Here is a 144,179-nt window from a genome sequence, read left to right on the forward strand (position 1 = left end):
TAAGACCAATATTGAAAGACTATTGAAAGATTATTATTATTATTATTAGATGTACTGATAGATGACACTCTGTCATTTGTCTGGTATTTCAGAATGTTTTAAAGAACAATTTAAAATACATATAAATGAAATAAATAGTAAGTTTCCTTTCTGGAATTTTTTTTTGTTAATGCTTAAATGTGGTATAAGAGATGAAAACAGTCCAGCTATGTCAGATGTGTAAGATGTTCTCTTAGCATGAAGTAGCAGCACTCAGGTAATAAGGGTTCTTTAACTATATTAACACAAACTTAAATAGCATAGACGTTCAGCAAGCTGTTAGCCATCTTGGACAACACCTCACACCCCCTGCATGCTACACTGGATACACAGAGAAGCACATTCAGTGTCGGACTGTTACAGCTGCGCTGTGTTAAAGAGCGCTTTGTGAGATCTTTCTTACCCACTACTATAAGGCTCTACAATGAGTCTCCTTACTGCAGAGACAGTACTGATCTTTTGCTGTCTGAACTGTGCTGAACCACATCACTATTTCACCTCTCCTGTTAATACACACTGCAATATATCATAACCGCTACTGTAATGACACTCTCACTGCGCACTTTGCACTGTAATATCGCTGCCACTCCTAGTTATGTCTATACTCATTGTGCTTTTATACTTCCTCATACCACTCAGTGCCTGCTGTCATGTAAATACAACAAATCTGTCTTATATGCTATGTAAATATGCAAATACATTATATACATTTATTTCTACTTTCTTATACTTTAACATATCTATTTTTATTTCTGTTTTTTTTATTTTCTGCTTAGTATATGTAAGTTTATGTGCAGTTATATGTCTTGCTACTGAAACACTGCAGTTTCCCTTCATAAAGTTCTATCTGTCTGTCTGTCTATTTGATACTGTGATATATTCGCCGAATATAGTGATGTTAAATTGTAACAATACTGCTAAACTACAAATCTTTTTCTGACCTGGTCATGAATTGAAACTGTAGATGAGTAATGAGTTTTTTGGTCTCTGTCTCAGTTTGATTGCACTTAAAACAGTGAACGAGTTCTGCTTGTGTTGTCTCAGACATCAGTCCTGTGTGGGACAGGGCCATGGAGGCACCTGAGGGGGAAGGCCGCACATTCATGCAGGTGATCAGTGAAAAATACAGCCCAGAGAACTTTCCGTACCGCCGAGGCCCGGGAATGGGGGTGGTCGTACCATCTGGCCACCAGGGATCTCCTATGAAAGGTAAGTCAAGTCTTTAGAGAAGACAGATACCATCATAAGAAAGTGAATTCAGTCAATAGGGAGAAAACAATGTGTTCTTGTATTGGCTTAATTTATGCTTATTAGTTTGAATCCAGAGACAGATGAATTGATGGGTTAAGGTATTTTTTTCATCCCTCCAGACCGGCTGAACCTGCCCAGTGTGTTAGTCTTGAATGGCTGTGGAATCAGTAGTGCAGGAGATGAAGGAGAGATTGCAGCGTTCTGTGCTCATGTGGTCGAGCTGGACCTTTCTCATAATAAACTCCAGGACTGGCATGAGGTGGGTGTCTTCTTTCTGCCCTTTCGAGTCACTGTAGGTAAATAAAGATTGATAGAAGGGTGCAATATGTTGTTTGTTACTCATTTTTGCAGCCTTTGCAGTTCTCATATGGTAGATTATTTTGGTTAAATTATTTTTGTATTATTGATTCACCAATGCATGTCATGGACAACCAGATTTTCCAATTTGATGTAGCAGGTAAACATTGTTAAAGTTTCATAAAGTACCATATGTTCTTCAGTCTATACAGTCTGTATATGGAAACTAAGTTGCATAAAGAGGCTATTTTGAATTCATTGTTTTTAAAATGTAATGAAAACCAAAGCATTTACATACATCTGCCTGTTCGACGTACAGCAGTTTAGCCCTGCCCTTTCACAAGTTATAAGTGTTTCAGGCTGAACTGCTTTTTGAATGAATGCACTGCAGCCAATCGGAACAGAGGTCGTTTATATGTTTCAGTATGACAGTAATTAAAACAGCCTGTTTAATATTAAGTGCATATGTTTTTGGTACATAAACCTACATCAACATCAAAGTGGACCTTGGAAAAAATAAAATACAAAAAATGCAGGGCAGGGGCCTGTTAATATATTCCAAGGCATTGAAATCTCAATATGTAGTAGTATAATAACAATTTTAGTATGTCTGTATGATGCAGCCTTATTAGATACATCAGGTACATATCGCTGGTGTCGGAAGAAAACTTCATATCTCCATTTTTGACATTTTTTTAGTTTTTGACATAATTTGAATATACCTGTTACCTTATACATTGTTTGTTTGTAAATTTCATGATGAATGGACTAAAAGAAATGGCCCAAAATGGCTTGGAAAAAACTCTGGTTCCATTGACTTACATTAAAAGTAAAGTAGGTTTTTCCTTCTCCTGTAAAGTTACCATTTCAGAGATAAGAGCTTTTCTTCCAACAGTGATATAATTTATTGATCCTTCAGTAGCAAAAATATATATACAGCTCATTTCTTTTTTTTCTTCTGTGATTCTGAATTCTCATCTCAAATCTGAATGTTCTGCTTTGACTCCTGTTTCAGATTAGTAAGATTGTTGCAAACATTCCAAACCTGGACTTCCTGAACCTCAGCTCGAACCCACTGAGCGAAGCGGCGCTGGAGCCAGACTGTGCTGAGGCTTTCTCCAGAGTGCGGCGCTTCGTCCTCAACAACACCCAAGTGTCCTGGGACGTTGTGCACACCTTCACGCGCGAAATGCCTGAGTAAGATCACCAACTCTTAGTGTCAGCATTTCTGTAACCAAAAACTGCATGAGCTGATATTGAGGTTCACTGAAAGAGATCACTGCACATGAGTGACACTGGCCTTGAGATGCCCTCAGGATTTCAGAGACCATGTTGGTTATTGATTCCATAGGTTAGAAATATTGAATTCAAGTGGGTTTTGGTTTAAACTATCAGCTTCACTTCTGTAGTGTTAAGATCACTAGACATTCTATTGAGTAGTGCACTTTGTAGTTCTACTGTAGTCCATCTGTCTCTGTATAATTTGTTAGCCTTTTTTTGCTCCATTCATCGAGGGCCATGACCCTCAAAGGACCACCAGTGTGCAGGTATTATTTAGGTGGTGGATTATTCTCAGCAGTGACACTGACATGGTGGTGGCATATAGGGGTGGGAATCTTTAGGCACCTCACGTTTCGATTCGATTCGGTTTGATTCGATTACGATTCAGAGGGCTGCGATGCGATTATAAAACGATTATTGATGCATCTCGATGCATCTTTTTTCTCTATACAGGATTTCTATCTTCCTACTGTCTGAGGACTTGGTAGTTTTAAAGCAAAGTATTTGTAATGAGCCCTGCGATGGACTGGCGACCTGTCCAGGGTGTATCCTGCCTTCCGCCCATTGACAGCTGGGATAGGCTCCAGCACCCCACCGTGACCCAGAAGGATAAGCGGTTTAGAGGATGTATGTATGTATGTATTTGTAATGATCCATAATGTAAATGCATTACAGATCATTACAAATACTTTGCTTTAAATATCTAAAATATCTTTTATTAATAAATCAAATGGAAGTGATGTGGCAAGTGAACTAGAAGGCTCTCATTCAGAGACACTGCTGCCACTCATCTGCGATAAAATGCGCTGTTACCCTGAAATAAGATCCAGTGGTAATGGGTGTCCACGCAGCAGGTTACAGCCATCCTTCCCGTTTTCTTTAGTGATCTTATAACTTCAGTTTTGGTCTCGTTGTAGAGAGTGGCCGAGGGGGGGTATTTTCGAGACTGGACGCTGAATCTCGGCTCCACAGTGTGCAGCATAGCGCGAAAGCCCTGGTTCTCAACGACCAAGAGCAGACAGCAGACAGCAGGTCACATAGCACCGAAGTCTGGCCTCGCCAGTAGCGTACGAAAAAACAGAGATTAAGATGAACATTTGGAGGACTTATTCGCATTTATAAGCAGCGTGGTTGGTTAAATCTGCAACGAGAGTTAAAAAAAAAAGTTGCGAAAATGAACTCGCTTCTCTTTCGAATTTTCCCGTTCCACCTTAAATGGTGCAGCAGTTACATTCGGCGCCTAAGGCAGAATTTAAGGTGAAACGGGAAAATTAGAACGAGAAGCTGGCGAATGAGAAGCGACTTCAGCCTCGTAAAAAAAGCCGGATGCTGAGACATTTTACAAGAAACTCTTCTAGTTTTGAAGAAAAGTTTTCTGGCGGAGATGGGAGGAAAGCGGCTATAGCTAAAGCTTAAAGCAGAGCGAAGTAAATCTGCGCTCTCGTTTATATTTTTAGCCCATACTACGACATTAACACATACTGGACATTAAATGTTGTGGCTCCCAAGGTGGTTTGACTTTGTTGAAAAGCAAAATGTCTCTTCTTAACATTCGGGTTGTGATTCCTGATCTAACCTGGCTTTAATGCAGAGGGAGTCGGTCGGATTTCTCACTCATCTAACGTTAGTTGTGTTTTTGTTATGTGCCGTCACAGACTGTCCGGGCGCTAGACTTCCGCACTTCCAGTTCCGCCTTTTGCGTTCCGTCAACATTACGTTATAAATTAAATATTTAGAAAATCGATTTTTGACGTTTGTGAATCGATTCCGAATCGTTCACGTCCGCATCGCGAAGCATCTAAGAATCGAGTTTTTCCCGCACCCCTAGTGGAATATTAGTGAGTTGTGCTGGTACAAGTGTATCAGACACAGCAGTGCTGCCTGAGTTTTTAAACACTGTGTCCACTTACTGTCCACTCTATTAGACACACCTACCTTGTCAGTCCACTTTGTAGATGTGAAGTTTGAGACAACAGGTCATCTGTTGCTGCCATCCTCTAGACCCTCATCACTGGTCAGTTTCAGGCAACAGGGCACTGTAGGCTGGACATTTCGGTTGACAGACTATTTTCAGGCTTGTTTCACCTGAGCGACGTGGCATGAGCACCTCAGAACGTCTTGCTTTTCATTTTGCGGCTCATGTCAACAGGCTATGTGAGCAGAGTGGCAAAGCATCCCAGATGTGGCATGGTTTTCAGAGAATAGGCAAGGAATAGGCATGATATGTATCACTCTTTCCACTCACATTTATGTGTGTCCTCTAGACTGGAGGAGCTGTTCCTGTGCCTTAATGAGTACAGTACTGTGACGGCATCTGCCACTCCATGTACTTCGCTTCGGCTGCTGCACATAACGGACAACAGTCTGCATGACTGGAGCGAGGTGCGCAAGTTCGGCTCAATGTTCCCCTCTCTGGATACACTTGTCCTGGCTAACAACAACCTGGACTCCATTCTTGAATCGGGGGACAATCTCTGCCGACTTTTTCCCAATTTGCGCAGCATCAATCTGCATAACTCAGGTAAGATTTCTTATGATGAAATAGATCATATAAACTGGGGGCATCTATTACATAATGTGTATCCATTGTTTCATTTCAAGTTGGCTTAGTTCATTAAAGCATTCCAGCTAGTTTTTAATGTAAAGTAATATTATTAAAAATATTATAGAAAATAACATTGTGCAAAAGTCAGCAACCACCCCTCATTTAATTTCCAGTCAGAACAGCCCACAAGTGCAAGTTATTCATAAGTTATTCATTTTCAGGATATATCTCTGAGGAGATTAGAGATAAGATAATGTACTTGCTTAAGGAAGTGGAAAGTCGAAGGATGTGTCTGCAAATCAAACAGCCAAGAAGCTGCTGGTGTTGTCAGAACAATGGACTGATCACCCTATAATCCAGAACTCAGCATCATTGAATGAGATGTGGAAAAACATCCCTGCAGATTTCTTTAAAAAACTGAAAGCAAGTCTCCTGAAAATAATGGAAGCTGTCATAAAGAGAACGGGTTGGACAGACTAAATACTGAAAAAATTAGATAATATATTTAGTTGTTGAGGCTTTTATTTAAAGTAAAAAAATATGTTTTCTGTTTTTTTTCCCTTACACTGAAAAAACGAATAACATTAATAAATGAAGGGTGGTCTCTGACTTTTTCACAGTTTTTATTTAAATACTAAATGGAAGTACAGTTTTTGAGTAGTATTTCTAAATCTGTTAAATTCTAAATCGGGCAAACCCCCAGTAATGCAGCACAACACAAAATGACCTGATTACCTGGCTTCCTTTTTATTACTGCACTTGTGTGTGTAGGTCTAAATCGCTGGGAGGACATTGAGAAGCTAAATTTCTTACCTAAACTGGAGGAGGTGAGGCTACAGGGCATTCCCCTTCTGCAGACCTACACCAACACGGAGCGACGCAGTCTCATGATAGCGCAGTAAGTGTGTCTATGTCTCTGTCCTTTCTTAGACTTTCCTCTGGGACTGAAAGTAAAAACGCTGTCTGTCTCCTCACACCACAGACTGCCATCTGTGACCTGCCTGAACGGGAGCGTGGTGACGGAGGGAGAGCGAGAGGATGCAGAGAGGTTCTTCATCCGTTACCATCTGGATCACCCTGAAGAGGAGCTGCCTCACAGGTACAGTGCAGTTAGTACAAGGAAAAGCATCCAGCTTCAGAAAAAACACAACCATTTTATTACAATACAGTTGGTTTTTGGGTTGGGCTTTGTAAAGATGTGCTCAAAATATTGATGTAGTGGTATATCATGATGAAATTTGCAATTCTGCACATATCAGTGAAAAGATTTTTAAGTCTTTAAAGCCTTAATGCTTAAAATGTTATATTTTTATTTGTTTCATTTTGTACACAAATTATTTCTTAACCAAAAAATAACATTTAAACAATTATCCCCTTGTCCCAGATGTACTCAGTCAGCCAAAGATGTTTCTCATCTAGTCTCAGTCTTAGAAACTCTGCCCAGAGAGGACTATATTTTACTCATTGCTTTTATGCTGCTGTAAGCTATTGGAATTTTGTCAACTACATTTTCTTTGGCTATCTACACGTCCAAATGTATGCACTTTCAGTCACTTTTCACTAGTTCACTGCGGAAAACTTGTGTATGCAGTCGCATACTCTGCACATCATAAAAACAATAAGCTTCTCAGCGTAATATATAATAGCTGGATTGAAAACAAATGTGAAGTGCATTGTGTTGTTAAATGTTCTTCAATAATGTTTTTTGAAGCAATTAATTGCTAGTAAATTAGCGTGTTTGCCAATGCATCTTGTTTCACATGCATGTTTTGTTAGTGCACCATTTCATAAATTGCCTTCTCTTACATATTGTGTGGTTTGTGGTTGTTTTTTTGCATACCAGTCAAATGGCCCTTTCCTGTAGGAGGTTCTTGGCCACATTAAGTGACTTAACCCTCAGATCTCTCTGACTGTAGGTAGAAGTCTGGCTTGCAAGATTGATAGCTGCTAGGCTAATATTGTACAAACTGCATGCATAAATCACCACGTTTCATACATGCTCCCCTCCCTTTTTGTGGGCTTAAAGCTTATTGGACAAACTAATAATAGATAAAAAAATTGATACATTGTCATTTTTAATAATTGGTTGCAAATCCTTTGAAGGATTGAATTCTGAAACCCATAGACGTCATTAACGTTGTCGATGTCCAAATATTTATGGACTGTAATTATCCCAAACTATGTTGTCCCAAATTGAGTTGTTCATTAATGCAAAATAGACCCACTTAGACGATTTTAGAGACTACATGACATACTGTAATCTAAAAAGGGACAAAAAATGAATGACAAGGCAGGTGTGCCAAGATTTAGGCATGCAGTTCCGTTATAATAGCTATAAGCTTCCAGTACTTGTTAGATATATTAGTCTTGTAGTGCTAGTGAATGAATGAATAAATGGTGTACATTTGGTTTTTGGTTTTAGAGTGCTAATAGACTCACTGTGCCTCCACTTGAAAGGTACCACTCTTTGGTGACCAAGTATGGGAAGCTGGCCCCACTGGCTGAAATTGACCTGCGGCCACGCTGCCATGCTAAGGTGGAGGTGCACTGTGAGGACCGAGTGGAACAGGTGAGCATCCGGTTGGACCAGACTGTGGCCGAGCTGAAGAAGCAGCTGAGGACAGTGGTTCAGCTCTCCACCAGCAACATGCGCCTCTATTACATCGACAAAGACATGTGCTCCGCTTTCGGCCCTGAGGAGATGAAGTACAGCACGAGGGCCCTCCACTCCTACAGCATTCGCGACGGGGACGAGATTCTGGTGGTGCCCAAGACCAAATGACTGACCGGCACTCACAGGACCTAGAAAAACTGTTTGGAATAATGAAATCCTTTCTGAACTAGCCCTCTGTAGGGTCCACGGTATTTGACATGATTCAGGAAAAAAAAGAACACCTATACTTATCAGACTGGCTCAGATTTTGAAGACATTGTTGTGTTGTAAAGGGCATCTCACAAATCACAGTCGCTACACGGTCACCACACACATTGCTTAATGTGTGCGGCCCTGCACTTGTTGCCATAGTATATATAAGTGGCTTCCCTTGTTTTTGTTGACTTTGCCCTTGTATGGGGTTTGCTATTAACTTTCAGTAAATGCCTGTCTCTTCAAGACAAAAGCACAAAAGAGGATGCACTTTTTTGGCAGTCCAAATCTTATCCATCTTAAGAACCTCGCGACAATCATCTGCGACTTATGCTATCCCGGTTTGCAGCAGGTGCAGAAAAGGCGTTGGACGGTGCGGATGTCTTGAGGAGAAATGGTGGATTTGCTGATGGTGTATGTATGCTGTGTCAGCCTAGTAAAAGACTCACATTTGGAAACATCTTATGGAGGGGAAGTGCTGGCCTTTCATGCTTTTTTTGTAGTAACAGATGCTACTGAACAGTGTTGGACATTGCAGAGTTGAACAACAGTCCTTTTTTTTTTATTTATTTTGTAATGTTCCATTATTGCATGAATACAAGGCAACTTAGTGTTTGCTCTGGTGGTTAGAGTTGGCAATAAGTATCAGCACCATATCAGAATCAGACAATAATTATTTAAAACCTCAGCATCAGTATCCATTCAGTCTTAGGGTTTAGTAACTGATATTCAGAGACGATATGATCATGCTTTGGAAGGAAAGAAGGAACTGCTCTGTAGCTTTGCGCAAAATAGACTTAGTGTGACCATCTAGTAAAAATGTACATGGTAGGGGTGCACAATCATTTCAGAATCAAAACAATAATGGCAGACAGTTGCTTAAAAAATTATCAGACAGATGTTTAGATTTGACAGGTATTTCAAACCAATATCTGATGACATCTGTATTGTACTCTGGAATAGCAGAATGTTTAGGAGATGCTAAAGTATCTGCATTTTATAAATTTTACTGCATTTTTAACCCTTTACAAATATATATTAGATTTCTCTCTAATGCCATTCCAGGTAGATTTAGTACCAATGTCTTTAATGTTTATGTGTCGGCATCGGCAGAAACGTTTCGGATATCACATAATGGATATTGTTTTGTGATTTTCTTTAATGAAGCCACCAGACTGATGAAGAAAATCCACTTTTCTTTAAAGGTACATATAAAGCAGAATGCCCAAAAGTTCCATCTTGCCAATAGAAAAAAATACTACATATATATCAAGCCACATGGTGATTTCTTAATGAAAAAATCATACCTTAATGACTTTTGTTCACTGGTACTACTTTGTTAAAATCTCCAGTGCATTTATGCGGCTGATTGCATTTCATTTGCCTGTTTTTACTGCGTATACGTTCGCCTTGTTTCAGTTTGGTGCCATTTGTAAAAATAGGAGTATGACTATTTGGCCAGCTAAAAAGTTGTCACTGAATGTGTTGCTCTGTGCCGTTTTCATTCTCATAAATCTGTTTACAAGCACTGGATGACTGTGCAGTTCAGGACTGTTTCCTTTTTTACAGGATATGACCATGTTGATGTTTAGAATCTAAAGCCTTGAATCGATGAGTCAGTCCTGAAAAAAGAATTTCAGGAATTATTTTGCACTGGATATTGTTTGTTATTCGTTTGTGGAAAGACTGTGAGCATGCTTTAAAGCAGCTGGCAGCAAAATGAAGATCAAAATTTGACACAGTTCTCACTCTCGGTACAAAATTAGTGAACAACCATGAAATTTGAAATACAACAATGTCTAATATCAGTAATATGTCATTATGTTGGGAAAACTCCATAAAAAATATACAGAGTTTTAACAGAGCAGTGGTTTAGATCTACTATCATGTTCCAAGTGAGGTTAGTGCTTAGGCCAAATGAATCGCCTGATTTTACCAAGCATTGCTAATTTCAAGGGACATTTTTAAAAAAATATTCCTATATTTGACCGTTTGGATGTGATTTTTTTGGTGGACATGGAGTATTATCCAATATAGTATGATATATTCCAGAAATATCATATACTTCAGCAAAATGACCAAGATTCCTTCAAATTACAGTTAGTATAATTCTATCATCATATCACTGGCACCTTTTAGACCACTATATACTTTTTTTGTTTTGGTAATTAATAAAATGTCTGTAGAAAAAGTATTACACTAAAGTATTCTATGAAAGTTAGGGTGTAGTTTATTTATCATAATTATAAATTATTAAACTATGTTATTGATCATAGACACAACTCATGTATCTATACAGTTCATGGTTTTTGCACATTAATACCCTGGTGAGATATACCCAGTAGGTTGACAGCTACATTTCAGGTTGTAATAGCTCCAGATTTGGGGGAATATCAACTAATCTTAGAAGCTGAAATTGGAATCAAAATGAAAATGAAGTGTGCAGATAACTATAGCAATGTCTGTTTTTTTTTCTTTTTACTGTAACTGTTGTACGTGTTTTACTGTACTATTGTTTTTTTTTTCACCAAATGGTGTTTGAGATGACATTGTCCAAATCATGTTATTTAAGAATAACAGAGTAGTTTGTGATGTCATCTTTGTTTTCCTTATATATGATTACCAAAACACAAGTGGGTAGTTGGTTAGAGAGCAAGTAGCAACTTCAATCTATATTAAACCCAAGAATAGACCATGAAGACTATAATATGTATAATCACATTCCCATATTGGAAGAAAAGATAAAGCGCTCATTGTTTTGTATTGTATTTAATCGAGGGACCTGCCCATATAAAAAGGTGTATTGTAGATGTTTGATTATTGACTAATATTTGTTGAAAAAAAGAATACTTTACACCCTGATTGTGCTTACAGCAAATGATCAAAGATAGCAGGAGTTTACATTGTGTTCTTTTTGAAGAAATATCTTTGAATAGATGGATAATGTGAAAGAAATTGTCGTTGGTTTCATTGGTTCTCTTTTGTAATGTTTTGTTTAATGCCTGGGTCTTATTTATTTGCATTAATTTGTTTTGAAATGAATTGAATAAGCTCTGAATGTATGCTGTGGATGTTCTCTAGTAGTGGTTTTTACTTCTTTGATTCAGAGCCACATATCTAGAAGTTATGTATCAGGTATCATATTTTTAAACCTTGCTTTAACCACCAAAGGAAGACTTAATCTTCAAATCTGAACAATGTGACAAATGTATATTGTGAAGGGTATGTAACAGTACTTTGCCACAAAAGGGACAGAGAAATTGACTTCCACCCATTGAGTACATTTACTGTCCATCAACATGACCACTGAGAAAACAGTTGTTTTTGTTCAGTCCTGCATATACAGAAGGGTGAGTTTCAAACGGCATGGTTTTGGATTTGCTTTCACAAGTTCATCCATCCAAATGCATGTGTTAACTGACTTATGCTGTTGCACAAATAAGTGGAAACGAATCAGTCCGCAACGTGTTCTCAGTGTTTCTTTGTTGGGAATGAAATGCTTCGAAAGTGGAAGGGAAATAAACAAATAACTGAGGTGTGTTTACAAGTTTGTTCACTTCATATTGTGTAGTTTCTTGAAAGTGCTTTTGGCTCAACACAGTTCATCTTTTCAGTTTACTCCCCTCATCGTAACAATATTACTGTCGACAGCTTGTTTGCTTGTATTTACAGTGTATTTACAGGGGCCCCAATAAGAAGTCTATAGTGCTGTGCAAAAGTCAGAGACCACTCTTCATCTATTTAATTTCCAGTCAAAATGATCATTAAGTACAAGTTTTTTCAAGTCATTTATCAGCATCAGAGAAAAACAGGAAACAATTTAACAGAAAATTACTCAAAAGCCTCAAAAACTAAATATAATATCTATTTTTAGCATTTGGTGTGTCCACATTTTGCCTTTATTACAGCTTCATTTTTTTGGGGAGATTTGCTTTCAGTTTTCAAAGGAATCTACAGGGATACACCTCCAAAGTTCAGTCTTAGAAGTTGTTCTGATAAAACCAGCATCTTCAAAGTTTAATTTTTCTTTCTTTTCTTAATTTCCTTTACTCAGTAACAGCTTCTTGACAGCTACACATCCTTTCAGATTCATAGCATTGAGCTGTCTTCTCACAGGGGAGGGATAGACAGAAACACCTGTGAATTTTTCATGTCTAAAGTAACAGTGGATCTTAACCTCTCAAAGATGAAAGCTTTAAGTACTGTTTATCTGATGGTGATGGTCTAACAGGTCTTGCACAGTTGTTAGGAGTCCCATTTTAACTATTAACCTTTAATCATTAATCATGTTTCTTGTTTTTTAAGTTTTAACTCCAGTTTTGGAAACTTCTGTTTTTTTTCCATGTTTTTCTTTGATTTTCCCTTCCCTAAGTGGATTATGTTAGACAAAAAATATCCTGAAAAAATGAATAACTTGTACTGAACGGCAGTTTTAACTGGAAATGAAATAAAGGGTGGTCTCTGACTTTTGCCCACTGCTGTATTTGGACACTTAAACCGTTGGTAAAAATTAATGAAGTTCTATAGGTTACTTTATCAAATGTTTAATAAAATTGTCATTGTTTCAGAGAGAAAAACACTTTTAGAACAATATCAAACTAATGGTAGACTCTTTGTGTGGAGAGAGCCTGGTGAAGAATTCCCACCAGACTGCATTAAGGTTACTGTAAAGCACAGAGCTGGGGCTGTTTTGCTGGCTCGCCCTTGTGTTCACTGGATCCAGAACTCAGAAGTGTACAAAGGCATTATGGATGCAAACCTGCAGAAGTCAGTTCAAACAACCGAAGTGGAAGTGGATCAGCAGCAGGGTGATCTGAAACACGTTAGCTGTTTTTTAAAAGGTATTTTGTGTCCTATTACAATGAACTTAACACAATTTTAAGTACGGCACAAACGTCCTAATGCTGTTTAGTGCCAGTGTATGTTACGAATACACATTAATAACACGTTAATAGTCATTTATAACTACTGATTTACAGACCTGTAAAACTAATCTGCTCTTTTTCACCGCCACCACTCGTCACAACGAAGTGTTTGTTCCGTCACCAAGGCGATGGTGTGGGCGGTGACACCGTGTGACGTTGGATGAGCGACATTGACCAATGAGCTGACAGAACGGGCGACTGACGTCACAATTAAAGTGAGAGAACCGTTATTAGAACGCACAGCTTGGAATTCTACAAACGCAGAGGCGCAGAATTAAACAGACTTCACTGGCTGACACTTCAGCGGTACTGGTTTGTGTATCATTACCAGTACGAGTCTCCGGTCCTTCGTCACTCAGCAGAGTCCGAAGTGGCTTAGTAGTAAATGGGGAGGCTCTGTTGGAGGACCACAGGAGGATGGTTACGGTACAGTGTGGTGAGTAATGCGCCGCTGTCCCTCAACATTCTTCTCTCTCCGTACGACTCGGACTCGCTCCGTTGTCTGTAGCCTTTTCATAGTTAGCCAGCCAGCTAACTCCGACTTACTATGTGCGATAACTGCGCAATTCCGTTGTTCCACCCGCTCTTTCATTGGCCAGCTAATGGCTAATAACTGCCCTTTTCTCTTCACCCACACCGCTTCCCCTTCTTGCCATCTCCGAGCCAATTTGCTTAGTTTTGCACCAAACAAACAGCAGTGGATTCATATATTCGACAACTGTGGCCACCAGTGCGTGTCCAGGCGGGTTAACTTGGTAGACACGAACTGAACGGCAGTTTGGGTAGTTAATCAGAGTCTTTAAACCAGTATTGCAAAGTTTGAACTACTGTATTTTGGCTGCAGTGCAGGCCATGGAGTTCACTGAAACCTTACTCCAAGAATGGCTGACACAAAGCTGTGAGCTGGTCCAAGTTTGTTTGGTTTCAGCGCATCCCTGCTTCACCTTCATTTTCTTCTTGTAATAGCTTGGCTCAAAAGTCAGCCTGCTCCAGGTTTTGTTTTCACATGTGAAAGGCAAGTGCAGTTTTATACAAGTACATTGGAGCACCGTTTTGGTGCACTTCATTCTGTTGCTAAGGCTGAACGAGATGGCATCAACTCAACCTCTGAAGTTGCCAGCAAACCCACCCAAGTGAACAACCTACGCAAGGCAACAGGACATGGGAGGATTGATTGCCTGCACGCTTTTCTTTTCTCTGCTTTATAAACACCGAACCTCTCCCACCTTCTTCTTACCCATGTTCCTTACAGTTAAATAAGTAATTCATTAAAAAAAATCAAAAGTGCACAACTGTCCACTCACCCCAAACCTGGCCAGTCAGTCTAGACATGGTTGAACTCTGAAGTTTGCTTTCTTAGTTGTCACTAAGAAAGCTACAAGGCTGGTGTAGCTAACAAGTAATAGAATCTGTGTCAACAAAACCTTTTTGCAAATCTTGACTAGTTTACATTTGGGCAAATGGGAAAAATGTGTAAATGTGAAATTCTGTGAACCATTTCTGAGGTCATATGTGAGTTGGGCATCTTCTCTCCATTCAAGGCTGCCAATTAAGCGCCACCAGTGGCAAACCATCATACAGAAGAGTTACTCCTTCACAGTTTCATTAAAGAAACGGGTACACAGCCCACCTGCCCATAAAAAGCATCCATGCTAGGCCTTTAAGAGCAAAGTGGAATGCCACTAAGTGTTGAATGACCGACTGAGGTCGTAGGCGATAGCTATATTTACCATCCCAGTAACATGATCTCTGGCATTCTGGATCACTGTGCTCATACAATCCCTCCCTGGTCCTCTTGCTCAGGGGCCACAGCCTCCAAAACAGCACACTGCGTAGCTACAGAAAACACTGGTGAGCCTCACCTCCAATTTACAAACTTTACCTTTTACTCTTTTACCTTTTTTTAAAAAAAATCTTCATCTGATGCTTGAATACCACAGCTAGAGGACCTTTCTAAGGGAAAAGACGGTGCTTTACAGGTCATCATTCATGCTTTATTGTGGGTTGTGGATTTACCGAGGACTTTACAACAAGTAGCGGAAACGTGGTGGTTGAAGTGCTGCATGTTTTGCAATGCTAGAACCACTTTGTGAATAAGATGCCTAATTTTATAGGAATGCCTAAGAACGTTCATGTTATACAGCTGTACAATGTAGATGTCATGGAGCAGATTAAGTACAGGTTTATGGAATAACCTATATTTGTCATGATATTAGGTTTTTTTAATAGCCCAAGCTGAGTGCCTGTTTGAAGGTCTGAGTTATATTAAGGATTACTCTGAGGAAACCAGAAATCTGTATTTTTTATATTTCAAATGGAAAGTTATGTGTTTTATTTTGTCGCCGGCTACAGAGCCAACTTTTTCTGCCTTTTGATATTCTGATGGTGGTAAACATTTAAGGATTGGACCATATTTTTTGTCCGAACTAGCCAAAAGCCTAACAACTGTTCCATCTTTGTATTTCTTCAGGTTTGAGCAATGAGAGGTGGATGTGAGATGTGACAAACTGCCACCACTGTTTTTCCGTCAGTTGGAACTGAGAACGGCTCTACTTACAGCAGGTACCCCATAACCTAACACCCATCTGTTACCAGAGTGCGCACCACATACTGAGAGGGAACCTCATGCACAGACTGTATGCCTTTATAGCTGTTGCTTGATTCTTTGTTGTTTTATATTTTAAATAGAATTAACACAATGGAGTATTATGAATTGCACTGAAAACTAACCTGTTTCTTAAATCGGCTTCTGATTGTGTCATTAACCTGAAATACATGCACTTTTCTATATTTTCTTAATCTTACTTCATTTAAAACTTCTAAACGAACTCTGCAGATTGTGATGTGTGATGCTTCGAAAAATGTTTGACGTGCTAAATTAAAGATTGATTTTTTAAGTTAAGCCAGTCTTCCTTTTTTTCACTGTATGCCCAACATGATGCATTGACAACATTTATATCACCAGATTGCACTCAAGGCTTTAAAGTCAGATCTAGAAGGTGCTGGAAACACAGAGGGAGCACAAACATGCTAGAAGGTGCACATTTCAGAGCTCGTGATATTGGAGGAAGGGCTGAGTTTAGCTGAGAGTGGAATCATAGCGGTCTGTCATTGGTCAGAGGGGAGGGCTGAGGCGTCAGTTTGGTCCTGACAGACGTAGAGTTCCTATCTGCTTATGTTTCAAGGTAAATATAGCTGTGCCTAAGACTCTGCCTTAAGTATTCAACATGCTGACCACAAGCACTGTTTATGTTTGGAAAAGCCCCTTCAGTTTTGAAATGTGGGTAAATGGCATCCATTGTGTCTTGGGTGCCACTTCTTTGCTTTGTTTCATTACTTTGTCTCTGTAGTGTATTGTTGCTGTTTTTTTGTTGGCGGTAACACAAAACTGATATTGTTGAATACCATTTAGCCTAGGGTTTGTTTTGTTTTTGTTTTGCTGCAGTTTGGTCTGCCTTAGCAAGCTGTGAGGCTAAAAGAGTACATTAAACAAGAATGGAACTGTAAAATAAATGTAGGCTGCAGTTAAATGGTGCACAATAGTGACTGTGCCTTTCAGAATTGAGCATTCTGATCCACTCTCAGCTCTGTTATCACTGACACAAGCTCGTATATTAGTCCTTGTTAGGCCGTGTCTGTGCTGAACGTGTTTGGCTACTCCCATCATCAGCCGCGATGGAAGCACACTTCTGACTCATCAATGGTCCACACATATACCCTCCCATAGCACTTCACACCTCTCTTCGTGCTGATTCAACACTCAGCCTGAAGTGTCAGAAGTGTCTGAAACACATTTCTCAAGTTCCACAACTGGTTTGAGAAACGATCTAGCTTCTTCACATCTATTCATAGAAAGTATACTTCTGTGCTATTTGAGCTTTTTTGTGCTAATGTGCACAAAAAAGAGGTAGCCATGCCCAAAAACCAGCCTGTATGATTCTTATACGATGGAAAGTGTAAGCTCTAATATGGATCTGTTTAAGCTAGAAAATACAATCTCTATTGTTCTTATAGGGTAAAAACAGATAATAATACAGCATGGGAAGGTTGTGTGTGGATTTGTTTAGGCTAGAAAAAATGGTGTTCCTCTTATAGGGTAAAAAGCTCAATTAAACGTCAAAGAAAGTTCCTGTATGGATCATTTAGGCTGGAAAAATATCTGAATTGCTCTTATAGGGTAGAAATTTAATAAAACATCAGCAAAGGCCCTTGTGTAGATCTGTGTAGGCTAGGAAGATTAGGGTAGAAAATGTAACAATAAGTCAAAGAATGCTATGTATGGATAAATATCTGCATTCCTCTTACAGAGAATAACGTTTAATAAAAAAGTGAAACTCCTGTATGGATGTGTTTAGGCAAGTGAAATATCTGTTCTCATAGGATGAAAAATATAATAATATGTTAAAGAAAACTAAAATATGAATCAGTTCAGGTCTGAAAATATCTGTATTACTTATATAGGGTAGAAAATGTCATGTAAAGTCTACGAAAGCTCTTGGACGGATCTTTTTAGGAGAGACAATATCAGTGTTCCTCTTAGGGTAGAAAGTTTAATAAAACGTCAGAGAAGGCTAATGTATAAATCTATTAAGGTTAGGAAAATATCAGTAGTCATCTTGTAGACTAGAAAGTTTAATAAAAAAATCAAAGAAAGCTCTTGAATTTGGTTTTGTTAAGGGTAGAAAAATATTATTAATCTTAAAGGGTAGAACGTGTCAGAAAAAGTCAAAGAAAGCTCTTGAATTTGGTTTTGTTAAGGGTAGAAAAATATTATTAATCTTAAAGGGTAGAACATGTCAGAAAAAGTCAAAGAAAGCTCTTGTATGGATCTATTTAGGCTAGAAAAATACCAGAATTTCTCCTATAGGGTACAATGTTTAATAAAAAGTCAAAGAAAACTAATGTATGAATCTATTTAGGCTAGAAGAGTATCTGAATCTCTCTTACAGGGTAGAATGTTTAATAAAACGTCAAAGAAAACTAATGTATGAATCTGTTTAGGCTAGAAGAAAGTATGTGTGCTCCTCTTATAGGGTAGAAAGTTCAGTAAAAAGTGAAAGAAAGCTCCTGAATGGATCTGTTTAGGCTAGGTTTGCTTAGCAACACACCTTGGAAACGGATTACAATGCTCCACGCTGTCAGTTGGCTGTTGTTTACTTTGTGAAGGACAAGAAGGGAACATGCTTTGACAGTGGTAGACAACTGTCTTAAGGCTTCTCATCTGTAGTGAGTGCGAGCAGTCATGGTGTGCCGTGTGCTTTGGACTGCCTCCAGTGTGCTGCCTACCCCAGATCTGTATGTTGAATTATTGATGCCTCTGTGGACTGCACTGAGAGAGAGACGGAGAGAGAGGAAAGAAAGCAAAATGCATGTGCGTATTTGAGTGAGAGAGTGAGAGAGACAGGGAGAGCAAAGAGAGGGAGAGAGAGACCGATTAAAGAAACAGGAGCCTTCCTACTGAACCCAACACGGATCGACAACACCAGATACTTTTATTTATTCAGATGCTGCGCTGCCTTGTGAACAAGAGCCTGTCTCTCTGCACCAGAACAGACTGTGCCACCTTAACATGCAGCTCCACTCAGGAGACTCTCACGTTACACACAAAAACAGCAGGGGCTGTGGTGCACTGCCCAGGCCGCAGCACCGCACAAGTCCGCCATGAAAGAATGTAGGAGGCAGCTAGTGGAACAGCTTGACGCAATGTTCTACGTAAGCAGCATGTCCCCTGATTGCATACCTCCACGTATAGTGCGTGCTGGGTTCGGGGGACAGTCACATGTTCTTTGTCATCAATGCTTTAAGGGTTTAAGAGCACAGCACTCTCCATACAACACAAAGTCATCCAGTATTTACAGACAGTGCATGCATAGTTTCACACTGCAAAGATATGCACATAAAAATTTCAGTTTTTGCTCTCTGACTCACTTACTGTCAGCATGCAGATTGCAAAATGATAAAAGTAACGTTAACCCCTTAAACTTCATGGACATACACATTCTAAGCTTTATTATTAATTAACTAATAAGTTATAATTAATTGCCATTATTCATTTATAAGAGTGAGCAGTGGAACTCTGGATCCAAGTCTGTGAATATTAACCCCTTAAACCATAGCCTTATTATTCAGTCATTGATCTTTAACCACTACAGTACTGCACAAAAGTCAGAGATCACCCTTTCATTTATTTAATGTCCATTTATTCATTTTTCAGCATCAGGACAACAGCAGAAGACATCTGTTTAGCCTAAGATTACACAGAAGCCTCAACAATCAAATATATACATACTTTTTCAGCAATTAGCTTCCATTCTTGACTTTTTTCAGTTTTTCAAATAAATAACACACCTCTAGAGTTCAGTCTTAGAAGTTAGTAATATTTTCAGCTTCTCACAGCTTCTCTCAAGTAATGTTAAGAACACCAGCAGATTTGATCCTTGTCGTTAGTGTTGCACCGGTAGCAATACTGTATTGGTTTTGGTCTGATACTGGCACATAAATACAGTATCACTGTCAGCAATAGAGAACACTGATACCAGGAAGCAATTTCTGATGCACAAGTGCGCCAGTACATGGAGTTTAACTGAAACAAGCATCATGTCAGCAGTATGGGATTATTTCACGTATGAGACGAGCAGTTGTAAAAGATACTCAGTGTAAAATCTGTAACGCCAAGGTGGCCTGACCAGCAAGGCTTTCAAGACATCAAATTTAATGAAGCATCTAAAGATAAACCATGCAAAAGAGCACTTTTTGTAGCTCTGAATCCATCTAAAGGTGAAGATATCCAACCAGTAAATGCCGTTTATTCAAGCTTAGTTTGTTTTATTTGTGACACAGAAGACTGCTTAAACCAAAATAAAGTATTTCCAAAGTAGAATGGTATAAATATCAGGATTTGTAGGCAACTTTTGACTAGTGAGTCGAGGTTGGCGGTATGGCAAAATATCAAAATGCTTCAAGAATTTTTTTGATACACATATATCACAATATTTATTCTTTTTGCTATCTAAAAAGTTGAAATGGACAAAAAAGTTGAAATGTCCTGCCACATTCACAAAATACTGTCAAAAACTATGAGCACAATGTTTTAACATTTCACAAAATAGGACTAATTATGCTCTCATTGTAATAAAACATGCCGTTGGTCAGTGTTGTAGAAGTACTGAAGATATCCACGATACGCTATGACAATAAATTATGTCATAATGTGAAGTAATTTATCTTAAAAAATGATAAATATTGTCATATTGCCCAGCCCTAGTAGTTAGGTTAGATAGAGTAATGGTATAAGAAGGGAACAAGTGGTATCAATACATCCCTAATTATTGTGATAAAGTAAGTCAGCATGTGTTTTCAGTGCAGCACTTTAAATGTGACACTACTGTTTCTTCTTCTTCTGCTCTAACTTATCAAACCTCAGAGAGAACTAAATGTCCTGATCATGAATTGAGAATCCCAGACGATTCACTCATGTTGTCTTTTGCAGTCGATGCGGCCTGCCACTGCCTCGCCTCCGGCTGACCTCCCAGCATGTCTCGCGTCTCCTCCACGGCTAAGCGCTATGCCGGCTCTTCCTATACGAGCCACTATAGCTCATACAGCTCCTCCTTGACCCCTTCGCTGAGCTCCTTTGATCGGGACAAGCTGCCCTACAAAACCTCCTCCTCATCTGGCTACTCCTCCTCCAGCTACCTGAGCTCCAGCACCAGCCGCGTCCGGAACTACAGTGCCTCGTCCGAGCCCGACCGTGGTCGGCCTGTCCCCTCGCAGCACCGACCTGCTGACTGGCCGGCGCAGCGAGAGCCTGAGCCGCACGCCCGTCAAGGGCTATGGCTCAGGCCTCAACGGGGGCTCAGGCTACTCGGGGTATGGCTACTCGTCGGCCCAGTCCAGCTACCTCTCGGCCTCGCCCTCCAGCATCTCCTCTTCCAGTGTCTCCCTTAGCCGCCGCAAGTCAGTAAGCCAGAGTGACCTGACAAGGGACCTGTCCTCACTGGGCCTGAGTGAGGCCTCCAGCAGCAGCTCCAGCCTGAAGCAGGCCTACAGGAGCCAAGCCAGTGACAGCACTGAGTCCTACAGCAGCAGTAGCAGCTCGCGCTCTGGATATGGCCTATCACGAAGCTCCACGCAGGAGGCCCTGAGCAGCACCAGCAGCAGGCGCTTCTCCACCTCCAATGGCCGCTCCACCTCACCGGTCAGGGATTCACTGGTAAGATTCATAAAGTTCACTCACATTCTCTAAGAGCAGTCTATGCTATGTGCTAAGAATGTACTTGAACCATTTTTACTGTTTGAATATACACATTACAAATAGATTTTAAATATGCCATAAAGAAATTTAAACATGGAAGATTTAACATCTGTTAATTTCTGTATAATTCAGTTGTTAAGATGTAAAGAAAGTCATTTATAGTGGTCTGATGTGTAACGGATCAATGTAGAGAAACTTGCAGATTCAGATTTATTTACAATGGCTTTGATAGTAACCAGGGTTGCGAGAACTACAGCACAAGTATAGCCATTCATTTTCTTTCCAAAAATTACCAGTAGTACTGACAATAGTAAAGTAATAATGTGGTACCATTTGTCTTACCACTCCCTACATGTACCTCTCTGCCATGAATAATAAAAAAATAACAAAATAGCCTAAAAGCTTTTCTTAAAACTTTCGTAAAACAATGTCTCAGGCATCAAGTAACATTTGTACCCGTTTGTACCCACGGCAAGTTTCTCTAGAACTTAATCAAAGCACTTTGAAGGACTTTGCTTACATTGTAAGGATTTAGTTAAACCAAAAGTGTTGAAGAGCAATTGGTGGAATTCCCCCTATAACTTACTACCAGTCGACCTACAGTTTCTTTTAATGTGAGGTGCAGTATCAGCTGCATGTGTCCTGATATTTTCAGCAGTTCCATGTTGCATTATGAGTTAAAAACATACAAGATAATATATATATTTTTTTTTTCATTTCAAACTGCATATATGTTGTTCAGATACCTGGTTAGGTAAATGAATGCTAAGATTGCAGATACTTCGATATTTAAATAGCTTCACCCATCCTTAGTGTTTGCTTGATGGAGGTAGTCTGGTCATGTGGGCAGTTACAGAAGATGTTGTGTTGTAGAGCTCCATTGGGGGGCACCGTTGTAAAGTTAAAGTTATGCGCATTTTTGTGGGCACACACACCTGAAAGTATGGTTGGCATGTTGTGCAGTATTTTGTCATTTCCATCCCTGAAGGACTTTCATTCAGTCTGATTGTCCCTTGTTTGAGGGGTGATGTGGTATTGCTGACTGACTGTCTCATTTGACTGAGAACAATGGCATCCAGGGAGATTGTGACACACGGAAAGAATGTTGAGTCACCGCCCAGATATATGACACTGAAGTGTCACAGTGTGCGTCTTTATGGAGTTCAGATACCAGCTGCTGAATCCTCACTGGGTTTAAGATAAAGATACAAGATGAAGATAAAAGTTTGTATTTAACATTACTAACAGAACTGTGACAGGCAACCTTTTGGCACTCAAGATGTCAAATAAATTGTCGTTCTTATCATTAATTCGCTTGCTTGTCAACACAGAAGACTGAGCTAAATTTGGAGCAGTGTCTGTCTGACTTTAAAATGAATTGTCTGGATTTAACAGATTAGTCTACACATCTGGGAATTTCACAAACCAATCATTTCAACAGTGCTCGCCTGAGTGCACTAATCAACTCGCTTTAATTCTCCTGCTAATGCTCTGAATATCCAGGGCTGATTGAATTCAGGCCATTTAGATGACACTGAACCAGGTCGGTACACACAAATGAAGATAGCAGACAATTGAATCTAAATGGTAAAAGAAGTAAGAGTGGTATATGCAATCAGAGAGTGCCTAAGCTGAACTGTTTGCACTGGGGAAGGGCATTATTTTATCAGTGTCCAAAAAAACATATTTCCATTATTTATTCATTTATTCATTTTTAATGTTCCTACATCATGTGAGCACAGCAGCTGCCCTTTACATTGTGTGAACATTTTATGATGGATGGACCAATAGAAGTAAATAGAATAGAATTACAAAAATCTACATTAACTTACTTTATAAGCAAAGAATGTTTGTGCTTTCTTCTGTTAAGTTGCTATTTTGGAGATACATGTTTTTGGACAGCGACAGTTTGTAACTTCATGAGAATAATTGAATAATTTCCCAAAACAAATAGGTTTTGTCATGTTTTGAGTAGTCCATGTTTTACAGCTTTACCTTATAAGAGGTGAATTCCCTACCAGTAGAGGAATGAAGTGGTGACCCTGAATGAAAAGCTGTAATAAGGTTGGCTTCACTCAAATTCAGCAGAGATGTAGATGCAAGAACCAAATACCAAATTTCCAGTAACAGCATATTTTGTGGTATTTGAGTAGTCTGAGTGTCTGAGTTAGTACTGGAGCGATTATGTGTCTGGAGAGCATTAACACAGTTTTGCTGCCAGACTCCCGCCAGTCTAAGCTTTGCGAGTCTCACTAAGATGAAAAGAAAATGTTGGTTATTTTGTCGGCCCCAGACTGACTTAATAATTTCACCATACAGTTTTGTATGTCGCCCAGTCTAGGCTCTGTCATCAGTGTTAACTGTACACAGTTAAGGTCATTCTGAGAAAACAAAAATCCCAGTGTAGCTTAATGAGCTTCACCTAAAAGAGTCAGTCAAGCTGAGTATTCTGTGTTCTTGGCACCAGTACTCTTGGTTATCAGTGATATCACTGTAATGCACAAGCAGGATGTTCAGAACTTTTTATTCTCTTGTTTTCTGGTAAGCAGGAGACAGTGGAAAGGGCAGTAAATTCTGTTTCTGCAGAAAAACAGATCAGCCCTCTGGGAATGTGTCATGTGTTTGAAGAGCTCTATGGATTAAAACTATTGCTGACAAAGATCTCAGTTTACTGAATGCTATAATACATGGGCTTTTTTATTTTTGGAGCTTATTTAGGACTCCTTATACAGCCAAACAAAAGGGATACAGATTTGATCCATACAAGCCCTGAATTAATAAGGTTTTATGGCTTCATAAAAGTGCTGTAAATTGTCAGTACTTAGAAAATGACACTGTATTCAGATAACAAGACCCTGTATATTAATATATAACAAAAGCTAGTGGCATCAATAATGCTGTTCTTCACTCAGAAGCTAATTATCAGTAATTGAAAATGTAGGTCAAAACTTGAAATGAAGGTCAAGATAAACACAAAATAATGAGGTTACTCATTTACCTGTATTGAAAAAAGTTTTTGTCTCGTTTTGGAAGATTTTACTTTTCCATTGAATAGTGCTGGTATTGTCATCAACACTGTATGTGAGAAAACACACACAAGCACGCATGTACACAAACACTCCTTGCCTTGAGCTGTTTGTTTTGTACATAGACTTAGTCATGAGACTCGTGCTTGCCCCGAGCGAGACGTCAGGCCACCAATAGACCCACAAACACCAGCTTACCTCACCCACTGCTGTTATTTAGCACAATTTTCTATATGGCTAAAACATGTGCAGTACTGTTTGTTCTCTTCAGGCTATTGGAGTAATGGGATGTGCATGTGCATGGAAACTCTCTTCAAGCTATTTGTTAGTATGGTCAACAAGCATGGTCAGCTTAATCATCTTTCTCTTTGCCCATGATATTTCAATTAACCCTCACCTATTAATAAGACACTCTTCAGGGGCTCCCGAGTGGCTCAACCATAGAAGTGTTGGCCCCATTATCAGGAGATTGCAAGCTCAATCCCCAGTGATGCTACAACCATCCGTGGCCGGGAGTCCAAGAGAGCACACTTGACTTCACTCTCTCTGGGTGGGTGGGATGGCCCTCCTTCTACCCCATCTCTAAGTGCAGTTCTAGCCAGCGCAGTGCTGGCGGTTAGCACTCTCCTCCAAGCGCGTCCAGCTGTCCAACTGACATTTGAAAAGATCTGGTGGTTCACTTCACGTGACTTGAGGGAAGCTTGTGCTTGCCTTCACCCTCCTAACTAGTGGGTGGAATTGGACAGGACACTCTTCAGTGTCTTTGTGAAGAAGGCTTCTTGAAACTAAGTTGTGCTTTAAGTTTACTTCAGTAAACCAGCTGCAATAGAACAAGCAGCTTGCAGATCAGACTGTAGGATATGCTTTGGATTCTCGTCTTATTCGTCTGTTCTGTATCATGCCCTAATGTCTCTGTTTCAGGGCTGGGGGCAAAACACCAGCTCACGTGAACTTTAGTAGCACGTGGAGCTTGCCTCCTGATCATCCTGACTTTAGCCGCATCCAGTTTAGCACCTTTCTTTATAATTTACAACCACTGAGATGACTTTATGTCGCGATCAGACATTATGTCCCATTTTCTTGTCCCTCACCGTTGCTAACAGTCTGATTCTTATCTAATAATAGGAGTAGAGGGTTCCCGGGAGAGCGCCCAGCAGACCTCTTTATGTGCCACATTTAGCTCTTTCATGACTTCTTCACTATTTTAATAGGAGTTTACAGTACATTGTTCGTTTCCGCTAATGTCGCTAGTTCTGCTAAAAATATGTGAACGGCATTGTTTACATCCTTAAGAAGTACACAGTGTTTGCATTTTTGTCAGTTTTTACACAGTTTTACACGCAAAACTCTTTAAACATGTTTCTGTACTTCCTCGGACGTCGTTCTTTATTTTGAAGAAGACGTTTTTATAATAGAAAGCAAAAATAGCGTGTTGTTCAATACTAGCGCATCATACACATTTAATCAGAAAGTCCTGTGTGTCTTTTTTAGCCTGCCGTTGTTTTTTCCCCCACCCGTATTGTGAAAAGTCCCTCCTCCCTGCACTGCGATTGGCTAGTGTGATTTCACGTCCTGTGCTAGGATTGGCTGGGAGTTCGTACTTGAAAGAAATCTGCCGTTCGGCTAGCCAGTCCTAGCGGGGGTTGACGGAAAACGGGTGGAAAAGGAGAAAAAAGCGACGTGTGTCTGACGTCAGCGCTAAGCTGATGTGGGCGGGAGCTCAGCGTAGTAAAGAGGAATGCAACCGCAATATAGGGGAGGTCCGAAAACACGAACATCTCATTGCCCACACCAGTTGCTCATCTACGCTGACCTATGACGGATTTTTTATTATTCATGTTCTTCTGTTTGTTCGTGTCATTTTGGCGTTGGGGCTCGGTGTTATGACTCTCCACTTCACTGACCTATCCTGGACACAGTTTGTCTCCATGAAGAACCAGCCTGAGACAGGGAGCTGAGGAGAGGAGAGGAGAGCATCGCTAAGGCTTAGTAGGAACAGGTGTCGGAAGTGAGTGAAAGAGAGGGCTCAGTTGAACAGTTTTGAGAGTGGTGCTTTTTAAAGGAGGCTGACCATCATGCCCAGCATGCGACAGTCCTACACCGTGACCATCCCAGAGGAGCCCCCAGCCATGTCTTTTCCCTTTCTGAAGCAGGACGTGCGGCGGAAAACGTCTGCTGTGCCAGGGTCCGTGTTGGTGTCCACGTTCGTGGGGCTCTTGATTAATCAAGCCAAGGTATGAGCAACCTGTATGGTCAGAAACAGTTTGCAGGGCTACAGGGATTGGGAATATAAACAGAACAATGACTAAGTGAGTGGATGTTTTGGAAAACTCCTACATTTGTATTGCATGCACTCTCCATCACTAAGCTCTCGCTAAGCTTTCGTATTCCCACTGGTTTGTGGTTATATAATGGCAAATTAAGCCCACTCTTTTCTATTGTGCGCTGATTATATGATATTTTTTTGTCTGTTCATTGTGGATTTAGATTTGATTTACAGTGCAATTACAATGTAACTGGAAACGGGAGAAGAGTTTCAGGGCCTGCTGATGTTGAGGTCATCAGAGTTCACATAATCACACGTTTAAGCCTCCCTATCCAACACTCTTGACTACATGACAGAAACCTGAGTTCACTGCAATAATATATGCGGATCAGAGATGGCAAGCTGCATGACTCATGACATGTGAGGGAGTTCTGCGCAGCTGTCCAGTGTTACGTAATGAGCAGAAATCTCATTAGACCTCTCTTTAATGCTGCGGAGGCTGCCACTGGCCCCTCCACTCATGTCCTGCCTTTATTGTTAAGCATCTCTCTTCTGCTCTCTGTGAGCAGTTCCTGTGCGTTTGCTGTGCTTTGACACTGAGCTGCAGGAATTCTCGGAAGGCTTTCAACAAACAAAGCAACAAGTCATGCCAAAGTCAGTTGATGTTTGTCAGGGATGTAGGCAGACTGAGATATATTTAACCTTGTTAATAAAATGCCTGAAAATATGTTTTGGACACTTGCAGCAGAGAAGGTGGTTATGAGACGTTAGCAGTGTTGAAGCCAAATCCTGAAGTGTTTTTGGATAATAAAAGTATCAGAGAAGCCAGTAACACCACTGAGAACTTACTAGGATTGTTTTCATTTTTAAGTAAAGAATGCTTATAGATCATAATACAGACATGGGCCAATAACTGGTATTATCGAATATTGTGGTAATTTAAATAAGTGCCAATATTAGGCGAATTGTTGGTCTTTCAACATCACCAACTAAATAACTACACGCACACACTTCACACGGCACTTTGAACGATTATAACATCAACTTTCAATCTGGCTAAGTATATGCAAATGATACAGACCTGCGGTACAGGAGATCTGCCATCCAACAGACAATAACGGAGAACCTTATCCAGAAGAGCTTCTCCAAGGTGCCAGTATTTTGGTTTCCATCCAAAGGAATGCATAGGATATTAACACTGGATATTAACAGTTTTATGTGCTGTCTGTGCAGAATATAGTTGTCATTACAAATTACTAAGTAGTATTAGAAGCTAGCTCAGTTGGTAATTATATGGTAATTCTATTGACATCAGTGAAAAAGTGAGCTATAGTGTAAGAATATGCAGATGGTAATCTAAATTTACATTATCATCCAAGGATGAAGAATGCGTAGTGAACAGCATCCTGATATACAGCATTCTTTGTTAGTTAAACAAGAGAAATATTGCTTTAAACTTTGTGCCAAATAGTTTGATAGCTCTGTCCTTGTGAATTTCACTCCTACCTCCACTCTCTCTCTGCTAACTGCCAGTGGCCCTCTCTCCTGGCCCCTTGGTGTGCTGGTGGAGTGACAGGTAATAAGTGAGTGTAAGGAGCATGCTGGCCAGTTTGTTTACGATCTGCTGGCTGAAGGAGGAAGGACAGTACGCAGTGTTCTCCAGCACTGTCCGATGTTCTGCCAGCTCACCGTAGAGATGATGGAGTGAGGTGTGCTCTTTTGATACACAGGAATCACACTTCTAGTAAATCAGCAGTTTAGAATGGAGGCAGTGACTCTACATTTCAAGAGCAAATGGATTAAGAAGCACTTAAAAATATCATTATTAGGTGTTGAAGTGACAGCACGCTGGTAAAAACAGTGCTACCAAGTGGAAGTGAGCCTCAGATCAAGTCTCAGAAAGTGCCATTTACCCGCATTCCCAGAGGAAGTAAGGGTCACCCTCTCTCCCTCAGGGAGCAGTGTACTGATTCTGTCAGCTATCCACAGTCATGCTGGTTAACCCTGTCCTTCCTGTGACTAACGGTAGTGAATGGTCTAAGGCATGTACCTTTTAGTTTTTTTTGCTATGTGTAACAAATGTGAAATACAGTACAGTGCAGACATCAGACACCAACCTTTCATTGATTTAATTTCCAATCAAAACAGCCATAATGTACGTTATTCATTTTACAGTCAGAAGAAGAGGCAGAAAACATAAATCGATCAGCAGCTTCATTAAAACCACCTCTTTGTTTCTATACTCATTGTCCATTTTATCATCACTTTGTAGTTCAACAGTTACAGACTAGTTTATCTGTTATACTTTGCATACTTTGTTAGCCGCCTTTTGCTCTGTTATTTAATAGTCAGGACCAAAACAGGACCACCACAGAGCAGGTATTATTTGGGAGGTGGAACATTTTCAGCACTGCAGTGACACTGACGTGGTGGTGGTGATGGTGTGTGTGTGTGTGTGTGTGTGTGTATTAGTGCGTTGGTATGAATGGATCAGACACAGCAGTCCAGCAATGGACAGAATCTGTAGGTTTTTTCAGATCTGAAGCAAGAGTGGAGGTTTTATTTTCTCCTGTCTCTCTCAAAGATAAAAGCTGTTTATCCGAAGGTAACAGTTTTAGTGATGTGCCAGGCAGATCACCGGAAATTCCTGTTTTTTCACATATTTTCACGAATTCCTGTTTAATTCACTTACATTCATTTTACTTTGCTCTTAATTATCTTATATATCTTATATAATCCACTCAGAAGTATCTCCTGAAAAAGTGAATAACTTGTACTTAATGGCCATTTGACTGGAAATTAAACAAATGAAGGGTGGTCTCTGACTTTTTCCCAGCACTGTCTGTGATAAATGAATACTGTTATCATTGATTTGCTGTGAAGATCTTGATCTTGGCATAAAAGACGAGATAAATAATAACCGGGCAATTTCCTGTCAGATACCTCTGGGCTATATTCCACAGCTTGTACAATCCCCAAATCTGTAGTTTGACAGCATGTTCCACTGGCAAGATCACAAGTCTAGCATTAACATCGTCTTAAAACAGCTGAAGATATCAGTGATATTCCCTGTTCATTCAGTTTCACTTCATTCCCTTCCTCTCAATGCATTCCTCTAATGTTCCTCTAATATTTACATAATGGTAAATTCTATGCTTGAAAATGGTTTGGAACACAGTTTATAACATTAATGGTATACTGTTAGTGTGATATTCACGTAATCATCTGCCATTGTTGTGCAGCAGCATTCCTAATATAGGACAGTGGATGAAGCTGTGAAGACCTGTATGATCTGTATGCAGCGCTTAATCTTGTCTTTTGATCTGAGGCTGTGGTCCACAGTGTGCACTGAGGGACCCAGTTATAAAAGCAGGATTACTCTCCCTCACCTCTCTGTATTAGGGACAGCAGTGCACCGTGACCCACTTCCATCCTTATCAACAGTCAGACAGAAAGAGAAAGCAATGAAAGAGGACAAGAGCGCAAATTGATGTCTTTTTGCGTCTGCGTTGTACAATTCATTTGACAAACTCATTTAGGCCTTGCCCCTGGGGCAGTCTTCTGCAATTGGTCCCATCTCTTCTGATGACAGAAGATGCTAATAAGTTAGCATGAAGCTCTTTTAACAGTGATTGTAACTGGCAAAGCTGACTGCCCTGAAGAGGGTGGTCTTAAACTGACTGTGATTACTCCAGGAGCATCTCTAGTGGGACTAATTTGTAATGTCTGATATCTCTTCACTTTGTCCCTCTCTTACTGGTCCTTAAAACATTCTGAAGAAGCTTATTCTGATTCCTACTAATTGGGTCGTTTGATGTAGTCTTACTTTAAGCCCATCTGAATCGAGGCGTCATGGTCTTTTGCAATAGGAGCAAACTTGTGACAAGTTGATTAGCTAATACGGAGTGATTAGCTGCAGGGTTACTCCGGCTTTTCACACTGGGTATTGAGAAATGCCCCAAGCAGGCAGCATTAACCTCTTACGCGCCATCCGGATACTCATTGAAAACTCTCCCAAATCTCAAATTAAAGGCACAAATGTTCCACTGTACAGAATCTCTATGAATAATCTATGAGGTAATGGCATGATTGCAACAGCTACACTACAGTACAGTACAGTAAAGGAGTTGCCTTTAGCACCTGTACGGTCCGTTTGTGGAACATAGCTTATGTCCCTGTGCTCCTTCAGTCAGTGGCCGTAAAAATAGAGTCGCCCAGCTGAGGAAATGGTCAGGATGGCTCTCTCCCGCCAGCTGCTGATATGGGATCAGTGTTGCCGCTGGTACAACAGATCAACCAATGAGCAAACAGCCCGTGTAAGAGGATGCTATTTTTGGCCTTGATGATATTACTCAGCAGAGTACGACAAACTGAGTCGAAGAGGCCGCTCTTGAAATGGCAGGACATAACAGGCAGGTTTCCAATAGCAGCGTTATCAGAGCGGGACACTGTGAGTCCCTTACATGGCTGTTCAATGGAACGTCGAGTGCCAAACCACAAAAGCTGTGGTATACATCCGTGTGTAGAGGCTCTTAATATTTCCGTGGAAATTTGCCGAAATGAGGATTTTGATAATCCCCAGTTAATTAAGCTGTTATTTTTCCTAGTGTTGTTGAGAAATGCACAGATGGTAGGCGCTTGCATGGTAACAATGAAATGCTTGTTCCCTCTTGTTCGCTGGAAAACTATAAGATTTCAATTCCAGTTGTAGATCCTCTCTGTACAGTTGTATAGCCACTCAGTGTCCAGGTGAAGCCTACTGACCAACGTCACAGTCACCCTGCTGTTTGATTGAGTTGCAGCTCTGGGTGGATCACATTTCCTCTCCTGTGCTTCAGTGCTCCAGAAAAACAACACAGTGTCAAGTGTCGAGCCTGTCTGCTCCATTAATGTCTAGCTTCAGCCTAACCAGTTCTACGTGCAGTACAAGTCAACTTTTGAAACACTAGGCTTGTTACTCTTAGTACATATTGTATAGTCCAGAATTATTCAGTAACTACTATGAAATTAATATGTGAGTTAAGTAATCAAGAGAGTGAGGAACTGAAATGTGGGCCTACATAAAGACCTTTAGAGTTTAAGTGGTTGAAGAAAACAAGGTATTTTTGTAAAATCCACACAAATAAAATTAAAATAAACACATATGAACTTGTGTACACCTTAACACGCAAAAGGTTTTGTACACACATCAGTAACCTAAGAAAAGCTCCAGTAGTTTGCATTGAAGTCCCTGTAGTTATTGAATAATAAGGCTTTGTATAAAAAAACCTGGACTGTTAAGGGGTTAACATGTAATTCATGACCAGATCATACCAGATATACTTTAGTCCGAATTTATTTAGACTTTTTTAAACTCCCCATATAAAAAGCACGTTGACTCTTACATCTTTTTTTGTTGTTTTTTTATTTTACCAGAGTGCAAGAATGGTTGGGGATAACTCCAGCCTTTTGTATCCTCCATCTTTTATTTCTGTGTTTACCTTCTCACCTGCTGGTCAGCCTTTTCCACTTGCTTAATTGTTTGTGGATGTTGAAAACAAGTTCCGTTTACACTTGTGTCGAATGTGGTCGCGATCCACCTCTGACCGCCTCCGAAGTGAGTGATCGAATCTCAGTCCAATGGCAATATATCCTGGGTGTGTTTATACTTGGTGGAATCCAAATGTGACCTAATTACCAAAAATGCAGGTTAATGCAAGCTGTAAACAGCCTCTATGTTGAAAACTGCCATGTTTATTTCTGTTTAAGGGAAAACTGTGCTGTTGGTAATTAACCAGTGGCTTGTCCATTTTTACATGTTTACAGAACTCCAAGAGTGCCCAAGGCCTGGTGGGTCTGAAGAATTTGGGAAATACAGTGAGTACACTACTGGCCCATCTTTCCCACAATGACATGTCACTCATAAACCACAATGTAGTATATTGCTGCTGTCAGAACAAAAACTTCGTATCTCCAAAAAGGTAATTTTACAGAAGGACTTTTAATGGACGTTAATGGAGAAGTGACTTGTTCCAAGTAATTTTGGGCCATTTCTATTGGTCTATTCATCATTAAATATTGACACAATGTCAAAAAATCAACTCCATGACCAAAAATGGAGATAGGAGGTTCGGTTCCAACGGTGATGATATCCAAATCTGTTCTTTCAAAATGGGATCCTCAGTAGTGTGGAAGCATCCCAATGACGTACATTAGCAAACAAAATTGTCCTCTCTCCAGTTTATTCTTGTCATCCACTGTTTACCGAATACAGAGTATGTCTGACATGCTCAAAATAGAATCTGTTTAATCTGTCATATCTCTCGTCTTGTGGTCGCGACAAATCCGACAGCTCACAGAAGAAGTGTTTTGATATCACTTTCACATTCCTCTTGGTCTTTCCACTTGATGAGATTATTTGTCATGCTATCTCTTTGCACTGAACATTCAGTTAGGAGGCTTTTGCCAGGCAACAGTAATCGAGTGGTCCAAAAATAAATCATTACACATTACATGGCAAACTGGTCCGAGCTGGTGCTTTCGGCGCTCCTTCAGCTCTTACTGAACTGAGCTGTGAAGAGCGGTGGAGGGAGCTTTAGCCTTCTCTATTGCTTTTTATGCCAATATATATGGTAGTTTTTGAACTCTTTTACTTTGTCTCTTTTTACAGTGCTTTATGAACTCCATCCTTCAGTGTCTTAGCAACACACACAGCCTGCGAGACTACTGTCTGCACAACTCCCACCGCCGAGACCTCAACAACAACAATCGCACAAATACTGCACTCATGGAGGGTGAGGACGCTTGCCCTGAGCAGCGTTTTTGGACTTGCTCATTTTTTCAGTAACTCCCTTTGTTAGAACTGCATTTGTTAGGCCTGTTCAAAGCATTCTTCTGTCCCTTTGATCTCAGAATTTGCCAAGCTCATTCAGACAATGTGGACGTCGTCCGGCAGTGAAGCGGTCAGCCCTTCTGAGTTCAAAACCCAGATCCAGCGATATGCCCCGAGATTTGTGGGCTACAAGTAAGCTTTGGTCTCAGCTATGAAAATGAAAATGAAAACCAAAAACAATATTTTTTAAAGGACTTTCAGCTTCCAAAGTTTTAAAATGAAAGTTTTAAAATGAAACTGCAACAGTGACTGCTTTAAAGCTATTTTTTTTTATCTGAATAGGCCTACTATACACACAAGGTGCTACATCAAAAGAATGGTTCTTACTTGTTCTTGTATATTGTTCTAACCAACTGCAGAACAGCATGTGGAACATTATTAACCAGTTAACCATATTTGGTTAACCAACAAGTCCTGTTCTCAATTTTGTTCTGTGAAGAAATAATGTTCATATTTTGTTTTCATTTCCATTCACTGTACCATTTCTGATCCTTGTTAGCAAACTGTACTTATCATCAACCATCCACAGGATTGTTGCTGGGCAGTTATTTACTCAGCCCAGTTCCCTGCTGTAGCCATGGCCAGTGCTGAGAGATATTTTGTGTGTTGTTCAGCCAACAGGACGCTCAGGAGTTTTTGCGCTTCCTGCTGGACGGCCTGCACAACGAGGTGAACAGGGTTACAGTCCGGCCACGGGCAATCACAGAGGACTTTGACCATTTGCCGTAAGTTTGTGTGTGTATTTTTTTTCTTGCTGAGTCCCTGGAGCTGAGCCAGGCATGTGTTTACTGAAGTGTTTGGCCAGAGGGTAGCTTGCTTGGACCAGCAGCTTGTGCGCTCTGTGGTCCAAAAGAAAAATTTATATTTGTAGCAGAGGATGTGTGTGACCATGAGTGGCACTTCACATGCAAGTTCCACTGACTGTCAGTCCATTTTATTTCCCACAGTGATGAAGAGAAAGGGAAGAAGATGTGGAGCAAGTACTTGGAAAGGGAGGACAGTAAAATTGTAGGTATGTATACACTGAGAATGTCCCTTCGGACTTTTGAGACATAGTGAAATATGATTGGCGTCAAGAATCAGTGTATTGTAAACCAATGCAGTTTGTGCCTTGTTACTTTGTTTATTATTATATATACACTAATAACACAGTGTAGATTTCCACTTTAGAAAATACGAGGCATTCTGGAGATGCATTTTATTTTGCATATCTGTTATAACTTCATTTTTAAACCTATTCAGCTTTCTCTGTCATTTTTGAATCAGCTCCAGTCCTCATTCTGCACACATCTAAAATTCTTACATTTTTTATTGTAAAAGTGTGCGTAGTAATATTATTGTTCATGTATCTGCAGCTAGAATGGTTTTATATTACTGAAACCATTGATTCCATCAAACTGACTTTGCAATAAAAATGCTTTACGAAATGTCATTTCAAGTGAAAAAACCCTGTTGGCACATAAGTCTTTTTTTCAGCGATAAAAAAGTTGTATTTGACATATATGTTGTAACTTGTGTAAATTTAGTATCCCTGATCTTCTCATAACCTACTGATAAGGAAATTTTAATTGGTTTTCTTTGTTTTTCTCCATCGGAATGGTTACGCAAGAAATCACATTTCTCTGCCATATAGATCTGTACATGTATACTGATGAGCCAAAACAGTATGACCACTTGCCTAATATGTTGCTGGTCATCCTCATGCTGCCAAAACAGCTCCGACTGGCCAAGGTTTGCACCCTACAAGATCTCTTGAGGTATCTGGCACCAGCATGTTGACAGCAACTCTTACATAATGTAAGTTGCAAGTTGCAGTCAGACTTCTTGTTCCAGCAAATCCCACTATGCTTGATTGGATTGAGATCTGGGGAATTTGGAAGCCAGGGCAACACCTTAAACTCTTTGTCATGTTCCTCAATCCATTCCTGAACAATGTGTGCAGTGTGGCAGGATGCATTATCCTGCTGAATTCAGCCATTGCTATCGGGGAATATCATTGACGTTGAGGGGTGTACCCAGTCCACAATGAGGTGTTGGTAGGTAGCAGGTGTAAAATAGATGTTAACATGTATGCCAGATATCCCAGACCCTAACATGCACAGTTGTTATGACAAGATCAACATTATTCGCTTCATCTGGTCATAATGTTTTGGCTCATCAGTGTATATCTGTACAGCTCAGGCTGTTTGAGCATTATCCATTCATAAAGGCTGTAAGTTTTTCTTTGTAAATGCTGAAAAGTGGCAGCAGCACAAACAGTACACTCTCGCCACCTCTTCAGTCCAGCTCTACCTCTCCGCCATACTGTTTGCATTTGTTATAAGAGGCACAAGAGGGAAATCGGTCACATTACACCAAATTTCTGTGTACATATTTCCCAAAAAAGGTTTACATTGTAGGTCTATGCGACATGGGTATCGACAAACAGTTTACTGCTAAAAGTTTTGTCAGCATTCATAAAAAATTACAGATAATTTCTGTTTTTCATAGCTTACATTGACAAACTTTTTGAAGTGTTCATAAAAATCCTTTGGATGGAAACATAGCTAATGTGAGTGAATGCTGTTTTAGGCTAAAATTATTATAGGATTTGATAGGATTCATTCTTTTTCCCCTCCTAACATCCGATTCAACATTTTCTGCTGATATTGGTCCAGTATCACTACCTGGTATTGAATTGGTGCCATATAATATAAACAAATAAATAAATACATCTTATTATAATTCAATATAGGAATCATTTTCTGTGATTATACTGTGCTTAATGTTTCTGTCTTATGTGTTCAGACTTGTTTGTAGGGCAGCTGAAGAGCTCTTTGACGTGCACTGAATGTGGCTACTGTTCCACTGTGTTTGATCCATTCTGGGATCTTTCCTTACCAATCGCCAAGGTCAGTTCTGCTCAGTAAACCACACACACTCGCTCTGTAATGTCCTCTGTAATGCATGAGGTACAGTGAGAGGAAGTGAGCAGTGTTTAACAGTGTGTATTCCGCTCAGAAGGGCTACGGAGAGGTCAGTCTGATGGACTGCATGCGGCTTTTCACTAAAGAAGATGTGCTGGATGGAGATGAGAAACCGGTGAGACTTTGTGTGCTTTGTCACCTCCTGCCCTGCTGCCCCTGATAATTTAACAACTACTTTTCTGGATAAAGCACTTTCAAAAAGCTCATATTTGTTGGGCAAATATTGTTGGGTTTGCTAAAGGGCTTGCCTGTCTCTTTCTCTTTCAGACATGTTACAGATGTAAAGCCAGAAGAAGATGTACTAAGAAGTTCACAATTCAGAGATTCCCCAAAATCCTAGTGCTACGTATCCTTCCTTTTGTTTTGCTTTTTTGTTGGTTTGTGTTTTTTTTTTAGATGAGCACAGACTGTAAACCCCATAGACCTATTGTTGGTCTTGGAATAAAGCCTCTAAACCTCAATATGGTAATAAGAGAAGGAAACAAGGTCTTACTTTTGGATGCAAGTTAGTACTAGATTAAGATACCAAGATTTTTACCAAGTAATTTTGGGCCATGTCTATTGGTCCATCTATTGTTGCACTGTCCAATGTTGTAAAATGTAATGTACAACACTGAGTGCGTTTGCATGCACTTAATAATTCAATAACTGCAGAAAATGAGATTTTGTGAGTAATCTGATTGTGTTTACATGCACTTGGGTAATCAGATAATGGGAAAACTCCAGGTCTACGTGAGTCAGGCAGTTTTCGGATGCGTTGCAACCAGGCAATAAACTTGCAGAAGAAGACGTGATGTAAACGTAATATGAAACTAAAACTTTCTTTTTTAAAAACATTGGGCTACTTTGCCCAAAAATATGAACATACATCATCCAGAGGATGAAGAATATTTAAATTCTTCACTTCGTGAAGCATGTGATTGGTTTCAGCGTCACTCCAGATGTGTTTTGTTGCCACCTTGCGGGGGCTGTGTTAAACACTGCTTACTTATTCTGGCACCACAGTCCGTTTTTTCGCTGACTGAAAAATCCAAAAGAAATCTGAGTAAGAGTGTACATGCACTGAGAAATCTTATTACTGAGCTAAAATTCAGCTCTTTATCAGATGTCTTAATCAGATTTCTAGACCTTACTTCAGTCAAAGAAGTCAGAGGATGCTGTTTACATGACCACTTGAATAATTAGATAACTGTAGAAATCCGATTATACTCAGATTGTGGGCATTGTGTGCATGTAAACACACTCACTGGAGTTACAGGGTTTTGGTATGACAGGGACAATGTGCTTTTAAGGGTCTATATCTTTTTATTTTATTCATTTTTTCCCCTTATGTTCTGGTTCACTTATTAGTTTGTAAGGTTTTATGTAGCAAAAACAGTCATAATTCGTTTTTACATGATAATTTTCCAGCGTCTCTTTATACCTTAGAATAAAAGTGTTACTGTGCCTTTAAGAGATAACATATATATATATATATATATATATTGTGTGTGTAATTATGTTGATTTTTGTGACATCACCAAAACAGTGAATTCTAAATGGGCTGTTTTTGCAGCTTAGTGCTTAGTTTCCACAGAGGACTGTGGAGTGAGTACTGCATTCTGAAACTTTAATAATGTTTGTATACTACATGAAACTCTTTAATTTAAAAAGAAATCAGTGATATGGACCCTTTAGTGTTTTTCCTCATCAGGTTCCCAGAAATATTAGATGTGTTTATGTTTCTTTTTATGTTTGTTAGTGGCTGCTGTGTTTTGGTAGGACTATGTCTTTCCTTGATTCAGTCATTCAGATCTGAAGCGGTTTTCAGAAGCTCGTGTCAGATCCAGCAAGCTGTCCACTTTTGTCAACTTCCCTATGAAGGACCTGGACCTCAGGGAGTTTGCCTCCGACAGAAGCAGTTAGTACTGTTGAATGTTAGACCCACAGTAGATAAACAGATAGAACAGTCTTTCTCTGTTTCTGTTTCAGTGTTTTGAAGCATAACAGTTTGTTCTGATGTCTTTCTGTCTGCTCTTGTCATCTGTAGGTAGTGCAGTCTACAATCTGTATGCAGTGTCCAATCACTCAGGCACTACCATGGGGGGACATTACACAGCATACTGCTGCAACCCTGCCACCGGAGAATGGTACACATATAATGACTCCAGGTACTCTTTACACATTCATCTCTTGCTCAAGCTTCCCCTCTTGCCAACATTGTCACTCCCTTTAAATTCCCACTGATGTTCCTATCCACAAAGGGCTGGTGTGGCTGCAGGTTTTCACTCCTGCTTGGTTGAAATGAAAACTTTCAGCTACACTGGCGCTTTGCAAATAATGTCCCCTGTTCTAACACTACTGTTGTCCATGTCCCCAACCTTCATGCAAGGGTTTGGTCCTTAAAATTGCTTGCGCACCTCAACACAGCTTAGGCTTCAAGAAAGGCTCTTCATGAAGCTCTTGTGCTGCATGTTGCCAACTCCTCTCCTTCCAGCCATCATTGTTTTCTTTTCTCTCCCTTGCTGAACCACCCCCTCTCTCACTCGTGCTTTCTAACCTCTCTCCTCCCACTCGCTCTCTCTGTGAACGCCGTGCTTAAACCTGATGAAGCTTCAGCACACATTTTATTTTTCTGTGGAACTCCTCTCAGTGCTGGTTCACAAGAATTTTGCAGCTAAATCGTTTAGCAAAATATCAGTTTTACACAGTTTTACAATTGTTGCTTCTTCCAACCCAAATACAGTTGATCAGCCAAGACACGTTTGGTGTCCTAAATCTGCTTCTTTAATTTTGCACCGGAGCTTCAAGGCTAATGTCGCTATCAAACTGCATCCCTAAATCATCACACATTTTCCTCCAACCATTCCGAGTTAATTAATCTCAAATGGACTTGCTTATGTGCTTTCTAACACTATATTACATATTGTTATATGTAAAAAAGGCCATCTTCAAGGATTTGGTGTGTGCTTTTGTCTATTTTTATAGATAATACTAAGACCCCGTTTACAGGTGGTCACTTAATGTGACTAATATCTGTTTTGTATCCTGATAAGACTTCAGCTGCATGCATTTACACTCGGTAGTCAAATGCATCTCAGGTTAGTTGGACTGAAATACGAATGCTGTGTGGGATGGAATATGCCAAGGGTCGGCCACATGTGGCTCTTTTACTGCCCTGTTGCGGCTCCACAGAATTCGATTTTTAGGTAAAAATAAAATAATCCTCCTTTGCAGTAACATAAAGCTCTGCTGATTGTTCTAACACAGTTTTAACAATGATCTTAACGCTGGAGTTCATGTATAACTGCCAGTTCAGCCTTTAACCCTGAAGGATGGCGTGTGGACTGCTGATCACCATAGCAACGCAGACAGCTATCCCGCCTAGCTAGTAGCTTACGAAAAGACAGAGAAAGATTTAAGACGAACATCGATAATTTGGAGACAAATGGACATATTTGCATATATAAGCACTTCAGCTGGTTTCCTGATATGTGTAATCTGCAATGAGATACTCTCAAACACTAAAAAGTTGCGAGGCTAAAGTCAGCTTCTTGTTCATATTTTCCCGTTCCGCCTTAAATGGTGCAGCAGTTACATTCTGGGGCCTCAAGCACCATTTAAGGTGGAACGGGAAAGTTCAAACAAGAAGCTGGCGAATGAGAAGCGACTTCAGCCTCGTAAAAAATCGAATTTTGAGAGACATTTACAAGAAACTATTCCACTTTTGCAGAAAAGTTACCTGCTGTAGATGCGAGAAAAGCAGCTAAAATGGCTCTTCTTAACATTTGGCTTGCCAACCCCTGGAATACCCAAATCCACTCATTAAGCAGCAACCAATTACCAATTGTTTATCCGTTCAGCCTCTTCCTTTGCTACGCCGAAGATGGTTGCTGTTTTGAAGTTTGCAGTTTTGCGTGTCATCATGCATTTCTTCAAACTTAGGGCAACTATGTGTGTGTCCTCCATGATTATCTTCCTTGTAGACACAGATCACGTGCCCAGTGATGTACTGCATAGAGGTGGAGTTTCAGTTGTACCGGGAGGGTTTTGGTTGTCAAGTGTGTCTTGAAGAGACGGATGCATTTACACTGCTATAACGTGGCTCAAAAGTGGTTTGAGTGATCGGATTTGTATCTGTTTTAAATGTGTCTTGGGTGTGTTTACACTTGCCATTTTATGTGGCTTGGCCTTATCCAGATATAATCTTGATTTTCAAGACGCATGAAGTGACAGGGTGTAAACAGGGTCATAATCGTATGCAAAAGTTACTTACTGCTAGTCAGATTACACGTTTTGTTAAAGTTAACACATTCTCTACAGGGAACAAATGTAAATATGGCATTTTTCTGCACATTTTAATGCACAGTTTCTATTTATTTATTTGCTAAGCTTAGCTTATTGCAAAAAAAAAAACGTTAAATTTAGCAAATAAACAGTATTGTGCATTAAAATGTGCAGATGTTTGTTCTCTGTAAAGGTTGTATAACTTATTTTCACTTAGGAAATCAACAAAACATGACATTTGACTTGGTATCTACTTTGCTTTATAGCTCCAGCACAAAATTAACGATGCAAACTTCAGACTACAAACATGTCCAAAAGAGAATTGCATAGTTTGAATAATTGGTGGTGTTTATAAACTAATACCCAAATACTCCTTATTATTAACCGTAATTGTATGTTTATTACTGCAAAATACTGTTCAGAATATATCCAGTAGCCTGTAGGTGTCAATATATTAATGTATGATGTGTTAATAGAACTGAAATCAGCTGTAGTGTACAGCTAGCCGGCCCAGCAGACCTTGGAAGCAGCGCCACCATGTGGCCCACTAAGCGGCAGTCGGATAAATATCCCAATACTTACATAATTGAGATGATTAATCAAACCTGCCATGCCTCCCTGTGTGGCTCTTATCACAAATTTTGCCCTGAGCATCTTTCTTATGGTCCAGTAATTTAAAGTGCTACCTCACGTGTGATTTCTCAAACATCTTTGCTTTTTTATCATCAATAACCTCATGGAAAAGAGAGCAGTTTATTTATTTGTAACATTTTCCATATTTTAACAATATACTCTGTTTAAAGGCCTTTGCTGATTAAGTGTATTAGAGTTTAGGATACAATTTATGTGGCTTAATAATCCAACATATTCCAACATAACAAACAAATACTGCAGTATTGAAATTGTTGGGCCAATTTTTAAAAACCAAACTATTCTTTTAATGGGAGCATTATTGTCTTTTCGAAAGTATTATCTGTCCTTGTCAATGAAGTAGTAATGACTTTCTATACTTTGAATCATCTCAAATATGTAAGTATAACAATACTTACGAGTACAACTAGTCTTTGGTGAGGGTGACGCTAAAACCAGGAGCTCAGAGCTTCAGATTAGTTTGTTTTGGTGAGTTCTTGCAGTGTAGGAGGGGAACACTGAATCTGCTGCCACTTGTGTAGACAAAAGCTTCTCAATCTTAAACTTCACTCTCTGCAGCTCAACTATGACTGAACTCAATTCTCACTGCTGCTTTTCAAGAAAAAACAGAGAACTAGCCAAATAATCAAATTCAACAAAATAAATAAAAGCAACTAACTACAACTAAAAGTGAGATGGAGATAAATTAAATGATAATTACATGGTGAAACTTACATGCAACTGGTGGCATGCTGTGGATTGCCTGCTATGCAACTGCAAATCCATTGAGGACCATCTTAGTCCTGGCTCGGGGTGGGAGAACGTTTGTGGGGTTCAAACACACAAACTAACTTCCAATTTATTTTCTTGTCCATTGATCTGGGGAAATCAGTTGTTTTAAAGTTTGTTATTCCACATGATCAAGTGATACATTATCTCTGTTTTGATTGTTTCATGAAGTTGTTTCGTGAAGTTGAGAAAGCAGATTTGTTCCAAGTGAGTTGCAGGGTGCCTTATGCAGCTTAAGTACAAGTTTCATGTAGGTTTTAAGCAACTAACCTGCATAAAATTTTAACCATGTGAAGCCAGCTGAATGTTTACATGTCTCAAAAGAGCTGTATATGAACAAGAGGGCATTTCTCACTCCTATATAACAGCATACGGGGCTTCAGCAGCTGGGCCTCAGTCTGCACCATTAATACATGGTTGCCTCCTAATGGAAAAACTTTGAATTGCATTGATGAACATGCTGAAAATTACAGTCAATTATGAAATGTAAATATTATTGTTTTTAAGGCTGATTTTGAGTCTCTGAAATACCAACAAGTATTCGGAGCCTATAAAAAGCTAAATTATAGATAAATTATATTAAATTATAGATACAAATAATAACAGAAAGTCCTTAAGTGTCAAAGGCACAGGATAAAAGATCTGAGTGTGTACAGTATCTCATACAGCATGATTCTGTTTCTCCTGCAGAGTAACGCCAATGTCCTCCAGTCAGGTGCGCAGCAGCGACGCCTATGTGCTGTTTTATGAGCGAGCTGGCCTGTGAGGGCATGTGGGCTACAAGCGAAGGAGAGGGCAGGACCCAGGCCCCTAGGGCTCCATCACACACTCCCTCACACACTGCTTGTTCTCCTGACTGACAGATAAAGAGACTGTCGCCTTCTGCTGGACACCTAGGAGAAATACATGTAATATCATCAAGTGTTGTACTCTATTCTTCTGTGTCCAGTTCATTTTCATTGGGGGAGCAGAAGGTGTGTCCTGATGCCTCTGCGTATGCGTGAGTGACTGTGTGTATCTGTGTGTGTGTGTGTGTGTGTGTGTGTGTGTGTGTGTGTGTGTGTAAACGTCTGAGGGCAGCTCCTGGGGAGACACTGTCAGGCAATAAACCCCTCTTGGCTCTGTCTCAGAAGTCTATTGCTATGCACTGCAACAGATATTGTCCCAACTGCGCCTTCTTCTTGTTCAGGATCGCCTCAGTATAAAGACTTGTTTCAAGTTGTTATGATTTTTTTTCCTTGTCAATTTTATCATTTTCATTTGTATTCCCGACCCTTTGGGAATAGAACTGGTAAGAGGCTCCCCCTGCTGGGGCATCAGAAGAACAACAGGATTACAACTTTGAGGCCACTCTTGCCCTTGTGTTACCACCCTAAGCTCTTCACCTCCCACACTTTGTTGTTTTTGTGATTCTTTTCACCTGTCAGTCTCTCATGATCGGTCTCGTACCTCCAGAGGGATGGAAAGGAGCAAAAAGTCTGTAGAAAGGTCTGCCGAAGTCGAAAGGATGCCCGTGTGGCTGTGGCGTGTTTTTATTCAGTTTGGCTGCTACTGATCTCTGATACTTAAATGCTGTGAATGAAAGGACAGTCCTGTTCAGATGACTATAATTAATGAAATAGTCCTGACCATGCGGATTGGTTTATCCTTGATTTCATGCCATTGAACAACATGGGAAGAATGTTTTGAAAAAAAAAAAAAACACTATATCTGTATATTTTTATATATGATGCAATATAGAGAATGTACTATACAGTGGTGCTGAAAATGACCTGTTACTGTTTTCAGTTAAATTAACAGGAAAAGAATGGATACTATTTATGCTTACAGGTGATAAAATGAGATGAGTCACTTTTTAACAGTGGCAGATGAAGTATGTGCGAAATAATAAATTTTAGACAAACAACCAGCTTTTGTCTCTCCTTTGTCTGTTTAGAATTATGAATCAGGATTTTAGATCAATAATTTAAGATGAGCTGTGACTCAGTGTCAAAGATGCAGACAAGGTAGGCTGCATTTCTCTTGATTTTGCCTCATCTCTATCTTGTGGCCTTTTTTCTTTAATTTAATGCACAATTTCTGTTTAAACTCTCCTCAGTTTGACATGTTGGAACGAATAAAATATAACATATGCCAGAAGCTTTGCACAGACCATATTTCATTATTTTTTCCAGCAAATAAACAGTAATTGTGCATTAAAATGTACTGAAGTGTGTTCTCTCCTGAGGATGTGAACTTATTTTCACTTAGAAAATCAACAAAACATGCCATTTGACCAGGGGCGCCCAAACTTACGTACGACTGTATTTATTAGACACGTGAGCTCAGTTTGAAACCTTTCCCTATTAGAGAAATAGTGCATTATATGTTATATATTGATATACAGTACTGTGCAGAAGTCTGAGACCAGCCTTTCATTTATTTAATTTCCAGTTAATACAGCCCTTTTGCATAAGGTATTCATTTTTCAGTTTCAGCCTCCAACACTAAGTTTAATATTAAATCTTATCAGTACTGAATTTGTCCACTCTTTTGTTCACTCTCTGACACTTTAACTCTTCCATGCTTCCAATTTTAAAATCAGTCAGTCCAGCTGAGTCCTCCCAATAAAAGCTTCCCAGAAGAGTCACTGAGAATATGTTTCCCTTGAAACAGACACTAACATTCCCACAAGCAACTACTCAAACTCAGGTTAACTGCCTCACAAATGTCTCTCATGTGCATCTAAAATGGCCATTTTATGGCTAAAGTGGCTAAAAAATCGCTCGGGATTCAGACCCCGCCTTTCTCCCGGCTCTCGCAGTCATTAACAGGGCCAGGGGACAGGCGCATGGTACAAATAGATAAAATGTAACATATTCAGAATACATTTAAAATATGTTTCTTGCGGTTTTCTTAATGGAATTCCACTGTTAATATGTTTCATGAAAAATTCACTTATTAAAAAGAAGTTACAAAATTCTCAATATTTATTTAGTTCAGTAACACTGAGATTAATAACTGATCACATTGATTTATCAGTCTACTCAGGCTTTAGCAGAGCTCAGTAACACTGAGATTAATAACTGATCATCACATTGATTTATCAGTCTACTCAGACTTCAGCTTTAACTTCAGTGCCTGTAAAAAAGCTGTTTTTTATATGCTGTAATTTTAAAATAGTTTAAAAACAAGCATAGATGATGTTTCTTTTAAAGATGGTGTATATTTTTTAAATGTGGTGGGTGTGTATTCTATGTATTCTAAGTGGGTAAGTGTTCTCCTAAAATGTAAAAGGTAACTGTATTCTGAACACTGCCTTTATAAAGCTTGGACTGAATATAGACACTTAAATTTCAGTATTCTAAATACATACTCCCATTACTTATATTCCATTAAATCCCAACCCTGGGATTGACCTATCTGTGCTCTGCCCTCAGATGTGTTCTTTGTTGTTTTTCTTGCCAGGTTGGACAAGTTTTGCTGAGCTGGACCATGCTGCTAATAGCTAATCAAAATTAGGCAGTTTGAAAAATGACAGTGACAAAGAATTTGAATTTGATATTCATGCTAATGTTACCCTGCTTATAGATATATAAGCAACTTTGTGCCATTCTATCTTAAGTGTGACGTCTCACGCACATACAAAATAAGTCATTTCAAAAGAACATAAATGTACATATTTTGTGAGTTGTGTGTTCTCATTAATGTTCTGTAAAGTCCAGTCTTGCAGCAGCTACCATGACAGAGCACATTTGTGGGCAGAATATGATAAGTGCTTTTGCATGGCAAAAACGTTATCTGTGTGCAACTGAAGTCCAACATATAAATAATATGCTGCGCAGCAAGGGCAGATATGAAGTGTGTAGATACAGAAATAACCTGGCCTCAACTACATACATACAAGACTCTCCTTAATCAGGACCAGGCACATTTAAACAATCTTGACTTTTTCTCCTGTACTTACACAAACATTACATTTGATTTGAGTGTTTTATTCATTCACTGAACATGCTAGTTCCTCCTCAGTTCTCAAACATGTTTACACTTAAAGGAAACAATACAACTTCCACAGAACTGAGAAGTGAACTTTGAAACTGTAGGTGTGCAGTGATTAGGCGCAGGTAAAAGGAGGGAGGGAGGAACTGTCAAGAAGCAACTGCAGTGACTGAGAACCAAAAAGAAGAGAGTGCTCTGGACGGTCTCAAGCAAATGGAACTTAAAAGTTTAGCAGCATGTGGTAAGTTTAAGGGATACCTATTACATTGTGCTGTATAAGTAGGTGTGGCAAACACAGGAGGCTCAATATTACAAAAAAAAAAATTGTTTTATGAACTTCAATTATTCTGATACACATTTCCATTTAAGTAGACAGAGCAGAATAAGCATGTATTGACTTTTAGTGTTTGGTGTAGTGTTTTCAAGGTGGAAAATACTTACTAAATACAGTCATATGCAGAAGTTTGAACACACACACACATTTGATTTGTTTTTGTTAAAATAAAAAAAAAAGCTGCCCATAAATATGTTCATCTGTTACTGGGTCAGGACCAGTCCTGCTGATTAAACACTGCAACACACCATGAAACAAAAAAACCTCAAATTTATTTGTTAAAAGTTGTCTTCTGAGTTTAAATGTAGATACTTACATTTATACACTTAGTATAAACAGCATTAATGGTTAATATAAGGGTTCTTCCATTGTTACAAGCTTTACAACGTAACAACAGTAGAACCCTTTTAGGTGCTAATTAGAACCATTTTCAAAAAGGTTCTCTATAGAACCATATACAACACATCCTCCATCAATCTGAAGAACCATTTCACTATGCAAACAGCCATTTAAGCATGAAGTGGTTCTATATAGAATTCATGGTTCTAAGTAGAGCCCTTACCTTTACTAAAGAATTCTGGAAGAACCATCTTTTTTAGGAGTGTACTTACTTGAGAAAAGAAATGACGACTCCAACCCCTCCTGAGAAGACTGTAGCAATAACTATAAGATTTGCAAAAAGGCACCTGAGAAAAATAGATTTTCTGTTTATTTATCAGGTCAGTAAGTGTATATTTTCTCATTAAAACACCAGAATTAGAATGAATGCAAATAATATTAATACAGTACATAGTGATTTTAATTATACCAATGTGTGTGTTTAATCATTTACAAACCTCTCACAGCTCAAAAGATATAAACTACTTTTTTAAAATTTAGGATTTCTTCTTTTACTGCATTTATTCATTGCTTATCGCTGCTGTCAGAAGAAAACCTTGTGTCTCCATTTTTGTTGTTTTTCAGTTTTTGACATAATTTGAAAATACCTGTTGGCCTTTAGATTGTTTGTGAATTTCATGGAGAATGGACCAAAAAAAATGGCCCAAAATTACTTGGAAAATCTCTGGTTCCATTGACTTACATTAAAAGTAAAGTAGTTTTTTTCCTTCTCCTGTAAAGTTATGATTTTGGAGATACAAGGTTTTCTTCCAACAACAGTGATTTATTCTAATGGCATATGATGTTTCTACAAGCAAAATGTACTTAACAGCCAGAAATTGGTTTTCACGTTTAGGTGCTGACTGTGGCACAGTATTGTATATATAATACTTCTATAATAATCTACAGTTTTCAGTCTGTATAATATTCCTGTAATCTACACTATATGGCCAAAAGTATGTGGACACCTGGGCATCACATCCACATGAGCTTTTTGGACATCCCATTCCAAAACCATGGGCATTAATATGGTTCCGGTCATCACTCTTCTGGGAAGGCTTTCCACAAGCAATTATAATGTTTGTGTTTGAATTTATGTCCATTCAGTCAAAAGAGCATTTGTGAGGTCAGGCACTGATGTTGGACAAGAAGGCCTGGCTTGCAATCGAAATTCCAATTCATCCCAAAGCTGTTCATTAGGGTTAAGGTCAGGACACTGTGCAGATCAGTGGAGTTACTCCACACCAAACTTTTCAAACAACGTCTTCACTTTGTGCACAGGGGCACAGCCATGCTGGAAGAGGAAAGAGCCACTGATGGAAGCATATAATTGTCTAAAATGTCTTTGTGTGCTGTAGTATTAACACTACCCTTCACTGGAACTAAGGGCCTGAGCCCAAACCCTGAAAAACAACCCCAGACCACTAGCCCTCCTCCACCAAACTTTACTGTTGGCACTGCGCATTCTGGTAGGTAGCGTACCGGCATCCGCTAAACCTAGACTCATCCATCAGACTGGCAAATAGTCAAGTGTGATTCGTGGCTCCAGAGAACACATTTCCACTGCACCAAAGTGCTGTGGCGGCGTGCTTTACACCGCTCCAGCTGATGCTTAGCTTTGTGCATAGTGATCTTGGGCTTGTGTGCAGCTGCTCAGCCATGAAAACCCATTTCATTAAGCTCCTAATTGCCAGTTCTTGTGCTGATGTTGCTTCAAGAAGCAGTTTGGAACTCTGTATGAGAGACACAACAGAGGACAGGTGATTTTTACATGCTATGTGCTTCAGTACGCAGCAGCCCCACCCTGTGAGTTTGCATGGTCTACCACTTTGTGACACTTCCTTTTCAAATAACAGCACTTACAGTTGACCAGGGCAGATCTAGCAGGGCGGAAATTTCACAAACTAATTTGTGGCAAAAGTGGCATCCCTATGACAGTGCCACTTATTTTTTGTTTTTGTTTTTTTAAACATAGATTTTATTGGTTTTAAGAAATTACAAAATGCATTAATGAGCAGTGAGTACATGTTAACATGAAAACAAGTTATACATATAACCCCTCACCCCGAATAAGGCCATCCTCAAAAAAGAAAAAAGCAACACTTTAAAGAGAGAGAGAAAAAAGCAGACATTGCAATGTTTAAAGTGAATGAGCTCTTTACTGCAAACCACTATACTGCCAGTGTTTGTCTATGGAGATTGCATGGCTATGTGCTTGATTTTATACACCTGTTAGCAATAAAACACCTGAACACCTCAATAACTAGGAGAGGCGTCCACATACTTTTGGCCATATAGTGTATAATGCTTGTGTAGTATTTGGTGGTAAACTTTGATATTCTGATTTTACTTTAAGATTTCTGTAGGAGTCCTGTAAAAATTCCTGCAATAGTACTGTACCTTTTTTCATAAACACCCTTTTACATCTTACAGCTGGAAATCAAAGTGTCTCTTTATTAGCCCTTGTGCTACTGGGCAGGAGGAATTCTGGGAAGACGTCAGCAGGGAATACCATTCTTGGAAGGATGGAGTTTGAGACTAGAGTGAAGACCAGACAGAGTGTGAAGAAACACAGCTGGGTGGACGGAGTGAGAGTGGCCGTGGTGGACACCCCTGGCTGGAGTGCGTTTGGTTTAGCCAACACAAAGCAGGTGAGGCAGGAGGTCCTCCGCAGTGAGATGTTTAGCTCTGTTGGTCATCGGGTCTTCCTCCTGGTCATCCCCGTGGATGCGTTCAGCAGTAGAGACCGTCAGGCTGTGGAGGAAAACCTAAGCGTCCTGGGATTCGATGTGTGGAAGCACACTATGGTGCTCTTCACTTGGGGTGATGAGCTGAGAGGAAAAAACATTGAAGAACACATTAAGAAAAGTGGTAAGCATCTCCAGAAGATCCTGGAGATGTGTGGCTACAGATACCATGTCATAAACAATAAAGCAACAGACAACTACTCTCAGGTCAGTCTGCTGATTCAGGCTGTGAAACAAATGTGCTGAAGTGATGAAACGGAGAGGGGTCAACATAAGAAGCATGTTTATTCTTAACAGAAGGAAGTGCTGCGGTCTGGATCACTTTGCACAAGACTGCTTTATTCTCATCTATTCTTTATTTGCACGTGATTTGTACTGTTTGTGTATGTCTTTTTCTTTATTTTAGCTTTATTATGAGGTGTAAAATATTTATTTGTAAGAAACTAGACTTGTACTTTTTATTTAAATGAAATATATCAATATTTTCCAAATATATCATGGCACCAGGGTATGTTAGCTTTAAAGCAGCACTATGTAAGTTTTGAAAAAAATGAACAGTACTGAATGAGGAAAAAAACACGCTGAAAATATGGTCTATGTACATTACTGCAAGTCGAGCTTTGTAAAGCCTGAATTAATCATTTAAAAGTCAAAGGTTTCATGTCAGATTTTTTGGAAGTTTTTCTGACCAGGTCACACATCTCTATTAGCGTCAAATGCACAGTTGATGTTTAGGTCTCAAATGCAAAATCAACATTACGCTGATGAAGATATGATAATAGTACTACATAATTCACCTACATCCTCAGAAGACACTCCCTCCATTAGTGCATAAAGAATGAATGAATGAATAAATAAATAAATAAATAAATAAATAAAGCCTAAAATGACCAGGGACATAAACTAACAGAGTTAAAAGGAGCAATTTGTAAGATGAAGCAACCTGTCGAATTCATACTTCACACAGTCCCTCCTCCTCCCTTCACTCCTCCTCCCTTCACTCCTTCTCTCTTCACTCCTCCTCTCTTCATTGCCTCCTCCCTCACTCCTCCTCTCTTCACTCCTCCTCTCTTCACTCCTCCTCCCTTCACGCCTCCTCTTTGGAGTTCAGTATCAAACTTCATCCGTTTACCTGTCGGGAGTCTCCAGGGTGGAAATCAACGCCATTGTTGACTCTTGTTTTGTTTCTATTTATCTCTCTTGTTTTCTTTGTGGCTTCTTGCCGAGCGCGGGCGCTGCTGTTTCTTCATCCTCTCATGTCGGACTGAGGCACACTCGACCCTACAGACCCTCTTCAGGTACAAACTGGTATTACGAGACAGGGCGGGCCGGTTAAATGGTTAGCATACAAACCTTCAGTAGATATCGAAATAATTCGGGCACGTGATTCACGTAGCCTTCAGACAGTTCCAGGACGTTCTTTGCGGGCAATTTAAACCCATAAACACTCAGCGTCAGAACTGCGTCTTTCGGTACTTTAAAGTCAATAAATGCACTGATTTACAATATGTATACAGAAAACCAACGTGTGTGTGTAGTTACAACAATATAATATATTTTAAAGTCAAATTCGTTCATGTTGGGTTAATGTGAACATGGTTTCAAAGTGTGTTTTCGTTGTTTCATTGCTTTGACTTTTCAGTATTATAGATATTATGTTCTTAAACTTGTATGGTAGTTGTATGGTAGATCAGTCATATCCTAATGTTTATTGATATACTTAGAGGGAGGGGAAGAGAAGGAATGTTTCAAAATTGAGATCAGATTAATTTTCAACAAATATAATTAACATAAATACATCTTTAATTAATGGTTGTTTCAGTAATCCCAAGGCCTAGATAATTTTAATGACTTGATGACCACTGTAAACTCTATGACTTTCCGAAAGGACAGAAGTAGCCAAAGAAATTTGTTTGGCTTGCATATGAAAAAATCTGTATAAAAAAGCGTACATTAAAATACATCACATCCAGACAGGACAGGACATAATAAACACATCTGTTTATATTTGTTTGTACACATATAAACATATTTTATATATCTTGTCTTTTTACTATGCACATATTTACTGCGATGGATTCATTAAAAAAAGCTATAACAAACTCAAACATGAATAGTCTGGCAGGCAGTTTGTCTGTGCCCTTTTCTCCATGTTGTCCTTGTATATAGTCCCCACCATGGTTTGCTCTGCTGCATGGAGATGCTTCAGTCGCTCGGAGAAAGGAGTGAAATGTTTGGTTTCTCACTGACAGAGAGAAGAAAAAACTGCTGGCTCAAGTCAGCAGGAGCAATTACTAAATTACTTACCATCACTAAAGATTACAACAACAACAATGTGACACTGCATACGTTTCACAAACACAAGCCACACCACTGGGAAGCTTAACGTTTTATTTATTAAAAATAAGGAACAGGTAAAGAATTGCAAACCCCAGGGAATTGAGACTCAGGGTGCAGGGTGGGGGTGCTGTCTTATTGTAGGGAGTCTTTAGGCTGAGTTGAATCCCCCCGTGGTTCTTGCCATTAATCCAAAATCAACTGCACCATAATGTACAGACAGCAGTCAACAAAATCACAAAGCCTGCAAACACTCAATCCATAAGTCTTATATTTGTTTACTCTTTAAAGTCTCCAATATGCGCTCTAAATCCCACATCAATAGTGACGTATCACGAAAATAGCTTTCTTTTTATTGTGTAACTACATTAGCTCGTACTCCAAAATGGATAACAATATTCTCATTTTATCTCCTCCACCTCCTCCCCTCTACAAGCTCTGCCCCAATGTTATATTTAACTAATATTTAACTCCCACCCACCCCGTGAAAAAACATGTTTAGAAGCCTTTTCTAAGATTCAACAACGGTGGATGAAACGACATTAAGAGCAGGGATTTTACAATTACTAGGCTGTTTATGGTTCACATTATGGCTTGCTAACTTTACTCAGTACCCAGTATCTGTTACTCAGTATCTGTTAATGTTTCTTAAATCTACTAATTTAATCAGGGATAATCCACTGACATACTTTAATACATATGTTAATTTGATTCAGATGTGCTTATTATATACAAACTGATTCTTTAATTGTTTTACCCTTTAAAAGTCCATCACAACCGGTCTATTCTGCTGCAACTCGGCCGCGCTGCTAGTATTTGCTGCCAACTTCCGGGAACTATTGAGAGGCTCCATGATCCGCCATTGCTGTAAAAAAATTGTCCATTGGAGTGAACGGAGTTGACGCAACTCTCTCTATACGGCTGATTATGGCGTCCGAAGTGTTATAAACACTGCTGCGCCATTTAAGGTGGAACAGGATAAAAATTTGAACAAGAAGGAGCTGAGCAGCTTCATCGAGAGGTGAGAGGCATGAAAAGGGATGAGGAGGACGCTCTGTTTCTGCTTCTGGGTAACATAAACTTATTTTTGCCATTTCACAGAACCAACAGGTCAATATTGTTTTGTCCTGTTTGTTAATGTTTGTGATAGCTAATCACAACTGCTGTACTAGTTAGGGTGGAACGGGAAAACTCGAAAAAATCAAATAGTTTTAACCCTGGTAGTATTTTTGATAAGGAGATTTAGGCTATCAAAATATTCTACCTTTTATTTACAGAGCTACCTATAAAAACGCACTACGGTGGAACAGTTTGATAAGGTAGCACAACTCATCAGAGCACCAACATAGCCCGCCTTACTTTCATGTAACTTAGTGACATGAAATTGATGCGCGATAGCATTAGCTTTACAGTATTGTATTGCGTAATATCATTAGCCTAACATTAGGGCAGATAATAGTAAATTCATGCAGGACTCTACAGCTAAACACTACAGGAAATGAAATAAAGAGACATCCCTTTTGAAATGACACCAAACTGAACCTCACACAGTAACACAAACATTAACCAGGCGGAAACCAGATTTCAAAAAGGGAAACCTACTGTTTTATGACCCATTATATATTTATTTAGTTTTCATGTTTTTGAACTGATCTGAAGCACCAAACTAAAGATATACATTGCAGTTAACTATAAGGTCCATGATATAACGATGGAAATTCACTGAACAGAAAAAAATATAAACAAACTGCTTGGCAACAGGAATCTGCCTATTTTATGGATATTATGTCATGCTTATAATGCTCATTATGTATCAAATATATTGCTAAAATTGAAAAGCTATATCACGGTCAATCTCATGGTATACCGGTAAGTGTTGGTGCCCAGCACTAGGAAAAACATATCCTTGAGTGAATTTTTTAATTCTGTTCTAGAATGTTTTGACTCCCCTTTGACTGGTCCGGAGGTTACTGTGTCTTGTTTTTTCATCAGTTTCTGTCTGTACACGTAGCTCTTGTTTTGTCACTTTGCAAAGTCTTGTATGCATATTAGCTGCACTTCCCTTTTCAATGTTCTTCGTTTTATATTTTTTACATTATGTGTGTGTATTCTGGTTCTGTTCGGGAGGCTCCAGGTGATCATCACTGTTCGGGAGGCTCCAGGTGATCATCACTGTAACTACTGAGCTGTTGTGTAATCCTATACAAACAGCCAGTAAAGATGCCATCTGACCAGCTTGTCACCACACTATATATATACACTGATATATTTACCTCATTGAATTACTGGTGTTGTAATAACAGAAGTGTTAACATTTATAAAGGATGTTTCAATCCAGGTCACAGCAATATCTCACTATTTGCCCTTTTTAAGACGCAAAACATACTTTTTCTCTTTCATTGTTTGTCCTCCTTGCTTTTTCCCCTTCAGTCAGAAAGGAGTGATAAAGGCTCTATATAAATAAAGGGAATTATTGTCATTATGATTATTATTATCAAAGTTTGTACAGTGTAAAAAGAGATGGATGCTACCATAGTCTCAAATGAATCTGTTTAATAAAGAAAGGCTGTTGTTCTAGAGTTCCAGAAAAAAAAAAAAAATTGGTCTGGATGAAACATCAATTAACGTAATTTCTCATTGAAAAAAACAAACAAAAAAAAACAAAAAAAAAAACAAAACAGTAGCTTTGAACTTCAGTTATAAAGGCCGTATCGCATCAGATGGGCCACGGTGGGCCGGGTTTACGTATTCATTTGAAACAGGAAAGGTGCTAAAGACAGGGCAGATACATTCTACAATTCCACAGGTATGACCCATGTTCAGTACCAGTCAATTCTAACAGAATGTCCTCTATACACAGGTCTCTGAGGTGGGCGAGGGAGTGTCATCCACACACTATGGAGATATGTCCATATATGACAGGATATTATAAAAAGAGCCATTTTCTGTACAATAAAGGCTTTGTGAAGGTGAAGGCTCACAAGGGGGCAGAAGAACAAAACATAATCAAGCACAAACTCCTAGTAAAGAAGAGCACACTGGAGACAGCCTCTCAGCATCTCTGCCAGTGCTGGTATAGAACACTTGGGGGCGACATATTAACACATGTACAGGTGAAAGCAGCCTACTCTTGTAGTGCCTTCAGTTGTTCAGTTTCTTGAAACTGGCCTTCAGTGCACCTCAGTAGTGCGGTCACACTGCAAACACTGTCCCGAGCACAGCGCATGGCCAGGGAAAAGCATCACGTCTACTTCGTATCTGTTTTCTGCTCCCTAAATGGACGTTCGTTATAGAGAGCAGTTACTTCTAGAGCTGCCATGCAAAGACAAACGTGAGGTTTCTTGTTTTTCTGGAGGGCCTCATAAAGACTTTGAGCGGAGACTTGTGGCAGTAGTGGGCAAGTATCAAACCACAAATTACAAAAAGAAGGACTTGTGCTCTTGGGTTGACTGGAGGGATGTCCTATGCCAGCGCCTTCCACCACCGATCACACGCAGTGCTCGAACGCATTCATTCAGGGACAAAAACCAAAACAAACATCACACATGCAAGTACAAATACTTAAATATTTACATATCGCAAACATCAGTTTGTAAAAAAAAAAAGCTACAGTATTAATATGAACATAAAAAAGCTTGTTTCAATATTGACGATTCAAATGAAAAGGTAAGTAACTACTCAAGTATTTTGACCGTTATTGTTGATGAACCTTGTGGCTGTGTTCAACCTGTATATGACCCTGATCACAGAGAGCTAGGAAGCCTCTTCAACCCCACGCAGGAGACGTTTTTGTCCTTATTGTGGTCTTCACTGCCATGCAGAGCATTGTCTCCCAGAGTCTAACATCTGTATTCATTGTTTCTGCTTCTCTCTAATCACCTTGCATGAGCTTCTCGTTCCCAAGCTTTCCGGAACAAAGTCCTCTCCGCTTCTGTGTCAATAAAGTGCATTTGATTTAAAACAAAAAACAAAAAAACAACACAGAATCTGATTACATTAAAAATCTCAGGCTACCGTGCTAAAGACAACTTGCGAGAGGTGCAGAGTGAACATGTGCGAGTGAGTTTGGCGCAATTGTCTTGTATGTTTGTGGGTTTCACTATTACTATAACTACAGTCCGTCATGGGTCTAACTACCTCTCAAGCCCTCATTTAACATGAAAAGCATCCTAACTTAACATTTCAACACTATGATATCCTCCTAAAACCAATAAATAATTGCAACAGTGTCACAGATTACAGTATAAAAACAAGTCATTGCAAAAAAAAATTGTTTTCTTTCCAAAGGAACTTTGATTTGCATTATAATGTTCGCTCAGTCTTGCTGCTGGGCGCTGAGCCCGATTCTCCGTGTAAAAAGAGAAAAACAGCTGAAAGTTCTTGGATCTTCTAAGTTCCCTTGTGTTGTGCAGTGAATTAAAGAAAACTGTAAAAACAAACAAGAGACGGCTCTAGCCAGTAAGGAGTCCAATGCCACTTTCTTGACAATAAAATGTCTATTGATACATTTCATCTTTGGTAGTGAATTTGTGCACAGGTCCCTCTCAAACATTTGTCCTTTATGAAAAAAATAATACTTGTCTCTGATGGGTCCATGAAAAAGAGGAGTAATTAAAAATGGAAAGTGCCTTGACTGCTACGAAATTGAAGAAGTGGGATCGAGGAGGTCCTCTGGATTGAGTGAGCTGAGAGGAGGGTGGTCCCTGGGGCCAATGGGCCAGGGGTGGTGTGTGGCTGCTACTCGTACAGTGTGACAGTGCAGTAACACAATGCAGAGATCCGACGGTCGACGCTCGCCTTATCTGTAGACACACATACAGAGGAAGACGTACATTACATGCATGAAGAATGCTGGAAGAAAGAGAAACTGAAGCTGAGGTACTAAGCAGACTGCTAACATAGTGTAAACAATGAGTTACCTTAACAAAAAGAGTGACTACAGGTAAGTGCTTGTGGTAGTACTTGAAGCACTAATTAATGCTTGGAAGTCACAGTTATCACTTGTGTTGCAAAATCCTGCAGATTAGAACTTTCAATCAATAGCACATTTCTGTTATGATATTTTATTATAATATGAATTTGATTAAAACTTACTTTTAATGTAAAATATGCTTTACATATTTAACACATTTACATCACTGCTCAGCATAAAAAACAGAAAACACGTAATTGTAATTAACTAAAAACTTATTCACACGGAGTTCGAATTTTACAAACGAAAAAATGTATGTCAAGTTTGAAAACAAACAATGCCATTTTAACATCTAGCTAGCTCAATTTTGTATTGTACAGATGCACTAAAAATCAGGCTGACCAATCAGTGCTCCAGTGTCACGGTTTTAATTCAAGCACAGTAGAATCAAGACAGAACAGCTCCATCTAGCCTATGGCAGAGCTCAAAAGCTTATACAAAAAGCAACAAGATTTGTTATGAGAACAGCTATGAGCAGAAGTAGTACCTCAAACTCCCCCACTGACACAAGGAAACAACTTTAGAAGCACTCATTATACAGCTCTTCTATAAGGAAGTGAAACTCACCATGTTGTTGCCTTTTTTGTAGAATGGGGTGTACCCTATGTGTGCACATTGCTTGACCCCTTAAAAGGCCAGGGCCTGCTGGTGGGCCCTAAGTTTTATTACACACTTCTATAACCTAAGAATAGTTCAACCATCATGCCTACTCAAGGAATCCATTTTTTCCTCTTCTGTCTGCTTAATTCTCAGAGAGTTTAAAAAACGCAATCAGATTTAATGTGAAGGTTCCAAAAAAGTCCAGATAATGTTACTTGGTGTGAATAGGCCTTGACTATGTGCTTAAATGTTTCTGTGCAATTAAACAGTATAGCCAGTCGACATATAACACAAATGTGCAATTAAAGGAAAAAGCTGGAGTGAGAGGTGAGTTACTCACACTTTGTAACATTTTCTATATCTGCCGGGTTCTGCAGGATCTTGCTGAGGCCCTCCAATAACATGGCAGCTTTGCTGTAGCGATAGGCAATGTCCTCAGTCTGCTGGAACATCTCATCCAGTGCTGCCGACTGCACCTGTTACAAACACAAATGCACAAAGGGGTTGTGTCAAACCACTGTAAAGACAAAGACACATGCACAACTATGCACACAGTATGGTCTGTCTCCCACTCACCATCTCCACAGCGTGGTTGTATATGAGTTTCTCGGCCGTCACGCTGTTAATTTCATCCACAAAGCGCTGCTTGTCCGAGAAAAAGTGGTTGAGTTTGTCCGTGAGGCGACGACACAGAGAGATGCAGCTCTTGTAGCGCTCATTCAGGCTTTTGACCACTGTGAAACACAAGAGGAGACATGAGAGACACTGTATATATGTGTGCTGAATTGTTGATATTCTAAGCTTTTTCTGTTAGAAGAAAAACAATTCATCAGTGCATCATGAGGCATCAGTCTGCAGGTGTCGATTCAGATTTACACTCCTAGTTTCTGATGACTTTCATCGATATCAGTGTTTACTACCACTATATTAATCTGCAATAAAGGTTCTATATGCTCTCTTCAAGTGTGCATGTCAAACGCAGTTGCACACCTTGTTTGACAGCGGTGGAGGGATTGAGCTTTGCAGACTTGATCTGGGCCTTGGCCAGGTGCAAAGAGGAGGCCAGCAGTTGAGCAGCCTTCATGTACAACACCAACTGCTCCACTTGCCTGAGGGGGGTGACACAAAGAGACATGGATGAACATGTGGATTCAAGTGTGGTGTGGTCTGTATGTATGCATGTGTGTCTTTCTGCCACTGTGTGAGCAGGTGCATACATGTCCTACCCCCATTCTTTGCTGAGCTGGCTGATCTGGTCCACCACCACACTCTCCTGGGGAGGGTAAAGTGAGGCTGCAGAAACACCTAGGTCTGCCCCTCCTGCCCTTACAGCAGCCATCTCCAACACACAGTCCGTAAAGGACAGCATCATCCGCAGGTGCATGAGTGTGTCTGTGTGCTCTCGCTGCGAACACAGAATACACAAGTCAATCTGTATACTTGTATGGTTTTAAAGTGATAGCTTGTCAAATATTGTACAAAGGTTTATCCTCACTATTATCTGGACAAATGGACAAGATGGCTATAATTTTTTATGTTTTTTTTTGTTTGTTTTGCAGCATACATTTGTCCTTTCTGATACATACTGTATGTCACAGAGTGTCAGAAACTACATAAGAAACTGTATTAGAGATCGCTTAACAACTCAATGTCAATGTACCAGACTACATTTGTGTAAAGGGAGATTTTGGCCAAACCAAAAGTCTAGAGTAGTCCAAACTAAGGTCTGGAGTGGTCCCTAACTACTCTACTTCGCTCTAATTGGAAGGACTGATTTCACAGATCAGCTTGCAATCTACCAGCCTAATTATATAACACAAGAAGACACTGGTCACTAAGGCTTTTTAACAAGATTTTTCTGTATGGTGCTTTGACTGGTTTCCTTTAGATTAAAATAACTACCCTTAGCTGTTTGGTCTTCTTACCTCCATCAGTGTCTCCTCAGGCAACTCGGGGGCCTCGAAAGTGATGAAGCCATCCAGGCTTGGTGGAGAGGTGCCATAGGGGACGTAGCGCAGGCTGCTGGGGGCTGCCTCTGCCCCGGGAGGGGAACTGCCAATGGCCATACCCGGAGGAGAGCCCATACACACCTTCCCACTGGTGGAGCACAGCGAGCCACCTGAACTGTTGGAGCCTACTGCAGAGATACAAATGCACCCACGATCACACCTACACCTCAGTATAGTCCAAAGAAGGTTTTAGGTCAAGTAGTTTGCTGTGCATTAATGACTAAATTGTGTGGAAATAACTTGAGCATGCAGTGGACAGCTTCCATGGAAGTGCTGTATCAAAGCCAGTCAGGAAAGTAAGTATACCCAAGGAACCCCCAGCTAAAGGTTCTTTAGTGCAATACAACAGAAAGACCACTTTTGGTTCACTAGGGAACCTTTATTTTTGACAGTGTATGAGCAGTAGGTTTGTATTGTTTTTTTTCTAAAAGGCTTAAGTGGTCTGGGCAGAAGTAGCTACAATTCAGTTTTGAGTGATTAAGGTGAATCCCTAACCTGAGGTGGTGCGTGGGCGAGTGGCCAGATGGCTGCAGGTGGGAGGGGTGCTGCTGTTGGGGGGTGAGCCCACTGTGAACACCACAGTGCGGGGACTTGCTCCACCTGCTGCCATACCACAGGACCCTGCAGGGGCTGGGGGGAGGAACAAACAAAAACACGACACAGGGGTCACTCACCGCCAACTTAGCACACTTTTATACTCAGCAGAAGCCCATCACAGTACAACACGTGTTCTTAGCTGTGAAACGCTTGTGAAAAAGATATTATATCATTATATTTAATTGAATATATCAATTCTTTATTGATGTCAGATTAAGAGATTATACAATAGCAACAAAATCCCATCAGAATAAGGTATGCTGTTATGCAAATGAGTGGACAGCTACCTATGTCCATAGGTCTCTCTGTGTTTAGACTGTCTGTGCTGCCTTGGTACGCCTGACCTCCCAAAGTGATTCGCACAGGCTGCTCTGACAAACGACCTGTACTCACAGACCTGAGGAAAAAAGTCAGAATAAAAATTTACTTGTTAACAATTCAAATCAAATATGCCCAGAAAATCTGACTGAATGTCAATCAGAAAAGCAAATGTAATATTCATTATCAAAAGCTCTATGTAACTGAAGAGGAAGAAAAAGAGAAGTGTTCTGGTACCTTCCAAAGGTAGTTTTGCTGGCCTCTGGAGCCGACTGGCGGCCACTGGGATATGGGGAGCAGTGGTGAGCACAGATATCACGGGCGTCCATCAGTGCCTTGCTGGGAGTAGTGCTATCTGCTATCCCCTGCTGAGAGGCCAAGGCCATGAGGTTGCATGAGGCCTGGGTTTTAGGGATTTTGAAAGGAGCCGTTGTCTGTAAAACAATCATAAGATCATATGATCGCTTTGTCCCCTAATGACATACGTAGAGTACCATGCCATATTTATTCTGATTTGATCTAATTCATAAAGCTTACTTTGGTCGGTGACCCAATGATGGTAGGCAGGGGGGACTTCTGTAGCCAATCAGAGGTGCGAGGAGAGGAGCCCAGGTGCTTTGTGGGTGAAGTGCCCAGGTTGCCGGGACGTCCGAGCTGTGGTGAGTGGGTGGGAGGGTACGCTAGGGAGGTGGGCTGCACAGGATCAGAAAGCTGCTTGTGCAGCTTCTGCTTGTTCTGGTAGACATCTGTCAGGGTAGGTGCACTCTGGAGCCTGGCTCCAAGCAACTGAGATGAGGGCACAGGAGAACCTGTAAAAACAAATAACATTTAGACATTTAAGCTAAAAAGTAACTGCAACGACTAAAGTGTCCTAAAGTGTCGCTTCCACTTCTTCAGGTAAAGAAGCACTCTGGACAAAATGATAAATCTGTTGTAAACAAACTTCGCAGCCTACAGAGGTACCACAGTAGTCTCCAGTGTGAGATTTTCTGCTTTAACTACCACAAAGCCCCCTTCTGATGATGTATCTTGAAGGTGGGAAGAACATTTGAAAACTACAACTGCTTCAGGGTGGATTTTCTGAGGAGAGCTTCACTAGCTTTTTTTTCACTAGCTGGTGAATGCAGAAAGAAGCTGTATAACTGTAGTAACCGTCTTGAAGTCCTCAATGGAGAAAATGGCTTACTCAAACAACAGAACTGACTTGTTAGATGAGGACAACAAGTTAAAAGTTGGCAAGGTAGCTATTTGGCTATCTAGATACCTGGATAGCCAATGGTTACTTTTCCTGACTGAAAGAGTAAAAATGTGCATTTAGTGCTAAATAAAGAGAATTGCTGTTTTCTTATATGTTGTTGACATCAGGGAGATTCCCATTGGTTGTATGATGTATATGCATAATGCACGCTGTGCATTGTAGTGAGGGAACATTTATGAACAAAAACATGAAGACAATATTTAATTGTGAATTCTATCAAATAGATGAAGCTGAGGGATACAATACTGCACTACAGAATTTTGATAAATAACATATTAAACTAGTTTAGTCCAGAATGCTCCTTTAAGAGAATTTCTTTAGTTGTGCTAAGCATGCTACACTGTATGCTATGTCCACTAGATGGCACCAGAGTCTGCATGAGATGTCAATGCTTCAGTGAACTGCCAATAACACTGAAAGAGGCCACTGAGTTTAGAGCTCATGCTCCTTGCCTTCATTTTTAGTTGGGAAATAACTATGAGCAGTATTTCAGCATGTAAACAAAAAGATGACACAAAAAGATTGAAAACTTTAAAAAGGTGGAAGGTGGAAGCTTGCAGGTCACACAATGGCAGGCTATGTCTGAGCTGAATCTCCAGTGGCTACACTGGCTGTAATCACAGTCTGAACAGTGCACATATTAAAAGTGATTTCTCCTTTGTAAGTGGTTTCCATGGAGATCAGTCCCTTGGTGGAACAGCACAGACACACTGTGATCCAGAGTAAGGTAACTCAGAGAAAACACAAAGCCTTATGGGAATGTTAACAGGCTCATAGTGAGCTAAAAAAGACACCTAATTCCAGGGAGCAGAAAAGAGAGATAGTCTTTCTTACACACAGACAGACACACACACACTCACCACCAGAGGAGCTGCGGCTCCGCGCCTCGTGGCTGTGGGGATGTCCACAGCAGCAGTGGCCCAGCTGTTCAGGAATTGTGCCCACTGGACAAAACACATATAGACATGTCACAGCATGCCCCACATTTAAAACAAACACCCCCTCCCAAAAAAGTGGGCATCTCCCTGGCAACTGCATTTATAAACAATACAGAAAAAAATAGCAAAGGGGATAAGTGGGGAGGAATAGAGAGAAAAAAAAGCAATTGTAAAAATGTATATATCACAAACTCTGTAACCAAAGGTTTGACAATACAAACGTATTTATCATGTCAAGAAAACATCCTGAATTTAAGTGATTTTAACTGACAGAGAACGAGAAAGAGAGTGAGAGAGATAGAGAGAGAGAGAGAGAGAGAGATAGAGAGAGAGAGAGAGAGATTCTTACCCAGTGGAGAAGGCGAGTACGGCCGGGAGCTGCCTGTGGAGAGTCTTCTGCCCACAGTCTGGGCAGCATCAGCTGGGCTGGGAGAGCCGGAGGAAGCTTTAGGAAAGCCCATGGGGCTGGTGTTGGAGCGTCGCACTGTACCTGACCTGCAGCCAGTCGACACAAAACCATGTCGCCGTTACAATTAGCCATAACCTTCTTATTCTGACTTCTACAAACACAAACACACACTATAATCTGTCCAAAATTGCAGACAATTAAACCAAGGTTAAAGCAGTGCCTCGTCTGTGGCTCACATTTCTCAGATGTCTGTTCTTCAATTTTACTTCTGGTGTTATTAATGATCAAAATCCTCAGCTGCTCTTTCCAACAGAAAAACCCCAAAAATAATGCTGCAGTGATCTGTCCTCTTCCTATTGTTGGAAAATTTGAAAAGTTTGCTGTGTCACTTGCTCTTTAGCACTGGAAAACAAGCATGACTCATAGAATCCCAGTAGCAGTTCTGTCCGGCAGCATGCAGACTAGTTAGCAGTGCTCTTTAGCACAACCGCTAGTGGAGCTGACTAACAGAGAGTGTGAAGCAGCTCAAGGCAGTGCATTTAAGCCTTGTTTGAGACACACAGCCAGGCCAAGGGAAGTGGGGCAGCAGCTGCTGCTGGAGGATCAGCCCCTTTTGGCCAGCAGGCACTGGGCTGGGCCTGGTCTGGTCTGATGGGGCGATGGTTGAGGTAGAACAGGCTTAATTCTAAAGCTCCCTGCTGGCCACCTGCCTAAACCCTACCAGCCCCATACTGAGACAATCACCTCAAAACAATAGCTGCCTCTCTCTTTCTTTCTCCCCCCCATCCACCCCTTTACACAGCATTAGTGCTGTGCTAGGCTAATTAAATTAAATACCTCAGTATTTTCCAAATATATATCACACTGTCAGATGATATTTGCTTTGGAATTGAAATAAAAACCATAAGTTTGAATGAACCCTAAAAGTATATCTTACATGGCTTTTATGTCCTACAAAGAACATGGCTTGTAGGGATGCACCAGTATGGGAATTGTGGGCCAATGCCAACAGCCAATATTTTTCAGGTGTGTATCTGCCGATGCCAATGCATAAACATTTATAAAATGTATAAACTGGGACTACTTCTACTTGGATTAACAATACACAGAAATGTATTGCTAAATACACTTATTCGTGAATGTTACAAATGAGGTAAAATGAATAAAATGCAGACATTTTGCCCAGCATCACCTCTACGTTCTGCTCTTCCAGAGTACAATAAATATGTCATCAAATATTGGTTTGAAATATTGGTAAAACCTAAACATCTGTCCAAAGGCATTCTTGTTTTTAAAAAATACCTGCCAATACTGATACGATTCTGATTTCATTGTGTATCCCTAATAGCTTGTTTTGATTGGACTGTTTTGTTCTGTTCTGCCTCTCTTATAATTACACCAAAGAGACCCTTTAACAGTATCACAAATGTTAACCATTTTTTTCTATCTGTCTAAAACTGCATCTAGCAAATCACATACATTGTAGTTAACTATGCTTTTGTTACCCATCAATATCTCTAAAACTAAAACCAATATTGTTGTGAGGCTATACCGGTATTCAGATAAAGTCATTATATCACCCAGTACTACTCAGTATGACTTCTTGCTACTCCTTTCAACTCCCCCCTCTTGGCTTTTGTCCACATCAGGGTGGCTACAAACATAGACACAGACACTGACCACTGCAAAGACATTCTGATGCAACCTGGTCACTAACTGATGTAAACCAAAGCAACCTATTGAGCATTAATCATGAGTGAGTCACATAAGGAGCGCGGCATGACAACTCCCTCATGGCAGTTAATAAAATGGATGTTTGGTCAGGTTGCAGCATGTAAGGTTGTTAAACTGGACACTGCAAACTGAGGCTTTTAAAAAAGTGCGGTCTTACCTGGGAGAGCCGTAGAGGGTGGTGGTAGGGCTGCTGGAGAGGTTCTGCTTGATGCGCTGGTAGTTGCGCACCTGCGTGGGTACGGGGATAGGGGTGGTCTCAGCCCGAGGAGACACCATCGGTGTCTGGCCCGAGGAGGGCTGTGGCTGCCTGGACATAGCAGAGAAAAATGCCGTGATCCAGTCAGCATGCTGTTGCTGAACCATGCTGGCAAACAAAACACTGATACAGCTCAAAGTTTGAAAAAAGAGTCTTGCACAACAAAAGACCTATTCATTCTCAGAAGACGTGTCTAAAATCTGAAAAAAAAAAACTAATTACTAAACTAAGCAAAAGTGACAGAACTGAGAACTCAGACCTGAGTTCTTTGTTTCGTCTGTTAACAGCGGCAAATATAGTGTGAAAAAACCTTTTCCTGTTTAAGGGGCCTGGCCAAACAGCAGTGGGCGGAGCCACCTTGTAAACACATGCAGCTCCAGCCTATCAGCAGAGAAGAAGGAGGGGCTAGGGGGCTGACCTAGTGTCAATGTGGGCTGAGCTTATGGCCAATGGCACGTGCTGCAACTTCCCACTTTCAACAGCCACAGTGAAAGAAACGGTTCATTTGCATTCTTTGTTTTCTTGACCAGGAACAAAATGTCTTTAGACAGAAGTCATGAGTGGGTCATCTGCAGGAGGGGTCCCAAGTGTATATGTACAGCTTATTTTTGGGGGAAGGGTGAGCTACATGCAGAGTTAAAAGGGAAATGTGCCATTAGAGCTTGGGTTTCAGCCTGCTGGATTACGTAATAAGAGGGAGGGCCTGAAAGTGCAGCAGAGAGAGCAAGTACACGTGAGCAACACAAGGCCGTCCAGCAGAGGAACACAAAGAGAGTTTCTTTGTTTGATCGAGAGTCAGTTCAGCATGGCACAGCACAAGAAAATGCAAAAACCATCCCACATGGCAAAGCAGCACTGACTGTTAAAAGCATAACTAATACATTTTTTGCACAACATTTAAATTGACCAGAAAGACCAAAAATTCAAAAGAATTAAAATCCTTCTCAAAGCCCTCAGCCTGATTAACTAAAAAGACAAATTCAGACAATGTGTCTCGTACTAGAGTCCTTAATAATAGCCTAACTTAATTTTTCCCTGACAAAAAAAAAACATAATATTTTTCCAGTGTTGTTTACTTAAGTCTACTTACTCCATATAACATTCCTTGTAACAAAACTGTACCCAAGTACATTTTGTCTAATTTTAACACTTCAATTTAATTTTTCTTCCCAGAGATTTTATATTGTTAAGAATAAACAAGGGCAAATCATCACTCTTTTTCCCCATGGTCATTTTCACAACCTAAATCTTTACTTGAACACTTCAATAATTTAATAATTTAAAAAGGCCCACTACATTGTGTCAAATGTTCATGATGAACGGACCAATACAAACGGTCCAAAATTACTTAGAATAAAATTTTGTTGTGCTAACTTACATTTAAATTTAAGAAAATTTTTACCTTCTCCTGTAAATTTACCCTTTTGGAGATACAATGTTTTTGTTCTGACAGCGACAATATACTTAGTGTCTTACTAACATACCCTTTTTAGGAGGATATGTCCTCTTTTACTTTGAGATACACAGAAATCCCTGTAATCTTGCTGTAGGTTTTTTTTTGTAAGGGTCAAAAACAGCTTTTTTTCTGTGCTTTCTGCATATGCTTTTTATGGCTGGGTGTGCACTACTGTTGACCTGCTTTTGTGTGCCTGCAGGGAGGCAGCACTGGGCTACTCGTCCTTTGGATCCATGCTCTTGGGAATCAATGCACAAACAACGGAGTGAAAACAAGCCACTGACTGCACTTCATGGGAACAGCATGTAGAGCTGCAGTTCAGGGCTCCAGGAAAAATCGGCCTCTCTCCTGGAGGAGCTGGCAGTCATCCAACAGTATTGCATGAGAGTTCACACACACACACACACACACAAACATGTTGAGAAATGTTGTGTGCACCGCTGCTCAGCCACCTCACTGCACATGAACACAGAGAGTGTCTTATGTCAGAGCAGGAGTCAGAGGGCATGGAAAAGGAGGATAAAAAACAGAGCAACAAAGATGGGAGAAAGAAAACAGTGTGTGTGTGTTTAAGAGAAGACGGCCAAAGAGAGACATGACACAGAATTCAGAATGTGTCTGGCTCCTGGGTACGTACAGAAAGGGAAACAAAGGAGGAAGTGGCTTTGAGAAGATGCACTGACTCGCAGAACTGCTGTGCAAAACAGCTGTGGAATAATAACTTTCACACACAGACATTCAAACTATTTTAACAATTTAAGTTCACGAAAACAAAAGAAAACAGGTCTAGGAGATACACAGCAATGTCTATTTTTTCAATCATGAAAAGTAAAACAAATGAATTTACCCTTGTTATAATGCAATAACAGTATTTTGCCAAATTATCATGACATAATTTTGACATGATCTTTTCAATCATATCTACCTGCCTTAAGGAGAGACACAACAGATAAATAGGGTACTAGCCATGTAATTACTGATATTCTTTCAAGCAGAAAGTATTGCAAAAAAATAAATTTCGACATGCAAATCAGACAGTATCTACTTAAAACTGCAAAACAACTGCATATTGTTCAAAAACCATATGTTATTACAAAAAGTTTTTCAGGTCTTTTTGTAGTATAAAAAGTCCAATTATGAGCAATAGTTTAGGAAATCATTCTGAAATATCCTTCAGAGTACGGTTAGGAAAGACCATGTAACATTTCATAAACGCAGGTATATTGGGAGATTCCTAATTCCTAAAAGTCACGAAAAGCTGATTGTGAGAAAAACGTGCCATTTTTGGAGGAAGAAAGGGCCTCAGAACTGCAGGACCCAGTGATAACACAGAAAACATGCACCATTTGTGTGGATGTTGTCATTAGTACAAAGGAAATATTGGTGTTTGAACAGACTATTTTCTGCAGGAAACTCAGCTGCAATTTATCCAAAAATCTGAAAAATAACTGATGGGACCAGTCTCGTAGTGTCTGTTTAAGTGATTTTTCCTCATTTAGAGCAGCAGACAAAAATAGCTGCCATTTTATGACTAAAATGTGTGAAACTGGTTCAGACAAGCAGAAGGGGAGAGTTCACACCACACACATTCAAAATCACACACACAGGCTCCTCTTTCACAGCCTTGTGATTCACACCTCAGCCTGGCCACACCAGCTAGCCTGAGCGCAGAAATAGCAGACGCGTCACGCTAGGTCATATTCGCATAATGGAATCTGCTCTCGTTCACCTTCATGATCAAACAGCTTAAGAGAGAGAGCTGAAAATATCGCCGCTGACATCACCAAGACAAACAGGTCAACATGTTAATCCAAAACAATCCTGCATCTCTGTGATGCATAATAGATGCATCTGTTCAACAGCCCATGTATATTGTTCAGCCCATGAACAACAAACAAAAATGACATCACACTCTGCAGATGTATTGTGAACCTGTGGCCCAGACATGTCTTAAAATCTTTATGTTTGCACAGCTAAGCCAGGCAAACACAGTGTGTGGAGTGGTTTAGAGTGCTACTGTAACTTGGTTACAGAGTGTAACTTCTTCTGTGGCTGTGATTTGTCACTATATATGAAGTGTGCCTGAGATGTCATACTCACCCTCCACACAGCAAAAACTCGCTGGACGGCCTGCGGCCAGTGGCCCCCATTGGCAGATCATCTGAAGAGAACAGAGGAATGAGTAACTTGCAATAAAAGCCTACAAAGCAGTAATAGTGTGCATATTTTGGGATGTAATTCTTTGACTTCGCATTGATTCAATTCAAACATGATTCTTTAGGAACCATGAATACGCAAACTTCTCTGCTATACAATTCAGTACTATTCTGATTCTGAATACACAAATGTGACTGCAGGAACTCTTTACACAGTAGTGAAATACAGTTGTATGCAAATGTTCAGGTGCCCCTGGTCAAATTATATGTTCTGTTGATTTTCTAAGTGAAAACAAGTTATACTTCCTCTACAGAGAACAAAATTCTGAGCTTTTTATTTCACAATTACTGTTTATTTGATGAATGCAACAAATTGGAAAAAATAAAACATGGCCTGTGCAAAAGTTATGAAACATTTTATATTTTATGTTTTCAATATGTTACACTCAGCAAATAAACTGCAAAGAATCTGTGTATTAATATTAGTGGAAAAATGTTATGTTTAAGTTCTGTCCTCTGCAGTGGATGTGTTAACATAATTTCACTTAAAAATCCACAAAACACGTAGGTTAACCTGGGGGTGTTTAAGCTTTTGCATACAACTGTACAGACAATAAAACCAATACATAAAGTTTTTTGGATTTGTACTTTTTTTTAAATAGCCTTACTGAATATTATTATAATCTACTATAAAACGGATAGCTACAGTCCTGGAATCTGATTGGCTGAGCCATGTTCAAAGCCGATGTAAAATACTGGATATGTAAACAAGTATGACTGTCTGACAACAACTTAATTCTGTATTAATGCACCAACTCACTAAAACAGTCATACTGCGAATAGACTGTTATCCTGCTTGCATGGACCGTCATACTACTAGAAGTGGGAACTGCCAAGCCGCCATTGTAAATAGGAACACGGTCTTAATGACTTGCCTGGCTCAATTAAAGGTTAAATAAAAAATAAGCAAAAAAATGAAAGATAAGAAGATAAGAACCTGATTTAGTCTAAACTGAGAGTCCGATAACTCATTTTCTTAACAACTAGGCAAAAAGATAGCAAGCTAAACATGCTAAAAGATAGCTAAACAGATTAAACCGCTTCTCCATTAATATTCAGCGTTGGGTTTTGTATTGAAGTATTTACTGAATAACTGACTAAAAATGCAAAATTAAAACTAAAGAATATGTTACTTAAATGTCTTACATGCTTCACATGTCCATGTTTTTAGTTAGATCTACTTAACCCAGTGTGGGGAAACAAATGTGTGGCACCATTGCTTAAAGCTAACACAACTAGTGGAAATTATGTTAATTATTATATGACAAAAAATTACATCATTCATTAAATGACTGCCTTAAACAAAGATGAGCGATTTGACAGCACTTCGTCCTTCAGAAGTCCTACATTGTTTAGCAACAATTGCGTACTCTACATACTCCTCTTGGTGTGAGAATTGTTTATTGTGATTATTATCAATTATACCTTGTGATTTATTAAAAATTTGTGCATGTAAAGTTGTAAAGTCTCTCTTTATTAAAGCAATAAGCTGCTTGAGGCCGTATACTACAGTGATTTTACCATGGGTAAGGGGGGTTATAGGCACTCCGTCTCGTGACGTCTACAAACACCCCTTACCTGTGATAAATCACAGTAATGCACAAGTAACTCACAAGACTGTTCTCCTGAAAGGTGGGGCACCAACACAAAGTCGTCTGTGTCACAGGAGGAGTTTTTGCTACTGGTGCTGCCGCCGGACTCTTTGGACAGCTGCAGGTAGTTGGGAGGGCCTAGAGGGGGCGAGGAAAGCACATCCTCGGGCAACGTCTGCATGTCTGGCAATGACTGCAGCAGAAGGACAGAGAGAAAGAGGAAAAACATTGGATTACCTAGGGTTAAGTCAGTGACAGCACTATTCATTCCTTTCCTGAGCTCGGCTGCTGTCACTCAGCTGCAGCAGTGGTATATGGAGATAATGCAGCAGCTTTAATCTGAAAGCATACGCCAGCTGCAGTTGGGTGACAGTGGGCTTAAGCAAGATGAGGTCATGAACTCACCGGAGGAGAGACGTAACGGCAGGACGGCGAGCTGCCACAGGTGCTGTCCGAGACTGAGCTGGGACACACAGGCACCGGTACAGGGCATGCTGGGTAAAAAGAGCACATACACTGACTTAGTTAACAGGGCAAGACCAGATTGGCTATAAAATATGTCCTGTAATATGATCCATCATTCTCACATTTTTTAATAGTCGATGATTGCTCCAGGAAGGGATGGCTGAAGAATGTATCTGTGAGAAGTAAAAAGAGACAGTGAATAATGTAGGGTTCATCCAAGTTAATGACCTTGAAAAACACAGCATTCATCATAACCTGTCAGGCCCCCAAACGGAAGCTTTACTGACCAAAATCCATTCGGTCCTTCTGGTTCCTCTGCAGTAGGCCCAGCAGCAGATCTGCAAGCTGAGGAGATGTCTCCCTTGGGATGCTGAGAGCAGGAAGGAAGCACTCTTTAGTTGTAAGGTCAATAGAGGCCATGTTTCAGTACAGCTTTGAGTTTCATGAGTCACATCTCCACCATCAACAGCACTGTGATTAATGTTTATTCTTACTTTGGCACCAGAGTCTTGTTTTTCTCATAGAACATCCTCAGGTCTTGCGGGCTGTTTGCCTGTGGAGAGGACAAAGAACATAACACATACTTCCACAACAATACAAAACTCAACTTAACAGCAGTAAACTCTAAAGGGAAAAAAAACCTTTTTAGTTGAAATAGGCTACTATTTCTACAAAAATAGCTAATGATGATTAACAGGGTAGCTGGCTGCTGCACTAGGCTCAATCTTTAATTCACCACTTCCTTCACTTTTCCTAAAATATTAATTGATACAAGAAAATAAAAATGCTGTGGGCATTCCTAATGCTATTACGAAAGACAATGCAGTCCTGTTTCTGCTTACTAAGAGAGCACAACAGGCTGACAGCCACCTTTAAATAGACTGACCTGAAAGGGTGGCTTCCCAACGAGGCACTGATAAATAACAGTCCCAATGCTCCACAGGTCTGCTTTGGCATCATAGTTCTGGGACATTATCACTTCTGGAGCCTGGAAGGGAGAGGAGGCAGTTTATGAGATATAACTAAACAGTCTATACAAGCAACTTGTCAAAGTTTGGACAGGCAGCAGTAAAGTCTGCTTAGACACATCTGGGCATTTACCATGTACATAGGCGATCCACACAGCGTAGCTGCCATCATGTTACTCTGAAGATATCGTGCGAAGCCAAAGTCAGCTGTAGAACACAGAAAGCTCCCATCAGTATGTCTGTGTTATTATTAGCAACTTGCTTTTATTGTCTGACTTAAGCCTGCGGCACTGAGTGGGACCATGGAGACAACTGAAAGGCTGCATACCCAGAAATAGCACAATGACAACAAATAGTCCTGTAGGTTTGGAAGATAAAAGGGCTTTCCCCTCATGTGACTACCCTATGTAACGTGTGTGAGCTATTATTACAGCCTAGCTATACATACACAGTGTTGCTGACAGTGTTCATTACACATATTCAATTACCAATTTTAATACGGATGCCATTGATGCTGGATTTCTTGCGGCCAGTGTAGGACAGGAGGATGTTCTGGGGTTTGAGGTCCCGGTGAATGATTCCCTTGCTGTTTAGGATGCGCATGGCTGCAGCTATCTGCTGCAAAAAGACCCTCAGGGTGTCCTCTCGCAGGGTACCCTTGGCTAGAACAGAGTAGATATAATACTACTGAGAAAAACTCACAGAAACTCACTGAACAGTTTATCCTCTAACATAAAAAACTGTACTCTCCCAGTACTAAACTGTACTTTTTTGGATACAAAGTCAAAGTTTGTCACTGGGGGGAAACACTCAAGGGAACGTCAGTATCTTTAGAAGGATATATATTCCATAACCACATATGTATCATATTCTGTTGCAAGTGTTGGCCCGTGTGTTGAGGATGTTTGTTTTGGCCTTCCAGAAAGGTATCCCACACCCTAAACCTAAAAAGAACATCTTTTTATACTATATGTAATTTATAAAGTTCTTATGTTCCTTTTCAAATGAATTTTTGGAGTAGTTTAGTAATAAAAAATAATGTAACATTACAAAAAATTTGATTGACACTGTTATTAAGTCCTGCCTTGACTCCCATCTTTTTGTTTTATTTTTTCCTTTAAATCAGTGAAATTATAAAAGTACAAATATGCTCCCTTCACCTTACAAATAAGTGAATGTGGTGTACCTTTAAAACTAACAATCTGACCTTAAGGACCGCGTTGTCCAATTATCAGCCCAACCAATAACTGGAGCCGATATTCAGCACTTTTCTGATAATCAGAATTGGCACTTGAACTTGTTTCCTTGCCTATAAGTGTTTTTTTTTTGTTATGTATGCACATATCTGATGCAACCACGATAAAAACACTTCTGTAGTCTGTCTTTACACATTAACATTCATTATGAAAAAAATTAAAAATAAACAAAATTAAAATGTATTGAATTTAAAGCCAAAGCATGTAATTTAAATGTGTATTTTCACAAAGTAACACAGAATGCGAACTTGCTAACATTCCTAATCCTCTTTTAACTCTACCTTAAAACCCTGTCAATGCAGATGGATGCACAAAAAAACTTAAAAGTGCAGCAAGGGACTATTACAGCCAACCATCAACAGCAAAGGCAGTGTGCAATACGCATGTAAAGAAAGTTGTGAGCATGGTGGCAGCCATTACAAAAAGTAAACTCTTATTCCTGCTGTGATTTGGGAAGCTATTTTTGTTATTTTAAGAAAGTTATTTAAGTTAATTCGTTTTTATCTATTTAAAAAATCTCTTTTGCAATTTTTATACTGTTTAAAGCTCAAAGAACTTTATTTTTTATAATGTTCTAATATTAAACATTATGTTCATTTAATGTAAATTGTGAGTAAGAACTGCATTGTTGTAAATTTTCATACTACGAACATCAAATTTATGGGAAATGAATATCAGCCCCAAATATCGGTTATCAGTGTCTTTGATAACCAATAATCGGTAGCGATATCGGCCCTGAAAAAAATATCTGTCGACCTCTAGTACATTTGCATTGTTTGAAAAAAATTGTGCAGTACCCATTTTTCTGACAGTGTACAGACTACAATACCTACGTTCCCTTGCTCAGATCCACCAGATGCATGTGCACCACAGCTACAGTCAATCGTGCCACAAAGCGGATGTCCCCTGACATTTGATGTCCATTAACAACTAGGCTGATATATCAAGATTATGATGATTCATTTGGTGCACAAAATACATTAGCTGAGCTGAGTTACGCCACATTCCAGCAAAATCAAGATTACTATAAAATATAACACTGTCCTGTGATCTGCAGGGACCCTGTGATCGGTATGAATTTCAAAATCAGAAGTAGCTGAGGGGTATTACATAGAGTGACACTGCTCTGGCTCTTGGTCCCCTGTTACAACAAAACACCACTAATCCACAGAGCTGTTAAGAGGATTCCATTTGCCCAATCTACTCAGTAAACAAAGCAAATCTGATCACAACGGATCTAATAAGAATCCCTAAACACTGGCTTCACGAGTGCTTGGCATGAACAAATCTCTGCGATACACGTCAGATAGAGTGGAATTGTATAACTGAGGAACAGTTGCATAATTTGTGAGTAGGGGAGTTGAGAGACTGACACATAATGCACCATGCCATCTGACGTGGGAGCATCTACCTGCACAAAACTGTTACGTACTGATAGCAACTTCAATCACACAGAACAACGGGCTCAGAGTTCAGTCTCCACACTCCTCCACCCATGCACACTCATGTACACTCATCAGGAGCTTGGAGAGGACACCTGAGTCATCCAAATACAGCATTCAAAAAGTCATCCTGACACATTTCATGATGTAAACAGACCAATCACATCCCCTCACAGAGAACACCAGAGCACCATTATCAATATATCTCTATGTAAACAAAGATAAGCACTGGATCAATAAACTCTAACAGCTGCTGCTTGAATATTCCACAAAAAGCCAATGTGCACATCTTCAAAAACAAACTACACAAAACTTGCTGGTAGATAAGCTGTGAATGTCACTCTGATCATGTGGAATGATATGGCCTAATTCAAGTAATTCAACCAAAGCATACGTCATCAAAAAAACTGTACAAAACCACAACCTGAACATCACCCTGATGGCTAAGGAATGAGTAATTTGTAAGTAATAAGTAATTTGGCCTAATTAAAGCAGATCAAACAAGCCAATTAGTATCTGATACCTGAATACAGCACAATAAGCTGTAAATATACATCATAATATAAACAGCTGTCAGCAAAGGTGAGTGACCTTTGGTATTGGATGCTTGGGTTTAAAACAAACTAGTGCTCTGGAATCAAGCCACAGACCTGCATGTTCACTATTATATCACACATCATATTTATTATACTCTTTATCAGTCCTGAGGTTGTACTGCAAAACATTGTGTACCACACTCAGTGTAATGTTTTATTAAGAGCTTACCTTGTAAATAGTCTGCAAGATCCCCTCCATTGCAATACTGCAACAGGACACACACCAAAAAAATGAATTTAACAGGGTAGGTAATATGGCAAGAATATGTCATCATGAATATGGCATCACGATATATGGTACATTTTCTGGGGTTTGATAAATCTGAACAGACAAAAGAATAAAAATTCTATAAAACTATGAGTATAATGATTTTTATTCAACATTTTCCAAACTGCACTGCACTAAATCCAGTTACGCAGGACTGATTATGCTTTCTTTGCATGCAATTGTTCAGTGTTCTATAGTATTGGTATAAACCCTGAAAACCAAATAAAACAACCTTCATTACTTCAATGTATGTTAATGTATCCTGATTTTGGACCATTTGTATTATTCATCATAAAAAGTTCACATAATGCAAGTGTTTTCAAATGGTGTGAGAATATTTTAAAAATGTAAGGTCTTGATATGACAGCAAGATCAGCTTTGGAAATATGAAGGGCTGGAGAACAAGGCAATGTGTTATGCTGGGCAACATAAAGCAGAGATAACAATAAGCTCTTCAATTAATCTGATACAGTGATGTAGTATTATAGCTGCACAGCTTCCATTCAGGGGCAGTTAATCTCCTTACAACAGGAAAAGGGTAGAGAGAGCGAAAAGGATCAGCACACTGCACACTCACTATAGCAAATGTACTGTATTCTACACTGCCAAAGGTTTCAAATAAGGACCTTTGATAGGAGCTACTTAAATAATCCGTGCTGATCAGGCTGTTCTTAAGGGTCTTTGTTTGACAAGACTGTAATGGACTGGGTTAACTGTAGTCTGATAAATCTTGGATAATTAAACAGTTATTCAATAGGTTTTGGTGAAAACTATGAGTGCTGTCATTGTTCTGTATTCTTTCTATAAAGTTGCTGATTACTTACTGATTTCCAAGTACACATCTAACAGCAACCACCTGCCTGATCACTTAAACAACAAAGAAAACTCTCTGGTCATGCTGACAGTTTCCATAAACAAGAATCAGGTGGCCACTTACTTATCTTATCATCTGGGACACATGAAGTGTCAGAATTATGTTACATGCTAAAGATAGAGCTGATATAAAAGCAGATGAAACTGTTTTTCTGAGTAGGCTTCTCTGAATCGATATTTTTAGTTTGGACACTTAAGGTGGTCAGTTTGTTTTTCCTTCAGCCACTCTAGTGTTGAGCAACACCAGACAGAGCCACAGCAGACTGGGTCATGTGATTCTGCCATATATGGACATCAAGGACATGAGGAACGAAGAAAGAAAAAGGGAGAGAGAGCTGGAGAGTGATGATGACACACAGTGTACTCACCTCCATTACCAGAAACACAAAATTTGGCGTTTCCTAGAAGAAAAGAGAAGACAGTTCTTCACACCGCTTGTTTTCAAATGACAAATCATTTACCTTTGCCAAGGCACATTCAGTGCCACATGGAAGGGAGTGGAGGAACTAGGCAACAATTAACAATAACAATTTTACTGCCATAAACGCACTATAAATGTTTCTGTCCTTACTTGTCATATGACCTGAGATGTGAAGTTTTGCCAAGGGCCAAAATTACACAGTATGATCAAGTAGCCATCAAAAGATCACAAGCACATTAATATGCAAGGCCCTCAGACACATTCTCTCCATAGCCTGTTATAGGTTTGCATGTGTTGATCAGCACAGACCCTCTGGGCACTATTATAGCTCAAATGTCAAACAGACAGGCATGGATATGAATTTGAATATGTACAGAAGAAGTTAGGTATGACAGCAAGAGGGAAAATCAGTACTAGTTCTAAAATCAAAGCTGTCGTAAAATACCTGAAATACACAAATAGTAAAGTGCAAAAGTCAGAGATCAGAGATTTTAATTAACAGTCAAAACAGCTGTTATGTCTCTGGCTTTTGCACAATACCGTACATGACTGCACACATCATCTGATGTCTGTATTAATGAGCCAAGTTATTAAAAAAACATTGGGGTGCTCAAGAAATAACCTTTCACCATCATGCTGCTTGGTAACCATAGCCTACTGGTAACAAACTATAATAATATTACACAATTTATGGAATATTTGTGAATTCTTTTACATTATTTTGTAAAAATAATTTCATGGCTTATTGCTTTAATACATTTCCTCTAAAGACAATCAAGTCTACAACTCTTTTCTTCTTCTTAATGGCTAGTGCTTAGTGGCTGTGTGAAATACTGTTCAGATGCTGGACTGGTCCATTAAAAAGGAAAGTGTGGCCATTTTGTGCACTGTGATTGAATTTACAGGAAACAGTGTGTTCCAGCTGCCATGCTGGTTCTAGTTTCTCCGCACAAATCCCATTAACTGCCTCATACAGGTCCATTTTCTCAACAGACTTTATATACCTAAAGCTGAACTCAAGACTCTTCATTCGGCCTGGTTGGAATGTCAGCTGTGCCTTCAGAACTCACTGTTCATTTCAGTTGCACATGGACAAACCACCATTATTCTCTGCTAATGACTGCTCAGACAGTCCCAGCTCTGGAGTCTCAACCAAATGTACACCTTAAACTGAGGTTGAGGCTGAGCTTCGCTCCAGTTTTGCTAAGAATCCTGTAATGGGATGGGATCAGCGCTGCCTCTGGGAGGTGGGGGAGGGTGGTCATGGGATAACTACTGGATGACTGTCGACTCAGCCCATCAGAGTGATTACGTAAAATGCTGTTTGCATGTCAGCTGGAAGTGGAACTGCGGGATAGGAGAAAAGAAGAACAGGAATACTAGGAAAGCATCAATACAGAATTCTTGGACCAACAACAGTAACTGGTATTTAACATCTTGCTGAGAATGACAGTTTTGAAATTTCTTAAATTTCTATGCTCATTTATGTATCCATTCATGAAGTGCAGTTTGCAGTTTAATTTTACAGAGTCATGACACAGATAAATCAGACAAGACAATTATTGTAAAATGTATATTCATTTATGTAAATATTTTACATAATTAATTAGTCACTCTTATTCACAGCCACTAACAACATTAGGGGAATGTACCATTAGAAGTCCTGCCCAATGATGCCCCAAGTTTTCCTGTCTGCCTGAAAATAATATATCAGCTACAGATACATTGTGTATCCCTAAGGGATACTGGTCTACCCCCCATCAGCTCAGGATATGGATTTTTTTCAGGATGTCGCTAAATATGTAACTAACACATTCTGGCCTCCTCACTCAGCCTGTCTGCCAAATACCTTCAGATGTCACAGAAACACATGCTTCTAAGATTAAACCCGACTGAGCAGACCTGTTGACCAAGAGTGGGCTGGAAAAAATCAAAACAACCAGCACTAAGTCCGGAAGCATATGTTGTCCACACACACAACAGTGCTGCCCTGATCTCCCCGCCATCAGATTTTGTTCTGTTTGTTTTGGCGAGAGGCCACACTCGGTCTCTTGCCTAACAAATGATGTATGACAAGGATTTAAACCAGTAGCTGTAAAATCTTTAATTATATAAGCACCACGGTACAAAAACAAGGACGTTCATATAATGTACACACAAACCAGATCAGATATCACGCCACAGAACATGCTGGACCTGGACATAAACAACAGATAACATTTAGACCTGTGGTGGAAAGAAACAGAACATCTTCCTCGAGTCTGTACTTTTCATAAGACCAGTCCAGTTTTGGACTTCAATACTTGCTTCACATAATTACAAAAGAGTCTCAAATAATATTTAATCCTTTATTAAACATGTTTACAATTCCCTTCAGCAATTAACCTTTTAAAAACACACAAACCTTTAATTTCTCAGCTGCACAGAGGTCAATTTCATCTTCTGCACCTTATTTAATTAATGTTCTTCAGACTGACTACTTCACTCCAGCTGACTTCATGTCTAGCTGTGTGCCTGAATGCCTTCTGCCTAAACCTAGTTCTTATTAGGTAAGCAAAGACCAAAAAATGTATTATTAATTATTAATAACTGTGGAAAGGTCAAGCAAGTCATACTGACACGCATACAGTACTATGCAAAAGTCAGCCTTCATTTACTTAATTGCTAGTCAAAATGTCCATTAAGTACAAGGTATGCTTTTTGGGATATTTGTAAGGCGATTAGATAAAAACAGATAACCATTTATTAAAAAGATACAGAGAAAATGGAACTCCTACCAACTGTGCAAGGCCTGTTAGAAAACCAAAACTCACCATCAAATAAACAGTACTTAAAGCTTTAATTTTTGAGAGACAGGAAAAAAAAAAAAATCAAGCTTCATTCTTACTTCAGGTGTAAAACAATCCTTCCACTGTGAGAGGACAACTCAGTGCTGTGGGTCTGAAAGAATACATAGCTGTCAAGAATCCATTACTGAAAGATCAAATAAACAAGAAAATCTGCAAGTTGAACAAAGAAGCTGGTGCTGTTCTCAGAACAATGGACTGACCACCCCACTGAATGTATTTGGGATTACTTGATGAGAAGTAAAAAATGCAACCAATGCGAAAACATCCCTGTAGATTTCTTTAAAAAACTGAAAGCAAGTCTGCCAAAAAGAATGGAAGCTATAATAAAGGCACAGTGTGGACACACTGAATCTTGTAAAAATATATTATATTTAGTTTTGAGGCTGCAGTGTAAATAAATTTCTGTGTAATTAAATTTCTTGTGAAATGTTCTCTGCTTTTTTCTAATGCTGAAAAATAAATAACTTGTACTTAATGGCCGTTTTGACCTGAAATTAAATAAATCAAAGGTGGTCTGATTTTTGTACAGTGCTGCACACACACAGGATTACCAAAGTGCATAGCTACACACACATACACACACACACACGCACGCACAGCCAACAACTTCTAGAACTGCTGATAATACCCGCATGACATAACACCCGCAAATGTAGCATTTTCTTTGCACACTCTTGGACTGTAACTCAATGAACCCTGTGTTACATAAGACATGGAAATCATATGAGACACACAGGGTTTTAAATTTCCTGAGCCTTTTAAAACATATGTCGCTGACCAACATGCAACAGCAGTACTTGGTAATTGTAACCATTCCCTGAAAAGTGCTTTACATGGGAAAACAAACTTGGGGGCTTCCTCAGACAATGGAATGCTGTTTCATCGGTATGTTGTTGACAGCGAGGACGTAAATGACTGTGACGATGTTTTCAGAACATCATGTCATAAAACTGAGAAACCTTTGAGCTCGGACTGTGTGGATGCAGACACAGAACTGGTTGGTAAGGGGAACAACACCAGTAGACACTGTGGAAGGGCACAAAAAGTGCTAGAACTAGATTAGATCTCTTTGTCAGCTGTGAGAACATCCCTCACAACTGTACACACATAAACTTACGTGCATTTTTAAACATACAGATATCAAACTCCAGGCTTTCTTCTCTTCTGCCCACATGGAGCCAGTAAATAAACACAGCCTACACTTTTTAAGCACCTCCAGGGAAGGAAACATATGATAAACAAAAACACTTGTGATCTCAGCCTGTAGTTATGATCACGCACAGACGGCACACCTTGATAGTCATCAGCCTGAGCGTTAACTATGCTGTGCATTCAGTTTTAGGAGGGCTCAAGAGAGCGAGTGAATTCCTCCGGGTTTACACCATAGCATGTGCTGGAACGTGAGCCAACAAGCAGCTCTCTAGGAAAACCAGTGAAAGTTCCTGAAAAGCTTCAGCTCCCCCGGCCCCCTTCTAACGGCCCACTCCTGATTTTCACAGCTTGTTTCCATGTCTAAGCCCCTCCCACTCTCTTCCAAGAACTGGAGAGAAAAGAACAACACAAACCCCTCAGAGCTGAAGACACTCCGTTCTACAACAGGAAGTTCAGGTTCTGTTTCGGTGAGCCTGAAAGAACACGTGTGACTCTTCAACTTCACAATAAGCAAACTTTGCAAATCCCCCCTGCACTTTAAGCTTCCTTGCTAGACTAAAAAATGCATGTGTTAATCTTAAAATGACAATTCCCTTGCACTGATTTTAGAACTGATTAGATTAAATTCTAATTATATTCAATAAAGTATGGGCTCATTTGTTGGCCAAAAATTCTCAGGCTTTATTAAAATGTAAAAATGTAGGCCTGTGCCAGTAACAGAATCCTCTTATACGGATAATTGTGTGGAAAATAACCTCAGTAAGCATTTAAACTGGGGCTTAGTTCTACCTTTGATTTACATTTCACCAAAGCTTTTACACACTTTTTCCTGGTAAATCTGAGACAGTCCCTAACATTGAATCAGACGTGGGCGTAAACACGGACAGCATGTCATTTGAAGCTTAATCTTGTCAAATATTAATAAAATAATAAAAGCAAATTATTATACTGAGTGATTATACTGTATTGTCATCTTTCATTTGATAAAATACTGCTATTATTCTAGTAATAAAGAATGAATTGTAAATGTCCCACAACATTTTATTGTCTGAAGCTGTTTTGTCTGTGGTCGATTATCCTGGTGCATTTTGCCCAAAGCCATCTGTATGAGAGTTGAGACATTATGGTGTTTTCCTCGAAGCTGAACTGTACACCCTGTAACACAAGCTGCCTTTTGTTCAGGCATGATATATGTGGGCCACAATGGCACACAGCCTCCTCCATGGCAGCATTCAACCAGCACAGCTCAACATATGGAATTTCTGAACATCTCATCTATGCCAGGTACAGTAAATGTTGTATTTAGTATAGAATATCACGTTATGTTATATTGTTTGCGTGAAACCAGCATTAAAGTCGTTTTTAACATGGCTGGGAGCTGTTATGTTATATACTTTATTGATCCTACAAGGGGAATTTTGTCATTTTGCTGCTTAACTATGCCCAATCCGGGAGCAGAAGTGTCACCAGTAGAGCAGCCTGGGGCAACTGGGGATAAATGTTTTGCCTAAGGTGCAAAAACTATACCGGGTATACACAGTCAGTCCTGGGATTTGAACCTACAAACTCCTCAGCTAATTCCTATTACCTCTTTGACTATACTGTACCGATGAGACTATCATTCTGTCCTTACACATTGTCTTAAGACACAAAAATACATCTGAACATTTTAACTGCTCCATTAGAGGCAGATGCAGGCAGAAGAGAGGCAGTCGCCACCCTGTTATTACACAGCTCCAAACCCCCCCCAGACTGTGAAGAACTTCGACAGGAGCCATACAGCTCTCAGCAAAGACCTGTAATTAAAACTGCTGAGCAGACACCTCCAAAGCACAGCCCCATTCAGAAAAAAAAATGTACAGAGAAAGGTACTATTAGCTCTAAAATCTCCAGACTGAATGGGTAGGCACTTAGTGTCTGGGCTACAGCTGCACTGCTAACACTTCTTGGCGTTAGCATAAATACAAGCTAGCTTTCGTTCACACTTTGTCATCAGAGAAACGAGATGGTATCAGTGGTTCTGGAGCTGCTCAGTGAGGTGGCGTGGGACTCGCGCTTTAAATGGCTCACATTAATGAAGCCCATAGTGGGATCTAAAGCCAACCTCACAGTGAGGTGGAGACGCTAAAGGGCAAACCTTACCACTTAGCAATCTTTAATAAGGCAGCTCAGGCAAGAGACGAAAAGTCAATCATGCTAACGTTTCCCAGTGACAGGAGGCCATAAACTGTCCAGGGTGGTATAACTGTGGCTCAGAGGAAAGCTGTAACAAAGAAAGGTCACGTGCCTATGTGCTATAGTGCTCTATCAGAGGAAACAGCTACTGTTTTCCTGGTGCGTATGGTTACATATGGTCCACCTGCTTTTGACAGTCATCAATGTGTCAGTGATTCAGGCTTAACCTCTCTGAAATCTAGGCTTATTTAATTACAAATCTTAAGAATCATTATTCAGTAACTACTATGATTCATTCAGTTAATACTGAATGATTTATATTGTTACTTTAGTACAATAGTGCATATAGAGTGAGCTTCAGGTAAAAAAATAAAATAAAAATCAGCCATTGGTCACTTTGGCAGTAAAATTGGCCGCAAAAAAAATTGGTGGACCCTCAATAACTATACCAAAATGTCATAAAACTCATTGTGCTAAACAGCCAGATGGTGCTTTCAGTGCAGCACTTGCTTCATGTTATTTAAATAGGCAACCTATTTTTTTAATCGAAAGTGCCAGTTTGGCCTTTTAAGGAGCAAATAATGTTATTTATTTAGCATTTTTGGCTAATGGGAAGTCTCAGAAACGTGCTAGTGTGTGTCGTGCACATTTAGCCAACAGAGTGTGAGGTTTAGGTTTAAAAAAAAAAAAAACTGAAATTGGAATTGTCCATAATAATTCCTGACCCATGCATCTCTATATAATATGCACATAAATCAAAAGTGTCTTTCATATATATATATATATATATATATATATGCGTGTGTGTGTGTGTGTGTACATATATATATATATATACATATATATATATATATATATATATATATATATATATATATCAATTCGTACCTTTTATTTATAGTTTACAATAGGGGTGTGGGAAAAAATCGATTCTTAGATGCATCACGATGCAGACGTGAACGATTCTGAATCGATTCACAAATGTCAAAAATCGATTTTCTAAATATTTAATTTATAACGTAACGTTGACGGAACGCAAAGGGCGGAACTTGGAAATGGGTAAGTGCAGCACCCGGACAGTCTGTGACGTGAACATAACAAAAACACCACTGGATGAGTGAGAAATCCGACCGGCCCCCTCTGCATTAAAGCCAGGTTAGGTCAAGAGTCACAACCCAAATGATAAGAAGAGCCATTTTGTCCTTTCAGCAAAAATCAAACAACCTTGGGAGCCGCAACATTTAATGTCCAGTATGTGATAATGTGCTAGTATAGGCTAAACAATATAAACGCGAGCGCAGATTTACTTTGCTCTGCTTTAAGCTTCAGCTACAGCCACTTTCCTCCCATCTCCGCCAGAAAACTTTTCCTCAAAACTAGAGCAGTTTCTTGTAAAATGTCTCTCAGCGTTCGACTGTTTTACGAGGCTGAAATCGCTTCTCACTCGCCAGCTTCTTGCTGAACTTTCCCGTTCCACCTTACATTCTGACTGAGGTTCTGAATGTAAATGCAGCACCATTTAAGGTGGAACGGGAGAATTAGAAAGAGAAGCGACTTCATCTTCGCAGCATTTTAGTGTGTGACAGTCTCTCGTTGCAGATTTAACGAACCAGGAAACCAACTGCGCTGCTTATAAATGCGAATAAGTCCATTCATCTCCAAATGTGCGTCTGTCTTTCTCTTTTCCTTTTCCTCTTTTCCGCTACTAGCCAGGCGAAACCTCGTTGCTATGTGACCTGCAGTCTGCACGCAAGTTCTCAGTCATTGCGAAACAGGGCTTTCGCGCACCCCCTCCCTATCACGAGACCAAAACCGAAGTTATAAAATCACTAAAGAAAATGGGCAGGACGGCTATAACGTGCTGCGTGGACGTCTATTACCACTGGATCTTATTTCACTGTAACTGCGCATTTTATCACAGATGAGTGGCAGCAGCGTCTCCAAACAAGAGCAGTGAATGAGAGCCTTCTAGTTCACTTGCCACATCACTTCCATTTGTTTTATTAAAAAAAAGATATTGGACATAAATGCATTATGGATCATTACAAATACTTTGCTTTAAAACTACAAAGTCCTCAGACAGTAAGAAAATAGAAATCAGGTATAGAAAAAAAGATGCATCGAGATGCATCATTAATCGTTTTATAATCGCATCGCAGCCCTCTGAATCGTAATCGAATCGAATTGTGAGATGCCTAGAGATTCCCACCCCTAGTTTACAACCAATCTATGGCATGATTTTAGCAATTCATGCTAATTATTTACACAGAAAAAGCCCACACGCTGTTCTTTTAATAGCAAACAGATCTAGCAGTTGCACAAGCATGTGTATTTATGGCTCCTCAGCTGAGTGACACAGCACGTGGTATCACCACGAACAGATGATGTGCTGCTGCACGCCATTGCAGTCGCCTGCTTATTTATTTAAATGCAGAAGAATCACACTAAACCAGCCTGGTTTACATAAATAGCACATCACAGCCACAACACAGCCAGATTACTTCTCCTGCCAATGTAAAAGCATGTTTTTTATGACGTGTCCTCAGTATTGAATAAGACAGGCTACATGGGGAAGGAGGTTTTCTCTGGAACAGAGATGCATTACAATAAAGGTGCCACAAAGACTCCATTTCCATCACAACATGCTGTGGCTAGGCTGTGATGGAGGGGTAGAAGGACAGATTCACTGAAGCTGGCTGAGTTAAAGGATGAAAGCCCTAGCTTAAGGGGCCCTCTCGGCATTGCAGGTCTGAGGTGGGAGTGTTACATAAGGGCAGGAAGTGCATTATGTGGGAAGAGGGTTATGTATATATGTGTATGGGTACGTATATGAGCTACTCAACAACACTCCACTTACTAGTGCACAGAACTAAGGGCCTGTTTTCTCCTCAAAGCATAAAAAAGAAGAACTGTCTACTGAATCAAGATGAGAACAATTAAGCCCACGCTTTGAGCCATTAAAGGCTGGGCTGCCTCTCAGAATCCTCTCTCATTCATCCACAGTTATCAGCTGAGGCTTACAGCCAGTGGAGCAACACATATCCAGCCTACACCATACCACAGTCAGCAACTCAGAGAGAAAGGCAGTCAGACTACTGAAGAGACTAAATTGACTTAACTAATGGAATTGGCTGACTTCTGCCATTTGCCAACAAATTTGTACTATATAATCTTATTTCCTTCCTTACAGTAATAGCATTCGCCAGTCTGAGCAAAAATATAGATGAGCATTCTTTTCCTATTGACAGTTTGTAGCATCATCTTTTCAATCCAGTAATACTGAAAGAAACACAATCCTTATAATACAAACTTCAAAATATTAATACCAGTAAATAATAGCATGCAGCATCTGTCTAAAAACACAGTGGAACAGTGGAATTTACAGTCAGCTTCTGCTGGATCATGTGAGAAACAGTCTAGCGTAACAGCAAAGCTGACCCCTCACATGCTAGTTAATGGATATACACGACAAACACAATCTATTGACATCATTATTCAAAATCGGTGATGAGAGAGAACGTTCAGCAAACAAAAGAGGCATTTTGGAACTTGGCAGCCACCTTCGGTCCAGCTACACAGAAGTGCATGAACGTCATGCTGATGTTTGGACTAACAGCTTAACAGCTCCACAGCTGACTCAAGCTTACCTGGACATCATAGAGCGCTACAATGTTCTCATGCTGCAGTTCCTAGAGAGAAGAAAAAGAAAAAAAAAACAGATGTTCTTCAGGACTATCTAAAGAACCTGATCAGATACAGTTAGATTTCAAAAACAGCCCATGATAAACCACACAGTTTAGGAATATTCAGCTTGTATATATTCAATCAGCAGCAAACTCACCTTCAAAATTTTTATTTCCTTCCCAAGCAGAATTTGGGATTTGGAGAGGTTCTTTTTGTTAATGCTCTTGATCGCAACCTCCCAGTCTGTCTTCTAATAACAGAAAAAAGGACATGATCAAATGTCAATGAACAAAACAAGATTTTTTTTTAAATTTTTTTCATCAATACAAGCTAGTCATTATTTCTCACGAAGCTCTCTGGGTAACAACACTGACAGCTGCCTCAACTTAACAATGCTGAAAGAATTTCTGAGACATACTCTGATTAGGAATTGTAAACGTGTCTTGGCATTAGTGCATAAAACTCAGTATGACTGAGAGATTTTACCCATTTCGAGAGACATTTAGCCCAGGTAGAAACAGCTTTAAGAAACCATATGACCAAGTGGAAAGTTGAGTGGAAATCTATGAATAGAGGGGCACGTTCACATAAATCTAGGTTAATAGGAGATGTTCCTGCGGCTCATTCCGCCCTGGCCCAAAGCAGAGGCCGCACAAGAGAGTAGCATCAGTCAGCTCATCTCATCTCAGCGAAAGCCAGAGCAGCCAAGCATGGTTAAGACCGCACAGGGACAGCCTTTCCTTAGGGAGCGACCCCTTTCAGCAGATGAATCCCAAAGACAAGAGTTTTTTTGTGTGCGTGTGTCAAATCAGTTACGCATCAGCTAATCTAGGGAAGATCTCATTTAGCCTAACATGAGCTTTAGTGGAAAAACACCCCCGACATTCTCCTAATTCTTGACCTGAATGAACCTTACATCAGCATCCCAACTATAACCTATAGGTAGGCAAATTCAATTCTTCACATGACGCTGTAGGTTTTCAAAATAATTAGCCAAATGGATCCATAGAGGGACCGTTGCAGGGGACGTGTTCTCCGTACTGTATCTACTGCCAACAGTGCATCTTATCTATGAGAGGCAATTAAGCAAAAATCAAATATGCTTCCCTAAAGTGTGATGATTCATTATGTTTTGGGCTGAATCAAACCAATATGCCATTTTCATGACTGCCTAATTTTATAATAGGCTATTTGGGCCATTTTACACGCAGAATCACCCTTGTCAGCACTGTGCATCTGTTGAATAACCTGCTTGTCAACATAAACTGAGTGATTGTGCTCTCCGTTTGCATCACAACAATCTGATGTGAATTAGAGCTGAGAAGCACATCCAGTTAAGGTGCTGCTCCTGCAGGGCAGAGGTGGGCTCTACCACCGAGAGCCCAGCTGCACTCCAGCAGTGCCGTATGCTGCCTGCAGTTCAGGGTCTTTGAGGGTACAACTGGCCAGATCCTACGTTCTTTGCTGTGAGACAGCAGCTAATCCACACAACTGACAGATCAATTCAAACATTTTTGTTAACAGAACTTCTAGCTTCAGCCACAAAGTTTCCCAGAGTTGAGAAAATCAAATCAGTAACAGAATCACAACTACGTTAAACCTTCTTGGCAACCCTAATAAGTATGCCTGCATTTCTGTGCTCACAGAGATGTTTTTGTTATACAAAAAGCTCACAGTTCATGGTTCAGTGTAGTGATGGATATGATCATGTAATGTGATGTCTGATGAAATCCACACCACTAATGCTAACGTTTCTGCCCTCGTTAATAAGCAGACTTGCTGATATAGTGGAGCACTAACTACATGCCCTATTTGCAGCAGTATGCATGAAAGACCTCAAACCTGCTGGGTCACCATTCATCATGATCTACTGCAGACTTGACAGGCTATATAGATTGACTTGAAAGGCCTGATTTACCTCTCCTGTGAATCAGGCACACATAGAGATTGGCTTCAAATGAACGAGTTCTTCGAATGAAATGAAATGAATGAAAAACAACGCTGCCAAATGAGGTCTTTACCCTCCACCCAGCTTTTTTTCCCCTCACTCGGCAGACATGACCGTCCCACTTACGTCAGGCGGCTGTTTTATGAATGAGTGACTCGGGTTTCTTAAAGCTTTACCCTGGATATATAAATAGCAGGGTTTGGGGGAAAAGGTTGGTATTTTCCTGCGTTATACACAGACGCTTAATACTACGGATGAAAAAAATGCTAAATGTCAATCACCCATAACCGTTATGACTGCTCCTAAAATCCATGCGGTTGTATAACCAAGTCAAATTATGCTGCCCCCCCCCACCCCAAAGAAAAGAATTAAAGCCTTGACCCAGATGTAGCCCACCAAACCCAGCAAAGTGATGCTGTCAGTGCAGAGCCTGAGGGGCCTGAGCCGGTGAGGAGGATGGAGGGGGAGAAAGAGACGTTTACCTTTTTATGTCTTCCCTTGAAAACAACCGCGAAGGCTCCGTGTCCAACGAGGTCTTTTCGACTGTACTCAAAGTCTCCCACGGTCTCCATTGCTGACTGAGTGCAGAAGATGTAGTGATGCAGAAGAGCAGTTTCTGACGGAGAGCTGGGCAGTTTCAAGCTCTGGCTGGCTCAGCCAACCTGCTCATCCCAGATATGATAACGTTACCTCAAGGCTAGACAGCTCCCATTTACACAGACCCACTATGGCTTCAGCAATGCTAACAATAACAACAACAGTAATGTTGTATAATAATAATAATAATAATAATAATAATAAGCTACAGTGCTGTCTGGCTTTTCAGTATTAAATTAAATATTCTTCAGAAGTGTCACAGCAGCAGCTAATACTACCAGACCTGACTAGACTTCTGCAATAAAACTGTAAGCAGGGTTAACGTCCGTTTACACCCCGCTAAGGCAGCTAGGTTAGCCCGCTGCAGCAGCAGCAGGTCGGGCTGCACACAGTGAGCGCTGTAAGCTAAGCTAGCTAGTTTCCTGACCTAGCTGTCATTTTCCGACCTAGTTAGCGAGCCGGCTGGCTGTAACCTCTTCCCTCTGCGCTTGCCTCGTATTTCTCTTGAAGCCAGTCGTCAAATTCAACTGCCAGGCTGACGAAGCTACATGGTGTCAGTCCACATCAAGGCAGGACAAAGCAGGCAGCGAAACAAGCCCCTCCACCGGCTCTGCCGCTGCGGTGTAACGTTAACGCCGTTAGCAGACTCGGGTACGGTGATGAGGAGCACGGTGTCTGTGTTGCCCATGCTAGGGCTGGCAAAGAAAGGTCACAAATAAACAAAAATGGATGACAACGGAGCCTAAATATACCATTATTAGGCGCTGAGCGCGGTCACGGAGTTACAGGACTGACGGTAACGTGACGCTCGCTCGTAACCGCCAGCGGAATTAGAACCGTTCGGCAGCTCTGTGTCGTCACAATGAGCAGCCGTTCCATCGACTGCTGTCAGAATCCTTCACAGTTCCGAAGCTCAGCTGGAGCGGTGATGCGCGGAGATCCTGAACATCCATAAAGACGGACAGATGCAGCTCTTCTGCACTGCACGGTCCGCTTTGCCTTCTTAGGTGCTTCAACACCAGAAGGTCAGCGAGAGTCTTTTTTCTGTATACAGCGCTTCCTTTTTCCTTGGAAAGCACAAACTAAAGGAAATAATATTCCATGTATGCCTTTATTGTTCATCGGTGAGCCAGCATCTCCCGCTGACTCCTGTTTACAGCTCAGCTTGACGTAAGTGCAGAGCTCGAGTACATGAGCGTCCCCTAATAACGTATACATCCGCGGGTCTGCGTGCGTCGCCCTCCGCCACAGAGGATAGTCCCTGTGTGACTGTGTAAAAACAAGCCTAAAATCACTTCCAAGTAAAAGTCATGTCATTCCAATTGAGTAATAACTCTAGTAGAAACAATAAACAAATAAACAAACTCCTACTGCCCCGCTGTGGCACTTTATAGTATGTCCATCATCTAACAGCTGATAGACTGGAGTATGTTTGGTGATGTTCTTCTCGTTTGGTTCTCAAAATAAAATGTTAAAACTTGTGTGAGGTGCAAAGCAGTGTATGTGTTGTCAGAATGTAAATTACAAAACATAATGACATTAAGCACAAAAAGGAATAATAAATTAAATGTCCTTGCTAGAAGAAAACGGCATAGACCAGCATGGCTGGTCACCTGCAAAACCAGCGTATGTTGTGTTTTGGATTACAGCAACACGTTTTGTCTTTTGGATTGCTTCCTTTGGATAATAATTGTGGTGATTAAATCTATTTTAGCTGGTCAGCAGCAATCAAACTTAATATACTGGTCACCAGCAAAACCAGCATAGGTTGTGTTTTGATGCTGGTATGCTGGTCAACCAGCATAACCATGCTGGGGTGACCAGTTAAACCAGCATAAACCAGCAAGAGATGCTTGCTTGTCTGTGTTGTTTTTGTCAGCAGTGTTGAAGGAGCAAAATGTAGAAATAATCCTCAAGACTTTGTATCAGGATAAATAAATCTGCTGTAATTTGAACAAGCTCTGAAAAGCACATGTCTATCAAAAAAACAAACAAATGTATCTACTGCCCACTTCTGGAAATATGTTCTGTGAAATATGTATATAAAAGCTTATAGAGAAACTCTTCTGATCTGCATCTTAATATATGTTACTACTATAGATATGTATGGGCTTCTAATGAATAGTTAGGGTGTAATAATGATAGCCTTATGATGAGCACAATGTAGAGTTAGCCTGAGCTTCTATGGACCGACTCCACTGTTTCTAAAATCTTTTCATTATGAAAGTATTAGAGCCACATACATTCTAAAAAACCGAAAAAGTGATTGAATCTACTAAGTGTGTACATCGTTTCCATGTGAATAAAATAGATTCAATCACCACAATTATTATCAAAAGAAAGTAAACCGAAAGACAAACATGTCTCACTGTAATTTCCAGTAAAGCATTGCTGAGGATGGCATGTTTAAGGTAATAAAAGAGGATTTGTGGTAGTATATTTTGTAATAGCTCGGTGTATGAATTAAGAAATGAACAGATAAATGAATGAATATGAGACACAGAGTCTTGGTGTATTAACCCCTGACAGAGCCACGGCTCACAAATGCAGTGAAACAGACGATGGGCTCAGCTGCTCCATCTGGCGGTGGATTTTAAACTAACAACTGTGAAAATAGAGTAGAGTAACCTAAATACATCCTCAAGTAAATGTATTGCTACTTCTGTGAAATAATGACAATAGAAATAAGCTTTTTAAAGAGAAATAGAAGACTTTCCAGAAAAATAAATAACTAAATATATTTTAGTATAAGTACAGAAGTAGCAGGTCAAAAAATTTGTGTTTTATGTAATTAGTTTTTACACAGAATATTTTTAAATTTCTCTTTATCCCTTAGAATTAAACAGGCTGTTTTGTTAAGCTGTCTTCAAGACTGATGTATGTAAATGATCTCTGTTCTGATTGGCTGCCCTGCCCTTGTCCCACAGAAAGTACTGAAACACTTCTTATAACTTCATTGTGAGTGGGCGAAGCTAAACTGCTGTAGGTTGAATAGGTGGATTACGTTTTGTTCTTGTGACATCACAGAAACAATTAATTCAAAATGGGCTTTGTTTTCATATATGGACTGTAGATACTGGGTGGTGCATTTTGAAACTTTGACAATGTTTACATTTTACTTTATTTCAAAACATTGAGAGAAATTAGCTTTTCCATTCCCTTTGGGAATCAGATCAATCACAAAGCAGTACAGATGCTGTCACTGACATAACATAACAAAATTACACCCAAAAATAGAATTAATGTGAGTGACTACAATGAAACTGCAGTAAAAATAGGTTCATTTCTTCACAAATATACTTCAGTGGAAGTAAAACAATTGTAAATTGACATCGAAAAACTTGAATGGAAAATACTCCTCAGGTCATATCCATGAAAATATTACTTGAGTACATTTAACTGAGTAAATATTGGTTACAACTAGTTACGACCCACTTTTGCTTTTGAATATTTTATCTTTCTGCAATTTCAATGAAGACTGCAGCCTTAATCAAGAGAATGTATTTGCTTGGTACTGCAATGATACAGGCTAACACTGATGGAAATGTACAATCTGTAGTAAACATTTGAACCTTTGGCCATGGTTTACATTATATTTGATCATTTCAATTTCATTTAATGAGTCTTATAACATATGTATAACATTCAACTATGTTAAACATGTGCCACTGTAGCTTGAGGCCCAGCTGGCCCAGCCAAATTCATCAAAATGCTAGTTAAAATGACCTGAGTGAACTGACCACACAAATATAGGATTATTTAGAGCTATTTGTTCTACAATGTTTCCCCAAACACTTTGTTCTTTGTCATATCTGGCATGTAACTATTCTTGTTTATCTGCCTAAAGAAGTTAAGCTTTGATGCTTTTTCCAAAATTCCTAAAGGAGAAGCTTTTCTTAAAGCTCCTTTAAGGAGTTGAATTCTAAAAGGAGCAGCTGTTGAGATTTACACCTACAAATTCATTTACTCACCATTAAAAAACCTTTTTACCTCAGTTTAATAATTTATTTGAATATTAAATAAGAGTCATTAATAAGCATTTCACTTCAGGGCATTCCGTTGTTCTGAAACTGAAAGATTGGTTTGTATTATTAATTATGTTACTTTAGTAACAAAAGGGCGAACTGGGAGAAAGAGTGTGCAGGTTACTGGGGGAATAAGTGTACAGGTTACTGTGAAAAAATAGTGTGCAGGTTACTAGGAGAGGAAATGTACAGGTTAGTGGAAAAAAAGGGTGTACAGGTTACTGGGAGAATGAGTGTGCAGGTTACTGGGAGAACTAGTGTGCAGGTTACTGGGAGAATAAGTGTGCAGGTTACTGGGAGAATAAGTGTGCAGGTTACTGGGAGAACGAGTGTACAGGTTACTTGGAGAAAGAGTGAACAGGTTCCTGGGAGAACGAGTGTACAGGTTATTGGAAGAAAGAGTGTGCAGGTTTCTGGGAGAAAGAGTGTACAGGTTATTGGAAGAAAGAGTGTGCAGGTTACTGGGAGAATAAGTGTGCAGGTTACTGGGAGAACGAGTGTACAGGTTACTTGGAGAAAGAGTGAACAGGTTCCTGGGAGAACGAGTGTACAGGTTATTGGAAGAAAGAGTGTGCAGGTTTCTGGGAGAACGAGTGTACAGGTTATTGGAAGAAAGAGTGTGCAGGTTACTGGGAGAAAGAGTGTACAGGTTACTGGGAGAATGAGTGTACAGGTTACTGGGAGAACAAGCATGCAGGTTACTGGGAGAATAAGTGTACAGGTGACTGTGAGAATAAGTGTGCAGGTTACTGGGAGAAAGAGTGTGCAGGTTACTGGGAGAATGAGTGTGCAGGTTACTGGGAAAATGAGTGCGCAGCTTACTGGCAGAATAAGTGTGCAGGTTACTGGGAGAAAGAGTGTGCAGGTTACTGGGAGAATAAGTGTGCAGGTTCTTGGAGAATAAATGTGCAGGTTACTGGGAGAACAAGTGTGCAGGTTACTGGAAGAAAGAGTGAACAGGTTACTGGGAAAAAGACTGTGCAGGTTACTCGTTACTGGGAGAACGAGTGTGCAGGTTACTGTGACAAAGAGTGTGCAGGTTACTGGGAAAATGAGTGCGCAGCTTACTGGCAGAATAAGTGTATAGGTTACTGGGAGAAAGAGTGTGCATGTTACTGGGAGAATAAGTGTGCAGGTTACTGGGTGAAAGAGTAAACAAGTTACTGGAAGAATAAGTGTGCAGGTTCTTGGAGACTAAGTGTGCAGGTTACTGGGAGAATAAATGTACAGGTTACTGGGAGAATAAATGTGCAGGTTACTGGAAGAAAGAGTGAACAGGTTACTGGGAGAAAGAGTGTGCAGGTTACTGGGAGAAAGTGTGAACAGGTTACAGGGAGAAGGAGTGTGGAGGTTACTGGGAGAATACGTGTGCAGGTTACTGGGAAAAAGAGTAAACAGGTTACTGGGAGAACAAGCATGCAGGTTACTGGGAGAAAGAGTGAACAGGTTACTGGGAGAACAAGCATGCAAGTTACTGGGAGAAAGAGTGAATAGGTTGCTGGGAGAAAGAGTGTGCAGGTTACTGGGAGAATAAGTGTGCAGGTTACTGGGAGAATAAGTGTGCACGTTACTGGGAGAATAAGTGTGCAGGTTACTGGGTGAAAGAGTAAACAAGTTACTGGAAGAATAAGTGTGCAGGTTACTGGGAGAAAGAGTGAACAGGTTACTGGGAGAATAAGTGTGCAGGTTACTGGGAGAAAGAGTGTACAGGTTACTGGAAGAAAGAGTGTGCAGGTAACTGGGAGAAAGAGTGTACAGGTTATTGGAAGAATAAGTCTGCAGGTTACTTGGAGAAAGAGTGTAGAGGCATGTTCTAGTAGGTGGAATTTTGTTTTAACGTATCATTCACAGATTTGGGTGCAATTTAAAAATTATTTTAAAAATCTGAATTGTATGTACTCTAATTGTATGCTCTAAATTACAAACCACTTTAATAGTTTTGAAACCCAAACATACATTATAAATATTATATTATCTTGAAGATCTTGATGAACCAAGACATCCATCCATCCATCCATCCATCATCTAAACCGCTTATCCTTCTGGGTCGCGGTGGGGTGCTGGAGCCTATCCCAGCTGTCATTGGGTAGAAGGCAGGATACACCCTGGACAGGTCGCCAGTCCATCGCAGGGCAGACAGACAGACATAGACATTCACACACACACTCACACCTATGGGCAATTTAGCGTGTCCAATCAGCCTGACTGCATGTCTTTGGACTGTGGGAGGAAACCGGAGTACCCGGAGGGTACCCACGCAGACACGGGGAGAACATGCAAACTCCACACAGAAATGACCCTGGTCGCCCGGCCGGGAATCGAACCCAGGCCATTCTTGCTGTGAGGCGACAGCGCTACCCACTGCGCCACCGTGCCGCCAAACCAAGACATCAGAAATAAAAAAAAGTTAAAAAATAAAAGTAAAGATAACGTAATAATGTAATAATGTGATAATGATCTTTGTTTGAGTGATGTTTCAATCACATACAGTACTGTGAAAAAGTCAAAGACCACTCATTATTATTTAATGTCCAATTAAAACACCAAAACATTGAGTACAAATTTCTTTTTTCAATATCAGGAAAAAACAGAAAACATGTATTTAACACATGTTTAGAAATGTTGTTTTCCACCGTTCAGAAACCAGCAACTAAAAATAACATAATTCTTTTAGTATTTGATGTGTTCACAATTTGCCTTTATTGCAGCTTACATTCTCTTAAAAAGGCTGATGTTCAGTCTTAGAAGTTGGTTGCATTTTCTGCTTCACATGATTGAAGTAATCTCAATTACAAATTTACACTTGTCAGTCCATAAAACCTCCAAATCTCAGTTTCAGTGTTCACTGTGAAATAGAACGATTGCACTAACTTAATTTTTTGGTGTGATTTACTCATTTGTTAAACTTACTCATTCAAATCTAGTAACACATACTATTTCTTGTATGATGCCTTACTTACTTAAGTAAAGCTAGTAACGGTCAGTTAATCTGGATAAGTTCCACAGACTGAAGAGTCTTTCACCCAAAAAGCTTCCCAGCACTTGCGTTGGTTTCTGTTAATAAACTCTTATTTTTCACAGTTTTTTCTTTTGTACTCTTCACACAATGATGATGTTCTGTGTTATAGTATATACTTATGCTTAATGTTAAGTTTGTGTTAAGTGTTGTGTTGAGGTTAAGGCATTTTTTGGTGTAAATAAATTAGAAGTTGACCTAATTAGGCTGATTAAAGTTACCCTAATTTATTCAAGAGTAAGCAGAACTCGAAAGAATAGAGTACTGCCACCTCAGTGGAAACCACTTATAATTACTAGGCTGTTTGAGTCAACTTTACATACTGAAGACGTGTCGATCACTGAAAATCAGAAAGCAGCTATAACTCAAACATACCGTTATTTCAGCTTGGACCGACTAAGTAACTTGAGTTGTCTTCTCTCAGTGGAAGGATGGACAGAAACACCTGTGGATTTTTTCAGATTGGATTGAAGAGTGGAGCTTGATTTTCTCCTTTCTCTCAAAGATGAAAGCTGTAAGTGCTGTTTATGTGTTGGTGACAGTTATTTTGGTCTAGCAGGACCTGCATGGTTAGTATCACTCCTATGATCTCCATATCTTTTAGTCATTTTTGGATTCCTGATTGGGAAACTGCTGTTTTTTCACATATTTTTTTCACCTTTCTCCTTCCTTATGCAGGTGGATTGTTTTATACCTAATCTCCTTAGAAATATCTCCCGTTTTACATGCACATGAGAGACACATTTGCAAGGCAGTTACGTTGATTTTATGTAGTTACTTGTGTTAGTGTTAGTGTCTGTTTGAAAGGGAACGTGTTGTCAGTGACTCCTGTTGGAAGCTTTTATTGGGAGGACTCAGCTGGGACTGGTTGGTTTTAAGATAGATTTGATATTAATGTAATTTTCTGTTAAATATATATTTTCAGCCTTTCTTTCATGAATAAGTTGATGACTGAACATGAAATAAACGCACACATTTTTATCTTGTATTTTCCTTTGATTTTTGGATATTTGGAGCTAATTGTATTAGCAGCATGCGGGCCTAATCGGCAGAGCTGCCTCTGTAATACTAGTTAACCGCAGGTGGCGCTGTGCTGCGTTTTATTCCACCGGTGCTGAGGAGTGAAGAAGACGTAGCAAAACAAAAACGCCGCCCTTGGTTAAAATAAATTAATTTGCTGTTTATTAAGGTAAAGGTTTGTCACTTACTAAGTCATCCTGCTGTCGAGTATCTTATTAAACACAAACATAAACTCCCCAGCTTCTCTCACTGATGCTGCAGTTACATGTTAAAGACTCTGCAGGGCAGAGTTTGACTTTGGCTGACAGTGTCCTCAGGTTTTAACGACTGACTGCCGGATCCACAGATAGTTTCCTTCACTAACAGTGTGTTTCGCAGTTTTGACCTCAGCAATGAATGAAGAGTAACTTACTCGAGAAAATTATTTGCTGTGATGTGGCAGCTGACAGAGGTTTGTAGTTGTAACTAGTAGTTTATTAAGTAGTTAGTAGTTGGCTAGTAGTTAATCTTTAAATGACAGTAATTCTGTTTTGTTGTTGACAGCACTTGGGCTGTTTTACTGTTACTCATCTTGTATAGTATGTAGGGCTGGGCAATATGACAATGTATCTATATCATATCTCTCTATATCTTTATCTATATCTATGTTATTCTGAACCTATCGTGGATATCGTCAGTACTTGTAGAACACTGACCAACTGCCTGTTTCATTATGAAGAGCAAAATTAGTCTCGTTCAACTGGATTTGGAGCAACACAGTATGACAAATATTGAATAAAAATCTTTGTTTTGACAGTTTTTGATAGTATGTTTTAAAAGGTGGCACTACTGCTTCTTTTTTCTTTGTTCCAGCTGATCAGATGTCTGAAAAAAATATTTTGACATATTGTGTATCGTGAAAAGTCAGAATTATTCACAACAGTGGTAAAACAAATCAGACGAAGTCTTTACCTTATGGCTTACCTTACATTACATGAAAATGGTACAAATAAGTTGTCTGATGCCTAAAACAAGTTTCGCTCTCTTTGCTAAAACATACTCTTAGGTTCACTCCTGCCTATCAAGAATGTCCCGAGAGCAGTTGGTGGTTCAGCAGGCCAGGAAGGCATTCCTAACAGGGAGATCTAAACCCCTGGATTTCAGAACTCAGCAGCTGAAAAGCCTAAAGCGGTTCATCACAGAAAGACAGAAGGAGATCACTGATGCTCTCAAGAGGGACTTGAACAAGGTGAATCCCACCGGCTTAGTGTTATTTCATTTTACATTAATAATTTGAACAAATTTAAATATCCTGTTATAAGTTTGCTTTTGTATGTGTGTACTTTTTTTTTTGGGTAGAGTGAGAATGCAACACTGTTTTATGAGCTCCTTGGCCTTGAGGGAGAGATCAACCTGGCTCTCAGCAAGCTCTCAGAGTGGGCAGCCCCTCGACCTGTGGCCAAAAACCTTCTCACCATCTCAGATGAGGTGTTCATTCAGCCAGAACCTCTTGGTGTGGTGCTCATCATTGGAGCGTGGAATTATCCAATATCTGTTACCCTTCAGCCACTTGTGGGAGCTATTGCTGCTGGTAAAGCATAAAACACCAGACCCATCAGACACATAAAGATGGAAATTAGTGATAGGCAGTACGGCGAAAGTACATCATGATGTTTGAAGACATTTTCACGTCATTACAGTGAATTTGCTTATAGCTTTGGTACGTTAGAACAGACACAATGCACCAGCAGTGACAAACTTAAGAAATGCTATTAAAAGCTATGAGTACTTTTAAAAAAAAATAATATTTAACATTTCACATACTAGACTGCACTACATTTAGTTAAAAATGCTCTTATGGACTTCCCGCATCATCAGAATTTGAACTGGAAATCTCCTGCCAGTATGAGAAAACTTTAGGCTGCATTTAAATTCAGCCATTGAAAAAAAATTTTCTGTGCAGACACATTGCCAGGTGAAAAAAGGCAGGAGGATACTCTATATACTCTCTACATTTTTTGTTGTATAATACTGCAGGAGCCTGAAATTCAACACCGAGAAGTTCAGCATTCATGGCTCTGAAAACAAATTGGCACCGTTTTATTCCACCACTGTTCTTGACAGCAAAAGTCAGTAAAACTAGAACTCTTAACAGAACATTTCTCTGACTGTTGGTGGAACCCATGGAAACCATGGAAGCCTTTTCTAAACTTCTTTGTAATGACACATGCAGTTAATCAGGGCTTTGAAGTATTGATGATTACTATGAAAAGCTTAGTGTGATGTCATTTCTCTTGATAACAATATCATATCATCATATTGCCCAACATTAATGCTAAAGATGTTGAATCTGTAAACAATTAGCACCAATTTTTACAGACCATCTTCAACAAATCACAGAACTTGGCTCTGTTCCCACATGCTTCAAGTCACAGAGGACACCTCACACTTTAAACTTGAACTGAAACTGACAAACCTTCCTTACAAACCTCACTTACGGAGCCACAGCGCTTATTTGCACAACTGTACAAATGTTCATATTATCCTGTAAAATACTGTAAGTAATAGTTTATTTCTTCAGACCTTACACACATTTGCATTTTCATCTCTTTAGCTCCTTTCACATTGGCTCTTTTATTGTTTGTTCTTTGCTTAGTTACTGTCATTTTCTTTCTAATATTTGTTACTATAACATGGACAGTTCCAGTCCTAAAATCTGATTGGCTGAGCCGTGTTCAGAGCCTTTGTGAAATCCACGATAAACGCACACCTATGACTGCCTCACAGCGACTGAACTCTGTATTACTGCGCCACAGCACGAAAAACCCTTGTGCTGTTAATGGAATAATCTTTTAGCTATATTATTCACTGTTGGGGTGCAGGAACCAGTGTTTAAATTCCTACGTAGTGAACTATGTAGGGAGCAAGGAGCCGTTTGAGATTTGGCCGCAGCACAAGAACAGGGCCGCCACTGGATTGGTGCTAAATAAGACTGGATGGTATTTGGTGACCAAAAAGTACTTATAAAGCGAAAGTGTTTGCATTAAGCATTGCTGTGTTATCATATGTTCATTGATATACGACAAAAGGTTAAAAAGTTAATGAAATGACTGCAACATACAGCAATGGGCGGCTGAACGTTCTTCTCCTCTTTCAACCGTCTATGGTTGCTTGGCAACATCACCATACGCTAAAGGAACAACATTTCTTGGTGGAATACTTGTATTTTATCCTAGTTTATGCTGGCTGCTGTTTTATAAAAGCAATAAGCCACTTGAGACCATGCATTACTGTGATTTTTACCTGTGATAAAATAATGCATGGCCTCTCATGACTTATTGCTTTAATATCTGTCTGTGTGCTTGTCTGGTCTGTTTAGTATGTTACATGTCATACTTGTAGTGATCCTGATTCTGAACTCTTCTATCTCCACCCCAGATGTGAAGTTTTTCAGACCATCAACTTTAGAAATCTGCATATGTTATAGACATTCACCCTCTGCATGTCAAGTAGACAGATAAGCATTAAGTGCATAGTCTACACAGTAATGTATTTTCATCTTATTACACTTGTATCTTCTTTTGTGTAGGTAATGCAGCAGTGGTAAAGCCTTCAGAGGTCAGCGCTCACACAGCCAAGGTCATGGAGCTCTTGCCTCTCTATTTGGACCCGGTAACACATTACCTTCTGATGTTACTTTGACTGCAACAGCAGAATATTACAGTCGCCTAATTTAACTTAGCTTTGGCTGCACTGAAATGTCCATTAATGTTTTCAGGAGATGTACCCTGTGGTGACCGGAGGTGTTCCAGAGACGCAGGAGCTGCTGAAGCAGCGTTTTGACCACATCTTCTACACGGGGAGCAGCACAGTAGGCAAAGTGGTTATGGAAGCTGCTGCATGCCACCTCACGCCAGTGACTCTGGAACTGGGAGGAAAAAGTCCCTGTTACATCGATAAGGACTGTGATCTCAAAATTGCCTGTCGGTGAGATGATCACAAGCCTTTGCATTAAAATTATGCTCTCAATGTGATTGAGTACTTCTAGATGAGTCAGTGTTATGAAGTATCAAGGTTCCAGGACAAGAGAGAGAGAAGGGTAGGGACACATAGACCTCTTTTGCAGCAATAAAACCTGCCAGTAATTCCTCATTTCCTCATCACTATGTAAGATTTTTTTGTTGATTTTGCAAGAAGTAGCATTACTGAGTCAGGAGAAAAAAGTGCTGTGAGTCACCTTGCAAAGCCTGAAATAATTTAAAAGTTAGAGGTGTAGGGTCAGATTTTGTGGGAGTTTAACACATTAACATCACGGGCATAAGATCAAAAAGAAGGTCCAGCTCGATGTTTAGGTCTCTAGTGCAAAATCAATATTATACTGATGAAGATATGATGACAATAGTAGATAATTTGCTTATATCCTAGGAAGATACGTCCTTCACCAAGTTTTCACTTTGTCCTTCGTCTAAGTAGTAAATATAAGGTAAACTCTTGAGGATGAGGCAAAAATAGCAGATTTAGCAGTACTGGGTATCGTTAGTGGCACAAAGCATTGGCCTGAACATCGAGAGACTGCAGTTCTGTCCCTGGTGATGCCACAGCCATTTATGGCCAGGAGTTCACAATGGCATAATTGTCCTCACCCTCTCTAGGATGGTCCTTCTCCTCCCCCTTATCACTCAGCATGATGCTAGTCAGTGTGGGTGTCTGTTAAAGGTAACAGAATTAGCAGCTAGTGTTGTCCTTCAAGTGTGCTGAGTTGTCCAATGACGTTGCGTTTTACCAGCAGTATGAAAATATGCTGTGGTGCTTCACACATCTCAGAGGAAGCATGTGCTAACTTTCATACTCCCTACTCCCGGCTTCATAGCACTGTGTGATGGGAGAGACCTAACTAGTGGGTGTACTTGTCCAGAAATTAAATTGGGGAGAACATTTTTGTCATGTGACAATTTCATGAATGAAATGTGGAGGAGTCTACGCTCGTTATGCAGGTATTATGTTTGAGTTAACATGGTTTAAAAATAAATGTACACTGCATTATTTTTTCTCAAATTCTGTTGTTCCATTGTCCACAGGCGCATTACATGGGGGAAATATGTCAACTGTGGTCAGACGTGCATTGCACCAGATTACATCCTCTGTGAACCTAGCATCCAGAACAAAGTAGTGGAGGAGATAAGAAAATGCATTAAGGTTTGTAAATAATTTTGGTGATTGTTGTCAAAGGTACCTCCTTGTTTTTCACGTTTTCTTTTCTTCCTTTTTTTGATTTTCTGTGTCTTCTGTGTTCAAATTGACAGGAATTTTATACAGAGGACCCCAAGACCTTCAGAGACTATGGACGTATCATCAATCAGCGACATTTCAAGAGGATAATGGCTCTGATTGAGGATAGCACAGTGGCTGTAGGAGGAGAAAATGATGAATCCCAGTGCTACATTGGTGTGTGTGTCTGTGGTCATTTTGGTAAAAAGAGACAACAAGTAAATCGGCTCATTGCAGAGGCAGAGAAAATAATAAAATCATTGAGACTAAATAACGTTTAACAAACTAGTAAGAAATTAGTAGTTGGAGCACTGATTTTTTTTTTCTTTGTGCAGCTCCCACTGTCTTAAAGGATGTAGTCCCAGAATCAAAAGTGATGCAAGAGGAGATCTTTGGGCCTGTACTGCCAATCGTCCCAGTAAATGGAGTGAATGAAGCCATCCAGTTCATCAACGAGAGAGAGAAACCTTTGGTGCTGTATGTTTTCTCTTCCAGTAAAAAGGTAATTGAACTACAGATATTGGTGAAGTTTGCCCCCCTGCATTTGTTTTTCAGTTCACTTTTAACCTAATGGCATTTTTCTAACCTTATTTGTGATTTAATAGGCTGCTTCTGTACTGGTGCTGTAACAGAGCATACAGGGACATTTTTTTTCTTTTAGGGACATTTTTGCCTCAAGCCTATGCTAATTTCTGACACTGACACTAGCTCTGATACTGCATCATTCTATACTGTTTTGCCTACATTAGCCATTGCATTGTCCTCTAGGTAATCAAGCAGATGATGGCAGAGACATCCAGTGGAGGACTATTAGCCAATGACTGTCTTGTTCACTTTACCGTCAGTGACTTACCTTTCGGTGGTGTTGGTACGTATGCGGGACTATGAAATGCTCTAATGAAAGGCTTTTTATTAAAAAGGTGTCATTCTGCTACTCATTCTCCTCTGTCAACAGGTAACAGCGGGATCGGTCATTACCATGGCAAATACACGTTCGATCAGTTGAGTCATCTGCGCAGCTGTCTCCTCAAAAAGCTGAGCATGGAGAGGGTTAATCAGGTGCGCTATCCTCCCCACTCTGCAGAGAAAGTGCGCTGGGCACGTTTGCTCCTCCTGAAGCAGGTGAACTTGGGCCGCTGGCGCCAGCTGGCACATGCCGCGATGCTGGCAGCGCTGGCTGCTTTCGTGATACGGGTATGTGTCTCCTTCCTTCTGTCATTCCCTCCCACCTTCCCTCCCTCATTAGTTCTCTCCTTCCCTTCCTCTTTCAACAGCATTCTTCCTAACAGATAGCCTGTTACAATCAGATTACAAACAGCAGGCGTATAATCGAGACCTCAACAATAGTCCAGTTTACTAAGATTCAGTTTGAAGTTTTCTTATTTTAGTGTTTTAGTTTAGTTGCAAGAGTTAGTTCCGACAGCACATGCTCTTTGAGAAGTGTTCTACGTGTGCCGTTAATCACAAATCAGTTTTTCACAATAACTATCATTCCACTGAGCACCAGTTTGCTAAGTAATGACTCTCTTAACGCTGCAGCTGTTACTGTATTTCTACTTAAGTATATATGACAACAGAACATGGATATATTAGACAACTTAAGTAAGGTAATACCTGACCACCAGCCTGTTTGGTCAGATTCTGAAAAAGAGTGTGACAGCAGGACTACATCAAATTACTGAAACTATTTTAGCCCCTAAAAGCTGGAATAAAACCACATTCAGGTTAATTGGCAAATATTTTTACAAAGCTGAGCTGAACCTGATATTGCGACTGTTTTTTAACTTGTAACACAAAAGGCTACTACTTTTGTGGTGGAAGCAATTGATGATTTTGAAGGACATTTCATACAGTGTTGGGGGCTTCTTTGCTTAACTTGTTTATCTGTTATTTAGATTCCACTGTATTTAAGCAGTAGAGCACTCAAGGTCCTGTGTTATAATGAATAACATCATGGCTGTGATGATCTACAGCACGTGTCAGGATCCAGTCCAGGTGTGCTGAAGTCCTCATTCAGTCAGCACACTGCCTCATTAAACACACATGATTCAGCTCATCAGCTGATTAGCAAGGACTGAATTCAGAGCTTTAGATGAGAGTAAACGCTAATCCCCGCAGCACTTTGGCCCAGAAGGTCCCCAGTTTGATATGATTTACAGTATTCCTCTTCAGCTTGTGCCTATGACCAAATCACAGCTGATGCTATTTGTGAAAACACATGACTGTGAGTGTTCTATTACTTAAATATGGTGGAATATAGATAATTAAACAATACACTAAGCTGTTTTTGGATTGTAATGTTTGAAAATAAAAACAAAAAAATGAAAACATTATTATAACTGATTATAATCAATTTGTACATTCCAAAAATTTTTTTTAGCATCTAATTTTGATAAAGAAGTAAAGAAGACACTACATCAGTCAAAGATAATGTTCTTTTTAAACATCAGTTCAGTGAAATTTCTTGCAGAGTGAGCTGCCACATAAAGGGCTCCTCAATAAGTCTTTGTTTTTGTGAAAGATTCACTGACCAAGCCTTTTCCCCCAAAACTAAATAGACACACTAGACTGAATAGTTAGAAAATTGCTATTTAGGCATGACTAGTTTTCTCTTTCAGGCCCACAGCACAGTAATTACCTCTGGGGAGGAGAACAGAGAAGCAGTTCATCTTATTTACTAGCCAGCTTGTAACGAGGATTCCTTTTTTCTAGTGAATTGCTGCTTCTTGTTTTGCATTGTTTTTTGTTAGTGATTGTATTAAAGGTGGCCTTGTGTTTTGTCAGCTGATTTTTGTCTTTTGTCCTTTGCAGAGGTTCTTGCGATAAGGCAGCTGAAAAGGAACGCTGACAGCCCTGTATATGGTTCTCCTGAAAACTCTTGTGATAAAGGTTTATCACACTTTTATTGTTGGTCTATTAAACCTTAACTGAAGAATATCAACCATCTGAGATAACCATTAATCATTAATTTGAAATCATGGAAACTCTTGAGTAGTTAGGACAGTATCACTTACAAAAAAAATGTAGAGATGTATGAAACAAACATACATAGTGATGTATACCCCAAAAAAGTAAAAAGACAAGATCATGATATGAAATTAAAACAGATTCTAAAATGTAATAGATTTTAGATTTAATAGATTTATTTTTTTAAAGTGTTTTTTCAGGATTACAGGGAACACAAAAAGCAAAAAACATTGATTAAAATGGAGCAAAATCATCTTAAAAGATCAACACATTTGCACAGAAACACATAAGCAAACACGCAGACCTAACTACAGTGTAAAGACTCAAGAGCTGAATGAGAAAGAAAGACGAGCGCAGGTGGGGGGCGAGAGCACTGTCAGGTGTCTCCCTCACTTATCACAGACTTGGTCAAAGCAGTTATACCTTACTGCACATAAAATGTAAATTAGACAGGCTACACATATAGTTCCCCATCATTACATAACACAGCTTTTATAATGGAGACTTTGATTAGTTCAGAGCACAAAATCACTGGTTAAGTTCAGTAAACCTAAATAATGTCTCTAATGCGCATCCTAATGACACCTGCACTCTCAGTCACTCCCAGTCAGGCCTTATAGGTTCCTGAATAGTCTCCACAATGTCACTTTCATCCATTTCTACAATGATGGAAGTACGCAGCTCCAGCTCTACTACAACAGGCCATGCTACCATGTCTGGTGGGATAGGTTTGAGATGTGAACAAGTCCTGATTTCGTTATAATGGCTTTCTCAAAAAACAGTCACTCTCAACGCCCTGTGATGTTCATGACGAGACACCACACAACACAAACAGACAAGAGAGACAAAAGTCTAAAAATCTATTCCTAGGTGTAAGAAATGTATTCTTAGGGAAAATAATCTACATTAAAAGAATGCAGATATGACTACAGGAGATAATCTATATAATCTGTACATATTCCTCAGATAATCTGCATACCCCTCACAATGTAAATAAAGATAATTTTTTGTGTATTTTAGAGAATTATCCTCTCTATTTCAGAACTGTAACTGGATTATTATTAATAGATTATACAGTCATATGTAAAGGTTTGAACACCCCTTGTCAAATGACATGTTCTGTTAAAGTAAAAATGAGTTAACTTATCTTCATACATGGCACTTTCCTTCATATTTTAGTACACAATTTATATTTATTTGCTGAGTTTAACATATTTAAAGATAAAGCATAAAATATAAAATGTGCCCTATCTTTTGCACAGACCACATTTTATGTTTTATTTTTTTCCAAATATGTTCAATTCAGCAAATAAACAGTAACACTACATTCAAATGCGCAGATGTGTGTTCTCTGTAGAGGAAATATGCTTATTTTCACTTAAAAATCAACAACACATATAATTTGAACAGGGGCACTCAAACCTGTGGTTTTAGGAAATGTACCTTCTAGATCAAACACTTTTGAAAGCACAGTAGACTTGTAGTTTGGCCAACGTGCAGTAAAATCAGGTGCGCTGAGCAAATGAAAGGCCATGGACAGTTGCTTGATATGTGCAGGGTGTGTGCAAACTATATTGAACATGTTTATCATGGAAATGTTTATCATGGAAAACTGATTTCTTCTCACTTTTTGAAATAAAAGTTTGTTGTAGTATGTCAGCGTTGTCTAAGTTTCAGTACCACTCATTCTCCAGTCCGTACAGTTCATATATGGCAACAAATCTGCAAAAAACAGGCTGTGCTGAATTTTTATTCGAAGTTTTTATGATGTCTAAAAACCAACATATTAAATCTAGCTGTTTCGCCCCGCCCACTCGCGCTGACTGTTTTTGACTGAGGGACAATACAGGGCAGCCAGTCAGAACACAGCTTATTTACATATATTAGGTTTAAAGGCACAGTAACAAAAATAACCTGTTTAATTCAAAGCAGGTTGAAAAATGATCATGTAAAAAATGTATTTTGACTGTTTTTAGTACCTAAAGCCACACGAACATTATAATTAGACGTCGGGGAGGAAATAAAATACCAGAAAGGTGTAGCTAGGATGTGGGCCCTCAAAGCTTCACACCATCTGTTAATGTTGGCAGTATTTGTCTAAGAGAATAAAATTAACATGCAGTGTAATCTTTTCACATACCATCATTCATCATTTCTCATATAACTTGTAACTTTGTGTTTAACAAGCATTACAGTTGTTACATAAAAGCAGCCCCTGTGATTTGTATTCATTGTGCTTTAATAATGAGAGAGAGCGCTTTTGTTCTGGATGCACCTCCCTCAAAGCAGCACACGATAAATACCTCCATTGTATGGACCCTGTCCGCCCTAGAGGCGGCGTGTGGCAGCACTTATCTCTCACCAGACCAGCTTCTCACAGTCTCAGGTAGGTAAAGGCAAGTTTATGTATTTATTTCATTAATTTAAGTAAAGATCGGCGGGTTTTATCACTAGAGACGTGACGGAATGCAGCATATTTTGCCTGACCACGAATTTAACCCAGCTAGCACACAGGCTAGTCCGCCGTAAATACAACTCAAGTTGATGTTTGTGGCAACTACACAAAAATTAACGAAGTTCCAGCTTCTTAATGTATGTTACATTATTGGACTTTTGCCAAGACTTTTGCCATATGTTCTGTGTTTTACAACAGGACCGAGTGGGAGCTAAGCTCATGGCTTTTATTCACATTTGAATGCAGTCATTCAGAATAACGGATTTCTTCAGCAGCAGCAGAGCCGCAGTCTCTCACTGTGGTCTCACTGCGCTGTTTACCTACTGTTTATGACAAATTGTACTCAGGAACGAAAGAAAATGGAGAAGCAAGTGGTGGATGTTGCCAGAGGAGCCTTCAACTCGGGGCGGTCGAGACCCCTGCAGTACAGAAAACAGCAGCTCAGAGCCTTACTCAGACTCATCACAGAGCGCCAGGCAGACATAGCAGCAGCTCTCAAACAGGACCTCAACAGGGTAAAGCTTCACTCCCACTGTCACGGGCAGGAGGAGGCTGAATATCAGGACTGGCAACTGTGACAGTTATTTACACTCACCATCTTAATTACAAACACCTACCTTTTATTTGCACTCGCTGGTCACTATAAGGTCCGCCAGTCTTACTGGTCATTATGTTTACTCAGGTAAATTTCGTTTCTTTTTTAATTTTCCGTTCCACCTTAAATGGTGCAGCTATTGCATTCTGACGCTTGTACAGGCCGCCAGAGCGTGACTGCGTTATTTAAGGTGGAATGGAAAAGTTAACAACAAGCTGGCCAATAGTATAAACAAGCCTCAGCCTTTTATGTTTTAGGGATCCACGATGGTATCGGAATCATATCGGTATCGACAGATAATTGCTTAAAAATATTGGAATCAGACAGATATTCAGATTTAACCAATACTTCACACTGATATTTGATGTATTTATTGTGCTCCAGAAGAGCAGAATGTTTAGGCAATGCTAGGCTACTATCCTAAAATGTCTGCCTTTTTATTTTACTGCATTTGTAATCCTATAGAAATAAATAAAATATCTCATATTGGTACATCCCTAATATGTTTATAATTATAGATAGTAGTTTAGTAGTTATAGTAGTAGATCATAGTTTTCTTGCAGCTTTTCAGACACCCTGTTGACTGATGACCACATATTATTTAAATCATGGACCACAGCAGTGACACTGACATGGTAGTGGGTTTTCTGGTTGGTCCAACTGTAATCATGTAAAAAGTATCCAGCCAGAGTGCCTCTGTGGTCAGACAGTAGACTTATGAAGTAGCAGATGAGGATGGCTAACATGCCAGCAGATACGCTACAGTCTCTAAGGTGGACGCACAAGGTGTTTCTAATAAAGTGACCAATGAGTGTAGTGTGGGTTGCTTTACATATGTGTGTTTGTTCAAATAGGGAATAACATGTCACATACATTAAATGCAGCTGATGTTAAAAGCACCTGTGATGATTTCTTGGTTGCAGAGCGAGTTTGATACGCCACTTTTAGAGCTGATTGGACTTGAGAAAGATATCAAGCTGGCTGAAAGTAAACTCTCTGACTGGACGAGTCCTCAGCCTGTTGAGAAGAACCTGCTCACCATAAGCGATGATGTTTTTATTCAAGCTGAACCTCTGGGTGTTGTGCTGATCATTGGAGCCTGGAACTATCCCTGGGCTCTTACATTACAGCCCCTTGTTGGAGCCATTGCAGCAGGTACACCAAGGCTTTACCTCCACTGTTCTCATTAATAAATTGCAGTTAGCATTTAACAAAGTCAAGCATCTGCTTCATTTAACTGAATTTTTCAAAAACTTTGCATTGCTAAGCTCATCATGTAGTGGCATACTGAGTACTGTTTGGCACTAAAACCCATCTTGTAACTCATCCGGTAGTTATCAAGCGCAATGTGAGTCAAGTGATTTGTTTTAGAGCTGGGAAATCATGAAAATGTAAAGTGGATGCTTTGTGATTGATAGCCACCCTTAACGTTAATGGATGTCCACAATGTAAAGCAAATTCGTTAGTAACTTAATGAAAAACAATACAGAAAGATTGAGTTAATAAGTTATAGGATTTAATCTGAGGGTGTCCAGTCTTATCAACAAAAGGTCAGTGTGGCTTCATTCCAGCAAAGCATGAGCACACATGATTAATGTTTGAAGACTGAGATCAATTTATCAAAGGGCCAATATCTTACTTTGTTCTTTGATTTTATTTTTTCCCTGAGGGCCGCTTATGATATTTGTGTACATTTTGGAACACCCCTTGGTTAATGTAATCTTGCATCTTGTTAAAAGAACTAAATATTGTCAAAAGGAAAATCTCCCTATTTTGGCAATCTCCTAGTGTTCAGTGTTCAGTTATGGACTGTGAAATACAAGCTTATTTTAAGAAGTCTGTTCTGCTACACTACCCCCCCCCATTCACACTTAGACTTCTTCTTTAAGGTAACGCAGCTGTGGTGAAGCCCTCAGAGCTGAGCAAGAATTCGGCCAGTCTACTAAAAGAACTGCTACCTCAATATTTGGATAAGGTGCGTAATCAGGTGATGGTGGAAACTGACCAGAGGGCCAGTTATAACATTGCTGCTGCAATTACTGTATAGTTATATATTTGGATTTGAGAAGTCTGTAGCCAGTTCTTAGATAAGAACCTTCATAGGCATATCATTTAGTTACAGTTGTATACAGAATTTCGGTGCCCCTGGTCAAATTACATATTCTGTTGATTTTCTATGTGAAAATAAGTTAATACATCCTCTACAGACAACACATTTTGCACACTTTAATGTACAATTACTGTTTATTTGCTGAATTAGCAGAAAAATGTCATATCTATGTTTGTTCTCTGTAGAGAATGTGTTAACCTATTTTTACTTTAAAAATAAACAAAACATGTAATGTTTGGGATGTTCAAACCTTTGAATACAACTATATGTATAGTATGTAGTTCTCCCAGTTTAATGGTTGAAACTTTCAGGAGATGTACCCTGTGGTGACTGGAGGTGTTCCAGAGACCCAGGAGCTGCTGAGGCAGCGTTTTGATCACATCTTCTACACGGGAAGCAGCACAGTGGGCAAACTGGTTATGGAAGCAGCTGCACGCTACCTCACGCCAGTGACTCTGGAACTGGGAGGAAAAAGTCCCTGTTACATCGATAAGGACTGTGACATTTCAGTTGCTTGTCGGTAATGTGTGCCTTCCAAATTCACCTGCTCAGAAATTGCAGCTTGAAGCATTTGTCTTCTTTTTAAAAAGGGTGACACTGTAGTTCTGTCTCCATTGCATATTAGCTTAATATTATCTGTTTTTTTCTTTAGGCGAATCACATGGGGGAAGTTTACTAATTGTGGTCAGACATGCATCGCGCCAGACTACATCCTCTGTCATCCTAGCATTCAGAACAGAGTCATTGAAGAGATTCGTCTGACGTTACTGGTTTGTTCTCTTATGATGAATAGAATCCAGAAGTGGAAAGTAACAAATTACATTTACTTTTATTACTGTACTTCAGTACTTTTTTCCCTGTAATGGTATTTCTTGGAGTACCATTAAATCATGGTACTTGCTATTTTAATTTTTAATAATATTACAGAGTAAAAATAAATTATGAGTGCATCAGCTCATAAACCAGTTAGTTAAGGTTAGTCTCTCAAAGCCGATCAAAAAACAGAGCAGCTCTGAGCCACAAGAAGCCCTGATGAGTTCAGAGATGGCGAGTTAGCAGCGCACAGGAGAAACAAACTTTATCCAGACGCTCAAATTCGCTACAGTCCTTTTAAGTTAAACTGCTGTAAACAGCGTTTTTACCAGCTGTGAAACATGCCTCCCAAAATGTGCAGAGATCTCCGCTTCCACAACTCAGCTTCAGCCTGAGGGAGCAGCTGACTAGCTAGCTAAATAACAAATACAGGTACGTTTTAGTATTTTTTCTAATGTTGCTGTTTTAGTTTAGCCATATCTGATCGGACTGCAGGTGGAGTATGAAGTTGGTTTGTCTTGCTCATGCTGTACACAGCCAGAACAGATATCACCTCACGTTATTAAGAGTCATCAGAAACACCGTGGCATCAGTCCAACAGAGTGTAAACAAGGTTGTGCTGTAGATTAAGATCACTGTTCAGTCTGACAGATAAACTAGCAAGGCATGCAGATAAAAATGCATTTGTAAAAATACATTTATTCCTTCTACATTTATCTCACTTTACAGACAATATTACATCATCAGAGACTTTCTGTCAGCTCATCACAGAACACATCCTGGCTCTGCTCTCTCTCTCTCTCTCTCTCTCTCTCTCTCTCTGCCTTTGTGAGAGGCTGTTTAGCTAATTAACTGTAGCCATCAAATAAAGGAAAAATACATTTCTGATTCTGTATGAAGTAATCAGTATGATTCCCAGAGGAATATATCACAGTAAAGAAGATAAAAGCTGTTGATGTCAGCTAATAGACTTAATTAAGCAGTTACAATCTGCACAGCGTTGCAAGCATTCTAAACTGCTTTATTTATTCAAAATGTTTTTTCTCATGTAATAACATGTTTTGTTTGAGTGTTGTCTGTACAGATTTTTTTTCCAAATGTTGTAGCCAAATCAGCTCAGAAATATTCTTAGACTGGATTGCGGATATACAAAAAAAGTAACTCAATTACTGAAATAGGGTTCCAGTAAACTACTTATTTACTCACACTCAAGTATTTTGCTTTATCAATACTTTTACTTGCACTACATAAATTATCACTACAGTAACTGTACTTATGTAGGTATTTTCAGTACTCTTTCCAGTCTTGGAGATGTAATCGAAGTCATTCTGTGAAGTGGTGCATTGTAGAGAAATTTGGAAACATTGTGGAGAAACCTCTTCTGAGTGTTTATCGGTAATTAAAAATTGGTGGCAAACCTTAAAAAATAAATCTTTTTTAAAAAATAAAATTCTTTGGCGGCTGTTTTGCCTCACAGTTCCCTGTGTGTACATCTTCACCATGGATGGATTCTAAAAATGATGTTTTAGGCCAAAATATTATCCAAAACTGTCGTACAACATGTCTCAGTCATCAGGCAATGTATCTGTAACCATTTCGTATAATGATGCTTTTAAAGGCATTGAACTCTAGCCATCTGGTTCCTATCACCACCACTATGAACAAACTCTCTAGGATGATGCATTTTATATGAAACCACTCTGAATGACTTAGTTTACATCTTAACTGTTTCATTATGCAGAAATTAGTGGAATTCCCCCTTAAAGTGAATAATGTGCTTGAATTTAAAGACTGTATTTGATCTAATTTCTGTATTAACTCCAGGAGTTCTATGGTGAGGACCCTAAAACCTCTCCAGATTATAGTCGCATCATCAACCAGCATCACTTTGAGCGTGTTCTGGCCCTAATGGAGGGATGCACAGTGGCTGTTGGGGGAGAAAGTGATAAAACACAGTGTTATATTGGTATGGGAATGCAACTTAAACACTTTGCTCAGTTTTCTGTTAAATTGTGATAATTGTATCTATAAAAATGGACTAAAATAAAATTGCTTAGTGATTTGGTGAATATTGTAATTTGTTATAGGTATAAGGAGTACATGTATAAAAACTGCTTGGTATAACATTTTCTGATCTCTTCTAGCCCCTACTATTGTGAAGGATGTTTTGCCTCATGCCAGGATAATGCAGGAGGAGATCTTTGGACCTGTGCTACCGATAATAACAGTCAGTGATGTCAGTGAGGTCATTCGCTTCATCAATGAGAGAGAGAAACCTTTGGCCCTTTATGTTTTCTCTTCTGATAAGAGGGTATTTATGAGCAGCTGATAACATTTCTGTCTATTTTCTTGAAAATCAATGGTCTCAAGTAACATTTTAACCATTTTTCTTCTTGTGGAGGTGATCAAGCGAATGCTGAGTGAGACAACCAGTGGAGGAGTGGTGGTTAATGATGTCATAATGCACTACACAGTCAACTCCTTACCCTTCGGGGGTGTGGGTAAGGCTGCGTGTTGGAAATAGACCTAGTCTGCGATCATGTTATTTCTGCAGACTTTTCAGGAAGTAGAAATGTTTAACTTTGTAAAGTCTACAGACCTGTCAACAGGTCTACCCTTCCCTTTATATATATATATATATATATATATATATATATATATATGTATATATATATGTATATATATGTACATCCCTACATAAGTTCCGTAGTAGTTACTGAATAATGTATAGTAGTTACTGGATAATAAGCCTTAAACCCAGCCCTAAAGTGGTGGTTTTGCCAACAATCAAATTTACACAGTTTTCCCCTGTCCTCAAGTGTAGTTGCCCAGAGAACACGTTTGGTGTCTGAAGTTTGTTGCTTTATTTTTGTGCTGGTGCTAGGAGGCAAATGTAGCTAACAACTATAGCCACTGTTTAATATTGTGCAAAGTGAAAGCCTAAATGATCACACCCTTGTCTGAAATTAATTTATTGATTGTTCATTGATTGGTCAGGAATTTGGTTTGGATACAATGATCTGTTACTTTCACATTTGCCTCCATTAGTGAAATTTCATATACTCAATTTAAACCATTTATAAAAACCCTCTTTAGGGCAGTCTTATTGGAGAGTGGTACTTGAAAGGGATTCTCTGGTTCGGACTAGATGTGAATAAAGCCTATGGCGGGGATGTCAGTCTTAGTCCTGGGAGACCCTCTGCTGTGCACTTTGGAGTGTTTTGCCTGTTCTCAACATGTGTTTCAGTTAATCTGCTAATTAACAACCCCTTCCTGAGTTGAAGCTGGGGTTTTACAACAGGCAAAACAGTAAAATGTTCAAGGCTGCGGTACTCAAGGACCATTGTTGAAATCCACTATTTTAACACTTGGTTGCCAGACCTAGATTAAGCCTTTCCAATGGTGAATCATTGGCAGTGCAGTGTAGTCCAAAACTAGGCTTAATCCATATGTGGGAGGCTGCCTTTTGTCATTATGAACAGGTAATACATCTCTAATCTTAATAATAATCACTATGACAATTTGTTTGTCTCTCTCTCTCTGTCTGTCTGTCAGGAAACAGTGGGATGGGGAAATACCATGGGAAGCACACCTTTGACCAGTTAAGCCACCACCGTGCTTGCCTCATTAAGTCTTTAGCGATGGAGAGTCTGAACAAAGCCCGCTACCCTCCCCTAACGCCGTCCCGCCTGCACAGGGCCAGGTGCTTCATGCTGAGCCGCTTGTGCAGCTGTGCCCAGGCCATCTGCGCCTGGGCCATCATTGCTACCATTCTGGCTCTGGGTTTGCTGATCGCCTTACTGGTAGTCCTACTTAAGGTAGAGCATTGTTGAGATCTCTGTCTTTTCCTTGCTTTCTTCATGAATGAAGATTTTCCATGAAACCAAAAATGTAAAGTGCTGCATAATGACTGTTCTGTTTTGTTTGCTCACCTAGGATCCTGTGGCATGAAGATCCTACCAGAAAATATACACATTGAAGTGCTAGGCATTGTACTTATGATTTGTGGTGTAAGAAAAAATTGCTATTGTTAAAGATGTGCCAAAAGCTATTTTCTTATAATATGTAATGTACTGTATTTTAATGTATCGCCTACTGTATGTGTTCCATTTAAATACCTAATTTTTGATATGCATTTATGTTGCTGTAAGGTGTATTCTGCTGTGGACATCCCACTTGCACAGGCGCTGATACAAAATCCATTTCTGTGGGCACTGTAGCAGTAGCATACATACTGCATACTGGATTGTCAGCATTATCCTTGTTTTCTATGCATAGCGCAGAGTTCTTTGTGCTGCCGCTTTTTCAGATAAGCTGGTTTTACTGTTCACTGAAGTAAGTGACAAAGGGCTTGTTGCTGTGCTGTATAGTTTTGTGTGCCAGCTGGACCAGACATTTTCCAGAAGCAGACTTTGGTATTATTAAATAATAACAAAAATAATCCACCAGGTGTCCTCGTTTGCTACAGTGGAATGCCCTGTAATCACTTAGCATAGTGAGTGCATCCCTTCTTATCTGCAGCAGGGGGTGCTGCAGTACTAGTTTAAGTTTTAATGTCTTTATAGATACCTCACATCAGTTTAACACAAAAAATTCAGTCTAAATGAACAACTTCTACATTCATAATTATGCAGTGTTCTGCAAAAGTTAGTGACCACCCTTTATTTTGTTTAATTTCAAGTCAAATTGGCCCTTATGTTACTCCTTTAACAGAAAACATATGTTTAACGGAAAATTACACAGGAGCCCCAAAAACTAAATATAATATCTATTTTTTCAGTGTTTTCTGTGTCCACCCATTGACTTTATCACAGCCTCTATTCTTTTCAGAAGACTTGCTATTAGTTTTTCAAAGAAAACTACATGGATATTTTTCCACACCTTTAAAATTCTGTCTCAGCAAAAGTTTGCTGAATTTTCTGATTCTCACGATCCAAAAATTCCAAACACATTTAGTGATGTTGAGGCCTGGACTCTGGGGTGGTCAGTCCATTCTACCGAGAACACCAGCAGCTTCTTTGATTTGCATAATTTCTTCTTTTTTGTCAGCTTCTTGACAGCTACACATCCTTTCAGACTCACGGTGTTGAGTTGTCGTCTCATAGCGGAAGGATGGACAGAAACAGATGTGGACTTTTTTCAGATTTAAGACAAAAGTGGAGCTTGATTTTCTCCTCTCTCTCAAAGATGAAAGTGTCATGTACTGTTTATCTAATGCTTTCAATTTTAACCACCAGGTCTTGCATAGTTGTTCAGAGTACCAATTTCTCTATATCTTTAAATAATTTTTTGAACTCCAGTTGTGAAAACTCCTGTTCATCACTTATTTTCACTTTTAACTTTCCACTTCCTTATACAAGTGGATTATTTTGTATCTCCTCAAAATGGACTCTTGAGGTATCATTTTTAAGCATCACATAAATCCTAATATAATAGTAATAATACTAACAGGGATGATAAAGTAATTTCAATACATCAAATACATCTATGCCTACTATATTTGCCAGTGAACTGTTCTCACACTGCTTATTGAAGACTGGAGCTCTAACAGTGCTGATACTCTTTTGAAAATCTAAATAATTTCTTGTCCATTTGCACTGTATGGTTTAGTTCTGAAAGACGGCTACCTTTTATTTGACTTTAGTTTGGTCTCATTTGACCCTGAAGCAATAAAAGTCTTTTAAGCCAAGACAATTATTCTTCCCAGTAACCTCAGTACACATTTTTGGCAGCCAGTCTTCCATGCCTCAACATTCAAAATTCCCCCTGACCACACATTAGGAACAAAGCAATATGTTCCTGAGAGGTATTGCATGCTCACATCTCTCTGCTGATGCCCCTCCTGTTGTCTTTCCATATATGAGTCATGCATGAATGTTGCATACTGTACAGATTGCAATCCTCCTGCCATGACTCACAGGGTTCAGTGGACCCCCTGAGGCTACGACACCTCTGTGTTAAAGGCTCAGACTCATGTTCTTCAGTAGGTGCCTGCATTCCATTACAGGCTCAAGGCTGTAGCGTCTGTTTTCCCTGGAAAATAGCCATTAGTCTTAGAGTCTTAGAGAATACCACACGAACAGGAACCTACTGTACGTTGCTGGCTCACGCCCTACAAATATGTTTTTCTTTTTTGAACCTTTTTATCTGAGATTTATGAATAGCCCTTCATACTTGTGTATACCTACTCTCTTAAAAATAGAAGTAAAGTGTTCTTTGGAGCAATGCCAAAGAATAACCCCTTGTGACTCTCTAAAGAACCTTTCAGTGAAAGGCTCTTCTGAGGAACCATTTTAACACTGAAGAACCTTTTCAAAGTTCAGAGGACCTCTAATGTAAAGGTTCTAGAACCAACTAAGGTTTTAGGCTTTTCTTAGAATTGTATGTCCAAACCAAGAACCATTGAGCAACCTTTATTTAGGGCTGCTTGATGCCAAGAGTAGATTCCATAAATAATCTCGATTCCAAAAACCAAGATAAAGGAAGGGCATCTGGCAAAAAAGGAGTATAATATTAAGTATATTTTACCTTAGCAAGAAAATTTGGAGAGCTAGCTAAATTAACCTAGCTGATTAATGTGGCTGGGAAAGTTGCACCCAGTTGTCCTCTATCAACTCCTTCAGGTCAGTAGATGTTTTGGCACTGGCAATATTGTTTGATTGAAGCCAATTTTTCATTACAAATTGTTTACCTTGTTTTCCACTTTATCTAAAGTAAATGCAGCTGAACTGTCAATGTGTGTGTTGTAGAGGGCTGTATTTTTAACACAGCCTGGGCAGTAAAATAGAATATCCTGCACTCTGTGTTCACGTGTGTGAGGGCAAACTTGAACGTCACTGTGTGGAATCGAGTCCAAAGTTTTGGGGTCAACCCTCAATTCTTGAATGCCTGGAAACAAGAAACAAACAAGTCGATTCTTTTCAGCCCTACCTTTTTCTGGGCCACCCAGTGGGCCAGCCTGCAAAGTTGCTGTCTCTTAATGAGTCGTTGACTGACTGATTGACTGACTGACACCTATTGTTGAAGCATGCATGTCTAAGCCCTGCCAGAGACAAGCAGCAGGTAGCGCTCACACTGTGCGAAATACATCCTGGTATTTGGGTGGTCCCATGTTGGCTGGCTGCTAACTCACTCGCCATAGCGGTGCTGATGCTAGCTTTAAAAGGATTCACTCTTTCCACCTGTCTCTTGCAAAATTGGCGTGTTTTCAGGTTTACAAATATGCTGTGGCATATTGTAAAGTTTTTCAGAGGCATCCCAGATATAGTTACAGTTGCTAGGCTATGAAAGTCCAACTGGATATAAACCAATTTGCTACAGCGCCATCCTGAGGCAGACCAGTGCTACATCTCTAGTTAGTTAAGAATACCAAAGACGGAAGCTCGCCGATTGTAGGCAGGCCCAGATCATTAAATTATAGGACCCTGAGCACAAATGGCTGGTGGGCCCCTACCTGGCTACCTTTTTTGTCAGTCAGGAAATATTTTTATAATATCACAATGGCAGCAAACCAACCATGGTGTTGGGCATGTCACTGTTACCAAGGCATATATGGGTATTGATTAATTGATTGATTGATTGATTGATTGAGCTGCATAGTATAGGGTTTGTGCTATACAAAACATTTGTTTAAAATTACAGGTTATCCAAGTGTTTCTACAAACAAACCTCTTGAATGAAATATTTCTGAACAGTACGATGTCTTACTGTAAACTTAAAATATTCATCATTTATGTTTAGCAGGAAAGTTACTGTGTTTAGCAGTGCTGGTTGCATAAAGACAATAGCAAGCTGACAAACAATACATTTTCCAACCATGCTCTGTCCTGCTAAGGCAGGATAATTGGGTTATAGCCTGTTGCTGACAGCAGCACCGTCATCTTTCTGCCTATTCTAAAACACTACTGTGGTGAAAAACAAAACCATAACAACATTAAGCTCATATTAGCACAAACCTAACACAAACCCAACAACCAGTGCACTACTTACTTATAAAGCATGCATCTGCTCTTCCCAATGAAGACAGCAATTAAAATTGGACAGCTGAGAGACATATGTAACAAAAGATGAAGAAAACAACACGAGCATACTAAAAAACCCGAAACCGACAACCATCTTAAGATGAAGCACACGGCCACAGTGGAAGTGGAAAATGTTTGTTTTTTCTTCTATATCTTACCTTTCGAGTAGACGTTGCAGATCGCCACCAACAATGATGCAGCAACTTTGTCCGTTAACATGCGCTGAGATTTTTATTGGTGTTTGGCTTCAGAAATGGACATCCTCCTCTCTGTCTAAGTATCAGGTCTCTTACCGATTCTCCACGCACTTCTTTTGTATATCTGGAGTTTCAGTTTCAAAGTGCATTAACAGGAACGCTAGCTCGGTGTAAAAAAGACCGAAGTAACTCAACCAAAGTAATGGCAGATAGCGAAGCGGTTTCTAACTGGGGACTGGAAGAGAAAATGAAGCTGATGTTCAGGTAAGACGAGGCGATCATCAGGATTATAATCGTCCGTAAAAGTTGAAATTAGATCATTTTTCCCACCTCAAGTCAAAACAGTTGTTTAAATTTTGTCATAATTGCTTGGGTGGGCCCTAGTGGCTTGGGCTCCTGGGCACGCACCCATTAAACCCACTGGATGATCCAGGCCTGATTGTAGGTAAAGCAGGCTAAACAATGAGCTTTTCCTGTTACAGTACGCTGCCACTGGACTCTCTATCTGGCAGTTTGATGGATGAGTCTGGGTTTAGCAAATGCCAGGAGCCTGACTGCATTACCTGCCTGACTGCATTGTGCCAGCTGTAAAGTTTGGTGGAGGAGGGATAATGCTATGGGGTTGTTTTTCAGGGGTTGGCCTAGACACCTTAGTTCCAGTGAAGGGAAAACTTAATGCTTCAGCATACCAAGACATTTTGGACAAGTGTATACTTCCAGCTTTGTGGGAACAGTGTGGGGAAAGGCCTTTTCTGTTCCAGCATGACTGAGCCCCAGTGCACAAAGAAAGGTCCATAAAGGCATGGCTGGGTGAGTTTGGTGTGGAAGAACTTGACTGGCCCACACCGAGCCCTGACCTCAACCCAACTGAACAGCTTTGGGATGAACTAAAACAGAGATTGCCTCCAGGACCTCTCATCCAACATCAGTCTCTGACCTCACAAATGTTCTTCTGGATGAATGGACAAAAATTCCCACAGACACACTCCAGAATCCTGTAGATTACTTCCCAGAAGAGTGGAAGCTGTTATAACTGCAAAGGGGGACCCACTCCATATTAATGCTTATAGAGTGGGATGTCATAAAAGCTCCTGTAGGTGAAATGTGTAAGTGTCCCAATACTTTTGTCCATATAGTGTATGTTACTATGCTAGTCTATTACCAGTCTATTCCTGTGCTAATTTAGATCTAGCTAGAAAGCTAGTTAAGTTTGTCTTCTGGATTCACCCGGAACAGAGCAGTACAGCCAGAACTGTGACTTTGATATTACCCTTTCGCCCTATTCTTCAATGGTCAGGACCACCCATAAGACCACCAGAGAGGATGTTTTATTTGGATGGGGGATCATTCTCAGCACTGCAGTGACACTGACGTGGTGGTTCTGTGTTAGTGTGTGTTGTGCTGGAACTAGTGGATTTAATTAGCAAGGCCTTTATGAACTGAGTTTAGAGCATTAGATGAGGGTAAACGCTTTGGCCTGGAAGGTCTGAACTTTGACATGCCTGGATTACAGTCTGTAATTGTAGAACTACAAAGTGTACCTATATGGTAAGTGGAGCTGATAAAATGTATAAAGAAAGTAGATACAGGCAGGTGAAGTGGCTGGCCTGTGTTTGTGTATACGCTTGCCTAGTCCTGTTAAGAGTGTAGCTGTACTTGATTAAAAGCTTTCCAGGTAAAATGGACATCAATATTCCAGGAAAACTTCACCTGGCTTTTTTTATTTTTAGGCTAATTGATAAACTGCCCCCTTGCTGGTCTGATTAGTGGCTAAGGTTTTAGTACGTGGGCCCTGACCAATTACAGCCTCTAACCGAGCCTGGCCAGGACAAATGGGCGCTAATAATGAGTGTCCCGAAAAACACCATAATCCCTTTATTTCTCTGCTCCCTCACTGTACACAAAGCACAACTACTGTGTTCTGAGATCTCTTCTTCGATCCTAAATTCTTGGAAAGCAATCAGGGAAACTTCCATCACATCCATATGTCTTTTTTTGGGTTTGGTGATCTTGTCTCGGCAGCAGTTATCTGCTCCTCGCATCTTGTTCTTGTTGCAAAAAGAAGGCAAATCTCAGTCTCACGGCTCCAGTGTTTCAGTTTCTATGGCAACACATTAACCTCCTAACCTTGGCGTGCACGGCGGTTATGAATGTGTGTGTGTGTGTGCTAAGTGACTGCTCCTCCCACGCCAGGCCCACTCGTCTCTCTCTCACTTTCTACGTTGCACACACACCTTCTTTCCATCCTCCCCAGTGGCTCTGCGCTTGCTCTCTCTTCCAAGTTTCTACTGCCTATAAATACTGTGGCCAGCTAAAACAACTTTTAGATTGGTCTAAATGCAAAAAACCCAAGCCTCAGCACCACAGAACACTGCTAGTTTTACAGCAACATATCAGTAACTGCTAACAGAATAGGCTGTAGGTGTGGTACCTGCTTCAAGACCTTGATATGCAATGACCAGTAGTCACTAATGAAAACTGTTTGGACACTCAAACGGCCTTGTTTATACTTTTAGGAACTGTTCGTAATTGGACTGGTTTCTGCAATTACCTCAAGACTAGCTGGTTGGAACCAGAGCACCTGCTGTTAATGCAAGGCCTGGAGAGCTGTGAGGAGCCAGCAGGTTCAGCTTACTTTCACTTCATCTCCCCTTCCCTCCTCTTTCCTCCCCTCATCCATCTCGTTCAGATCCTGCCCCCAGCTAATGAAGTCTCCAGACCTCACAAACTACAATAGGCTGTAGCTAACCACTGGAGTTAAGAAATGGCTGGCATGTTTTGCGTCTAAGCTGCTTTTCCTTTATTTGGAAATCTCCAACAATAGAGTTTTGTTTTCTTCCTGGTGAAGCTGTGATTTATTCAAGGGAACATATGAGGTCCCCGGTTTCCGAAGCAGGAGTGTGAGCTGAATGTGTTCAGTGGAGTCAGGCATGTAAAGGCCTCCTCTCGCTGGCCCAGTTTGGACCACTCTCATGAGGGAGTGTGTGGAAAGTCCAATATATACCTTGAACCCACACTCTCAATCTCTCTCTCTCTCTCTCTTTCCCTTTTCTCTCCCTCCCTCTTTGCTGATTGTCCTTGTTATGTTCTGCTGAAGCTTTGTGTCTTTACTTAAATAGGGCCTACCGGCCTAAAACTTGCATTTAGCATGTTATTTCTAATTATGTAAATTCTATAGTGCAGCAGTGCAGACGTAGTGATGGTAAATTTTTTTATTTCGGCTGGAGTGCCCCTTTAAATACATTTCAGAATCAGCTTTATCCATCAGCTATATTCAGTTCCCATGTCAGGGGGTTATTTAGTGTGGCAATGCCCTACCGGCTCCACCATCAAGCTCTATTAAACACTGCTGTTTTAATTTTTTTTTTTTTTCATTTGCAGTTTAATTTAAATTACATTGTAAGGTCACTACATATTAGTATAGGCCAGGGTTCAGCAACCCAAATGTTAGGAAAAGCCAATTTGTCCTTTCAACAAATCAAACCACCTTGGGAGCCACAACGTTTTATGTCCATTTTACCTTCTTGGCTGTAAACATGTCTCAGTATGTGTTAATATACCAGTATAGGCTAAAAAATAAAATAGTCTATAAACGAAAATGCAGACTTACTTTGCTCTGCTTTAAGCTTCAGCTAAACTATAGCCACTTTTCTTGCATATCCAGCAGGAAATTTTTCAGCAAACGTAGAATGGTTTCTTGTAAAATGTCTCTTAACGTTCAATTTTTTTATGAGGCTAAATTTAGCTTCTCATTTTCCAGCTTCCTGTTAAAATTTTCCCGTTCCACCTGGACTCTTCATTTCCCCTTGGGGAATCCCCTATGCCATCTTAAGGGCTGTTCCATTGTGTTGTTAGTTCATTTAAGGGATGTTAGATGAGTGGAGAGCAGAAGAATCAAGTGAAAACAAGTGTCAAATCCAGCAGCAGAACTTGCTTAGAAACCAGTGTGACTTGACTTTTGTCCCTTTTCAAGCCTGAACATAATGGCAGACAAAGTGGCTTATAAGCCATAGCAGTAAACTATTATAAAATGCTTAATGTTTTAAAAATGTAACGTTTAATTTTCTGAGTTTTAGGTTGTAAACTACTTAATCTGTTACACATGACTAATGATACGACTACATCACTGGCTAAGGTTGCATGGCTAACAACAACAACAAAAAAGGCAATACACCATTGTTCTATACCACGTTTATTGCCAGACAAGGCAATTCTTCATAAATTCTATGTACATTATGTTCAAACATTTATGTTAAACAAAAAAAAAGGTTTAGATTGGCAAAGTTTGCATGGCTAGCCAGTTAGCTGACTGAGGCTTACCTGCCGAGGCGTTTGGCTTGAATAATTCACTCCCCACTGTGCCCTCCTCCCCTTCTGCTGCAAGTGGCCACATGTGTAACAGAGGTGTGATGAGGGTATGTTAAAAAGGAAAAAAATGGATACTTTGGTCAGTAGTCTCACTGCCTGCAGGAAGTAACCTTTCCTGCTATTGAGTCTAAAGGCCTAGACGCTAAATCTAGGCCCAGACTTGGCCTAGATTTAGCATCTAGGCCTTCAGACTCAGGGCCAAGTCTAGGGCTTCAGACTAGGCCCTAGACTTGTCCTAGATGCTCTGTAGCCTTGCTCTTGATGCAAAAGGGTACTTATAACCAATTTTGTTAGATTAGTTTACTCAGGTTCTGGATGCCAATAGCATTACTTCTGCTACTACTAGCAAACCAGACAAAGTAAGGTAACTAGCCAATGCACCGTTGGTGTACGATTCAGAATATTTGATATTGTCACAGATATGGCTGCAGTCTTGAACCACTCACCGATCTGTTGCCAGCACATTGTTGCCTTACTTGCATTTAGTTTTTGTTTGTGTACTCATCAAAGAAAGGTACTAAAGAGGGTGTGTTTTTTTTTTTTGAAGCGATGCCATAGAAGAGCCACTTTTGATTCCCCAAAGAGCCTTTCAACTGATGGTTGTTTAAAACCTTTTTACAGTGTAAAGGTCCTGCACATACTGTAACGGTTCTATACCGATTCAAGGTTTTTTCTAGAACTGTACGTCCAAGCCAGGAACTATTTTGGAACCTTTATTTTTAAGTGCCCTGTGATGGACTGGCGACCTGTCCAGGGTGTATCCTGCCTTCCGCCCATTGACTGCTGGGACAGGCTCCAGCTCCCCCCGCAACGCAGAAGGATAAGTGGCTTAGAAAATGTGTGTGCATGTGTATTTGTAAGTGCATGCATATGTAGGATCTTCTATTTTATTTTTATGTTTTTTTCATGTCAAATTGTTGCCCCTACTTGTGGTTCTAGCATCCCTCATTGGGTCTGGCGCTGGGCTTGGCCCTACTGAGGACTCAGTGTTCCAAATCAGAGGCAGGTCAAAAAGTGGACCACTAGGTTTCTCTGATGCACGTCTGCGTCCTGCCCACTTAGCCCATAGCTCTGCAGAAAAGCTCTCAGCTTCGTGGCGCTGAGGATGGAGAATCTCATGACAAGTGCTCCAGTGACCGGCAGCGGTGGGCGCTGAAGCATGCAAGAGAGCCCCTCGTTCTGTGCTTCAGTGCTCATCAAGTACCTCCGTTCACATTCAGCTCAGTACACTTTCTGATGGCTTTGTTTTGACTGCCGGGGGCAAAGCGGCCTGTCCTTCTGTCCAGGAGGTGAAGAGCAGCTTAATTGAACCAGTCGAGAGTGGTTCTGCGAGGCTGACTGATTTTTCGCCAGTCGGAGAATAAATCCCTGTATTTGAGTGAAAGCTGGCAGTGAGCTGTGCGAAGATGACTCCCAAGATATCCTTTAAAGGCACAGTCAATTAGGCAAGGAACATTAATTTTACACAGTGAGGACTCTAAGGTGTCAGCCAGAGACTTGTTCACTGAAGCTACAAGGAGGAAATCAGTTTAAAAGAAGTGTGGGGAACAATTGAAGCAGCAGTTCACTTAGCATGTAGCAATAAAGCCATGCTGGAGATGTTGGTTTAGGAAGGCAGGTCAGTTAATCCACTGTAGGGAAAAGGTTATGTTTTAGTTATTAATCTTAAAGTGATAGTGTAGCAAGAAGTCCAAATTACACAGTTTTCCCTGTACCTCAAATATAGTCAGTGAGTCAAAACATGTTTGGTGTGCTAAGTTTGCTTGTTTAATTTTGCATCAGAGCCACAAGGCAAATTTAGCTAGCAAGAACTCCACCATTTAATAAAAAAAATCTGCCTAATTCTATCAAGATGTAATCAAAGTCATGTGGAGTGCTTTGATGTGAAGTGCTGCATTGTAGAGAAGTTTACTGACTCAGATGTCTTTATAGTGGTGGTGATAGGAACCAGGAGTCTCAAAGTCTATAACACATGGCCATTTAAAGACACCAGTGAACCTACACATGTCTTCTGAGTTTTATAGGAAGTGATTGATTAATAAACATAAAGGGGAACTCTGAAAATTTAAAATTTTAAGCAAGCTTGAAAAAATATGAAATTGCACAAATATAGAATTAAATTTTAAGCAAGCTCAATTAGACATTTTTTGATTTTGCCTTCATGTGGTTTCTGGCACTGTGTGACAATTATCTATCAAAATGAGCAAAACTATGTTCTATAGTTAAAATCAGTATTACTTTTATTCATTCCTATAAATTACAGTGTGTTGAACATTTTCAGAAACCAGGCTAGTGTACAATGATTTAGACCTGCTGCTCATTTGGCGTATAAACTTCCATTACTTGTTAGACACATTAGCCTCGTACCTCCAGTACAAAACTAAAGAAGGACATTTAGGATACCAAACATGTTTGGCCAGTCGACTATATTTGGGTTAAGGGGAAAACTGTGTAAATCTAATTTTTCCCAAATTATCACTTTAAGTCTCATTATCCTTTAGATACTATGAATCACTCAGATGAAGGTGTATTGTATTGTTTGATTAAAGTGAAGAAGGTAAGTCTAGAGCTGCTGGGGTCTTACAGTTTAATGGGTTAAAGACAACCAAGGTTTCTTTGTGGTGTCTGACTTTGAAATGAATTCTGTCCATTTGGACTGCATCTATGCTGAGCTGAGGGCTGTTCACATGTTTGAACAGCTGGGTGGGAGTAACCCAGTTTCACAGACAAAATCTTCCATTTCTTTTTTTCCTGGGTCCCACGTAGCTCAAGACAGAGCTTAGAATGTAATTACCTCTCATTATATGTATATGTTACATGCATTCACTTAGATTTTTACATTAAACGAATAACTTCATGTTATCCTGCCTTCTGTGCATTAACAGTTGGAGTTGGCAAAGTCATTTTCTCTCTCCTTCTCATGACCCTGTCATGACCTCATCTATCAGCATAACTGCCTTCAATTTAAACAGCCATGGTTTTGCACTGAAGTGTTCCAGTGCCCTTACAAAGAGCTGCAGGAGGTGTGTGTGTGTGTGTGTGTGTGTTTGTGTGTGTGCGTGTGTGTGTGTGTATGTTTTTGGTTTAAGGCCTTTGCAAGGACCAAATGTCCTCATGATGATTAGAAAACATAGTGATTTTATAGGAGTGAGGACTGGCCTTCAAAAGAGAAACTGCTTTGCTTACAGAACTATGCAAAATTCTAAGACCAGCCTTCAGTTTTTTGGTCTGGATCAAACAACCATTTAGCAGTTATTCATTTTTCCAAAGATATTTCTGAGGATATAAGATAATCCTCTTACATAAGTAAGGGGACAGTCAAAGGAAAATATGTGAAAATCAAAAGTTTCCAAAACTGGAGTTATTAATCAAATGTACATACAAAATGGATCTCCCAACAACCTCCTACAAGACCTGGTAGATCCCCAAAACTGTTCCCATCAGATAAACAGCACTTAAAGCTTTCATCTTTGTGAGAGAGGAGAAAATCAAGCTGCTTCAGATCTGAAAAATACACTGTGAGAAAACAACTCAACACTATGGCACAATTCCATTTCTTATTTTTACCCCTACCCATGTTTTTGAGTGTCAACTTGCCCCTTGGACCTGAGTTACAAGGGGTAATGGTTGAAATCTTCCCCTACAGATTGGGACAACTCTCAAATAAAAAGAATGTTACTTTCTTTTAGGGCATCAAATGCCTTCAAAGAGAGGGGATGTGATAATTGCTTATTATCACCCACCTTTAATTCCTCTGAGATATGACGCTGAAGTCAGCTATTCGCCAGCTTCTTCTGGAGCAGCAGTTATATTCTGCCACTTCAGGCGTCAGAACTGCTGGACCATTTAAGGTGAAGCAGGAAATTTAGCTAGTTAGCTACCAAGACATCAACAAAATATTAGCAATTATTATGCTTGTTTTAAAGAAAACAACTATAATACATTAAAATTACATTAAACTGAGACAATACAATGGTTATCATAATTTTTATGGAGAAAATACTCACATTCTTTTTTTCTGATAGCACTCATAGTTTGGAGTGTGCCTCTGAAAAGCCTCCGTTTGGAGGGACATGTAGCCCCACCCTGGATCTCAACAAAAAAGGGTAAAACAAAGGGCTAAGGGTTTAGTGGTCGGGACAAGCGGTGATGGGATTGGGTCTAAGAGTCTGAAAGTATGTGTAGCTGACAAGAAGCTCTTACTGAGAAAAAGAAATAGACAAAACAGTAGAATGTTTTCAAAACAAACAAAGAAGCTGCTGGTGTTCTCAGAACAATTGACCATCCACTCTAGAGTCCAGACCTCAACATCAATTAATGTGTTTGGGATTGTTTGGATCATTAAAAAAACAGAAAATTCAACCAACTTCTAAGACTGAACTTTGGAGGCGTGGAAAAAGGTCCCTGCAGATTTGAAAAACTGACAGCACGTCTCCCAAAATGAATGGAAGCTGTAATAAAGACAAAAGGTAGACAAAGTAAATGCTGAAAACTGACATTATATTTAGTGTTCAAGGCTTCAGTGTAATGTTCTGTTAATTGTGCACATTACAATACAAATTTTAAAAAATTGTGCAAACTGAAGCCAAAGTAAAAAGGGTTTGTTGTAGTAATGCCAGAGAAGAACCACTTTTGGTTCCCTAAAGAACCTTTCAGTGGAAGGTTCTTTTAAAAATCTGTTTTTGTAAATGAGATTAAGGTGCAAGGTTAAAGACCCTTCAGGTAATGCAAAGGCTCTGCACCCATGAAGCATTTTTCTTAGAACCATACATCCAAGTCAAGAACCATTTAGGAACCTTTAGTTTCAAGAGTGTACAATAGAAGTGCTCACAAACACAGTAATACCAACTGGTCTGTGTGTCTATGTGTGATCTCTCATTATTCTGCCTCCGTCTGGCACCTCTCAGACATGCTCTGAAGCTGTGAGCTAGCAGCAGGATCCTGAAGCAGCATGTCGTCCTGTGGGGCTGCTGGGCCTTGCCCCCCGTCTCCTGTCTGCAAGCCTACTGCTGTGTCATCGTCCCACACGAATGTAGCCAGTCCACTCTCCTCTGTATTCTGCTCTTCCACCTCACTGTACCCACCTTCTGGAAGCTTTTAAAGCCCTTATTCTCTGCCATTCTTTTAATTATGAAAGAACCCAAAAGTCTGGATTATTTTATCATGAATCACACATCATTATTACATTTTGCCCCATGCTGTACTCTTGCTCTGCTTCCTGCTGACATTTTGTCCTGGTTTGATCTTGCCCAGGCCAGACAGAGAAAGAAATCAATTGATCACCACAGGCACAGACCTTTTTCCATATTTACTCTCTGTTTCCATGGGTATGTGATGCGTATTTATTTTTTATGATGCCATTTCAGGATTCACGTCAAAGATAAGATTGAAACATGGATTTGCAGATAACCAGGAGCCCCTCGCCACAGCAATTACACCCAAACCCACGTGTTGACATTTCCAGGCATCATTGATCTGCGGTTTCTGTCCGAGGGCGTCCATTTCCATAATATTAACAATCTGATCCACGAGCGCTGTGGGAAGGCGCCGTGTGTGCGTTTTGTTTGTTTAAGAGACTAACTACCTTTCCAGGAGGCGGTAAATGCCAGACTGATCTGTTGTCTTGTCTTTGTTTGAACAACATTGCTAAATGTTTGTGAACGACTAAATGATTGTTAAGTGCAATTTGCAACCTTATATCTGAAAGACCAGATGGTGTCTACACTGTAGGCCTCATTGTGTTTTTTGCATTAAGAGTTGTGACCACTAAAAATTCATTCACGGTTCATTGTGCACTGTACAGTCAGCTATACCAAGCCAACAACATTACTTGAAGGTCGGCTAAAACAGCTAATAACACAGAACATGAATTACACATAATTAATATGACCATAGTATTCATAAAATTGTGAAATCTCGTTTACTAAGATGCCAGTGGCCCAGTGGTTAGTATGTATAATGAGGTCGAAAGGGAGGAAGTGAAGAAACTTTCTCTAGGTGTTGTGTAGCTAGTCAAAACAAGCTAGCATTCAATTCACCTGTTGAGTTTCAGACACTAATTCCAGCTACTTCAGAGAGCCTCGGGTTGGATATATTACAGGCAACACTTTATTTGGAGTGGTCCTTTGTAGATGATTAATAAACTCTTAACAGATTATCAGTAACACATCAACAACGTATCAGTGAAGTAGCAATAGTGAAGCATCGGAATACGTTGAAGTAAATATCTTGCAGATGTTCTGTTGATAGATTTGATTTCATACATTAAGTGGATGCATTGTTAATATGTTACTTTCATTATGCAAAACCTAACCTTACCCAACCTTACCCTAAACCTAACCCTACACAAAACCTAACCCTAACCCTTAATATAAAATAATTCTTTTGGAAATGTTGATGCTGACACTGTGCTAGAATGGTTACCACCAAAAAACTGGCTTAATTTATTGTAATGCTGTTAAATTTGGTAGCTAAACTAATTTACAAAAGGTAACAAAAGAGAAAAATTAAGGGAAAGCAGCGTTTTATCTAATACTCTGCTTAATTACCAGTGGGCCACCCAGAAAAAGCTGAGCAAAAAGCCAGTGGGACGCCAGCTTCAGGGTTAACGGTGTCCCGCTTGCTATGTGGGGAGCTGTCTACATAGGCAACATTTAAAACTTTAAATGTGTGTTCCTGACACAAAGACTTGCTCACTTACGCTGGCTATTAAGGCATCTTACTTTGGAAAAAGTCTGTGGGAATGCACGTTTACTTGATAAATCAGTGCAGTAACAAGCTTTCTCATTCAAAATAACAGGCAGAAATGATAACGTAACGATAATGTAACGTTTACAGTTTGTCTGCACTTTATTGTGTTTACGTATATGTTAGCCCACAGTAACCAGCCCAAAGATTTACCGGCCCACCGTGAAATCTCCTGATTCTCCTGATTACCTACCCTGCCCTTGGCTAGCGCTGTTGTCTGTTTCACAGCTAGTTAGCACAGTTGTTAACTTATTTAGCTAGCACTAGGTTGTCAAAATCCCGTTGCGAAACGTTGTTAGCTACACAACGTTAGGGTGCAGGAATGACTGTTGAAGCCTGTCTGACTAGAGCGTCTCAATAAGCTGATTTCTAAAGTTCCATTTTGGTTCAAATGCTGCCAGCAGCTCAATAAGTACTGAGACAATCTGTTTGAAAGGAATGCTCCTTTAAGGGCATCGCAGCAATAACCACCTTACTTGTTTTACTTCTGCATGGTTCATTAAAGTTTAATTGCTACTACTGCACTAATTCCCAAGCTGTAGTGAAAAGAAAACAAAACACTTCCTCTTTCTGGAATAAAGCTAATGTGCCTTAGAGTGAAGGAAGCCCTTGGCACCAGGTAGAGAGAATCATCGGTTGATGGCTCATTAACATTATTACAAGGACAGAGAAGGTGTCTTTTTTTTTTTTTTAAACAAGGACGAGCTGAATAACACCAAGGGGATCCTTTTTTTGAGAATGTGAGCTTTATTTGATCTCATTTGGGCAGAGATTATATCACTATTGTCTGGATGGGACATCCAGCATCCATGCAACTAAGTAAAAAAAGTGCCATTACGTCAGCCTTTTGGGCTCTAAATGGGTCCTTGTGGAGAACTAAACAAGTCAGGATGAGGGAGATAAGCACAGCCACGCTGGCTTACCTGCTAAATTAAAGCGCACTCAGAACTGCTCTAAGAGACCAGGATATTTTTGTATAGCAGGCTGTTCGTCGTCTGTTGCTGCAGTACACTCAGAGGTGTGAGTCATGACTGCACTGACAGGGATTGTTCAAGTAAAAATAACTTTTCGCATTTGTTCTCTGTCGTCATCCATGGAGAGTCAACCTGACATCAAATGACTACCTCTGGAAGCCATTGAGGCCTAACATATGAGGCCCAAGACCTTTATAGGCTGTTATTTCTGGGTGTTTTTAGCCTCCTTTTTTTGTTTTACTGTAATTTCAGTCCTAATTTTCCAAAAATGCATTTAGCTATAGCTTCCCATACATTCTACATCCTCGCACCTGCTCAATACAGCCTAACACTGATGTACCCAAACATTATTGCTCTCCTGCTTCAGTAGTCATTCAGTACAAAACAGTAAATAAATAAATAAGTGTAATAAGTGAATAGAATTTTTATGACAGCGCTACAATAGCATTATGCAGCCTATTCATTATTTAAAAAAGGCTGCAGGCAGTTTGTTTTGTTGTCCTGCCAGGATCTTGGAGGACAACGCCAACTCCAGCGAACACAGATGAGTGAGCATGCATCACCGTAGACAGGCAGAAATAGCCAAGATCATGAAGGCCATGTCAACCTTCATCACAGAGCCTTCAGGCAGCACGGGTCACAGAGGAGTTCTGAGGAAAATATTTCTTTCGCCGGGATAGATAGCAAGGCTTCCGCCCTACCAGTGCTGTAAAGAGGACCTACCTAACTAGTCTTACGAAATTTAATAGAGTCTGAATTTTTCATCTGAACCCATATAGCCTGAGAGCATTCTGCCTGAGTCAGACTCAACCAAGTCCAAAACCAACTGGAGATCAAATGAGACCTTCATGTTCTTAATGCCTGTTGAAGGGGAATTCCATCGATTTTCAAAATTCCCTTCATAACACAAAGGTTAAAATGTAAACAAAGTCATTCACAGTGGTTTGGTGTAAAATGTGCTGCTCTAGAGAAACTTATGGAATTGTTCCCAGTGGTGGTGATAGGAACCAGACGTCTGAAGCATTCGCTGGGTGATTTACTACAACATGACTGAGATAAAAATCTAGAAATGTATGAAAAACACTGATTCTTGAATTCATCCAAAGCAGTTATAGCTTTTGTACAGTTAGTTATACAATAGCTGGGTCATCATTACAAATCAAAATGACTAAAATGCAGGCTTGGAAACGTAACGGACCACAGTGTCATTGGTGAGGTTCAGTCAACAGAGATATCTATATTCCTAGGGCATAGCTTTTGAGCTACAATGTTTTTTTAAACATTCAGCATTTGAGGACTGACAGACAGAGAGCTGTAAAGCAAAATAGCATATTGAAAACATTGTTTTCAGATTTATCACTATTTTACCATCATCAACATTACATGTAAAAACAAAGAAGGCACCTGTAGGCTCAGTGGTCATTTTGGAGTAAATAAACCAAGTATATTTGTGTTGTAGACATTGCCCCCCCATTCCTATCACCACCACTGTATGAATGACACCACCACTGTGAATTACTTTATTCACATGTCAGCGATTGATTTACAAAGATATTTTGACAAATCATTGGAGGAAATCAGTTGACACATCTGTGGAAGTGAAAGGTGACAACAATGAGAACAGCTTATTTATCAGCTATCCAAAATTCCGCTTCAGTGAATTTATTCATTGATCAAAGTCTTCCAACAACAGGCCACAAGTTTTTGGTCTGGATCAACTTTACATATTGCATTGTTTTCATGATGGCCAAGCGGACCTCGCTAAGTCCCTCTGCCAAGACAGGTGACTTGGCCTAATAAAAGTAAGCTAAACTTAAGAAAAGAGGGAGGAAGAATAAAACAAAACTAAAGTAAAATAAATGCTGGCCAAAATATGTTAGTCAGCTAGAAATCAAAACAGACTTTTTTTTACCTTCTAAGCTCATGTTCCTGGTCATATTAATCATGATTCATCCTATCCTATCCTGTCCTGTCCTGTCCTGTCCTACCCTGTCCTTTCCTTTCCTTTCCTTTCCTTTCCTTTCCTTTCCTTTCCTTTCATATCCTATCCTATGCTATTCTATCCTGTCCTGTCATGTCATGTCATTTGAAAGACAAAGTTCTTGTTTTTCTGTAATTTTCAATGAAAATATAATGACTTCTGCTCACCTCTAATGTAATGTCTTCTGTGTTTTGATAATGCCACAGTGGACCAGCGGGTGGGGAAAAGTGATATCAACCAATAATATCATGTTTCACCTCCCTCTCAAACCCCTCACACCTATCTTTAAGAGAAACGCTCAGCTAGCTCAAACACCCCCATCGCCCCCAACCCCAACACCACATTTCACTCAGATTCAGATCACCTTTACAGTTAGTACAATGAGTAACCTTGATGTAAAATTTGAACCTGAACTGAATTTGACAAATGTTTGAGAAGTGATGTCCAAACCCAGTGGAATCAAGTAACAACTCCTGTTCCAGCTCTAAGCCTTAAGACTCAAGAGGTGAAACCCATCCAGAATGAAAGTCATTAACAGTCTATGTTAATGTAGTTCAGTGTTTGAAATTAAATGGCAGAGAATGAGTCTCCCGTGGTGATACCAATTCCCTCTGGCCTTTTGCTTCCATGCTTTTTACTCCACTGAGGACAGCCTGGTGGTAAGTGTCTATAATGTCTCAGGAGGTCTACTGGGTCTTGCCTTGAAACACATATGACAGAGATAAGTGATAGTGTAATCAGAGCCTGCAGAATCAGCACACTGACAGGCCTCTACATGCCATGATAAATCCTCCTTTCGGCCTTTGGAGCAAGAAAGTGCTGAGAAGCTGTAGCACCAGTGGACAAGACGGTGCTATTGTCCTCTCCATGGCGCAGAGGCACATGGCAGAATCTCTGACCTTGCACATTTACGGGGTCTGCAGAACGCTCTGGGCTCTTGAATAGGCTCATATTTCGCCTTACAGGCACTGGCAGAGGCCACGGATCCTCTGGGTATTGGAAGAGTGGGGCAGGAAGACAATAAAGTCGAAAGCTATTGGAGAGCAAATCCGTTAAGTTTGATTATCTGCATTCTGGGGGGAGAAAAGCATTTGCAGCATTCGCCACTAACAATTCTGGCTAAATTGCTTCTCGGGTTCCATGTTTTGTGTGCAAGGGAAAAGGAATGTAAATCATGAGTGCGGACGCGGTGTTTACTACTTCCCACCATTCTTCCGTGGATGCCACTTACATTCCCATTGAAATCTATGACATTCAGCTTGTTTATATATTAAAGTATCATCATAGTCATATCAAAACCTATTAACTACATTAATTTTTATTTCTTATTTTCTACGCCATTTCAAAACACCACCTGCACTTTACATTGTGTAAACATTTCCTAACAAATCGACCTATAGAAGTAATACAAACTTGTCTAATACATTATCAGATATTAAGGTTAAGAAATTTTCCTTCTGCTATATTATTTCCATTTCATATTTTGCCAAAACATATATATATATTACAGAGCTGTGAAAAAGTACGTCTTCTTCCTGATTTTCTCTGTTGCTGTCACTTGGAGTCTTCCATCAGAGTGATATAGTTGCCATAAATTTTTTACAAGCACACTAGGCCATGATCAAAAGACAATCCAAAAGAGATGAGAAAAGAAAGCCATTGAAATATTTCCCCAAGGGCACATAGGCAAATCATCCAGGAAGTTTCCAGAGGAACATCCAAGCAACAGCAGGTCTCTCTAGCCTCAGCTGAGGTCAGTGATCATGACAGCACAGGAGTAAATGGACTGGATAAAAGTGACATTCATTGAACCAAAAGAAACATCAATGATCATATCACATTTGAAAGAAAGCATCTGTACAATCCCTAAGCCTTTTAAAATAGTGCTCTATGGACCAAACAGTCCAAAGTATAACTTTTTGGACAATACAGGTCCAGGTATGTCTGCTGTAAAATAAGTTCTACCAGAAAGACTCAGGAGTCAGTAGTGATTGGAGATAATATTTTAATCTTCGGTAAGATTTTACAATTTGAAGAATAACAATTTTTAATAATTGTCCTTTTAAGAACTCGTCCTCAGCCCAGGTCTTGGAGCTTTGAGACCATTGCAGATCCTGCTGGATAGGGATGGCAGGGGCAGAGCCCACTCCCTGGACAACCATGGCTGGGACCAACCTGGTGGTGGTGGGGAGGAGGGAAAGGAGTGTGGAAACATCGGCACCTAAAAGTAGCAGAACAGGTACGTAAGTTGAGTCATTTTAAAGACGCTGGTGGCCAGCGATTAGTCAGAGTGATGAATGAATGACTGACTTTCTAGCAGAACTTGCACTAAAGCTTCCATTTCTGCATTTCCCAATAGGGGCATCATACCAACATTTGTACATAATGGTGGTAGTGGGAAGGTGTGGGGATGTTTAGATGAAGGCACCTTGAATTCTGGTCCATATCAGAGAATTCTTAAGGAGAATGTCTGTTCATCTGTACTATATACAAGCTTGAGTTACTTGGTAGTTAATTCATTCATTCTTCATCTTTAACACTTAATCCAGCTAGGGTCGCAGTAGCAGTTGGGAAAGCAGAGAATCCCAGACGACCCTACCCCCCTGCAACTTCCTCCAGCTCACTTCAGATGACTCTGAGCTGCTCCCAGGCCAACTTGGAGATATAATCCCTCCAGCGAGTCCTAGGACGACCTCAAGGTCTTGTCCCAGTAGGCTGTGCCTGGTAAACCCCCACCGGGAGGCAGCCGGGGGCATCCTGATCAGATGCCCGAACCACCTCAACTGGCTCCTCTCAATGTGGAGGAGTAGCGGCTCTACTCTGAGCTCCTCCTAGATGACTGAGCTTCTCACCCAATCAAGTAGAGTGTAGCCCGCCACCCTGCAAAAAAAGCTCATTTCCACCACTTGTATTTGTGATCTCATTCTTTACAGGCCTTTGCTTTTCTCTTTGTACATGCTACCTCTAGGTGAAGTTATTAGGAAACATAGTATACATTTTCATAGCTATGCAGACGACACCCAGCTATACAGTTTCTATTCCTTCTGAAGATCACGACTCTGTAGACAGACTAACCAGCTGTGTGTCAGATATTTCTCAGTGGATGTCGCAAAATTTTCTACAATTAAATAATGAAAAAACTGAATTACTGATTGTTGGTACAGGAACCCAGAGAAAAATGATTTGTGAGAAACTTGGTTCTTTAGCTTCATCTACCAAACCTGAAGTACGGAACCTGGGTGTGATCTTAGACTCTGAGCTCTGTTTTACCCCACATGTAAACACGGTCACTAAAGTAGCTTTTTATCATTTAAGAGATATCGCTAAAGTTCGGCCTTTTCTATCTCAGAGCAACACAGAGAAACTTGTTCATGCATTTGTTACAAGCAGACTCGGCTACTGTAATGCTCTTCTTTATGGACTTCCTAAGAAAACTACACATCCCTTACAACTTGTACAAAATGCAGCAGCGCGCATCCTAACAAAAACAAAAAAGAGAGGTCACATCACTCCCGTTTTGAAAGAACTGCACTGGCTGCCTGTATCATTCAGGATTGATTTCAAGGTTCTGCTACTAGTCTTTAAAGCTCAAAACAACCTAGCACCTGCTTACATCACAGAGTGTCTGTCTGTTTATGTTCCGGCGATTGGTCTCAGTATTTAGTAAAACTTTTCAGGCAAAATAATCTTTCCATCACAGGTTGAAACTAATCATTTAACAAAGAAATACATTAAGATGACTATGGCTGTGCATGTTCAGAAACACAAATATGGCAAATATAGCAGTAATGGCAGGGCGTTGCTTTTTACCCTACTGGATGAGGCCGTGTTTCAGGAAGTGTTAAAAAATCACGAACTGTATTCAAAAATATCGAAATTAGCTTTTTGTCATCATCTCCTATAATAAGTCACAGTGACTATCAAAATGTAACAGAGTTTTGCAACAAATTTGCACATTAGCTGCACTAAGAGTGAGCAGTCTTTACTGGCCTACCACTCAAAATGTCCTTTAGTCTACATACGCCATCTACTTATGCTGAATGTCCACTTCAAGTAGCAGTGACATTAAAGCTCATTTGTCTGTGAGTAGAGTTTGTTTGGGTGGGTGGGGTGTTTTAGTGTTACATCAACAGACCTTGTCCTCACTGTGACCCATCAAGCCTCAGAAAGGGGATTAATAACCAAGCAGCCGCCCCCCCTGGACACTTCCTGACTTGGTAAACACTACAAATGCACAGTTATCTCTGCAATCATCTCATCAGTGCAGGGTCTCACCATCGCTCTTCAATCAGCTCTTGGATTACGTGTGCACTATTTCAAGTACAATGTAAAAAAAGACAGTGTTTGATCAGGGAGAGAGGGAGGAAAGGAGAGGGGAGAGAGTGAGAAATCTCACCAAGCTCAGCCAGCGCCTCTTGTGCCAGCTGCAGTGTTAGCTCTGAAATTACTGCCGCTCTGTCGGCTGATAATGAATCAAAGCTGGCATTTATTTGCTTTATAAGCAGCCAGGCTTTATTTGAATATGTGGAAGGGCCAGCACAGGCGGACCTGGTGTCACAGCGGCTGTTAATGAACTGGCGGGCTGAGGTGGAGGTGGTTTGGGGGAGGGTTGATGTTTAAGCTGTAAAAGGTGCAACACTTATATTTCCATTTCAGCACTTTGCTGCTTTTCTTAGAGGCTGTGTAATAGATTAGCCCTCGAGTTGCTACTGTTGCTTTGTTATAGTTTTCAAATGTAGTACTTAAAAACATATTTAATTGCATAGTTACATAATGTGTTGTATATTCATTCAATTTACATTCTGCACTTCTGAATTGTTTCCACTTGTTTCCATAAATTTGACATTTTATTGAACTTCACTGAACACATAATAAAGGAATGGAGTGTAACGCATACAGCTGTATGCAACTGTTTGAACAACCCTGGTCAAATTACACGTTTTGTTGATTTTCTAAATGAATGTAAATGTATTTACAACCGCAAATTTTAGTGCACAATTTCTATTTATTTGAGTTTAACAGTTTGAAAAATCTTGGATAACCTTTGCAGGGTGTGTATCTATTCTCAAAAAAATGTATAATTTGACTAGGGGCGCTCAAACCTTTGCACACAACTGTAGATTATTATTTTATTTCTTTTTTTTCTCGCTATTTCTCCCCAATGTAGCTGTGGCCAATCCCACCCACGAGTTGGATCGCTTGCGCGCAAAGCTACCGATGTTTGGAGGGTGAAGGCACATACACAATGTGGAGTCAATCAAGATATTAGAATCCATGCTTTGGGGAAATTTTCTCCAATAATTGAGCTACAAGTGAGAAATAACTATTATCAGTTCATTAATGCCACACTTTTGTTATTGCTGACAATAACAGTGATTTAAGGGTTAAACAGATGCAGTGCATTAAAAATGTTTTAAGCCGTTTTCTGGTTTGTGCTCATATCATGTTGTAAACAGCAGTAATGAAATCATAGTGTTCTCCTGAAGGCCTGGCAGAGTCTGGATGTGCTCCCCATTATCGTGTTTAGAGGCCCTGGTTTGGCACAGAATCTGCTGAGCCGGTAAATTTGAAGACAGCAGGCCTCATCTAATGCTGACCAGGTTTCAGACCAGTATGAGCCACAGAAAGAAAATGCAGAAAGTGCATTCCAGGAACACTACCAGCACAGAAATAAACGTGTTATATAACTGTTTTGCACCATGGGTACCTAATATTGAATGAAAGTAGGAGAGCAATTTTTTTTATCTGATGCTAAAATGCTAAAATCAAACATTAATCAGTTAAATTCATTCATAAATTAATGAGTTTAATGATATAGGAGTGGAATGTGTAATGCTGAACAAGCACAGAAAGATGCTCGCGGATCTTAAAAACAACAGTTGGTTTAATGAGAGAAACAAGTCAGGGCAAATCCAAAAACAATATCCAAAAACAGGCAAAAGTCAAAAATCAGAAAATACAAAGACACAAGCAACCAGAGCAATAAGGGCAAATCCAAAAGAGAAACAATCGAGAAAACAGGCAATGGGTTCAGTACACAGGTCATGAAAATAGAAGATAAACGCTCAGTAACCAGTAGTGTGGCAATACTTCGCAAAGAGGAGAACAAACCAGGATCCTTTTAAAGTCTAAGGCAAACAGATACAGGTGTGTTGAATCAGTACTCAGGTGATTGAGAACGAGGCAGAGGCCTGTGATTGGTGGAAGGGGTGATGTCATGATGATTGGGATTCTGGGAAATGGAGTCCTGTAGCGTGTTAGGCAAGGGAGGAGAACCCGGAAGTGTGACAAATGATGAAGATCACAGCTACATTTATTGTTTATGACATTGTGGAAGTGTTGCAAATAAGACAGTATTTTGACATGCACAGATCAGGCATAACATTATCACCATCTCCTTGTTTCTACACTCATTGTCCATTTTATCAGCTCCACTTACTATATAGGTGCACTTTGTAGTTCTACAATTACAGACTGTAGTCCATCTGTTTCTCTGCGTACTTTGTTAGCCCCCTTTCACCCTGTTCTTCGGTGGCCGGGACCCCCATGGACCCTCACAAAGCAGGTACTATTTGTGTGGTGAATCATTCTCAGCACTGCAGTAACACTGACATGGTGGTGGTGTGTTAGTGTGTGTTGTGCTGGTATGAGTGGATCAGACACAGCAGTGCTGCTGGAGTTTGTAAACACTGTGTCCATTCACTGTCCACTCTATTAGACACTCCTACCTTGTCAGTCCATGTTGTAAATGTAAATTCAGAGACATAGCTCATCTGCTGCTTCACAGTTTGTGTTGGTCATCCTATAGTCCTTCATCAGTGGTCACAGGACGCTGCCCACAGGACGCTGTTGGCTGGATATTTTTGGTTGGTGGACTATTCTCAGTCCAGCAGTGACACTGAGGTGTTTAACAACTCCAGCAGCACTGCTGTGTCTGATCCACTCAGACCAGCGCAACACACACTAACACACCACCACCACGTCAGTGTCACTGCAGTGCTGATCCACCATCCTAATAGTACCTGCTCTGTGAGGGTCCATTAGGGTCCTGACCACTGAAGAACAGGGTAAAAGGGGGCTAACAAAGTATGCAGAGAAACAGATGGACTACAGTCTGTAACTGTAGAACTACAAAGTGCACCTATATAGTAAGTGGAGCTGATAAAATGGACAATGAGCATAGAAACAAGGAGGTGGTCATAATGTTATGTCTGATCGGTGTAATCAGCCATAATATTGACAAAATAGGTTCAAGTTGTCCAAATCACTTTGATAAGTGATCATTCACAGTGAGCCATTTGTTTACTATGTATTTTAATTATTCATCCTGTTTATGAAGATCTTGAGTTGTCTGTAGATGTCTCTATTTTTATGTTTGTGTAAATGTTTATATGCTCAGTTATTAATTGTCCCGTGGGGACAAACAAAGTTTATTCAATTCATCCATCCATCCATCATCTAAACCGCTTATCCTTCTGGGTCGCGGTGGGGTGCTGGAGCCTATCCCAGCTGTCATTGGGCGGAAGGCAGGATACACCCTGGACAGGTCGCCAGTCCATCGCAGGGCTTATTCAATTCAGTTCAATTCAATTCAATTCAATTCAAAATAAGCCAATACAATCAGTCATAATCTCAAGAAAATTATTTCAACACTGACAGTGATTTTCAATCTTGACTAACATAGATGAAAACCAGCTACAAAGTAGGTGACTGTGGGTGGGAGTGGGACAAAATGTTTAGGTTGTGGGTGGGAGCAGGACAAACGGTGCAGAGTTTCTGCAGGAGCTGAACTAAAAAATGAGTCTGTTCAAACTCTAGTTTGAAAAAAAAACTGTATGATTGCTCCCTCTTTAATAAAAGTGGGATTGCACATGCTCCACTTGCTTCATCGCTCAGGTGCCTATGTGTTGCAAAGAAAAAGGCAATTCAAAAAATATAACTGGCATGGACAGCAAATGAGTTATTCTGAATTGTTTATTTACATGCTGAATAAAAAAGCCCATAACTGCAGGCCATAATCTTAATGGAATTTATAATGGGACACTACTGCTATAAGCATAAACACACAGCCATGTGCAAATAAGTTGTAACAAAAGTTGTATCATCAAACTGTGGCCTAGTTTGAAACTGCCCTCACCACCTTCATCTCACTACTCGGAAGTGTGTCACACCTACATTACACTAGTAGTCACTCGCACAGTGGGAGGAGGAGGGGACACACTCGCCTTTGGCTAGGTTAGCCTCAGTGAGCTAATTAGGCAGCCAGGCAAACTTTGTAATGCAGAAAGTTTGAACATAACATACATACATTTTCTGAATAATTACTGTGGTTTGAGCTGTGCTTCAAAGCCATGATGTATTGCCTTTATTTTTCTCCTTGCCTTTAGCATCATTTCATCATCACTTTTATTTATATATCATCTTTCCCAAGCTCAAGGACACTTTACAATAACAGAGTATGAACACATTAAACATGAGGTGCGCAATTAATAACAATGCGACAATACAGGCATTACATTCGAGTTGAGGAACACTGGTAGCATAGTGAAAACAAATGTCTTTAACAGAGATTTAAACGAAGATAGAGAAGAAGGATTCCAATTAGATTTGGGAGAGAATTTCATAATTAGGGAGCTACTACAGTAAATGATCGATCACCCATTAAGGTCAGTTTAAACCTTGGAACATGAAGAGGGCCTAAACTGAAGGCATCATTTATTCAATCTTAAGGTACAGGATAGGACATATAAACAAAGAAGCTCATGCAGGTAATGAGGAGCCAAGCCATGCAGAGCTTTACATGTAGTAAGATATTTAATAAGTAACCAGTGAAGTCTCTGAGGTGAGGATCCTAGCAGTGGCCTTCTGTATGTACTGTAACCTATTGAGGGCTTTGACAGGGAGGCCAGATCTAACTAGCATGAAGAGTAAAGTAAGGATGTTTTATTAACTGTTTTGTATAACAGATGGAATTTGCTACCTGAAAAACCATCTCATGGTTTTGAGACATTAAGCATTTTAAAGCATTTTCTAAACAGATTTGTGCACCACTTTGAAAAGGGAATTGCTCCAGAAAGCAGCGTGTTTAAGTCAATAGATCTAACAAATGTGCTGTTATAGTAAAAATTAAAATGGTGCTGGGGAAATGGCAAGATAAAATTGATAAGAATGTGTACAAAGCTGTGTTGAAACAGGCAGTCTATGTATGATAGGAAAAGGGAAAAAATTCTTTAATGTAAGTTAATGTAACAACGTTAATGTTACGCTTGTAATCAAAGTAATTTTAGATTACTAATGATAATGAACTAATAATAAACTAATAATAAACTTACTCATTTCGAATGGTCTGTTCATTGTGGAATGTTTACACAATGTAAAGGGCAGCGGTCAGTTTCTAAAGGTTTAAAAAAATAAAAAGCAAATGGAGTTTTTTTAAGAGTAGGAGTTTCTAATTCTACACCTAACCCTAATGTTAACCTCTGTAATTGAAAAGAAATAGTTTTGATCTTTCAGTTATGAAAATATGAAACATGTAACACAGTGGTCACCAACCTTGATGGAGGATCTGCATGTTAGATGCATGAAACTCAGAAATGAAATCTCCAGGAGGAAGGTTGGTGACCACTAATATAACATTTGTTGACCTTAACATTGTTGGTCAGCCCAGGTTTTCTCTGGTTTTCTTACATAGCCAAGATTTTTTTTCTGTGTGTAAACTGTACAAAACACAAATATGTCTTTCTTTAACTGGCCTGCAGTGCCTTTTGGACAGTGTTGTGTTTGAGGGGTCAGCAGTGAATGGTGAGTAATGCAGCAGAAAGTCTGTGTTATCTGTTAACCTCAGCCAGGCTGTTCACTCACAGCCCTCTGAGGGGATCCAGCAAGGTCAGAGGTTCCATGCGTGTGTTTCTGAAGGCATCCGCTCAGTCATGGGTCAGGCAGACTGCACCAGCTATGCGGCAGTTTGCTCAAGTCACACGACCCCACTCAGGCATACATTCCACTGCGCCGTGGTTAAGATATACAACCCAGTAATGGAGCTATTGAGTTACTGCAGCGACTGATTAATGCAGCAGTTTTGTCCTCTCTGTGCTCAGGCTGCTCTGACCTGTAGTTGTATTGTCACCTCACAAGCACATTAAAGTCAAAGTGAATCGGAAATCATACATTTTCTATTCTACTTTAATGTGACGTATTTCTGAGTGAAACATTGTATACATAGATACATAGATATATCATAGCAACCAGGCACTTCATTAAGTACACCTCTTTGTAGCTAAACTCATATAGGTGCTATATAGGGTTTATATGGTTTATACATAGACCACAACATATCATATAGATATATTATGGTCTATGTAGATAGATAGATAGATAGATAGATAGATAGATAGATAGATAGATAGATAGTTATTGGCTCACAGTGCACAGTATCGAACATTCACATGTAGTAAATACAATAAGATAAAATACAAAAAATAAAATAAAGATAAAATAAAACATGCTTTTCTACCATCACTCACTCATACACACATACAGTCATACCTG

The 144,179-nt window shown here is 39.9% G+C and overlaps 6 protein-coding genes across 8 annotated transcripts in view; 5 read left to right on the top strand and 1 right to left on the bottom strand.

Moving 5' to 3' along the window:
- The window catches only part of tbcela (tubulin folding cofactor E-like a), a 14,828-nt gene extending 3,005 nt beyond the window's left edge, over positions 1 to 11,823 (top strand). The window contains exons 3-9 of the mRNA XM_036561074.1: positions 1,084 to 1,248; positions 1,410 to 1,549; positions 2,603 to 2,784; positions 5,133 to 5,389; positions 6,185 to 6,311; positions 6,396 to 6,512; positions 7,871 to 11,823. Coding sequence (XP_036416967.1) covers positions 1,110 to 1,248; positions 1,410 to 1,549; positions 2,603 to 2,784; positions 5,133 to 5,389; positions 6,185 to 6,311; positions 6,396 to 6,512; positions 7,871 to 8,195 — 1,287 coding nt within the window. The 5' untranslated portion in view covers positions 1,084 to 1,109 and the 3' untranslated portion in view covers positions 8,196 to 11,823. The remainder of the gene's footprint in view (positions 1 to 1,083; positions 1,249 to 1,409; positions 1,550 to 2,602; positions 2,785 to 5,132; positions 5,390 to 6,184; positions 6,312 to 6,395; positions 6,513 to 7,870) is intronic.
- A 3,122-nt stretch (positions 11,824 to 14,945) lies between these two features.
- usp2a (ubiquitin specific peptidase 2a) lies at positions 14,946 to 44,181 on the top strand. The gene is given in 15 exon segments (XM_036561062.1): positions 14,946 to 15,055; positions 15,675 to 15,766; positions 20,694 to 20,971; positions 20,973 to 21,416; positions 32,556 to 32,606; positions 33,400 to 33,523; positions 33,642 to 33,753; positions 34,236 to 34,346; positions 34,569 to 34,633; positions 36,409 to 36,512; positions 36,622 to 36,702; positions 36,855 to 36,933; positions 38,380 to 38,487; positions 38,617 to 38,737; positions 42,963 to 44,181. Coding segments are annotated over 13 exon segments (1,710 nt in total). The 5' UTR covers positions 14,946 to 15,055; positions 15,675 to 15,766; positions 20,694 to 20,737; the 3' UTR covers positions 43,039 to 44,181.
- Positions 44,182 to 46,384: 2,203 nt separating this feature from the next.
- On the top strand, positions 46,385 to 50,689 carry LOC118827375 (GTPase IMAP family member 4). Its single transcript, XM_036598718.1, has 2 exons — positions 46,385 to 46,491; positions 49,396 to 50,689. Exons 1-2 carry the CDS (start codon positions 46,464 to 46,466, stop codon positions 49,953 to 49,955), a joined length of 588 nt encoding a protein of 195 aa, XP_036454611.1. The 5' UTR covers positions 46,385 to 46,463; the 3' UTR covers positions 49,956 to 50,689.
- Positions 50,690 to 54,579: 3,890 nt separating this feature from the next.
- Positions 54,580 to 90,356, bottom strand: ulk2 (unc-51 like autophagy activating kinase 2). 2 transcript variants are annotated; one of them, XM_036561094.1, is made up of 27 exons: positions 88,981 to 90,356; positions 86,708 to 86,800; positions 86,514 to 86,555; positions 76,638 to 76,670; positions 75,298 to 75,334; positions 72,323 to 72,496; positions 71,968 to 72,041; positions 71,753 to 71,854; positions 71,361 to 71,419; positions 71,154 to 71,236; positions 70,989 to 71,039; positions 70,807 to 70,895; positions 70,423 to 70,594; positions 68,694 to 68,754; positions 65,039 to 65,188; positions 63,088 to 63,233; positions 62,661 to 62,744; positions 61,080 to 61,351; positions 60,780 to 60,976; positions 60,512 to 60,621; positions 60,123 to 60,257; positions 59,544 to 59,752; positions 58,845 to 59,023; positions 58,609 to 58,727; positions 58,195 to 58,352; positions 57,959 to 58,094; positions 54,580 to 56,848 (listed from the first exon to the last, which is right to left on the bottom strand). In XM_036561094.1, exons 1-27 carry the CDS (start codon positions 89,068 to 89,070, stop codon positions 56,784 to 56,786), a joined length of 3,120 nt encoding a protein of 1,039 aa, XP_036416987.1. In that variant the 5' UTR covers positions 89,071 to 90,356; the 3' UTR covers positions 54,580 to 56,783. The 2 variants fall into 2 exon arrangements, with proteins under 2 accessions (XP_036416987.1, XP_036416979.1); XM_036561086.1 differs by having other exon boundaries at positions 59,544 to 59,755.
- Positions 90,357 to 97,358: 7,002 nt separating this feature from the next.
- On the top strand, positions 97,359 to 105,340 carry aldh3a2a (aldehyde dehydrogenase 3 family, member A2a). The gene is made up of 11 exons (XM_036561126.1): positions 97,359 to 97,607; positions 98,202 to 98,384; positions 98,495 to 98,726; positions 100,725 to 100,807; positions 100,914 to 101,122; positions 102,214 to 102,331; positions 102,439 to 102,580; positions 102,739 to 102,905; positions 103,172 to 103,271; positions 103,359 to 103,597; positions 105,215 to 105,340. The coding sequence occupies exons 1-11, from the start codon at positions 97,590 to 97,592 to the stop codon at positions 105,227 to 105,229; spliced, it is 1,506 nt and encodes a 501-aa protein (XP_036417019.1). The 5' UTR covers positions 97,359 to 97,589; the 3' UTR covers positions 105,230 to 105,340.
- Positions 105,341 to 107,625: 2,285 nt separating this feature from the next.
- On the top strand, positions 107,626 to 115,784 carry aldh3a1 (aldehyde dehydrogenase 3 family, member A1). Of its 2 annotated transcripts, none has more exons than XM_036561106.1 (11): positions 107,626 to 107,756; positions 108,024 to 108,340; positions 109,344 to 109,575; positions 110,310 to 110,395; positions 110,842 to 111,050; positions 111,183 to 111,300; positions 113,168 to 113,309; positions 113,488 to 113,654; positions 113,745 to 113,844; positions 114,899 to 115,161; positions 115,280 to 115,784. In XM_036561106.1, the coding sequence occupies exons 2-11, from the start codon at positions 108,155 to 108,157 to the stop codon at positions 115,292 to 115,294; spliced, it is 1,518 nt and encodes a 505-aa protein (XP_036416999.1). In that variant the 5' UTR covers positions 107,626 to 107,756; positions 108,024 to 108,154; the 3' UTR covers positions 115,295 to 115,784. The 2 variants fall into 2 exon arrangements, with proteins under 2 accessions (XP_036416999.1, XP_036417005.1); XM_036561112.1 differs by having other exon boundaries at positions 107,627 to 107,756; positions 108,173 to 108,340.
- The last annotated feature ends 28,395 nt before the right edge of the window (positions 115,785 to 144,179 follow it).

Source organism: Colossoma macropomum, unplaced genomic scaffold (genome assembly GCF_904425465.1).
Source record: "Colossoma macropomum unplaced genomic scaffold, Colossoma_macropomum, whole genome shotgun sequence".
Taxonomy (NCBI): Eukaryota; Metazoa; Chordata; class Actinopteri; order Characiformes; family Serrasalmidae; genus Colossoma; species Colossoma macropomum.

Excerpts from the sequence above, each read along its gene's own strand:
- aldh3a1 (XM_036561106.1), top strand. The coding sequence starts at position 108,155 with ATGACAAATTGTACTCAGGAACGAAAGAAAATGGAGAAGCAAGTGGTG. Across the intron at positions 111,301-113,167 it reads AGATTCGTCTGACGTTACTG|GAGTTCTATGGTGAGGACCC; the intron begins GTTTGTTCTCTT and ends TATTAACTCCAG. Across the intron at positions 113,310-113,487 it reads TAAAACACAGTGTTATATTG|CCCCTACTATTGTGAAGGAT; the intron begins GTATGGGAATGC and ends GATCTCTTCTAG.
- LOC118827375 (XM_036598718.1), top strand. The coding sequence starts at position 46,464 with ATGGAACTTAAAAGTTTAGCAGCATGTG. Across the intron at positions 46,492-49,395 it reads TAAAAGTTTAGCAGCATGTG|CTGGAAATCAAAGTGTCTCT; the intron begins GTAAGTTTAAGG and ends TACATCTTACAG.
- aldh3a2a (XM_036561126.1), top strand. Across the intron at positions 98,385-98,494 it reads TCAAGAGGGACTTGAACAAG|AGTGAGAATGCAACACTGTT; the intron begins GTGAATCCCACC and ends TTTTTTGGGTAG. Across the intron at positions 100,808-100,913 it reads TGCCTCTCTATTTGGACCCG|GAGATGTACCCTGTGGTGAC; the intron begins GTAACACATTAC and ends TAATGTTTTCAG.
- ulk2 (XM_036561086.1), bottom strand. The coding sequence starts at position 89,070 with ATGGAGACCGTGGGAGACTTTGAGTACAGTCGAAAAGACCTCGTTGGA. Across the intron at positions 63,234-65,038 it reads ACCCTCTACGGCTCTCCCAG|GTCAGGTACAGTGCGACGCT; the intron begins GTAAGACCGCAC and ends GACTGGCTGCAG. Across the intron at positions 59,024-59,543 it reads CTGAGGAGACACTGATGGAG|CGAGAGCACACAGACACACT; the intron begins GTAAGAAGACCA and ends CTGTGTTCGCAG.